At 34.3% G+C, this 120,816-nt stretch overlaps 3 protein-coding genes across 3 annotated transcripts; 1 reads left to right on the top strand and 2 right to left on the bottom strand.

Moving 5' to 3' along the window:
* Positions 1-40,384: 40,384 nt before the first annotated feature.
* LOC149808095 (NADH dehydrogenase [ubiquinone] 1 beta subcomplex subunit 7-like) lies at positions 40,385-58,383 on the bottom strand. The gene is made up of 3 exons (XM_089973465.1): positions 58,217-58,383; positions 49,723-49,891; positions 40,385-40,721 (listed from the first exon to the last, which is right to left on the bottom strand). The coding sequence occupies exons 1-3, from the start codon at positions 58,314-58,316 to the stop codon at positions 40,613-40,615; spliced, it is 378 nt and encodes a 125-aa protein (XP_089829591.1). The 5' UTR covers positions 58,317-58,383; the 3' UTR covers positions 40,385-40,612.
* Positions 58,384-61,198: 2,815 nt separating this feature from the next.
* Positions 61,199-98,659, top strand: LOC149808094 (putative rRNA-processing protein EBP2). The gene is made up of 9 exons (XM_089973462.1): positions 61,199-61,347; positions 68,974-69,054; positions 70,928-71,088; positions 75,053-75,176; positions 80,656-80,745; positions 83,664-83,739; positions 85,083-85,173; positions 94,520-94,667; positions 97,710-98,659. Exons 1-9 carry the CDS (start codon positions 61,297-61,299, stop codon positions 97,776-97,778), a joined length of 891 nt encoding a protein of 296 aa, XP_089829588.1. The 5' UTR covers positions 61,199-61,296; the 3' UTR covers positions 97,779-98,659.
* Positions 98,660-98,998: 339 nt separating this feature from the next.
* On the bottom strand, positions 98,999-115,453 carry LOC149808093 (cilia- and flagella-associated protein 144-like). Its single transcript, XM_089973464.1, has 4 exons — positions 115,260-115,453; positions 111,983-112,042; positions 108,738-108,841; positions 98,999-99,989 (listed from the first exon to the last, which is right to left on the bottom strand). The coding sequence occupies exons 1-4, from the start codon at positions 115,384-115,386 to the stop codon at positions 99,876-99,878; spliced, it is 405 nt and encodes a 134-aa protein (XP_089829590.1). The 5' UTR covers positions 115,387-115,453; the 3' UTR covers positions 98,999-99,875.
* Positions 115,454-120,816: the final 5,363 nt, after the last annotated feature.

The following is a 120,816-nucleotide window of genomic DNA, read 5'->3' as shown; positions in this document are numbered from 1 at the left end:
AGAGTGCATTTTCAACCAGAGAGAGAGAGAGAGAGAGAGAGAGAGAGAGAGAGAGAGTATTGCTACTATCAGTGGTGGCGCGAAGAGGCAATTTCTTACACTCCTTGTTGAGAAGTATAGTCAGTTTTAGCAATGGCGCGAACAAAGCAAACAGTTTAGAAGTACTGGGACCCCCAATAGGACTATCTTTACTGTCCACTACGTGAAATAGATACACTGACTCCAAATCTCAACAAGGACAGAATCTACATATATCAAATATACAAATATAAAGGAAATATACCATGGAAAGTCAAGCAAGCGAAACCAGAGCACGTGAAACACGAGGCAATATGGCGATCAGAAGAGAAGTGAAACAACTAGAGAAATTCTTTAAGCTGAAAAGGATAGATACGCATGAAGGAAGCTACCTGCAATGCACATATAGAGAATGTATACAAGAGATAGATATGAGGCACATACAAAGGGATAAAATACCTAGTATTACTTCGGTAATGATAGCAATGAAAATAGCACATCCAGAATGTATAAACAGAGTGTACTCCATAAACCCTAACGGATACAAAGGTTACATTGTAAGACCGAAAGGGAAGACACCGATTTTGCCATATGGAGAGATGATTATTGGGAAAGAAAAAGTGACAGTAAAAGAACCAGCACCCCTGCTAAGAGTAATAAAAAAACGAATAGGAGAACTACATGTGACCGACATCCCACTTGAAATTCCACTAGACGAAATAGTAAAAAGGTTTGAGGAAAAATTTCATATTCCAGTAATCTCAGCACGGAATAGAACTATAGAGACATAACAATACTAGACCGAACACGAATACTAGAAATCGAAAAAAGTGACATGAAGAAAATCAAGAGAGCTTTCTACATGTTCGGTTTCCTAGCCAAGTCCTGTTACAAAGGATGCATATATGACCGTACATGCAATAGATGTGGAAAAATAGGTCACACACCATTTAAATCTCCCCAAAATCAAGAAGAAAGAGTACCAACAACGACAACAACAACAACAAACACATCCAGCAGACAAATAGCAACAGAAAAGATGCAGCACCAACAACAACAAATATCACAAGATGGGAACGGACAAGGACATTATAAGCAGCTACCGCAACAACAGCAACAGCTACAAGTACAGGTAGAAAACAACCTACAAGAACAGATAGAACCTATACAAGCAGCTAAAAAACAAAGGATAGATCAAATACATCCTCAACAGCAGCAAGGAAATATAGAGCAACAGGAAAGAAAAAAGTCACTACAGAAAGAAACTACAAACACAAAACAAGGGCAGAAAAATCAACAACAACAACACCAACAGACTCGAGCCCAGATTCAAGTAGAAAATAGACAACAAGAATATAAACAACAGCAACAACAACAACAAATACAGATACAAGCAGGAAAGAAAGACGCACAGACGACAATAGATCCAAAGAAGCAACAACAACAGAAACAGCTAGTCCAAATACAAGAAGAAATAAGTCAGCAACAAAAAAACACACCAAGCCAACAAGTTATTGAAACCAGAAAACAACAAAGGACACAACAGCAACTAGGAATTAAGAACCAACAACAACAACAACAAACTTTACAAAGCCTACAAGGACCAATACAATCACAACAACAACATGAAACCAAGTCATTACAGCAAGGTGTAGAAACTGCAAAACAACTGCAAGATGAGCATCCTTATATAAAGAGTCTAAGAGAAGACTCATTACAGGAAGGGATCTCAACTTTCCAATTACAACAAATCCAGAAAACTCAAGTGCCCCAAATATCAGATATAACAAAAGAAACTTAGATCCACACGCACATCCATATCTGAGGAGGATAAGAGAGGAAGAAGAAAGGAAAAGGAGAGTGGAATCGATACAGATAGAAGATACAACTACAAAAAAATGCAGGAAGCATCACAAATAACAAAAACTACTGAAAATGAGCAACGAACAACAAGCCCAGAAGTACGGAAAGCGCTCAGAGAAATGACGAAAATAAAAAGAAAAGAACAAAGAAGACAAAAGCAAGAGGAGGAGGAAAAAAGAATGGAAGTCGAAAGCTGGTTTAGCAAAGATGAATACATTAAAAAATATGAATACATAAAATCCTTTAAAAAAAATAATAAAAAAAATATAAATCAATAACACAATAGCAATACATACAAAAATAGCAACCCATAACATGCAGGGCAGGAGGGCCTCCCTAAATGGTCTGAAAAGATCAAAAAGGAGAGAGAACCCTCCAAAAAACAGAAAAGAAAAAAGAAGAGGCAATTGCACCCAGCGCCAAAGTTCCATCTAAGCTGTGTACGCGCGCGGCCGCGCAGCTGCTCAGACATCCCCGCGCAGCTGAATTGTTCTCTCAAGTCACCGTAATGCATAGCGAGCACATCTACTATTGGCTTAGAGGGAACGTGGCCTATCGCCAGGTAAAGGGGGGGGGGGGTTGTTTCGGCGCATTCGGGAGCGATTTTTTTTTCTGCAGGTGACATTTTCAGCGTATGTTACTTTTACTTTAGTGTAACGGGGGCAGTTCGTCACAAATCATATTTAGGAACGACGGTGGGGAATGGGATGGAATTGGGGAACTGGCATATAAAAACTGTTTTTTGTGGCAAAGAAGAATTTCCCCGGGTGCCTCTCTCTCTCTCTCTCTCTCTCTCTCTCTGCCCCAAACTACCACATATTATATACAGTTCCTGTTGTTGTTATATCATCATCATCATCATCATCATCATCATCATCATCATCATCATCATCATCAATAGTAGTAATAGTAGTAGTAGTTAAATCTTTGGTAGAATGCCAACTTTTCATAAAAGTCTTAGTATAAGAACAGTATTTGAACAGTAACTACAAGTTCAAATTTATTTACGTAGCTTAATTTGTCACTATAACAAAGATACACGCACACCCAATAAAATAAAATGAGACTTAAGTTGTAGTCGGACACTAAACCTCGATTAGTAATCGTATCAACATAGCAGCGGGTTGTCTTGCTCATATTTTCTTTCTTTGACAAGCAGAAACAACGATAACGTCCCTATGTGCGTACTAATATTGATCCGTGCGTATTTCATATAACGTAGCTCATCTTACACTGTTTCAAATAAAATAGTTTCTTACAGACACAGCTAAATGTGATTTTAAAATAGATATAAACAGTTTAAAACGTGCCTGTAACTCGAACAGTTGCAATGGTTCTTCATTGCAAATTTACACACATTTTTACAGCATATCGAAGACAAAAATTGCTCTTCACCTAGTTCTCGCACCTGTCCCCCAGGCACTGACCCCGGGGTCATGGTGCCAAATTCCTTCCTTCCAGAATATATAAAGTTCGGTCAGAAAAAAAAGTTGAAAATGCCTTTGTAATTTAAATTCACTTGTATCTGACATTCGGCATTCTACTTGAAATCCATAAGATGAGGGAGAAAGTGGTGACACTCCGCTTGCACATGGTCTCCATAGGGAAAGCATAACTACAAAGTTTCGTGAATTTTCATCCAGTAGTTTAAGAGTATCTGTGATGAACAGACGGACGGACAGTATCATGGACAGGCTGGCAGACAGACAAATGGTATTCACACTATCGATGACGCTTTCTAAAAAGCGGGGATGATAACAGTATTATAGCATGGTTGTTGGCTGAGAAGCCTGGGGATATGGTATTATCAGGATAAACGGGTGGAAACATTCTGTACGTTAATCTGTAGGGCTCTGTTCCATACATAAACTTGTTTGGACAAAGGCAAAGACTAAAAACATGAAACATAATCTTAAAGATATCAGATAATTGTTTTATTATAAAGGTCTTAACAATTCTTATTTTATACCACCTCTGCCACCGATTGGGTGTGAATATTCGAATGGAATTGAAAAGGTTCATGTATTAAAAAAATCTACACTTAATGAGACATACATATTGTTTTCACTCGCTGAGAATATTGCAGATTACTGTTTTGTACTTGCTATTTAAAACGTATTACACTCTGGACTAGATTACTTACAATGGAAAGTAGTATATGTCCACGACAATGTTATATTATGATCAGATTCACATCGGTCACTCAAGTCATATTAAATAACAATACAGTCTATATTGATTTGGTTTTGTAGGATGTCGGAAATGAAGAAACATAATCTCTATTGAATTTCAGACAACCTGGCTTACGTATAACTTAATAAAAGAATGGCACTCGTTTTCATGTAACTCATGTATGCCACCTCACTACAATAAATATTATATTCTTCTGTATTTTCCATTGGTTTACCAAAGCACGCAACATAAACATTGGATAAATTCTGATGGTCCGCTCAAAATCTTACGGTAGAACCGGAAGACATATTAGCATACTGTATAATGAACGGTATCTCAGTCACGATGCCCAAATAGAAAATGATATCATTTTTTTTTTATTTTAGAAAATGTCCCATTTATGGTGATATTCAAGACATATGCAAACAATTTATTTTTAATCAGGAATATTCAAGTTTCGAAGCCTTTTATTCGTTTCTCAAGTCTAGAAATAGTCATACATTTCACAGCTTGCACAATATTCCAAAGAAACAATATTGTTGGCGTACGTGTGTGGGTGCGTGTACGTGTGTGTGATTGGACAATCACCAAATGAGATCTTTAATTTCTAATATATTGAGTTTTCTCACTGTTTTTTTATAATATGATATTACTAAGAAGGGGAAAGAATGATAGTTCCTAAATCTAACAGTGGATACTCAGCCGATATATTTTCCTGCTGTTTCTGGAATTATGTATACCATTCTTCCATGATATTTCCTATCACATTGCTTACTTTTATCTTCCGCGATCAATAGAATTAACGGAAGCTCTCCTGTCGCGAGGTCACATTTAATCGCATTTACACCTTTCATGTGTCCAAATTGTTCTTTTTTCTTTTCTTTCCGAATAAATTCTTTTCCCAAAACGTTATTTTACCGCCCGCTGGCGTTTGGACGATCCGGATAAATCGTGATTATCGCAGTCAATGACTTGAATCAGGTTCCGACTTAGTCGGGTGTCAAACTTACCATCCTCGGCATCTATTATGCGTATATTTGTGTAAGTTCTATAGCATTTCCAAACAAATTTTGTATTGTGCTATGGTTACCAGATAAATGAATGTTTATCACACAACGGCGGACTGGGGGAGGAGATGAGTCATTAAAAATATAAATTTTATAATATTAGAATAATGTAAAATACATGTACATTATAATAATTTTGATTTATTAATTTATTTATTCATTTAAAGGGGCTGTACATTTGGAGTTCTGGTATTCTTACGTGCTAGTTTCATTATCTTTACAGCAAATAAAAATGCGAAGAACTTTCCGCGTAAACAAATGAAGAGCATAGAATCGTTAAAATTACACGTCTTCCGTATGTCATACATTTACACGTACATATTATTATGCACTTTCACAAAGGTAGTGTCTTATTCACACACAGACAAAAAGATAGACACGCATAATCTACATTCCCTGACATTTTTTCCTCACGCCTCTACAAGTTGATCAAATTATAAATGTTACATTTTAGCATAATTACCCCAATCATTTTAACTTACATGAAAGAAGTTAGAATTATATTAGTATAAAAGAGTTCCAAAAGTATGTGTTGTGCCAATAGTTGTTTGAACCCTATGCATCATTGCTATTTAGTTTTTCTGGGCCATCCAAATTAAGACGATGTCAGTGAAAGAGTTCAGAAAAGAATGTGTGAATGCGTGATTGGGATTTTTAACGTAACTTTAAAAAAATTTCAGTCATATCGCTACGATGTCTGCAGTGTGACAGTTTGTTGTGATGTCCAGCACAGGGGCATCATGCCGCAGACACGTAGCACTATGTCCCACCCAGTCACATTATCCCGACACAAGGTCGATCAATCCTAACCTGTGAATGGTGAGCGCCAAACGAGGCAGCTGCTAGTACCATTTTTATAATTATTTTGTATGACTCGGCTGGGGTTAGAGCCCGAGACCTCCCGCATCCGAGGCAAACGATCTAACCACTAGGCCACCGGAATGGTCTCAGAAGAGAAGTCTGGCACTAAAGGAATTTGTAAATAGCTACACCAGTACAGTATTCAACTTTTGTTACTGACATCTTTCACGCCATGTGGTTGATGGAGTTCAGGAAAGTTTTTGTACAGAAGCAAACAACATGGAGGATTCAATGTGCAGGTTTCAGACCAATAGTAGAAGTGAGTATATAAATAGTGTGTATATATAATAAATGTCAATAAACGACAATTACTTTTAGTGAAAATATAAATCAAATCCCTCCGTGCATCAGTATTTCTGTCTTATATATATAGATAGAAAGATTGATGCACGGAGAGATTTAATTTGTATTTGCACTAAAAGTACTTGTCGTTCATTGTCATTCATTTTAACAGCAGAATACAATACTTAACAAACTTAGTTTGCCGTTTCTAATTCAAAGGGGTTTCATCTCTTGGCTTGATATTTGGTCAATATTCTTTTAAACTGTGTGATCAATCGTGGACAAAAAAAAAGATGAAGAGATTGATTTGGTTCGGTTTGGTGCTTTTACGGCACATCAACACAAATAGGCAATTGGAGCAAAATGCCTTACACAAGATCACACAGGCTTCCTTTGCAGAGATGGATGAAAAGAATAAATGAAATACATTAATGTATTTCATGATCACTGCCCAAAAATGTGAATAAGGGTACACTCAATGTAAGAGATAGGAGTGTGTATGTATATATGCGTGCATGTAATTTTACCCTGTAACGGTGTTTGGTGTGGATAAATTATTAACTGGACATTATGTGGGGGATAGTGGCAATATAAGTAAATATGCCAATGAGGAATTACCGCCAATCAGTGTAACAAGGCGATGAAAGGCATGTTTAATTGATCTGTTATGGCTCCTTGCAGGGTCTGCAGATTAGCTGTCATTAATTAATCACTCAGCATCACTATTGTATTTACTGGCGGTTGCGTCCGCTGTACGGGAATAATTAACGTATGAAGACTCCCGGGAATGCGTGTACGCCTGATTCATCTGATCACTTGCGTTGATAACGTTAATTAGACTAGTCCCTGAGTGATCAGTCGGGCAGCTAAGATGCCAGTCTGGAAACTACCAAACACTTTGTAATGTCCTGCTTATGTCCAATGTTATTACACGCAGCTGGTGTAAAGTGGCATTTTCCAAGTCTGTTTTCTTAAGTAAAATTATCCGATTTGGTAATAAACATTTTCATTGGGCCCTTGAAATCTACTCAGGTCTTGGTTTAACTCTATGATAAAGAAAGAAGGTAAAAATTGTTTCCTTAACTTTTGAGGGAAATATAACACAATAAATTTAGAAATTTAAATAATGGTACTTATCTTCAGGTATTTGCAGATATGCTTAATAATTGTTTCTACTGCTCACTCTCTTTGCAGATATACTTCCTAACTGGTTCAACTGCTTACTCTATTTATTGATTCTTTCTTTTTTGTGTCATTCTTTCTTTCAGGATAACTGAACTGCAGTCATTTTCCGCCAGAGTATAATTCACATATCTTCTTATAACATCAATAACTATTGTGTTTTAAATCTTTATTGTGAAAGTAGGTTATTTCAATATGAACTATTAGAGTACTTAAAAGTAATTAATGTGATACAGTACTCAGTTTTTCGTGGTTCTAAAAATGTACAACAGCGTTGCTTGTTATGAATTGTTTACTCAGAAATGACGAAACACTCGTCAGCCAATTAAAGTGGGTGTGAAGTTTTAGAGGCATATTTCTTTGATCTCTAAAACTCGTAAGTGAACATCATTTCTGACGTTCGTATGATGCGGTGTATTCCTTGTAATGTTATCAGGTTCAAACACCCGGTATCTGGTAGGTTAGCAATAATGCCACATAACTGTCTGATTTATGCGTATTAATTAGACCAAATATTTGTGAGGGACTGGGTCCAATCATATCAAAACTTCTCAAACTTGTTTGATATACTTATTTTAGTACTCTGTAGAGTGACTTTATTGACAGAAGATACTTAATGTAAAGGTTCAGAAATCTTTGATTCACGTTCAATACTCGTACTTTGAAACTATTTGGTATTTTTCTAGAAATTATTTAGTAATTTCGAACGGTTGTTCATTAAATGAAGTAAATGTAGGGTGTCGTTCGAGAAAAATGACACACACACACACACACACACACATATATATATATATATATATATATATATATATATATATATATATATATATATATATATATATGATTATGTTGCACCAGCTATCCTTGCTTAATAATAAGGATTTATACGTAGGAAGGTATCCATAATGGGAAGGTATCCATAATAGGACGGTATCCATAATATGAATGTATCCATAATAGGACAGTATCCATAATAGGAAGGTATCCATAATAAGAAAGTATCCATAATGGGAAGGTATCCATAATAGGACGGTATCCATAATAGGAAGGTATCCATAATAGGACGGTATCCATAATAGGACGATATCCATAATGGGAAGGTATCCATAATAGGACGGTATCTATAATAGGAAGGTATCCATACTAGGACAGTATCCATAATAGGACGGTATCCATAACAGGAAAGTATCCATAATAAGAAAGTATCCATAATAGGACGGTATCCATAATAGGAAGGTGTCCATAAGTTCTTAACATCTATATTGAATGTCCGACTGAAACAAGACGAACTTTTATCAGAGGAATTCATAAATAAATACGCGACTAAGCTATGTTTGAAATGAAGTATTGTATGTATAACGTTCCCGATTGGATATTCTCTCAAAATCTTTGTTTATAAGATCTGTCTGTCTGTCTGTCTGTCTCTCTCTCTCTGGATGTAATTTTCTCCGGGCAATAAAAAGTAAATTCACTGTATCGTGAGCAATACACGTATGCGAAACAAAAACAAAAAAATAGCTATGTGAATACAAGGAACTGCAGATACAGACGTGCAGACAGACACGTATATCTCTGATTAGTAGGTTATACTTTTACAAATAGGTATTTTATTTGTCAATCATACAGGGAGACTGTTGACACGGTAGTATCACCGCCCTGTTAAGATTGACAGTATCAATGTCTCAATAGATGTGACTGGAATTATACGTGCTATTTCTATGTATGGTACAATAAACAACCTGCCCACCTTTGTTATAATAATGCTTGGTATTTACCCAGCACCAAATAACCTCTCTAATATTGTTCAAATTATGGATGAAACTCAGTTGCTTTTGTTATTTTGATTGAAACTGTTCTGTCATTAGTTTATGATATTACTTTAACAGTGTAGAAAAGGTGTATAAGGTTAACATAAGGTTCTTGAGTGTGTTTTATTTTTCAATATATCGACAAACAGAAAAGATTTTGACAATATCTTATAATTCTCTTCAGAAGTTCTTTCTTTTGTTATATTGACGCTATCCAGCAGTGTTCTATCAAAGGTTAAATGGCACAAATGTTACTCAAGAAAGGAACTCAATAGTTTGAACTGAAACACTCTTTCTCAAGAAAATTGAAATTTTTCTTTACTCTTTAGTTCTGATAGCATTGAGAATAGTTAACAACTCCCTTTCAAAAAGATCCGAGATTCATGGTTGAGCTTTGACTTTTCTTATATCATACTTACAGTATATTTCTTTATTTTATTTTATTTTTATTTTATTTTATTTTATTTACATATACAGTGGAAACTTAACCTAAAGATAAATTTAGCAATAACATACATTATATAATTTTTTTCCGAAGAGTACGAATCAAATAATTTTTGGGTTACATGGGTTCACTTTTTATCAGGTATATTTTTGAGTAGATAAATGTTATAAAAACAGAAAATACAATTAAAACGTTTTCAAACGATGCCAAATGTATATCACGAAATAATTAAGTCACATTTTTCTTTCAGAAGAGATATTATTTTCTTCGCTTCTTTTACATTGATAATCATGTACCGATCTTCATTTTAAGTAGGATTTTTTTTTAATTGTTTGGTTACTGTAAAATGCACTTGGTCAAAAACGATTAAGTTTTCTAGTCCAGGATTTGCTATTTGCCGAAATTACAATACTTAATTCATTGCAAGAAATGTTCCCCAGAACCAGATTGGAAGTTGTAATTGTATCGCAAGAATCGATAAGAATATATTGAATCTGATTGGCTAGCTTCTGGTTGCTAAGTGCAGCCTAAATATGTCAGCCAATCATAACCCATGTTCCAGCACTTTTCAGTGTAAGTTAAATTGTGGAATGGTCAAATAGAACGATAACAGTTTTAAAGTTTTCTAAAATTTCATTTTTTTTTTAATGCACAACTTCAAAATACCTATTTTCTCAATCAACTTATTCAGTGCGAGGCGTCTAAATTAGCGTTTATTTAACTAGCTTTTAGCAAAATATTTTGAGAATGTCTGCTATTGATAACGGTAATTTGGCTATGACGTTAATTTACAGACATTGTTGAAGATGTTGGCCATGACGTTCATTTACAGACATTGTTGGAGATGTTGGTCATGACGTTCATTTACAGACATTGTTGAAGATGTTGGCCATGACGTTCATTTACAGACATTGTTGAAGATGTTGGCCATGACGTTCATTTATAGACATTGTTGAAGATGTTGGCCATGACGTTCATTTACAGACATTGTTGAAGATGTTGGTCATGACGTTCATTTATAGACATTGTTGAAGATGTTGGCCATGACGTTCATTTACAGACATTGTTGAAGATGTTGGCCATGACGTTCATTTACAGACATTGTTGAAGATGTTGGCCATGACGTTCATTTACAGACATTGTTGAAGATGTTGGCCATGACGTTCATTTACAGACATTGTTGAAGATGTTGGCCATGACGTTCATTTACAGACATTGTTGAAGATGTTGGCTATGACGTTAATTTACAGACATTGTTGAAGATGTTGGCTATGACGTTAATTTACAGACATTGTTGAAGATGTTGGCCATGACGTTCATTTACAGACATTGTTGAAGATGTTGGCCATGACGTTCATTTACAGACATTGTTGAAGATGTTGGCTATGACGTTAATTTACAGACATTGTTGAAGATGTTGGCTATGACGTTAATTTACAGATATTGTTGAAGATGTTGGTCATGACGTTCATTTACAGATATTGTTGAAGATGTTGGCCATGACGTTCATTTATAGACATTGTTGAAGATGTTGGTCATGACGTTCATTTATAGACATTGTTGAAGATGTTGGCCATGACGTTCATTTATAGACATTGTTGAAGATGTTGGTCATGACGTTCATTTACAGACATTGTTGAAGATGTTGGTCATGACGTTCATTTACAGACATTGTTGAAGATGTTGGTCATGACGTTCATTTACAGACATTGTTGAAGATGTTGGCCATGACGTTCATTTACAGACATTGTTGAAGATGTTGGTCATGACGTTCATTTACAGATATTGTTGAAGATGTTGGCCATGACGTTCATTTACAGACATTGTTGAAGATGTTGGTCATGACGTTAATTTACAGACATTGTTGAAGATGTTGGTCATGACGTTCATTTACAGATATTGTTGAAGATGTTGGCCATGACGTTCATTTATAGATATTGTTGAAGATGTTGGTCATGACGTTCATTTATAGACATTGTTGAAGATGTTGGTCATGACGTTCATTTATAGACATTGTTGAAGATGTTGGCCATGACGTTCATTTACAGACATTGTTGAAGATGTTGGTCATGACGTTCATTTACAGACATTGTTGAAGATGTTGGCCATGACGTTCATTTACAGACATTGTTGAAGATGTTGGTCATGACGTTCATTTACAGACATTGTTGAAGATGTTGGCCATGACGTTCATTTACAGACATTGTTGAAGATGTTGGTCATGACGTTCATTTACAGACATTGTTGAAGATGTTGGCCATGACGTTCATTTACAGACATTGTTGAAGATGTTGGCCATGACGTTCATTTACAGACATTGTTGAAGATGTTGGTCATGACGTTCATTTACAGACATTGTTGAAGATGTTGGCCATGACGTTCATTTACAGACATTGTTGAAGATGTTGGCCATGACGTTCATTTACAGACATTGTTGAAGATGTTGGTCATGACGTTCATTTACAGACATTGTTGAAGATGTTGGCCATGACGTTTATTTATAGACATTGTTGAAGATGTTGGCCATGACGTTCATTTACAGACATTGTTGAAGATGTTGGCCATGACGTTCATTTACAGACATTGTTGAAGATGTTGGTCATGACGTTCATTTACAGACATTGTTGAAGATGTTGGTCATGACGTTAATTTACGGACATTGTTGAAGATGTTGGCCATGACGTTCATTTACAGATATTGTTGAAGATGTTGGTCATGACGTTCATTTACAGACATTGTTGAAGATGTTGGTTATGACGTTCATTTATAGACATTGTTGAAGATGTTGGTCATGACGTTCATTTATAGACATTGTTGAAGATGTTGGTCATGACGTTCATTTATAGACATTGTTGAAGATGTTGGTCATGACGTTCATTTATAGATATTGTTGAAGATGTTGGTCATGACGTTCATTTACAGACATTGTTGAAGATGTTGGTCATGATGTTAATTTACAGACATTGTTGAAGATGTTGGCCATGACGTTCATTTACAGACATTGTTGAAGATGTTGGTCATGACGTTAATTTACAGACATTGTTGAAGATGTTGGCCATGACGTTCATTTACAGACATTGTTGAAGATGTTGGTCATGACGTTAATTTACAGACATTGTTGAAGATGTTGGCCATGACGTTCATTTACAGACATTGTTGAAGATGTTGGTCATGACGTTAATTTACAGACATTGTTGAAGATGTTGGCCATGACGTTCATTTACAGACATTGTTGAAGATGTTGGTCATAACGTTAATTTACAGACATTGTTGAAGATGTTGGCCATGACGTTCATTTACAGACATTGTTGAAGATGTTGGCCATGACGTTCATTTACAGACATTGTTGAAGATGTTGGCCATGACGTTCATTTACAGACATTGTTGAAGATGTTGGTCATGACGTTCATTTACAGACATTGTTGAAGATGTTGGTCATGACGTTAATTTACGGACATTGTTGAAGATGTTGGCCATGACGTTCATTTACAGATATTGTTGAAGATGTTGGTCATGACGTTCATTTACAGACATTGTTGAAGATGTTGGTTATGACGTTCATTTATAGACATTGTTGAAGATGTTGGTCATGACGTTCATTTATAGACATTGTTGAAGATGTTGGTCATGACGTTCATTTATAGACATTGTTGAAGATGTTGGTCATGACGTTCATTTATAGATATTGTTGAAGATGTTGGCCATGACGTTCATTTACAGACATTGTTGAAGATGTTGGTCATGATGTTAATTTACAGACATTGTTGAAGATGTTGGCCATGACGTTCATTTACAGACATTGTTGAAGATGTTGGTCATGACGTTAATTTACAGACATTGTTGAAGATGTTGGCCATGACGTTCATTTACAGACATTGTTGAAGATGTTGGTCATGACGTTAATTTACAGACATTGTTGAAGATGTTGGCCATGACGTTCATTTACAGACATTGTTGAAGATGTTGGTCATGACGTTAATTTACAGACATTGTTGAAGATGTTGGCCATGACGTTCATTTACAGACATTGTTGAAGATGTTGGTCATAACGTTAATTTACAGACATTGTTGAAGATGTTGGCCATGACGTTTATTTATAGACATTGTTGAAGATGTTGGCCATGACGTTTATTTATAGACATTGTTGAAGATGTTGGCCATGACGTTCATTTACAGACATTGTTGAAGATGTTGGCCATGACGTTCATTTACAGACATTGTTGAAGATGTTGGCCATGACGTTCATTTACAGACATTGTTGAAGATGTTGGCCATGACGTTCATTTACAGACATTGTTGAAGATGTTGGCCATGACGTTCATTTACAGACATTGTTGAAGATGTTGGCCATGACGTTCATTTACAGACATTGTTGAAGATGTTGGCCATGACGTTCATTTACAGACATTGTTGAAGATGTTGGCCATGACGTTCATTTACAGATATTGTTGAAGATGTTGGCCATGACGTTCATTTACAGACATTGTTGAAGATGTTGGTCATGATGTTAATTTACAGACATTGTTGAAGATGTTGGTCATGACGTTCATTTATAGACATTGTTGAAGATGTTGGCCATGACGTTCATTTACAGATATTGTTGAAGATGTTGGCCATGACGTTCATTTACAGACATTGTTGAAGATGTTGGTCATGACGTTAATTTACAGATATTGTTGACTCTAAAATCTTAAAAGTATGCTGATAACTGCCTTTTTTATTTGTATTTGTTTTCCAAGCTTTTATTTTAAAAAAATTGCATTTTTATTCAAATTTACTAACTTTAACAATAATTGATACACTCTCATCAAATGATACATGTATACTGTACTTCGATACTTCATTAGTAAATCTGCTCTTGCTAGTACGGTTAAAAAGCTTTAGATAATGAGATCAAGCGGGAGTTGCGCTGGTTGGCTTTAGGAAAGCTTTTCATTTAGTTGGTCATCAGATTTTACTTGAAAATTAAAACTTTACAAGCTCAACAACTCTTTCAAAGACTTTGAGTAATATTTGTAAGGAAGAAAACAAAAAATTTTCATAAACAGTTCATGTCAGACGAAAAACTTGACACTCAGTGATCTTTTTCAAGGCCACTAATTAATGACTAATTAGTATGTTTGTAAATTATCTATATTTTGTATGCAATGAATATTGAAACTGATCTCAATGCTGATGACACCAACTTATATGATATTAGCTCAGCTGAAAATACTTTCGAAAGAAACCTACGCAATGATCTTGCAAAACTCTTCCAATGGTGTAAATGTAATTCAGTGGTCATTAATTTAGACAAAACATGGTCATTAATTTAGACAAAACTAAAGTGATGCTGATGACCACTAATGATACGTAACAGAATTAATGACTGAATTCTCCACGTCCACTTTAGTGACATCAAAATGAAAATGTTACGCAAGATATACTTCAAGAAGTTACAGTTTACACCAAACTGGCCAGAGCATATCAGTAACGTTACCAAAAATATGGTTAAGAATATCTGATCAGTATAATTGCTTTGTAAAGAAGTCTTGACCTTTAGCCACAGTATAATGTTAAAAAGTTATATTCAACCTCATCGGAACTACTACAACCTCATCTGGACTACTACAACCTCATCTGAACTACTACAACCTCATATGGAGTAATGCTTCTAAAATAACTTTGTTAAAGGTGAAAAGACTTCAAAGACTCAATGTTATCGTTGACAATAAAGTTGACAATGTCCAGGAATGTATGAAGTATTTGAAGATCGTTACTATCTATGAAAAAATATGTTAAAGAAAATCGAAATGTATGTTTAAAGTTTCTAATGGTTTTATAACCAACTATAAATGATATGTTTGGTAAAAGGACAAATAATATGAATGCAGTTTCTAGTCTGTCGATGCTAAGCCTTGTGCCATCTAAAGGTTTTTGGTGTGTTTCTTCTTCTTCTTCTTCTTCTTCTTACTACTACTACTACTACTACTAGTAGTAGTAGTTAGCGAAGGTTGAGAAGGAACAGGATGCATGCAGTCAAAATTGTCTTCGCTGATCAAAGCCGTTATTACACCGATCCTTGAACAAATGCTGTTTGAATATTTTTTTTGAAGTCTTTAAAACTCTTGAACTGCAAAATGGGTGCACTGAACGGTGGAATCAACGTGTAAAAATAGTAAAGGGCTTTACACTGACATCATAGTCACTATAAAGCTAATTTAAACAATTGTATCGCCTCTTCCTTTGTCAGTCCATGCAGCGTTTACTTTGCCGATCAAGAGAGCAAATACTGCATTCAGAATAAGTTAAGAAGAGTTCCATGGCATAAAAATGAGCTTGAAAAATCACAGTTAAAAAAATACGGGTCATGAAATGGACTTGAGGTTAAATCTAAATAGGATTAGTAGGGCGCCACGCCCCTTCGTTAATTTGAGCTGTCCAATCTGCTAGGCCGGACGTGGGCGCAACAGATTTCTCTTTGAAGGTTTCCGTCTTTATACTAGGATCCCTATCATATTTGCAATCCCTAAGGGCTGAAGCATACAGATTATATTTTTAGATTCCCTATTGTACAACTGATCCACCTTTCTGGTACCAGTTATTCCAAGGAGCAAAATTATTTATGACTGGAATAATAAAAAAATACATCTTTAAAAATATAATTTTTATTGATGGAAACTAGTGTTTTCTACTTTTGTGCAAGGAATTTCTGAATTAATAAATACGAATACAATTTCAATTCACGCGAATAAAAACATAAAGAAAAGTGTGCACTCATTTCATGATTAGCATCGATGAATATATTCTACACCCACGACAATATGAAGAAAGTACAGTATGAAATAAAGAAATAAATGTTTATGATTGGTAACCGCCATCCATTTTTTTCTCTTAAAATGATGCCCAATTTCCTAATAAAGCCTTAAATTTGATTGTGTTTAGCTAACTTAAACTACATGAAAAGTATGCTTTAAATTAACTAAGGCGTTGAAGATTCAAACCAAAATCGCACGAAGTACAAAATTAGCGATGACCGAATAATAAAAAAATATATGCCGATATAGCTTCATGCATATTTGATACCAAGTTTTAAGTTGGTATGCTTATCTCAAAAGAAAATGTTTGTTTTTTTTAAATTTTATTTATTTAGAACTAGGTTTGTTTCTCTGTCCGTCTTTTAAAACTAAGATATGCGTAAGATGCGCGAGTGTGTCTTTTGGTTTGTTGCAGTACTTTACTGTGGCACAGAGAGGGTGTCTGTCTCTTTGATCATGAAAAGAGAAATAGCGGAAAAATATTAGTGATATGCCCTGCTTCTTTAATTGCCCACAATCCTCCCTTCAGTGGAATGTTGCTCGTGTCTAAAGGAACATCAAAACATCGGGCTTCGGTGAACTGTCAGGAAAATCATATCACTTTATTATAGTTATGGCCCCGGGGCGACGAAGGAAAAGAGGAGAGTGGGGGGTGAAATTGATTCAGACCAGAAGAAGGACAAGTAGTAAATGACCAGATAAAAGTCTCGCATTTCGAATGAAGATTTTCCCCTTGGATCCCACATATCTCCTGAGTTTTTGAAATTAAAACGTCATGCATGCAAAGCATTTCCTGCCAAAAATCTTTTAAAAACATATTTCTTTTATTTTGATGATGTCTGATGTTACGGTGTTAGCCAACAAGTTTTCAAAAACATACAAATTGCAATGCTTGATTCAGGTGAATAATCGTGTTATTGTCGATATATTCACTAGTTTCCGCCAAATATCCCTTCTCCGCTCTGCCTCCCGACCCAAAACAAAATATCCCTCCAAAACAAAAAAATAAAACAACTCTCTCCCCACACATAAAAACAGAAGCAAAACTAAAGAAAACAAACAGCAAACTGATGACAGCATAAAGAGAAGCCAACACCATGGTCACGTAGGTTTTGATCAATCAAACGTTCTGTGTAACAGTTTGCATTGACTTGCAATGTTTAATATTTTGATAGGCAAAGTTTAATATCTTGAAGGCATAGTTTAATATCTTGAAGGCATAGTTTAATATATAATGTTACCGTGTGCATGGGTGGGGTTATGGTTAGTTGTAGGTGTAGGTTGGTGGTTGGTTGGTTTAGGAATTGCAAACCAACCAAGATCGGCAGTTTACCACCATCCGTTGTCTTGGGTTCTCCTTGAAAGGTAACACTACTACAGCATCGATGTCTTCGATTGTTTCTAAACCGCGTAAAGTACTCGAAGTGAAGAAAAAGGCCCAAATGTTAATCTTTGAAACCTAGCTTTTTTTAAAAACTTTTTATAAAAAAAATTTGTCAGGTCAATAGCTATATAATAAGCTACCAATGAGACGCACTAACATTTCAATATATACTTTTTTCGGGGTGTCTCGAATCAACTCATATAATGCCAAAGTTTGTTTAAGGTGAGAATCGTTTCAGATAACGATTTTAATCTTTCGATTTTTCCATCAACAATGAAACAGCAAACGTGTTAGAACCAATACTGTACTGAATAGGTACCAACCACGGCATATTTGCGGGAACGTGCATTATTTATAATGCTAATTGCCAATTTTACACAAACTAAAAGGAATTATCATTTTAACAGAATAAGAGTATCCCTCAATGTTTTTCTCGACTAAATCAAATGTTTACAGATAGTATTTTTGCCAGCGAAAACCCGAGAGGTGTATGACGAAATCCTGATGAGCGAGCACTTCAGTTTCATCTGTGAAGCAATAATTGCCCTACAAAGAGGCAGTCATGAATTACAATACGCGTACCATTCAAACGTAAATTTGCACATGAATTCTAAGGTGCTTTAGGCTTTATGGAACGGCTGGGGGATCCAGGTGTTGCGAGTGGTCCATGACCCCCCAGGGGAAAGTTGGGTGTTGCCCCACTCTATTATTTTCGATTCTCGCATTTACTTGAGAAGTCCAGACGCATGGAGTGTCAACAGAACTGAAGATGATAAACCTTGAAGGGGCCACACCGATTGTCGGTTCAGACGTTACACCTGTGTTGATTTTGTCAAATTTAAATTTGGGATCTGGTATGAATTTTAAACATTTGAACCTCATCTTGTATTTTAGCTGTTTATTCTAAATGAATGATTCACTTGGATAAAAATGAAAACTGCGCAGTGTCAACATTTGAAATATAAATGCATACACTCCGTTTGAACGGTTCAAAGAAAGAGTGACTTGCAAAACGGAGCCACTTGTTAAACTTCGAATATAAATAATAATTGTTGGTCCATTAGTCCTGGATGAGAGAAATAATTAATCAACAATAAATAATTACTTATCGCGTTCTTATTCTCGAATGATCGCATATATATTTTGTTACTTCATTAGTTAATGTAACAGAAGATCAGAAAAATATCCATGCTTTACTCTTTCGCATCATCATTATGGATGCTTTTGGATGCTCTTCAGGTGAATACATCATTTCTTAACATTATTTTTGTAATTATTATTATTATTATTATTATTATTAATTTTTTTCCCTCATATCTTTCCAGCAAAATACATCAACTGAAAAATGCCTTTACATTCATATATGCAGTTTGAAAAATTAGGATATCCACAACAATGTGGTCATTTATTTAACATTTGATAGGATAAATTAACTATTTCAGCCTTTACAAACTCGTTTTTGCTTTAACTAAAATCCTAGCGATTCTCATTAAAATTATTTTCTATTCTGACCTTAAGTTATGTTCCCGTATGAAAACACTCAGTTCTAGCCAGTAAGGTGGCGCTCTACAGTTTCGTATTTTGCATAGGGTTAGAATTTTAAAAGAATTTAAAAGAAAAAGAATTTTCCAGGCTTTCACTAGTTATACTGGCTATTTAAAAAAGACCTTGTACATCTCAGGTATAATTCAAAGAACCTTTAATTCCCTTTATTTTGGTGTATGATTGATGGTTGTAATATAGGTTATAAAGCATATTGCTTGGCCTTACACCAGATGTGCACCTTTCAAAAAAGTGCTAGCTCCACTTGGTCATTTTCACTTCCTGAACTTCAGAGGTAAATTGTATAAAAATGAGCCGATAACTTTTTTACATTTTATATATTTGGTAATTCATTCATTGCACTTTCAGAAGCTGGTATTGTCAAGTCTGGCAAATTTAATTTTCCCTGTTTTAATAGCTGCTATGGAAATTGTACTTTAGACTAATTCAGGCTGATTTTTTAGCAGAAGGGAGCAGTCATTTTAGTTAGCAGTGTGCTTAGATCATGTACAATTTCCAAAAGTACAATATCCAAAGAAATATCATCCACATTACATTAATGTAGCATAGAGGTATGCGAAAATTCTCTCTATTGTGCATGTTTTAAATGCAAACAAGTTCACCTTACATACGTCACTCTCTCAAAAGTACACAATAACTGGTGAGCGCCCCCTAAATATAAATGTTATTTTTCAAAGATAATCCAAAGGCTCCAACAATGTTGTCTGGTCCAATAGAACAACCCAAATCTAAACACTCTCTCTCTCTCTCTCTCTCTCTCTCTCTCTCTCTCTCTCTCTCTCTCTCCGAGTCGAGGAATTATAAAGGTAATTAAAAACGTTAAATACAAAAATTGGCCATTGATCGCTTGATTCTCCACGTTATTGCAGACAGGACTATGGCACCGAAACGTATCGTATTTCCATATAAGTTTCCTTTGGATAGTATTAAAAATGTCGTGGCCACCAAAGTCTGAAGCACAGAGTTCCTGTAAACAGCTAGAATTCAAGTTCCGGAATTTACGTGTATATTGTAATCTATATATCAGTACTGCTGCACCCTCTTTCGAGAATTTTGTGCACATCAGTAAATAAAGTATAAGCAAAAGCAACAATAGTGTCGATGGTATGTTTTGCATCGAGAGACAAAGGACAGCACGGGAACAACTCTGATGAGAGAAAAGGGAGACAGTGACATCTGTAAATCCACCTGAAAGCTGAACTTTCAAAACGTCATCGACCACAATTTCTGTTGCTTTTGTTGATTTGCATAAGCAATGCTACATTTTGATGATTTTTCCTGAAATGCTTGCATAATCCATAAAAACTAGAATTTTTGGGTTGATAATGTATTTTATTGTCATATATCTATTTTATTATTCAGTAACTTCGCGTACAGGTAAATGAATACACAAAATTGTTAAAGACCAGTATCAATAAAGCTGCACTCAACAGGTCTTGTAACCCACCCACCCCACCCCCTTTAATTCTAGTGAGTTGAATTACCAGAAAGTGGGATTCTGTTTTGTCCAAGCCCTAACAATTGGCCGTTTTTCGCCATTATAGTACTTACTATACATAGAAACATTTACATAAAGTATTAACAATCGTATCAAAATAAATAAATAGATACTAATCGGATTGGCAGTACAGACAAAGTAATGGATTCCGCGTGATTACCAGTCACACGTTGGTCTCATTTAAAACTAGAATGTAGAGATTACTGTAAACAGTTAAAAAAAACGATCGCATCCTTTTTCAGAGACCCGTCCTAATTTGTGCAAGTGTTATGATAAATCTAATTTAGTTACGGTAGAGCACCTGCCCTTGATTGTAGCCCACATGCAAGTAGGGGACAAATCTGTAACCAGAAGTTCATTGAACAGAGAAACAATGTCTCTGTGGGTAACCACGTGACACTTTACAACACTCGCTTAACGTGACACTCTCTACATATTTTTGTCATGTGAAATAGTATACATTGGTCCGCTTAATGATTACTGACGATACCACAATATTTACCCATCGGTGTGTACAAACCGATAGGCACTCACTCCAAATACCCAGCTTAATACCTTCTGCATGATGATCTCTTCAGTAAAAAAAAACACGGTTTCAACTGGAGATGACAAAAGGTGTTTAAAAACACAATTATGTAGCTGTCAACGTTTTCGTCCTATTGTAATCGGTTGTTTAAACATCTGGTGTGGGGTTGGTTTGGTAAATAATTGAATAAATAAACAGTGTATTGGTACAATTTGATCCCAAACACAAAGTTTATAGACCTTTAAGAAAGAGTGAAATACCAGGGTGGAGACATAAAATTCCGACCCATTAGTGGACAGAAGCGTGTGGAGTGAAATGTTTGTTAAATCTGGTTTGGAGAGTGTAAACAGAAATATACACTATAGTATAAAAAAAAGAAACCTGAAATATTCAAACAAATCAGTTCAAGTGTTTAATAACATTAAATTTGACTCCGAAAGAGCAGGAATGTATTTGACCAGTTCAATGAGTGATCAGATATCATGCGGAGGGCGATGAATCATTTCTTACCCAGTCTGAGAGAAGGGGTGGAGGGTGGGCATTGTTTTTTTTCTCGAAGTTGGATGCTGAGAAGATTTGTCTCATGAAAAAGGAATGTACGTGTAGATTTGAATATACGGACATATATATATATATATATATATATATATATATATATATATATATATATATATATATATATATATATATATATATATAGAGAGAGAGAGAGAGAGAGAGAGAGAGAGAGAGAGAGAGGTCAGTCTATCTGTGCATAAATGTGCGACTGACATCTTGCTACTTTTTCTTCATTGATAGCCTTTAATGCGCCAGATTGAATGGTCAGATTTTACAAGCAAACATATATTAGAAAATTCATGTTACGTAAGTATGCAACAAAGGAAAAGTCTATAACCAATCATGTTTTATAAGTTAGACCGTGAGTTAGACAAATAAGGCAATCAAAATAAAATAGAAATATTACTCTCTCTCAAAAAAAATATTCAATTATCATATGTGGCGTGTCTGTCAACGAAAAACTGATTTTATTCTCTGTAATCCTTGTTTTACTTTTAATCAAGTTAGCCTCTTTCCCTTAACGAATCTATGAATGGGAACGGCTTAAAAGGGTGCAATTGAAGGGAACGGCTTAAAAGGGTGCAATTGAAGGGAACGGTTTAAAAGGAAGCAATTGAATCTTAAATAGATCTGATGGCAATACAAATTTGTTAAAACCATATAAAAATCGTTTTCAGAAACATTCATGAACGTGCAATAAGTTCATGTCACAAGAATGCTTTCAATCTGTATGATTGAATATTTGTAATAAGAGACGTTTAATACGAATTCCGTCAGTGCGTACGCAAAAATTAGTTTGGGGGTAGCTGGGAGCCTAAATTTTACAGAAATAATTTTGAATATAACCCATTCCTAGTGAAGATACTGGGATGTCCGCTATATCTTCCTTACTGACCAGGATTCCCTGTTTTCACCAGAATCACCAATATGTATATCTTCCTTACTGACCAGGATTCCCTGTTTTCACCAGAATCACCAATATGTATATCTTCCTTACTGACCAGGATTCCCTGTTTTCACCAGAATCACCAATATGTATATCTTCCTTACTGACCAGGATTCCCTGTTTTCACCAGAATCACCAATATGTATATCTTCCTTACTGACCAGGATTCCCTGTTTTCACCAGAATCACCAATATGTATATCTTCCTTAATAGCATTATAGATCCAACACTTGTATCAATAATATTAGCAAATTACAACGTAACTCTTAATTTAATAGTGCTGTCTTCTTAATTAATTATATATTTTGTAGCTTTGTATAGATCTTCCAGAGAAAGTTGAAAATCCACTTTCTTGTGCAAAAAGAACAACCGTGAACGTTAATAACCAGAGTAGTATATATTTCAAAACGTTTCGCCATAATTAGCAGGGCAATCGCTACCAATAATTATGAAAATGTATAGCTTGTAAGTAAAAGAGTAAAGTCGGCATTAGATAGGGGTAAATATTCCGAAATCAAGAAATTTTATGTTAACTTTGTGTTTTATTTGTTTCATTCAAAATGAAAATTCTGTATTCGTGTCACTTAAAAATTGTACGGCGTCTGCTCATATGTATGAAGATGGCCGTTGATATGAAGTGTATTTTCTATTTTTTTTAAAATGCACACGCGTATGACTGTATGTGCTTTCGAAGTTTCTATCTCCCCAATCACTTGAACTTTATATTTCGGGTTATATACTAGCACTGATATATTACGGATGTATGAGGAAACACATCCAATTATATATCTGTCCAGAACTGATAAACTCCAGAAAAGGGCAGCCCGAATAATACTGAAACTTCCTGTTATGACTCCCTCGAATGTTTTGTTTTCACGCCAGATTCCGTGGTCGAAAACCAGCCATTACAAAAGCTCATTTCCTGTATCAGCACCTACTGTATGGAATTCCTTACCACTGAGGATACGTTATTCAAATCCCCTTGTTTCTTTTAAAATATCATTAAAGAAATTCTTTCTTGACAAGCTGGAATGACATATTAAAGCCTCTGAATAGAAAACTTTATCATTATATCCATAAATAATGTGTACAGATCTTATTCGATACATATAACAAGTACGACTTATGATGAAATGTATGTACGTGTGTATAGAATATTGTTCATATGTGTATGTTTCCCATTAGTCACACATAGTCATTCCTGTATGAATGCGTATGCGACGATACCTGATTATGTGCATAGTCTTGTATTTGTTTAATCTTTTTTATTTTTATTTTTTTTTAATTATTAACATAGCATTTTACAAAAACTGAGAACCACGTGAAAGATAGGTAAGTCATGACCAAATGTGTTATCCTCGTTAAAGAAAGTTTATTATTATTATTATTATTATTATTATTTATTATTATTATTATTATTATTATTATTATTATTATTATTATTTTATTATTATTATTACCGACAAATTCATGTCTGAACATACATTGTAGGCACTATTTTTTCGCTCTGTCTTTCTCTCATGTAACTTTTGTGTTTCTTTTAAAAACCATTCGTATAACTGGTATCGTTTTTCTGTTTCAATTTACCTAAATAGCTATTACATGTTTATACTAAATATCATGCGCCCATAACAATCGGTTCCCTGAGTCATAGTTATATAGGGGCTTAAAGCAATATTTATGACACAAACATTGGAAACGGTATATGTATATATGTATGTATGTATGTATGTATGTATGTATGTATGCATGCATGTATAAACAAGAAATATCATTCGCATTTTAACACACACACATCCCACAACAAACAGGACAGAAAATAAATCCATATCCCTATGATTGGTATGTGCTATTACAATTCCATAAACCTCGGTGTGTCAATCGTACGGGTGGTAGAGATCAATACAAATTGAAATAACTTAGATTTAACAATTTATAACAAGAAATAACATTATTGGTGATTTTAAAAATTAATGCAATTTGGTTTTCTTTCTTCAAATTAAGTTTTAAAAAGAATTATCTGACTCCGTATTTCGAACTCCCTTACTATCATCCTCGGATATACCTGCACTGATGAATTCCTCGAATTCGTAATTGTCCCCCACCCCATTAAATTGATGGATGTGAAGGCGAGCTCCTCTGCCCAGGATAGCTGAGGATGCTTTCTCATTGGTACTGTCATGATTTCGGTACGCGTTTAAAGATTGTTCGTGTCGATATATTTGAAAGAAAAATAAATTATACTTTTTAAAAAAAAAATTTTTGTTGTTGTTGTTGCGTATTTACGTTAGACTAATTGAAGTGTACTGCTTAAGTTTCCGAAGTCATGGTACTAAGTATAGATAGTAAACAAAGTACGGTCATGATATTAGAAAGTGTTTATAAGTCTAATGATTGAACCAATGTGACTTATTTTGAATCTTGGATAAATCTCAGCGTACTTTTCCGATTGCATCAACATCTATATAAAAAATCAAAACTAAAGAAGCGTATTTTAGTTTACAAATTTTCTATGGCATATGAAGAGTAGAAACCTTTGTCTCCCACTCAAGCAATTTTTGCTAGTATTTCTTTTCCAGTCATACATCCGATTAAATGTGACTATTACACTTGGTACCAGTGGTTAACATTGACATATCAGCACACAAAAGGTACTTTACTGGCTTACTAATAATTTCCGACGCATAATGAATAATGAAAAGTTTTTTTTATTTTTTTATATTTTTAGTACGACTAATACGTGGAGAAGAAAACATCTTAATTGTATTATTTAAAAGTGTTCATCATCATCATCATCATCATCATCATCATCATCATCATCTTAAGGACCACTAAATATTTTGTTGGAATATTCTTAAACTTCAAATTAAAACGAGGTGGAAGTGATTTATCAACTAATGGTCTAATGATGTGAATATACATTATTCAAATTATAGATCAAATCAGAACCCTATCCACTCTACGCGACCACCCTCCCTCACTGCTGTCAGCAATATCATTATTTTTTATTTATTTATTTATTATTATTATTTATTTATGTATTATTATGTTTAGAGTTATATTATTATTATTATTATTATTATTATTATTATTATTATTATTATTATTATTGCTATGTTGTTTCTCTACTGTTATTGTATTACTAACTTAGTCTGCTTCGTTATTATTTTACTTTTGTTATTGTTAGCATCCACATCGTAAAATAATGTGTCCGAGAGGCTGTATAGTTATTTTATGTATGTAGATAGACCTTTTCGAGTGACAATAAATACAAAATAGATTTTAATTTAACTCATGTACATGTGCATAGAAAACAATGAATTGAATTATAACAATATTTTTTAAAGGAGACAGAGAGCCGTAAAATATTCGTTCATTGTAATACTTTTCGATAGAAGACGAATAATACGGTATGGAAGTCAAACTTTGTAACCATAGTACCGTATGTTACAAACAGAGAGAGAGAGAGAGAGAGAGAGAGAGAGATATCCCTCAACTCAAATGCTAATGATTTTTTTTATACATAATTAGTGTTTCACATTTTGTTCATCTCATTCCTAGTAGAAAGATGAAATCGAACACCTGTGTAAGTTAACCCTCGCAGATCGTGAAGATGCACAGAACCAGTCGCAGTTAGAGAATAAGATATCGATTAAGAAAACGAGTCTTTCTTTCTTTTTCTTATCTTTCTCTCTCTATCGTGTTCTCACCAGCACGTACAAAAATAGCTGACGGAAATTCACTAGATTTTTTTTCTTCAGCGATCAAACAAGGGAAAGGAAATCATGAAGTACCTCTTTCATGATTGCTATGGATCAACGTTAATCACCCTTTCTCCTTTTTATATTTGTTATATTTGTCACTATTTTTCTTCCTTTTCCTTCTGGCACTAATGTCATAGCATTTACCTCTACTATTTTTTGAACCCTATTGTGTACTGGTCTGCGTACATTGTGAATTAGGGATATGAACCATACCATCTAAAATTTAATCTTTTAAAGGTCATAAATGAGAGATGTATGAACTGCACGAGTTTTAATTCAGTTTTTCAGTATTTTTGTTGTTGTTGTTGTGAATATTGATAGATTTTTCAATCGCATTGTGTTGGGTGCTCTTTTCGCGAGGGAAACGAGACCAGTTGAATCATTTGACTTTATCGCTCTGTTCGCCTTTGCGTACTAACGAAATGTGATGTAATTTTTGCATAAAATTACAGTTACAAAGATAAACAAATAAGGCCAATGGACAGTAGTTTTTCAGGATTATTGTAACAGATTTTCATTTAAATTGTCAGAGGATCGGAAAGTAATCGCAACAGTTATTTTTTACGTCAAACATTGGAGTTGTTTTTCTTTCAGCATTAGCTGCCGATTTAAACAAGCACGTGGATCAAAGTAGGAAAAGAAGTAACTATGCTAATCACATTTAAACCAAATTTTCATTTAATTCTCCGTTATTATCTTTCGTTTACTTTGTATTTTCTTTTGATCATGTGTAAACCCATTTTGTAAGGATGCAATTTTACTTGCAAAGGTATGTAATGAAATCATCATGAACTAATCAATTTTTTTTACTGAGTTCGAAGATTAAACTAAACTATTCAAATATGTAATTATAGCCTCCATTCCCTACACGTATGGATAAGAAGAAAATATTTTGAGAAAATACCACATTTTATTAAGGTAACAAATTGCTCAACCTTAACAAATGACTGTTTACTTAAACTAGTTAATACCAGGGAGAGCAAGCAGTGCGCTAAATTGTGTTAGTCTGTGTGAATTAAAAATGCTATTACTGGATATATTGAGTAACCTGCGTCGGTGCAGAGTTATTGACAAATGAATCCTTTTTTCCCGACGCCCGTGCACCGCTAGGGTGAATCGCGGGGTTGTACTTTAAACGACTTTTCGCACTCAGTGTAACTTGGAATTAAATGGAAACTAAACATTGCGGGTGATCTCTGATAATGTTTATCCTTATCGATTCAAACAATATTTTCAACAAAAACAATTGTTACTCTATTTTTGTGAGGAATACTATACGAATACAAATAACCTCAATAGTGAAATTTCTTGAGCCAGTTCCGCCCAATACATATATATTGATTGAGTTGTTGAAGTGCGAGATCACCGAGTGCGAGTGCTTTTAAAAACTGCCATCTTGTTAAGCTTGAATCAGAACATAGATGAGAGTTCAGGATGTATTAAGAATAACATATTTATATATTTAAAAAAAAAAAAACGTATGTCAATTGGAGCACCTGACCAGATATCCAATTTGTTTGGTATACGTTTAAATTGACTAGTAAGTGTGAAACGAACAATTACTAATTTAGAGTTTCAATAAAAATGGAAAATGAATTTATACTAGTATTAAATTTAGAGAATACAGTGTGCGTGTGTGTGTGTGTGTGTCTTTAATGCGTGAGACCTGAATATAAAACAGAATAAAGTCGCGGTTAAACGCACGATTGGAATGACACTTATATCAGCTGTCGTCATCTTCGAGGTTTTTGTGGAAACGAGCGAACACGAGAAATCAGCACACTGAAAAAACCTCCAGAATATATTGTAATTAATTCGTCTGCCAAGATCATTTTATAAGACACAAAATAACAAGTACGTTTGTATGTCTGCCCAACACCAAGTTTAAAAAAAAAAGTGTTGGACATTATGGCTGTATATTATGTTTACATGAGTTTATTTGCACTTAGATTCAACAGGGTAAAATGCATCCTAAGCTGAAAACATTTTGGTCAAGATCATGAAAGGTGTCGGAGTGAACAAATGAAAGACACACGTTTCTAAATTCAGGACTATTCACCTATAATAGAAGCAGATTTGCAACCTCTAGAGGTTCCGGCTTGCAAGTTTCCAGTTTCAGTGCTTGATTTTCATTAATGAAATAAAGTTTCTCATCTGCCCACAAACTCTAAAGCCAACGATAAACATTTTCCCAAAATAACAATTAAAAATAATTACAAGATGACCCTTCAATTATTACATATGGCTTTAAATAAAAATTACGATTACAGACTTGTATTACACGGCATCAGTTGTATTTTACAATGAAATGCATTAATTTAAGCTGAATAGTGTCGGCTATTTTTATTAATGCACGTGCCGATTTTGAGTAATAAATCTGCAAGGTAAAAAGTAATATGAACTTGGTTTAAAATATTGAGGTAAAAACTCTAGACAACAACACAAAGCAAAAGAACCGTTATCATCCCAACCAACCTATTCTTTCCTAACACAAACACAAGAACTCATATACGTTCTAGATGGTAATATTGATAAATCGCCAACGGGATACCATTCTTAAGTGTCCGCAAATAGGCTGATGATTTTTCATTGATTAGAAGTGTTCGCAAATCAGCTAATGATTTTTCAGTGACTAGATGTGTCCGCAAATCGGCTAATGATTTTTCAGTGATCAGAAGTGTCCGCGAATCGGCTAATGATTTTTCAGTGATCAGAAGTGTCCGCAAATCGGCTAATAATTTTTCAGTGACCAGAAGTGTCCGCAAATCGGCCAATGATTTTTATGTGATCAAAAGTGTACGCAAATTGACAGATGATTTTTCAGTAATCAGAAGTGTACGCGAATCGCCTGATGATTTTTCAGTGATCAAAAGAGTACGCAAATTGGCCGATGATTTTTCTTTGATCAAAAGTGTACGCAAATCGGCTATGATTTTTCAGTGATCAGAAGTGTACGCAAATTGGCCGATGATTTTTTAGTGATAAAGTTAATACAATTCTCCCTTGGCAATACAACTTGCAATCTATTTTTAAAAACAAAGGTGCGAGACATACAAGATTCTCAACCTGATTACCATGCATAATTGTTGTGCAAAAGCACTGAATGAACCATTTGCGCATGTGATGATTGCTGATCGTGCACAATAACGTGTTAATCGAAGCCAGTACCAAGTGGGTGTTGCACATGAGGGTTTGGATGTGGGTGCTTGGGTGGGTGCGAGCGTAAGAGCGTACTACCGATATAGAGGAGATAACTCTCTCAATAACGTTCCATTGCTTTACCAGTTTCCTCCCTTTAAGTATTAAAGTGTAACCGTGGCAAACATAATTTTGTCTTGGAATCAATCAATTAATCAAGAACCTTGGTGGGAATAAATTAATTTATCAGATGATAATATATTCTTTCAGTGGGATGAAATGAATGCATCTAAACAACACTAATGACAATTTGAGGTAGCCACTGACTACACAAATCAACACCTACCGAAAACAATAACTCCGTAGAATGCAGTAACTGAGCTAAATGCCAAAAATGACAGTATTCGTTTGAATGTGAAAATCAGGTTACTGTGACATCCTTTTGCCTCTGATACTCAGTGCTCTCCATGATGAATATACCCATTAGGTTACATGACAATAAGGAGACAGAATTTCCATACAAAAAGACAAGATTTGACTGATTTTGTCTTTTCTTTCTGGGTATTTTATTTGCCACTCTTGTTTTTAATAATGAAACTTCAAAAATTGTAATAATCAGAATGTAGGGACACAAGATACATACATCAGCCTTGTTGACTCACCTTTACATCAATGCCAACTGGAACTCTTGATGGAAGATCCTAGTTTGAAGGTCAATATTTAAATTTTTTGTATAATAACGGTTGATCATGAACTCCTGCCTGCAGCATAGCTTGCCATTTGGGGCACAATTAACAAAGTTTATATTGGAATTTAATCACATAGTATAAGCATGAGAATGGGGATATGTTTTTGATATTTATATCTGGGATTTACAAAGCTGACTGGTAAATTGAACTTGCCCTTGGAAAATTTGAGCTTGCCCCAAACATAATATCCAGTGTGAGCAAAACAATAAGATAAAATATGGTATATTTTAAGTAAATCACGTTATATATTTCGAAACTTGTGTATCCTTTGTATTTCTGTTGGCACCTTAGCACCATATGGCGATATTTAAAGTTGTCTAACAATATATCTGTAAATAATACATGTAGATATGTAGATTAGAAAGAGCTGGGATGAAGACATAGCTGGAAGAGAGAAAAAGCACACATGTACATGTATTTAGGCAGATAATGGGATAAATTAAAAAGATTTCGGAAATATCTACATTAAGTTTGAACATTAAGGCAAGACTGTTTGTAATGAATCATTTATGCTAACAACTAAAGGATTTGTGAACACTTACATTATCAATTTACTTAACAACTGTACTGTAGTGCCGGTAACCTTCAAATCGGCTAAATGCAACAAAATGTTTGAGAATTCAACTTTTGAGAATGATTTCAGAACACATAATTTTGTCCATTTAGTTGTCTGTGAAGCAGTTTGTATTAAGGTTTTGTATATTTAATTTGCATTGTTTGTTTGTTATTTTTGTTAAATAATTTGTTATATCATTATATACTATCAGGGCCGGTGCCAGACTATCTGGCGCCCTAGGCAAGGTTAGATTCTGGCGCCCCCATCCCCCGGAAAAAATCAATTTCAAAATTTATAAACAATAAAATTTTGTGATTTTTTTTGTTGAGAAATGCGCCCCCTGAAATGAGCGCCCTAGATGGCTGTCTAGTTTGCCTATATGGTAGCGCCGGCCCTGTATACTATTGTAATGTAAGACTTATGTATGTTGGACTTAACATTGTCGAAAATTGAGTTCAGTTTAGGTAATATTTATTTTTAGAAAATGCTAATTGTGACCTGATGTCAAGTGGAGAACTATATAATCTTTCTAATGAAAGGATTTTCATTTGTGCTTTAAATTCTAGCACGATTAAGTTGTATTATACGTTCATCCCAATATTATTTTGGGCTGGAATCTATTTTCTTCAAATCATTGAATTAAAGTGCTTTTTTTCTCTGGAAATACAAAAGTGCTCCAATAGAATTCTTGGAGAGATACATTCAATGGAATTAATAGTGAATTGAAACCTGGAATTATATTACTGTGATTCAACAAAAAAATATGTTAACCGATCAGCCGTATACAGGTTATAACTGACATATCAACACCTTCAGCTTTGGATTTATTTTGGACTTCTATTGAATTTTATTCAGGACTTCAAATTATTAGGACTTGTGTCTGTAAATCTAGTATTATTTTGAAATTTAATTTGCAATACGATTCGTTTTTCTTTTTAATTTTCACTTTGTATTCCAAGGAAATACATAATTTGTTGAATTTTACAAAGCTTGTTACTTTTCACTCTTTTCAGGTACTTATTTAAAGAGCATAGACTCATAACAAAAGTCTCCTATAATTATTACATAAACAACAGATAAACACTGCCTGTAGTTGCTATATTTTCCTAACATCAACCACACTTTGACTGGCTGAGTCATACCAAAGACTTATAAAAATGGTACTAACAGCTGCCTCGCTGTTAAAGACACACGCACACATACACTTAGTTTTGAGTTAGCACTGCCAGAGTCTAACTTAGTACTGGAAAGTTCGTGTGTGATGAGTGTGATTTGGATTTTTAATGTAATTTTAACAATTTTGCAGTCATGTCACTACGATGTCTGCAGTGTGGCAGTTTATAGTGATGTCTAGCATTGGGGCATTTTGCCTCAGACATGTAGCATGATGTCCCACCCAGTCACATTATCCTGACACCAGGCTGACCAGTCATAACACTAACCTCTAAATGCTGAGCACTGAGTGAGGCAACCGTTAGTACCATTTTTATAAGTCTTTGGTATGACTTGGCCGGGGTTTGAACCCATAACCTCCCACATCTGATATGGATGCTCTAACCACAAAGCCACTGGAGCGGTCATAAAGTTGGTGATTCCCTTCCAGGTACATCATGATTACAACTTAACTGATCAGGTTGTTGTAGCATCCATCCCTCCACCCCCACACATAAACATCTTCATTTGTCTGTGATTTTATCATTATTTTATCCTGTTTAAAATATACATTAATACTGTCATGATACAAAACATATCAGCATAATACAACTATGCAATAAAGCAAAATAAATAAATAAAAACTATGCACAGTCCCGTGTTTAACTTTTCATAGGAAATATAAGAGAAAAATAAACATTTAATGCAAACTGGTATTCTTTAAAATAATACTGTTAGACGAATTAGTGTAAAACAAAAATTATCATACAGGAAGGCAATTATAAGGAACAAATACCTGCATCGTCTTGTTACATTTTTCTTATAGATTTATTTGCCAACCCCTTTTGTTTTTCACTTTCACATGAATAAAGACAAGCCTTTCACACAATTTGGCTTTTGGATTGGACATACACTCATAATTGCAAATTCTGAGAAATTAAAACTGTAAATTCTGGATTGGCTGAGACACGAATCCTTTTGTATACCACATACATTTGTAAATTATGCCTCAAGAACAGTCGGATTATATTCCCTAGTGACTGTTTCAAGAATTAATCAACAAAAAAAATTCTGATTGCAGTTGTAAGATATCTGAGCAGAAAGTAACAACTACGTTATAAGCATGCAAGACATTTTAATGTTAGTTATGGCCCCCAAGTACTATTCCTCAGATAATACACAATACTGGATTTAAGAAATTGAAGTCACATAAGTACCAGTTTGTTACCTTGTGAAAAATGGGGGTCGTTATGAGAAAATGGAGACCACCAGATGCAGTGGCGTCACTAAGGAGGGGTGTGGGGTGTGCAGACTGCACAGCGTGACACCATCAGAGGGTTTGACACAAAAATGACTATAAAATGTTTGAAGTTTCGTGCAAGAATGAGGTCCATGGGAGTGACACCATGAGTTACTGCACATGACTGTCTATAAATTATTTGAATTTTTGTGCAGGAAGGCGGTCCATGTTGAATTTTTGGGGGGGTGACAACATGAGTTACCACAATGGGTGACACCAACCCTAGTGATGCCACTGACTTGAGGTACCTGCTGGTGATGAGTGGTCAGCGAGCAATCAAATTGTTGTTCCTAAGTTGTATAGACAGGAAATTCATAGTCTAGCCCGTAAAACTCCTTAAGCTGGTCATTTTGGTGTCAATAAAACTTGTCACAAGATCCTGAATCATTTTTATTTGCCAAAAATTAAAAGTGATTTTTATAAGTGCCATAGATTTTGTCGCACTTGTCAAATGGTAGGATATCCCAATCAGAAGACATCTAAGGCACATCTGCAACCTATTCCTGCATCTGACATTTGACAAGCCATTTAGCAGAGAAATGGTAGACTGTTGGTTCCTTACCTAATACCATGTCAAGCAACCAATAATTGTTAACCATAATGTGTGCATCCTCAAGATTTCCATAGGCCATTCCTTTGAAAAATATTAAAGCAAAAACTTTTCTTAAAGTTTAAGCAATGTTTTCTAACACTTTTCTGCCACCCCAAATTAATCCAGCAATTTTATGTTTGATTATTTCCAACAATTTATGCATGAATTAGACATCCAACAGTTTAAATTTTCTGCCTATCACCATGAAAGTAATTGGGCTTGCTCAAGACTGTCCGAAAACACTCTCACCTACCAAGGATACATGATTACAATTATATTGAAACAAACCTTAAAAAGGGCAGTGATCAGTAAAATCCTGCATTTAATTATCAAGACCAGGAGAGTTTTTTCCCCATATTGGTAATTATCACCAGATGAAAGACTCCATGACTACCCTTAAACAGCAAAAGACTGTCCCAAAACACCCTCAACTACCCAGGATACATGTAGGCAATTAAATAAAATCAAACCAAATAAAAAGACAGTGATCACAAAATTCTACCCTGTATAATTATCAAGTAAGATCAGTAGAGCTTTTTTTTCTTGTTGATACTTGCTGAAGGAAAGACCTTAAGACTTTCCCAAAACACGCTCATCAACCAAGGATACATGTATACAATTACAATAACTTAATGAAATATGCAGTTTTGGTGCATTCTCTCTTTCTCTCTCTCTTTGATCATAGATAATTCACTAAACTACTTTAAATTTATATTGCAAAGAGCAGCACACTTAATAAGTCAGAATCATGCGTCACTACATTCATATTTACAAAATTCTTTAAAGTTTAAAAAAAAATCTTTAATGTCACAAACAGCATCTGAATAATTAGAACCTAAGGGTGCTATATTTGTATTTTTAAAACTGTTGAACCAATTTATTATTTTTAATTGGTTTGATAATGGTATAAATTACAATAAATAGATGAAAAATCTCTTGTAACATTATGTCTTTTGTCTCTGATTATTCCCACTTTTTGAGACAAAAGTTTTTAAGGATGCTAACTAGTTTTAAAGCTGCTTTTTTATTTATTTAAAAATACATTCAAAGGTTGAGGTTCTGTACATTAACAGTGAAAATTAAGAAAACAACCATACACTAAATCTAATACTTTTAATCACACATATTTTTTTTCTCATGATACAAACATGAATTTTCAAAATTTTATTATTTTGGCTTTTGCAACAAAATATGTTCCAAAATGAAGATTCTGATAAGAATAAGAAAATCTTTAGGAATGCTTAATTTAAAAAAAAAAATAAATTTTTGTTTGTATGTGCTATTGATGTTGTTCTGAAATACATTATTTTTGCATGAGCTTATATATAATAGTATCATAGGAAATGTTAGACATCTGTGAGTACGTCAAAATGGGTGATGTACAAAACGATCCTTACAACCAGGGGTTGTCTTGTGAAAGCTTGTTAGGAAGAATACGAGGGAATATATCATTGTCATTTCTGATCCTTACTTTGCTAAAATAACTAATGTTACCAAAGTAATGAGAGTAAGAAGTAGATTTCTTAAACAGTGAAAGTATATACTTAAGTGCGTCAAAACTGGGGTTGAAGCAGTCCACCCTGCTGCAGTGCATGCGTTTTTGTTTTCATAAGGTGCTATAAATCACATAGATCTTTGAGAAAGCACATGGTTTTAGAGAACGATTAAAACTTCATTGCTAACATACACCTTAAAAATGGGGACTGAAAGAGTTACTATGTTTATCGACACAAAATGAATGCCTTAAAGCTCCGTGGGGAGCATTAATTATTTCTGGAAAAGGAAACACTTTGACATAGCGTTTGCCATACGACATACTACAGGATCAATTCAGTAATTCAGTAGAATGACGCAGAAGAAAAGTAGATCTAAGCACATGCAAGCAGCTATTACAACTTGCATCAATGAAGAATAGAAAATTTATGACTAGAATTATGAATGTAGCACTTGCAAGCAGCCATTTACAACAATGCATTAAGGAAGATTAGAAAATACATGCATAGAATTATGGCAGTAATCCCCCTCCATATATTTTACCCAGACCACTGACGTTCAGTAAATTTCATGTCTCTTGTATCCCATTCTCAGTTCTGTGAACTTGCCCATGGGCTAGTTCCTTGCAAATCTGAACTTGCCCAAACCCAATTTAAGCTTGTCTAGGGAGTTGGGCAAGTGGATTGTGTGTGTGTATGTACGTATATATATATATATATATATATATATATATATATATATATATATATATATATATATATATATATATTAGTACATCCAATTCCTTTTGAGACAATACACATCATAGCATCTAAGATCCAAGGAACCGAGCTAAACCATAAGTAATCAATGAAACATGAAAAGTCACTGCAACCTTCTCTTGCTCATTGAGATTGGTAACCACTAAGATGAACATACCCATCATCCATCAAGTCTCATGACTGTATGCGGAATGGTGTTTAACTGCCAATGTCAATGATGCCAGGGTCATAGCATAAATATCAACCTGCCAATGCCAATGATGCCAGGGTCATAGCATAAATATCAATCTGCCAATGCCAATGATGCCAGGGTCATAGCATAAATATCAACCTGCCAATGTCAATGATGCCAGGGTCATAGCATAAAATCAACCTGCCAATGCCAATGATGCCAGTCATAGCATAAAATCAATCTGCCAATGCCAATGATGCCAGGGTCATAGCATAAATATCAACCTGCCAATGCCAGGGTCATAGCATAACATCATCCTGCCAATGCCAATGATGCCAGGGTCATAGCATAACATCAACCTGCCAATGCCAATGATGCCAGGGTCATAGCATAACATCAACGTGCCAATGCCAATGATGCCAGGGTCATAGCATAACATCAACCTGCCAATGCCAATGATGCCAGGGTCATAGCATAAACATCAACCTGCCAATGCCAATGATGCCAGGGTCATAGAATAAACATCAACCTGCCAATGCCAATGATGCCAGGGTTATAACATAACATCAACTTGCCAATGTCAATGATGCCAGGGTCATAGCATAACATCAACCTGCCAATGCCAATGATGCCAGGGTCATAGCATAACATCAACCTGCCAATGCCAATGATGCCAGGGTCATAGCATAAACATCAACCTGCCAATGCCAATGATGCCAGGGTTATAACATAACATCAACTTGCCAATGTCACTGATGCCAGGGTCATAGCATAACATCATCCTGCCAATGCCAATGATGCCAGGGTCATAGCATAAACATCAAACTGCCAATGCCAATGATGCCAGGGTCATATCATAACATCAACCTGCCAATGCCAATGATGCCAGGGTTATAACATAACATCAACTTGCCAATGTCAATGATGCCAGGGTCATAGCATAACATCAACCTGCCAATGCCATTGATGCCAGGGTCATAGCATGTACATCAACCTGCAAATCATGCCAGGCTCATTTGTTATGTATACTTAATTTGTATTATGTGTTGGCTTTTGTCCAAGAGTATATATATATATTTAATTTGTATTGTGTGATAGACATTTGTCCATAATTGAGGGTATGAGTTTAGGCCTACATGCCTAATGTTTTGTAAGGGGGCACTCACCAGTTATTATGCCCTTTTGAGAAAGTGACATACATAAGGTGAAGTTGTTTGCATTTGAAACATGCACAGTGGACAGAATGATGGCATACCTCTACATTACTTTGATGTAATGTGGCTTGACGTTTCTTTGGATATTGTACTTATGGAAATTGTACATGATCTAAGCACACTGGTAACTAAAATGACTGCTCCTTACACTACAAAAATCAGCCTGAATTAGTCTAAAGTACACTATCTTTAGCACCTATTAAAATAGGGAAAATGAATTTTGCTCAACTAGACAATACCAGCTTCTGAACGTGCAATGGATGAATTACTACATATAAAAAATGCACATCTGGAGTAAGACCAAACTGTATACTCTATAACCCAAATTACACCTATCAATCATACACCAAAATAAAGAGAAGTAAAGGTTCTTTAAACAATACCTAAGATATACAAGGTCTTTTTTAAGTAATCAGTATAACCAGTGAGGAAACCCAGGGAAATCCATTCTCTTTAAAATTCTAACCCTATGCAAAATATGAAACTGTAGAGCACCACGTAAGGTAAATATGTTTACTAGGTTTATGTTCTAGACACAGCCTTTCATCTGACCTGAGAAGATTACAGAAATGAATATTGTTTACAGTCTGTTATTCCTCATTTAAAATCTAACTAGTGGAATCAGAATGTTCAGTTGTATTCAGTTTAAATTTGAGAGGACTTATTAAAATTATTCATTGTAATTAAAAGTTACTCATTAAATTTTTTGGATTAAATACCAAAAATTATTGTGAAGTCATTCAAAGACATTTTGGATTATATCATTGTGATACATCAAGACTGTTAGCACATCAACACTATTCCAGGCTATGGGTACATCAGCACAATCAAAACTAGAATTCATTTGGAACACTGCTGGAATTCACTTGCAACACCAATAGAATTCATTCAGAATACCTTATACTTCAGGACTTGTGCTACAACTTTTTGGACTATTTAGCATTTAATTCACAATACTGTAAGCTCTTTTTAAATTTTCACTTTGTATTCTAGGGGACTAAATTATTTGTTTAATTTTTACAGAACTTGTTGGTTTTTGCTCTTTTGTTACAAAGTTTAAGACCAAAAAGTCGTAACAGATTGCATAAACTTTAACCTGCCAATGTCAATGTCATAGCACACGCTCTCCTGTACTATGCGCAAGCAAGAAAAAATTAGCCAATAATGATAATGAACAAACAGCATTGCCAGAAAATGAAAAAGTACTTTTCTTTTAATTGGTCCAATGCCACAAAGTTTGGTTTGCATAAAAAATAAAAGTCATAGTAATAACTACCTTTGGATCAGTCAAAAGAAGGATAACATGCAGGTGAAGACTGATCTGAAAATCAGTATAAATTTCTCCACTGGCTAAACACTTTTTAATATGAATGAGGAATTTCATTTGCAAAGATCGATATTTAGCTGCTTGTGCAGCATTTCAAATTCATTTCCAATAGATAATAGTAAAAACAAGATGCCACTTCAAAATGTGACAACTTTGACAATAATAAAGATGTGTTTAATAAAGATGTATTTTTTATTAAAGGAAAAAGAAAATCATTGGGTTTATGAAATGATTTTTTTTCATACTGGTTAAGAAAGTTGTCCAAAAGAGAATCTATTTTACAAAAATAGCTAGTACTCCTATTAATGTGGCTCTCCAGTTCCAAGATGTGCTACATGTAAACCACGGGTCTGTGGTCACCCATTTAGTTGCCTCCCCAATTCCCATTTTTCTCCAAATTAATGGTCAAAATGCAACATCCGAGTTGTGGAGGAAGTATGGTACAACATTGGAGTTATGGAGTGTATGATATAACATTCAAGTCGTGAAGTGTAAGGCAACTTTTGAGTTGAAGCGAGTGGTATAACATTTAAATTGTGAAGAATGGTATAGCATTCGAGTTACAGAGTGTGATATAACATTTGAGTTGTGGAGTGCATGTACTATAACTTTTGAGTTGCAGTGTGTGGTATAACATTTGAGTTGTGCCAAGTTACAGAACATTTAAATTTGAAGAGTGGTATAGCATTTGAGTTGAACAGTGTGTGGAATAACATTGACTTATGGAGAGTGTGGTATAACATTTCAGTTACGGAATGTGTGTGACAGAAGATTTGAATTGTGGAATATGTGGTATAGCAATCAAGTTGTGGAGTGTCTTATAACTAGAGTCATGCAGTGTAGTATAAAATTTGAATTGTGGAGAGTATGTGGTATAGCATTTGTGTTTTGCACAGTGTAGTGTAACTTCAGAGTTACAGAGTGTGTTATAACATTTGAGTTATGGAGAGTGGTATAGCATTTGAGATGTGCAGTGCATGATGTAACATTTCAGTTATGTACTGTGTGCTTATGTACCGTGCTGTATAACATTCAAGTTATGGACTGGACAGTGTGTGCTATAGCATTAGAGTTGTAGAGAGCGGGTGCTGTAAGCTGCAAGAATTTTGTGTGAAAATGACAAAAATTCAGCCACAAGAATGTCAAATTGTCAGGCCTTCAGGTGTTTATATTTATTAGACACAAGACAGGAAGGTTTAATTTAAAATTTATTTACAGCATGCTTACAGTACATTTAATATTTCTAATTCTTCCAATCAAATGAGAACAAGATATTTCATACGACGATGTACCTAACTGCCTTGAACAAATGAATTGCTCTGGACAGCACAGCTCTGAGAAAATATATATTGAAGCATTATTATCTCATGTCCTTATGCATGTTTCCAGCACACTTACACAATTAGTATAATTTACTTCTAATTTATTCTTCTAATTCTTCTTTGGGTCTCCTTGCCATTTTCTTTCTGATTCTCTCTGCTCTTGCAAGAAGCCTCTTCTCCCTTTCATATTCCTTCATCCTCAATATATGACTGGAATAAAAAAGGTGGGCAAGTAATGAAAAATATATTACAACCAGATTAATTTTTTATGTCCTACTTTACACTGATCATGTAGCAATTTCCGAAACCAAATACTGAAGGAAACAATACTGAATGGGAAAGTTTGTTACAGACAAGCATTTTACAACCATATTGGAAAATTGGTATGACAATTAGCCACAGTAGCCAAGTTCTGTTTTATCTTTCATTATTACCATGGAATAAATTATCTGCAATTTTTTGCCTGTCTTCTTTAGAAGGGTTTTGCTAATTTTAACAAAATTACTGCATTTTCTCACTCTAAGACCCATTCATATAATATGTTTCCTATTATAAATCTGGCATAGGCATGTATCCTATTTTATTAAGTGGTAGTATAAAAATGTATCATATGTCTCATTATAATGCAGTTTCACTATAAGGCAGCATGTTCAAATGGACAGCATTATAAAGAAAGAATACTGTATATTATAGTTATAATATCTTTAGCAATAAGAACGGTTGTTACAAAAACATTTAGTCTAAAAGGCCTCAAAACTGTTCAAGCCATCACCACATTCCATGTTTCATAATGGCACACTGAATCAATATAAACTATGTTATTGGGATTATTGGAAGAAGTTCCAATTGTTTTGTGCATGTTTGATCGTTTAAGTCGTGATCATTGTGAGAACAATCATACATTCAAATGCACCATGAATTCTTCTTGTCCAATAGGCTAAGGTGTCCATCTCATTCGCTACGTTGGGCCAGATTTGATATAAATGTGCTGTATGTACCAACAATGATAATCATACAAACTGGACACTGACAAGAGACCAAATCTGTGGGCCCGACTAATGAGTCTGGCAGGCTGTATGTTTGACACCCTGAACTAAGCCATCCTACACTACTCGAATTTACCATGAATAAGTCTAATTCACTTGTCTGTCTGTCATACCCGAAGAGATATGATGATAATCTTCAGGATTAGGACCCCGGTATTGTAAATTTGTTTTGCATTGTTCATAAAAGTACAGGAACAAATTATAAACAATAGTCCCAAGAGGTCCCGACATCTTCCACTTGGTTGACATCTTATTCAGTCAAATGCTAGAGCAGTTGACAAAGAAATCTAGGTCTGCAGGATGTTTTATACTGACATTTATTCCAATGCTGATGATTGCACATGTTAGAAAAGTAACGGTCTCAAAGTTTCTCCAGTTTTTCCTATCTTCATCCATATTCAATGGCACATCAGCATAACTTGTAAAATATTGACAGGACACTAAGCTGGGATGCTTTGAGTTAAAGTTGGTCAAATTCTGGTCAATAGATCTTTTAGACAAAGCTGTGTAAATGTTTTTCTTTATGCAAGGACAGTTTCTATAAAGTCTGGTCAAATTCTTCAAAAGAAATTGCAAAAATGTTTTTCTTTATTTAGATATTAGTGGCCATATCTGATAGTAGATTGGCATCATCTGTATAAAGTTTAAAGACCTCTATGCCAGGATGCCATGATAGTTTCCTCTAAATAAATTTTACAATTCTGTTGAGTGGTGCACGAGAAATCATTTGATGTTTTTAAATATTTGCTTTTACTAAAGGCAGCTGAAATTATGCGCTGATCAGCATCATTTGCATAAATCTGAAAGGTTTGGTAAAATTTTTATGCCCTGATATACAAAAACAATGTTGTCCATAGGACTTCATTTTGATAGTGGGAATGATGAGAATAGCATTGGAAGAGAAGCACAGCATCTAGATGGAGTGTAAACATGGGTGAGGTCAGATAGGTATTTTGGACTGGAGACATTGAACAAAATGTAGCACTGAGATCAGATTTTGTGTTTGTTTCTAGAGAGGAATGGCCAGCTTTTGGTACTCTAAAGATAACTGAACAGCTGTACTTTGAACTTTTTGAAGCTTTTGGAGTAAACACTGAGGCTAACATATCAGAAGAGAATAATAATAGTCCAGTCTAGAAAGTATGAAGGATCACACAAGTGTTTTAGTGGTTTCAACTGAAATAAAGCTGCAAATGGAGCTGATGTATTCAGTTTAAAATCATTCATATGCAAATTGTTACATGTCTTCCATGACTTCAGATCAGAAATGGACTTTCCACACCTTGGTTTGTAGCATCAATTTCTGTTGGGTGGCTAGATTTGTGTAATTGGGTGTCATTAGCATACAAATGATCAGACATCTGATGACAATCTCTGACACTTGTGAGAAGCGGAGTGTGTAGAATGAAGAGAATGGGTCCAAGAACAGAACATAGATTGGGCAGGAATGTTTTTCATTTACCTACTGAATTTGTGTCCTTTCAACTAAGTATGACTTTAACCATAGTAAGACTGTATAGTGAATGCCACATTCATGCTGGAGATGGTGAAGTAATATATAATGGTCGATTTTTGTCAAATGCTGCAGACAAGTAAATGACGAGAACTATAATCTTTCCACAGCAGAAAGTGGACAGAACACAAGGTCAGTTTTGGTACAATAAGCAGACTGTACATTGCTAAAAAGACTGTACATGCAGACTGTACATTGCTAAAAAGACTGTATGTGCAGACTGTACATTGTTAAAAAGACTGTACATTGCTAAAAAAGACTACATGCAGACTGTACATTGCTAAAAAGACTACACTGCTAAAAAAGACTATGTGCAGACTGTACATTGTTAAAAAGACTGTATGTGCAGACTGTACATTGCTAAAAAGACTATGTGCAGACTGTACATTGCTAAAAAGACTGTACATTGCTAAAAAGACTATGTGCAGACTGTACACTGCTAAAAAAAGACTACATGCAGACTGTACATTGCTAAAAAGACTGTTCATTGCTAAAAAAAGACTGTACATGCAGACTGTACATTGCTAAAAAGACTGCTTAAATTCAGATGAGAGTTAAGTTGGGACGGAACAACTTTTTCTAAAACTTTTTAACATGAATGGGAGGATGGAAAGAGGGCATTTTTTTTAAATCACTAGAGTCGAGCATTGGTTTCTTCAACAGAGGCTTTACAATGGCAGTTCTGAAAAATGATGGGAATTCCCCAGTTAAGACAGAAGTATTAATAACATTGATCAGTAAAGGCAATATTGAAACTAAGCACTCAAGCAGCAGTGTTGTCAATGTCAGATCAAGTTCACGACTATAATGCGACTGAATGTAAGAAATCCATAGAGCCAGGCTCAAATGCTGTTAAAGGTTGACTCTGACATTCTGTTCTATGACTGTGGTGATGAGTCAACTGAAATTTTGTTGTCAAGTTGATCTCTAATGGTCTGCACTTTGTTACAGAAGAAATCTGCAAACAGGTCCAGAAGGTTGACCTGATAATGTTGCGCAATATTTTCAAATTATCCACTGTGGCAGACATACTGGATGTAAGATCACGACCATTTTAATTTGGGACAGAGTAGATACCATTTTAATTTGGGACAGAGTAGATACCATTTTAATTTGGGACAGAGTAGATACCATTTTAATTTGGGACAGAGTAGATACCATTTTAATTTGGGACAGAGTAGATACCATTTTAATTTGGGACAGAGTAGATACCATTTGAAGACTCTTGGTGAAAACCGCATGTTGATATTGATACTACCAACATTCAGGAAAATCAGTAACAAGATTTTCAATATGTTCATTGTGGCAGTTATATCTGAGATCAGACTGGAACCATTTACATTTACATCCAACAAGATATTGTAATTAGTCTTCTGGTGAAAACCTCATGTTGATATGAATTTCCGTTTAGGAGTAGCAAAGCAAAAATATGTTTTTAAAGATGGCTGCCTTTGTGGCTGTACTGGATGTCAAACTAATAACATTTTCATTACATTTGAATTAGATCTCACAAGTTGTCTTGCAAAAACCCAATGATGATATGACTTTCCATCTTTCCCAATATTCACTGAAAAATAAAGGGTTTTCTATACCATATTCATCATCAAAAGCTCTTGAATGACAGTGAACTGAACTGAGCAATATGGCTATTCCGAATTTTGACATCACGATTACTTTGTGTCACAATGTAAATCTCAGTTAATTTAGCAGGTTTAAAGTGACTGTTGTTCCCTTGTAAACATATTCAAATTTGCATAGGTTACATCTCAACTTGTTTTATTTCTTTCACAAAATTTTTCCAATCTTCTAAGGAAAGAATAAATATTTCAATACCAAATTTCTATTTTAATATTTGCAAAAAAGTAATTTGATTTGAATGTTTGGGCATCATTTCAACTCAACTTTGCAGTAGGTCACCTGGAGAAAAAAAAAAAAGTTTTAAAGTGCTTTTGCTGAATACAAAAAAGCCAATTTGTAGTACATGTGTAGTAACAGTTTGTTTACTTTAAAATGGGACCATGAATTTTGTGCATTTCTAACTTTGACAATGCACAACACACCTTTAGAGTAATGTGACACAATTTCTCCGATCACCTCTGTAAAGGGACCTAACTCACAAGACCTGCAGTAAAGGGACCAAACTCTTGTTGTCCTGGAGAAAGTGCTGATCTGAGTATTGATGAAAACAGATTTTTCAATGTGCATTCTTATGTTAATTTTAAAGGATACATCAATGAAACTATATAAACAACTTAATACTTTCTATTACTTCTTACAAGGAACATTTCTTACAAATTATATAAAAAAACATGAAGTCAAGAGTATGATCACTGATATCCTTCCCATTACTAAACATCCTACATCTGGACATTAGAATAATGAACAGTCGCTGAACAAGGTTCATTTTAGTCCATCTACACCACACTATTTACAAAGTCCAAAATATTTTAGAGTGAATTTTTCTTGTAGCTTGTCATCAATGTTTTTCAAGAGCTCCAATTCAGCGATTTGACCTTAACACTTTTTCCTCAAACTATTTCAGTGTCGTGATAAAGGAAATTTTCCTATGAGTCTCTGCTTTCAATGCATAGCCATCATGACAGCTGATGTCAGATTCGCACCATTTTCATTTAAGACCAACATGACAACATTTAGGACCAAGAAGATGTGACAGGTCTTTGTCGGAAATCCAATGTTGACACCATTTGTATTCAATACCAATTAGATACCATAAGAAGACTTTAGTGAAAACCCCATGTTGATATGACCATCCATTGAGAAGTAGTATGATAGCCGTATTGGTTGTTGGATTGCACTATTTTCATTTAGGACCAACTAGCCATCATAGTCTTTGATTGCCAACCCCATGTTCATACAAGCATCCAATCAGGAGGAGTTGCAATAACAAGATTTTTCATGCTGAACCATTTTCATTTAGGACCTACCAGACCATGGGATGAACGAGTGTGTAAAGTTTCAAGGCAATCCTCCAAGTAGTTTAGGAGGAGATGCAATAACAAACTTGTGCTAACTGGCTTGTGGACTTCACACAATGGACAACAGACTTGTGCTAACTGGCTTGTGGACTTCACACAATGGTCAACAGACTTGTGCTAACTGGCTTGCGGACTTCACACAATGGACAACAGACTTGTGCTAACTGGCTTGCGGACTTCGCACAATGGACAACAGACTTGTGCTAACTGGCTTGCAGACTTCACACAATGGACAACAGACTTGTGCTAACTGGCTTGCGGACTTTGCACAATCAACAACAGACTTGTGTTAACTGGCTTGCGTAATTTCGCACAATCGACAACAGACTTGTGCTAACTGGCTTGCGGACTTCGCACAATCGACAACAGACTGTCCTATAAGCTCTTCTACACTATGACCATCAAAGCTAAAAATAAAATACAGGGCAAGCAGGATGCAGGTAGTTAAAAATTAAATGTTCCACATGCTATTCACTGCAGTGGTGAAATGAGGTGACATTCCCTTAGCATTGCTGATAATGATGTACAGCTGAATTGCTTAAGCCATATATAAAGATGCTAACTGATAAAGGGAAAGGGAAACAATTGATGTTAAGGTTCATTACAGGGAAGAACAATTTTGGACGGTACCATTTAATGTTCTTTACACTTCATGGTTTCACAGAATTTGTCCAAAGTGAAATTCCTCACCTGGAGTTCCTGAACGCTATAAGATGCTTTCTACATGATGAAAAGACAAATTTTAATTTAACAGAAAACAACTTTGTGAACATTAAATTACAAAATCTGGACTGTCAAGTTCACAGTGCTTGAAAATTAAGGTTCTCAGTGGAACTGCTTCTTCTGGATCCAAACTGCCATCTCACGAACAAGACGACACTCCCCAGGTAGGAATAACATGTAAACATGCGTGCAAAGAATTGTACTTGGAAATGCCAAATATATGAATCCTGCAGAAATAGATATTCAAATGAAGAACTAGAAGGGTGAGATAGAAGAAAGAAGAATTTAAAGAACTAAGTAGAATGTATTCAGAAATTTCAAGTGAAATGAACTCTGACATATGGAATGTGAAATCAATGGATGCCAAAATTACCTTTTGTGAAAAGGACATGATAGAAAATAAATTCACAAATGCAGCTATTAAAGCAGTGACCATTTATGTTGAAATCAATCTTCATCCAGATGTAAAGAAAGAACTGTGCCTCTTTGCACAAAAATGCTATAATAAAACTGTCTAGGGAACTAAATTGTTTAGTAGTGGAGCTAGAGGTGAATACATATGTAAATAAAGAGACATTGTGCACTTTTAAAGGCCTAGCCCAAAGTCAGCTTATCAGGTCTAATCCTAAAAAATATATTTTACCTGAAACTGGGCAGGTAAGGTAGGTCAAAGTCAATGCAGACCTCACAATACTGAGAAAGTATTAAGTTTCCTGTGTCACATTAAAATTTGGCCTGAAATAGTTCAGAATTATAAGAAAAAGAATATTACAAGCCATACATATGGAAATCCTATCTAAAAAGAGCCGGAAAGAGGGATATTGCTTGGTCAAACACTCCAGCAAGAAGTTCTGGTGAAGCAGAAATTCCAAGTAACACACTACGTTAATAATTCAAGGTACATGATGGGCTTAACATTTTGGTCAAATGACTTCTTTCCAGCCCAAACAAGAAAGTTTGCCCGAGATGGCACAAAATTCTAAGACAATTCTGTACATACACAAAACAAGTGTATCTCAGGAATTTAAGTTTCCATACTAACTGGTGCAATTGTGTTCAGTCAGACTTATGACGGCCTTTCAGTTTCTTTAAAGCACTGCACGACACAAATATCTGATAATCAAACATGTGATTCTACTGGTGGTATAACAGAAATAATATTCTAAAGGGCTGTCCACTGCACATAGTTGAAATCTACTGCTTTTTAAAATTTAAATATTTTTTTACATCTGAAAAAATCCCTGGTAATCTTATGTTTGGATCCATCCACACATTACAAAAACACATCTAATGGGTAATGAACTGTTTCAACAGTGAAATGACTGGTGCAATGATGCATGCCAAGTATCCAAATTAAGAATTGTTGGCACAATAGCATACATGTGTACATAAGAAGCTGTAAACTGATGACCTTATTTACTGATGTGTTACATGTACTAGTAAAAAAGGATCGAAGGTGGTTCATGATGGCCAGTGAGTTTCCGATTTAAAATGAGTCGACCTTTGGCATGGAGGGGGAGACGAAAATGAGACCAACCCAAAAATTATTTTGGTGGAAACAATTGCACGAGCATTTTGCTTTATGGCCTCAGGTGTTATTTTGTTTTTCAAAATGTTTTAATAGGAATATTTAAGGGAAGCTTTTGTGTTTTTTTGGCTGATTGATGCCAAAATGTACACTTTCTCCCAATGCTAAAAAATTACTAAGAAATATTACAAGTTCAACAATGCTTGGAAATTAAAATTAAAGTCAGTGCAAGAGAGCAGCCAAGGTCTTTCTGCATTGTGTTTTTCATGCAGAGTGGATTTCAAGATAGAATATGAGATAAAAATGATATCACTTGTCACATGCACACACTACTGCATTGGGGAAATCTTGACAAGAAAATTACCGAAAGCCTGTTTTAAAGTGTGAAGCTTAATAATCACAAATAATGTCATCAGTGGACAGCATGCAGAAACTTGTGAAGAAAACTGCAAATGCTTGATTTTTTTGGTGAAAAATCTTTGCAATAAACTATGAGGAATACAACTCTTCCTTTTTCTCATAATACTTAATTGGCTTATATTGATTATTTTATTCACACTGCCATCAAAATCTGATTCATGCTGTTGTTTTGTTATAAGAGCCAAAAGTCTTGTTTGCAATCTCCTTAAAATGTTGTTGTTGTTGTTGTTGTTCTAGGGTTCAACGCCATTTTTCAGCACAAGATAGGCTATACATGGTGGCCAGTATAACTGGTGGAGGAAGAACCCTGGAAAACCCAGGGAAGAACCACCAACCCATGAGAAGCTACTGGAAGGCTTTCCCACGTACCCATGCTAGCCGAGCCCGAGGCTCGAACCCATGCAGACAGAGGTTAGATGGCAGTGATCCGGAACGGTGAGCGCTTTAGACCACTCGGCCCCCCCCCCCCATGTAAAATTTATGGCAATATAAATCCTACTGATCTGACGTCCTTGGTTCTGTAACATGAATAACATAACTGTAAGCACTTCTCTTTTGTAAGATTGATGAAAACCTTAATACTAAGTTAAAATATCAAAATACGGTCATACAGAACATTATTTTGAGTATATACCTCATTTTAGTTAAAAAAAATAAGGTCAGGCTTGACTCAAGCAAAGTTTATGTTTGTTGTTGTGGGGTTTAACGCCATTTTTCAGCACACAATAGGCTATACATGGCGGCCAGTATTAATGGCGGAGGAAGAACCCGGGAAAACCCCGGAAAGAACCACCGACACACAAAAAGCTACTGGCAAGCTTTCTCAAATACCCACATTGGCCGAATCCGAGACTCGAACCCACGCAGACAGAGGTGAGATGGCAGTGATCCGTAACGGAGAGCGCTTTAGACCACTCAGGGCCCCAGTTTAGGTTTGAATTGATGATTTATGCTCTTCCAACTGATTCGTGTAGATCATACTTACTCTTCAAATTTACAGTATTCATGCTCATGTTTCTCGTGTTTGCATTTTGAACCCTGAGGAAAAGTGTCTCGCCTACACTTTAGCCATTTTATGAATAGGTGAGCACAGAAATCTCGATGTTCCATAGGGACACCTGCCATACGCATTTCCTCTTCTGTCGCAATCATCACTGAAAGCAGACAAATATTTCAAATATATAACCCAGATGTGAATAACATACATCCATGCTTGTCATTACATAATGCTTCAACAGATCAAGGTATGTGCTGCTTGCCTAAAAGTGAAAACCACCTGTTCTAAAATGATTACCTTTAAAGCTTTGCTTTAAATTATCAACTTTTATGTAAAACTAATTTTTTAGTAAAGTCTCGAGTGTGTGTGTGTGTATGTATGATTTAGTTTTTTAATGTAGCTTTAACAACTTTTCAGTCATATCACTACAATGTCTACAGTGTGACAGTTTATAGTGATGTCTAACACTGGGGCATCATGCTGCAGACATGTAACATGATGTCCCACCCAGTCAGAGTATCAGGACACCAGGACGATCAGTCTGAACACTAAATCTTAATGCTGAGCACCTAGTGAGGCAAGTACCATTTTTATGTCTTTGGTATGACTTGGCCAGGGTTTGAACCTGCAACCTCCAGCATTTGATGTGGACGCTCTAACCACTAGGCCACTGCAGCCGTCAATATAAAGTTTTGACAATCTACAGATATCTATAGTTATAGTTTGATCTGCCCATCCCCACCCAAATAATAGCCATCACTAAATCTGACTAATTCCAAGTATTGTACAGCACTGCTTTAACATAAACCAGTCTCCTCTATGTTGACTAGAACACCATCATCTTGGGGGGCACACAGATGTGAAATGCATACCAAATATTTATCCAAGCCTTATCTATGTCCTATGACCTAGAAATTTGATGATTATTGCTGTTCCCACTAGCTGCTATTTTTGGATGACTTTTTCTGGCAGCAGTCCTCCACATTATCTTGTAAGCACTAAACTGCTTCATATGATTGTCCATTGCGGATATTTTAACATTTTAGCAAAGGTGGAATGAATGGTTGTCTGCCTATGATAAGCCTTGTGGAACACTAGTTTTGTGCAGATAAACATTGTAACAGTTGTGTTCGAGATTAAGTTGAATGGCACATTTGTTATAGGTGGCTGCCCAGCTAGGACTAACTCTGCATGGACATCTGCAGGCAGTTCTCAAAGTAACTTAACATTATTAGGGCCTATCACTTCAAGTGGCCAATTTTAAGGGCCTTTCTCTTCTATAGGTCCTTTCACTCCTGGAGGTCCATTATAAGGGCTTTTCACTTCCAGAGATCCAAGAGATGATGTTGTTTAAACTATTTAAGAGAATAATGGTTTGAAAACATTAGGTAAAGATGAATTAAAAAATTAGACTGGAAAATTCTTTATCTCAGATTCCTTGGTCCATGGCTGGATAAATATTTAATTAAAATATTCAAGTATTATATCAATAACTGTCTTATATAAGAAAACACATTTAGATACAAACTCAAAAACATACCAGCCCAGAAACATCCCTGAATATGCAAGGGGGCAAAGAAGGGGAACTAATAAAGGACAGTTACTTTACTGCATGTACATTTTGTGCATGGTTTAATAAGTATATACATTTCATAAACCTGTGGTAAATTTGTGTGGCAAATGTACTTATTCCATCAACAGTGCTGACAATATTTTGAAACCCATCAACCCAACAACTCTGGACAGCCACTGATGCAAGTTTCAAGATCAATGCTGCAGTTTGACATACTACCAAGAAAATTTAATTATTAAAAGTGAAAATGAGTTGTAACTGCTAAATTAAAGAAACCACTTGTATAAATTTACAGCACCATGAATGTGTGTGTGATTTAAATTTTTAACGTAGCTTTAAAAAAAATTCAGTCACATCGCTATGATTTCTGCAGTGTGGCAGTTTATAGTGATGTCTAGCACTGGGACATCATGCTGCAGACATGTAGCATCATGTCCCACCCAGTCATATTATCCTGACATCAGGCCGACCAGTCCTAACACTAACCTCTTAATGCTGAGTGCTAAGCAAGGCAGCTGTTAGTACCATTTTTATAAGTCATTGGTATGACTTGACTGAGGATCGAAACCATGACCTCCCACATCCGAGACAGACGCTCTTACCACTAGGACACCAGAGCAGTACCATGAAGGTAAATGATGAGAACTGTTTCAGCAGGTAAAGTTATGTTCCATTTTAGACAGTTACAGAAACAGCCTAAACTGGATTATATTTGTGACTGAAATTATTTATATGGTATTTCTGGTTTAGTTAAAGAGGTATAAAGTAATTTAATCATTATGAAAAGAAAATGTACTGAAAGCTGGCGATGAAAAGTGAAATAATGTTTGTATTATTAAAGAACTGTAGGAAGCCAGCAATAGCATAAAACCTGTTCTGAGACAACTCCTGTCTGCAAAAAAAATGGCTGCTCAAGACATGTCATCTCTGAAAAGTGGTCATGAAACTATAAAAAAAATTTAAAAAATAATCTGAAAATTAAGAATCTTGTAATTTTTAACATTACTATTGCCAGGATACCCCTAACAGTTACCTTGTTTGTGTTTCAATTTAATCAAGAATTTTCAGTGTAAACAATGGGCCTGCTCAAAGTTCTTTTTTCGGTTCCTGGACAAGTCCATTTTCAGTCATGAAGGAAGGGTGCTAGGACTACACATACATTAGGGACGACTATTGCCAGAAAAAAATGTAAGGCAATATATTGCAATATGGTGTATCTGTGTTGCTATATGTATCAACATGTATTGGTCACTGACATCATTTATGATTTCAAATGTTAATTTTGCATAGTATGTACTGAAATAATGAGCAATTTCCTTACATGTAATAAATCTGAATAAGAAAACAAAAACATCTTCCTTTTTATTTCATCAAAATATCCACTAAATATAATAATCACTGTAATTGTTTTAGAAAATATTAAACTTATCAAAAAGTTAGTTATAAAAATCAACCAGAAGGTAAATAAAATATCCAGAATAGAGTTACAGAATTATTACTCCTGATTATAAAGCTCTTTTGGATTACAAAGTAAACTTATTAATAGATTCATATCTTGCTATACAATCATGGGACAAAAACAAGCAAATATATATTATCATTTTAAAAAATTTCTTTCTTTTAATAGGAAAAAAATAATATAGTAAATTACTATTATCAATTATTCCAATACTTTGTTGTTGGTTTAAACCTGAGAGACTAATTATGTGACACAAGCAGTTCAAATAAAATCACATATAAACCAAATATGACTGACTAGAAACCATATTCTTTCTCACAAGCAACTTGGGCTTTGATAAAAACCCTGTTTTATTTATAACTCTGCAAAGTTAAACAACAATACATTTCCCCATAACAAGAGAGAACACAAAATATTTAATGTGACCAGATGAAAACAAAAGCCTTTTACAACTGGACAAAACTGGAGCTGGTCTCGACCATGTCTGTTTACTGAGCTCTGCTTGAAACAAAAGATCAGTAAATGAATGTTTGTGAAGAAAAACATGTTTATGTGTTCTATCAAAACCCCCGGTTCATAATGTTCACAAAAGAGACATTAAGGTATGGTCACTTTTTTGTCGAGAAATAGTAAGACAACATTCTCAGAAGTGATTGCTGCTATTTGGCTTGAAACACTCCTGCAGTACTAAAGACCCTTTCTGAAGGGATAGATGTTGCTGGTATGCAGAGCAACTCTTGCATAACTGGATAATGTAATACATCAATGAAGTTTCCAATCAAGAGAAATAAGATACTTACTGTTACATATGACTCTATCGCTCTGTAAGCCCAAGAAACAGTTGTTAATGCAAATTTAGATGCTCGGGTCAAGCAGGATATTATGTATTTTTTAAACCTTAAAATACATATCTGAGATAATTCTCTCAAAGAAGACTTGTGTAGATGTGGTACAACATAATGTTGGACAAGCACTGATGTCATGTTTTATGAATCCCTTGTTTGACACATCACTCAATGGATGCAAGTCATAAAAAATGAAACTGGCAATGGCATGAGTGATAACAGTGGTCATTTCTAGCATTCATTGACAATGACAATTAGTGCTGATAAAGAAATATTTGAATAAATGTGACTTAAATATGTACTACAATTTTTGAAGAAAATACAATGCCAGTGCCCAATGTAACTAATGCCATTTTTGCCACAAAATATGTGATCCTGGTTTAAGCGTTAGCTGCTCAAGTCAGGAACACTATTCATGTGTTGGTTTTCTTTACCTTTTTTTAAGCAGGAAACCTACAACAGAGATTTCTGAGATGGTGAAGGCAATGTAAAAACTTCTTATATCATGTTAGAAAAAATAAATCCAACAGCATGGCAGTTGAACTGAAATAAAGAAATCTTTGTTCTGAAATACTAGTATCACGAAAGAATCTTTATATGACAATTTATCATATCTGTAAATGATAATTTATCAAAAAGCTTGAACAAACAAAAGAAAAAACAAAGGCAACAAAATTTTGTTGTTGCTGATATTTCTAACCTGACTGTTGTCAAGGGGTCCCCAACACTGTCAAATTATTAGCATCTCAACGCAAATGGAAGCTCCCGATGTAAACTAGCTAACTGACTGCTTGCTGTCCAGTTCTGGTTTCCAGAATAGTCTATTTCAGTAAAAACTGTCTGCATCCAAATATCTGCACTGTCTAATTTTAATATTGTTAAAACAAACTGAATAAATAGATAGGTTCAACTCTTTTATACATGTGTTCAAAGTGATGTAAGTCCAAAAATGTACAGAATTACTGAGGACTTCAAAGATAGTGAACTACATCTCATCTACTGATTGAAACTATTGACTGGCCCAAGCAAATATGGCGACTGTGCTGCTAAAGAAAGTCCCATCTGATCTGAAACACCAATAAGCTATCAGTATTTGGGACCCTCAGGCAGCATACAGGTATATTCTTTTTATATATCCTTGATGCCTTCTGTTTTAAAACTGGTGGGGGGGGTATGACAAACAGGATGGTGTTAGAATATTATGGAGCTTTTCATATTTAAAATTAGAAGAGGGTATACTATGATGTCCAATTACTGTGTCATGCCAATTACCAAAGCATCTGAGCATTTCTGAGAAGTGATGTCATCATGTGTCACATATAAATGACCTGTATGTAAACATATACTCCACAAGTTCATTTAGCTGTAAAGTTTAACAGCTGAAAGAAATACTCTATTCAAATTTTCTTTTAAATCTTAGATTTTCCTTACATGTACACATTTAAGTAAGTGATCAAATCTCATTCATTCCATATCCAACTCCTTTTCTGAACTATTAATTCATAAAAGTGTGCCAAACACAATGTCAACAAATCATCTGCTTCACCATTTAAGCAATGAAATCAGAATTGGTTATATAACTTAAACTCTTTGATAAAAGTATTCTTTAACGTGGGCCCATTAAAGATGAATGGTCAAACCTTTCATTCCTTCAAATTCATTTAGACACAGGGAATGCAATTAATGTGTATGGTGTTTGGAGTTAACTAGAAACATGCCAAGTTGTTAAATAACATTATGCCATAAATGATAATTATTTCATGGATATACAACAACTCAGCCATACAAAGATCTTAATTCAATTTATGAATTTAATTTTGAAAAGTTTTAATACATGTATTGTCTTTACATAAAAAATTTCCAGGTTTTTACATTTAAAAAAAAAAAAAAATTATTTGATGCTATTGATGGTCACTTTATTTTTCAATTGCCATGCTAATGGGATGTTCTCTTTAGAGTGCTTCTCATCAGAGGTCACCTCAGAATACCCAGCACTTTGGTGGTCACATTGATTGGAAATGAAAATCATTGAGACCAATGCCTTGCACTTTAATTACTGATGCTGTAAGATAAAAATGAAAACAGATGAATACTGAAATGTTTTTGGGGTATGTTTTCCAAATAATAATTCTGTAATATGATTTACCTGCCTACAAACTGCAGGGACAGTAGGAAAATGTTTAAGAGAGAGAGAGAGAGAGAGATGGAGCATAAATTAAACTTCAAAGAAAATACTATCTGACACCTTACAACATATTGTCCTGTAAATGCTATTGTATCCATAATCACTGTTTTTTTAAGGGATTCTGAAAATGTAGCCAAAGGCACCTCCACCAGAGCATACTGGCAATCAAGATTTTCTCAACCCATTACACCTGGCATTTCTCCACTTTCACATGTAAAAAGCCAACATTATAACATTGGAATGTATCATTGGTTGAAAGGTTAACTATCCATAATTTGGCATATATGACATTGGGGATTGGAATGTATCACTGGTTGAAAGGTTAACTATTCATAATTTGGCATAAATGACATTGGGGATTTTGCACAACATATTTGGCGCAAATCAACCATAATGGAAATACTTAAAATCTCAGAAAAGCTATAAGAAACAAACTAATACATTCAAATATGACTCCTTTTTAGACATTTTGGAGTTCTTTTTATAGAATAATGGTAAAATGTGTGCAAATATTTGCATAAAACCCAACAAATTATCTTTCTTAAAGGTCATTCAAGAGAGCATGGTAACCCTTTTCCATCTTTGTATTCATAAATCATTAAAATCTGACTCTGACTGAGACCATCTGAGGACAATCTGGTACTGTTGCCTATTATTACAACTAGGATTTATCTGTTGTTTTCATGTGACATCACAAAACGTGTACTTCCATATTCTCCATTTTTAGACCCTAGCCCTACAAACCAGCACCTAATAACATTGTTCTTCCCACATAATTACAAAGGCATGTCTCATTTTGTGCAAAAGAATATAATATAATAATACATCACATTCCATTGTGCATGTCAACTACACGAGGCCGAATGCGTGACTCTTCTACTAGTTTTCTTCAAGTCAAACATTAAATTTCAACCATCTTTGTTATTCTTTTATAAACAAATAGACTGATCAAAAAACAAACACATGAACAAATGGATACACTAACAAGTAGAAATATGTAATGATTTTCAATTTTCATGGGCTGAAATCAATCACTTGGTTATCGTTCAAGTTAAAAGGCTAACTGTTAATATATAATTTCATATTTCTAAAAGCATTTCAGGAATACTTTGTTTTGACATTTCACAGAAAGTCATATTCCGTTAGACACGTGTTTCATTTGAATACAGTGAAGATGAAACTTCTTTGAACGGTTATCACTTTCATTAAATATCATCCTACGTCCATCATCTCCACCACAAATACAATATTTGACCATACTAATTAAACTTTCTTTGAGAACTGTCTTTGGCACAAACACCCATTGTAACGAAAAATATTTGTACATAAAAGTTCTGGCATAAAACACAAGCTATGAAATTTAATTCGTAACTGATATTTTATCCCAAAAATCATTGTCTGGAAATACTCTTTCAAGATGACAAGCTTAGGGATATGATATGAAACACAATTTAAAAATGTCAATATTGTCTGTTTATAAAAATAAATAACTGCATTTCTATTTGATAGCAATATGCATGATTACGGTGCAACTTCACTATTCTGTCTTTCTATACAATTCTGGGAACTTCCAGCTTTATTTGTATTTTCATGCTATAGGGGCACTTAATTTCAAGTATAATCTATGTATCGTTTTGATGAAGTAAATGTCCTTATTGACAGTTAAATCAGATTATTATCTTGAATATACAAGATGCCTAATGTTGACAAAGGTTTGTTAGGGACTCAAAATACTTTTGCAAGGTGCGCACGCATTGCATTGTGGATATTTGCATACTCAGTCGTGACATCTGTGAAAACAACCCATTCGGTCTAAGGGGGCTTTTGGTCACTGATTATATTCTGAAGATATCATATTGACCAAAATTACCATAAATAGATTTTGAAATGGCAATTGTTATTTACAAAATTATTAATTCTGATCAATGTATGTATGAATACTATCACTGAAGTGAATATGCCATACTGTTTTAAGAGTAACATAAAATTTCAACTCAAGTATGACTCAAAAATATGGTATTTCATGAAATGCCTGGAACATAGAAAAAGTGAATTTATTCTTAAAGCTGAATGCTCATGAATCATATTTATATATGTATATATATACACACACACACACACACACAAGAAACGTGTAGATTTCAGCACGAAATGATTTCAGCTAAAGAATTTGCAAAAGTGATAAAAGACTAATGAATGATGCACGTGTTAGAATGCTTCCCATGAATATTTTAAAAAATATCATAAAGATGGGTTCGTTTTTTAATGATGCACAAATTGTCCACACAAAAAAAAAACATTCAATTTCAAATATTTTATAATTCTGCAGAAGAAAATATCATCCCCTGCTGCTACAAAATGCTTTGGAATGGAGTCTGCCATTGCTTAACGACAACACCGCAAACGTGAAAGAGATGTACCCCTTTCTTTTCTGCCATTCGGAAAGCCATATAATGGGTCAAAAGTTGGAGGCTTCCGGGGATCAGGAAGATTGGGTCCCCATGGCATGCTGTTCCCCATGTTGAATCCTTCCAATTACAAACTTCTTGAGTTTTCACATCTAACAAGGTCAACTGAATAATCTACAACATATTTTCTTCTTGAGTACCATAAAAATAAATTATATTTGATAAAAGCAAATTAAACACTTAATCACTCAAGATAATTAAACATAATATAAGTAAAAGCCTATTAAAGTTATTGTATATTATAATATAATTATATTTCTATGTTTTCATCTAATTCATCTATAATGAGGCTATTCCGATAAAAGGGGGTCACACTAATTTCCCAAACAAATTGAAACTAACCGGAAAAAAGAAAAATACCGGAACAAACAACAAAAAAAAAATAGATAATACAGGAACAAAGGTTAAAACACAAATTCTACTTACTTTTATAACTTGTTGAACTTTTATTTCCATTAATTTCAATTAATTTTATACTGATATAGGTTATTTTTTTTTCTTCTGTACTATTGATATTTTGCTGTGGGAGGGGGTGATTATTCAGGGGCAATAACTCTTATGTACTGCACATTTATTAGTACTAAAATTAACTACACTATATATATATATATATATATGTATGTATGTATGTATGTATGTATGTATGTATGTATGTATGTATGTATGTATGTATGTATGTATGTATGTATGCTTCCCTCTTCTTGGGTAAATTAGAAAAGGATTTTCTTCACAACGAAAATTTGAATCCATCAGTTTGGTTTGTAATTTTAAATCTTTGTGATCTGGAACCATTCATCAGAAGAACTGACAAAACTTCATTAATCCCCTAAATCATTTTCACCTGACGATTAAATTTACTTATACTACATCTAGTAAGCAAGTTTAATTTTTAGATGTATATGTAATTAACAAATATTAATAACACTATCTCTACAAATATTCATGTCAATGAAACTAATATCCACCAATATGTGGAATATTCTTCATGTCATGTAAAAACGGTATACTATTTAGCCAGGCCAAAAGATACAGATGCATTATTTTAGATGATTGTCAATTACAAAATTCACTGAATGAATTAAAAACATATTTTCAAAATAGAAGTTATCCTAAACATATAATTGATTCTGCGCTGAGAAAAGCCTGTAATCTAACTCAACATAAGGCTTTAAACACAGCAAAAAATACATTAAACAAAAATATAATTCCTTTCACAATACAATATAATCCTTCAGTACCTTAGAACTAATAAATATTGGAGTCTCCTAAATTTTATCGAATAAATATTTTATTATTTTACTAATTCAGGTTTCATTAGAGACTTATAGATTTTTTTGATCCTTTTATATATATATATATATATATATATATATATATATATATATATATATATATATATATATATATATATATATATATATATATATATATATATATATATATATATATATATATATATACTGCTAAAATATCACCCCTTTTGAAAGAATACAATTTTAGCTTTTTTGGCTCTCCAGATTTATACTTCATTTCCAGATTTTGCAATATCACATCAGTTTCTTTAGAAGCCTTTGAAGCTGAGTAGCAGTTTTGGCAAAGGCAACCAATTCTTCTTCATACAACAGTATAAATAGATTACTAAATTCTGTGATACACAGTTATTCTGGTCAGAACTATTTGTCTTTAAATCATTTATAAATAATCAAAATAAAATGTATGATAAAACACAAACTTGCCTTACCTCGGCTGGGTAGTTAAACATTTATATCAAGCTATTGTGCATTTTTACACAATCTTGCACATTGGATATATCGGTTTTGGTATAATAAGCATTTTACTACTATTTTCATGAATTTATGATAAAGTGAGTTTCTCTCATGTCAATATGGACAAATGCTTTATCATAATCAACATAATAATAATAATAATAATAATAATAATAATGACCGTATTTAGACAGTTCATCCAGCATACATAGTTGTACACTCCACTGTCGGCTGTACGAATCCACACACGACACTCATAAGGGTATTGTCCATCCACACACGACACTCATAAGGGTATTGTCCATCCACACACGACACTCATAAGGGTATTGTCCAGAAATAGTTTATTCGGCATTATCTCAAATTTACATGTGTTTATATAGTCAGCGTCAATGTCTCTTGATTAATAAACTATTGTTTTGAAAGGTACTGTTCAGACAGTGAATATCAATTTTTTTTATTTGTCTGTTACATTGTAGTTAAAAATGGTGATATTTGTTGTATGATATCTATCTATCTATCTATCTATCTATCTATCTATCTATCTATCTATCTATCTATCTATCTATCTATCTATTCTGTTTAAAGAGAATAAAAGGTATGTAGAAGGAAAAGCGGTTTCTTAATTGATCAAATAATAACTGTAACCAACTTTTGTTGTTTTTGTCAGGTAAATTATAATTCAGGTACTAGGCCATTTCATCTAAAAAAAAGATTGAAAATGAAATGCTCTGTTTTTTTATTATGTCTCATCAGTTCTTCCATTATGTAAAAACATCAGCCAAAATGAATATATATGAAGAAATAGTCTGTGAAATAAAGTATTGTCTTTGATGCAATTAGTCAATTACCAGTTACATGCTCCTGTAAAAAAAGAAGAAAGAAAAAGATAATAGTCACAAGAATATACTTAAAATGCTAGAGATCAATGCAAAACAACATCAATTATTTAGCTGAATCTTGTGATTATTTCGTGTGATACATACAGAAGACAGAATTAGAGAACATATTATAATTATATTTAACATATATATATATAAAAGGAAACAATAAAATAGTGAGTATTTTCCACTATTTATTTATTGTATTTACTTTTGTTCCTGTATTTTCGGCTTGTTCCGGTAATTTCAGTTTGTTCCGTGTTGTTCCGGTAAACAGTTGGACCGGATAAAGGGAGGTCACTACATTTAAGTAATTTACCACTTCACGTGTTTGGAAATTATTAGGCTGTCAACAAACAATTTTTAAAAAGCTAAACATATTGCGATGTCTGGTAACGAGTCAAGCGACGCAGAGAGTATTGACTCTGATACGGAGGTATATTTTTAAGCATCATTGGTGAATTTTGTGATTTTTTTCTTCACAGTCGGAGTGAACTGAATCTTCCAGTTCTCTTCGTACAGATGTACTCATTATAGATTTTATTCATTTTTTACCCTCTTATCTCTTATGGAAGTAGGAAATTGTCTTTTTCTTTCAAGGTATACTTTATAAGTCCCTGTAACTCAGTCCTAAATCTTAGGCATCAGAGATAATTAGTAATGTAAGACATCGACCCTGATATTTATGTTTTGGGGTCGAAGTCGTACTGCTCAAATAACGGGGCTGTGTAGAGTGCGCCTATGTCGATTAATATCGGATTGATAAGTCAAGTTTTTTTGAATATTACATACACTTGACAGCCCATATCGGCGCTGTTCTACACAGTAAAGTCCTAATGTTTTAGTTGGACTTAGTCCTACAGCATCACCTGATATTTTTGTTCTGGGTGTGTTGTGTGATGGGTCTTACTGCCTAAATAAGGGCGTTGTGTAGCGTGTTTTGATGTTGACTAACAGCATAACGAATGTCAGATTTTCAGAAATATCACAAATAACTGGCAATCAAAAACGATGCTTTCCTACAAAGTAAAGTTATAATGTTTTTGACAGACTTTACTTACCCTGATGTCTTTTCTCTAATAAATTCATATTCTCATGAAAGAAATGAACCTGTTTTCAAGTTTTGTTGGCCTACATTTCAGTTGGCTGGAAAGCAATAAAAGCCAGGAATGCCAAAATTGGGTTAAATAAAAATATATTATGCTTATTGGAACTGAAAAAGCAACATTTTGTTTTGTTCAAGAAATATATCCGCCACATGAATCTACTTAACATACTTTGGCATACCTCGACTACCATTGCATTGCAACATCGTTGCATTGCAACAAGTTCAAATATATGTAAATGGAACATGAAATAACATCCATTTGCTTGTGTCATATTTTCATTCTACCAGGATAAAGACAGCACAATAAGTATATTAATTACACATAAATTAGTGGAAGAGTGTCGATATATGCTGCCAAATGTGTGAGATATTCCTGAAACTTTGACTGCTCATTCCGATGTCGACATCAGAACACGCTATACAAGCCCATTATTTGGATAGTAAGACATAGCACTTAAACAAAAACAACATGTGCTATGTCTTACATTGTGGGACTAAGTTGGATTTTACTTACTCTGATGTCTTGTTTTCTATTAACTTCAATTCTCACATAAGCAAATTGACCAGAGGTCTTACTAGGGTTTTAAAACTAGGAGTCCAGCAAAAGTTGCAATCCCCATAAGTATATTGGTCATACCTGAAATGGCTGAATGTCCAGATGAGAAGAACCAGTTGTTGTCATTGAGCTTAATTTTCCAAATTCTTTACACTGACATATAGCTCATGTTTGTCAATTAGAGTGAGACTGAATTTTGTCAATTCAGAGAAAGGCATTATTCCAAACACTAAGCCAGGCATCACACACTTTTATACATTTGGCTACTGTTCCATCTGAACTGTCAGTTCTAGCAACTTCATAACTCTTTTGAATCTCATTACAATCTTTGTCATTTTGCTGTTGAACTGTCAAAATAGTCTTGATGCGTCTTTATTTCAAGGTCATATGCACTGTTTATTCTACTACACTAGGAAAAAAACACTAGAATAAAAGCTAAATTTGTTTCACATTTTCCCATCACTCGGCAGCTAGTTGAAGTCTTTGAACTTGCCGCCCAGTTATTGCATCATGTTCTTTTGATGTACTTCTTATAATGACAACATATATGTCTGGGGGTGTTTTAGCCAATAAATTCTGTCATTGTAAATATCAGCACAGCTAAAATGATCAATTGATCAACACATTTTCACACTCAGCAGGTAATTGAAGCAGGATTGCAAGCCTTTATATTTGCCACCTAGCTGTTGCATGTGTACCTAGGACTCCTGCGTAAGTGATTTTTTGCATCCCAGATGAAAAATTTGCACCCAAATATGTGTGATTAAGCATTTCCAATACCTCTGTGGACATGTTTTCAAGTTCCATTGGTCTCCATTTCAGTTGCCTGGAACGTGATGGAAAGGGGAAAATACCAGAATCAGTTAAAAGGATGATTAGAATCTTGAACGAAACAAAGCTATCTAAACACTTTCTTTAGTATTAATATATCTGCATTCGTTCCATGAAAGAGACATTTTTCAACTTAATCTGATTTTGGCATTCCTGGCTTTCATTGCATTCCAGGCAACTGAAATGTAGGTCAACAGAACTTGGAAACATGCCCATTTGATTGATATGAATATTTATAATATACATGTATCAAGAATTGGTAATCAGTTTATTTTCAAACTTGACTCAAACACTGCATGCAATGGAAGAGTTAATTTTTGAAAATCCCTCAATTTTCACAGGTAAGATTTTGTCCGATGCATACTCTTTTACATTATCTCAAGAGAACTTGGTGAGGGAATGCATTCTGATATGTACTACACTCTCATCACAGATAAATAACTGTGACATATATTTCATGCTTCACTGACTTTAGGTAAATATAGTTTAAGTTTATTTCTCAATCTTTTTTTCTATAATTATCAGACCATGCATTTCTGCTAGTACCAGACCAATACCACAAAATGTCACCCTGACTTACATTTAACATGATATTGGCTTATGTTAAGTTCTTTAACTCATGACCAGGTAGGAATTTTGCACTCTCAGTGGTAGAAGAACATTTTTTTTAGGCACAGGCCCCAGGATGGTGACTTAAATAAACTCACAAGCCATGGCTGAAATTCCATAAGCCCCGTCGGTTCATATCTGTCAACTCTCAAGCCAGGAGAAAAACCTACTGATTTGGGGGTATTTTCACACCGACCTCCCAATCTCCTGATTTTTTTCAGAGAACTCCCGATTATTATATTATGTCTGTCAGTTTTCATTTCTCAGAAGAAAAAAAAGCCCATATGTAAATAGATATATTGTATGCAGTCCACAGATGCCATATTCTTTTTTATCACTTGTGTATCCTGTTGTTACAAAATAATTGATATCAATCTACAAAGTTTTTTTCTTCAGTAAATTGAATGTTAAGATTAAACAATCACATAAATTTCTGATTTTTAAAACCCCTACAACAGTACTATCATTAACACATTAGCCCCTGCTGACAAGTTTACGTGACAGGAGGTAGTAGCCTACTGCCAAGCTCTTTAGCATTGAGGTCATGAATGATACAATAAAGTTGGTGGTATTATAGAAAGGAAGACAGATGTAGCTCTACAATAATACCAAATAATCTGAAGTTCTAGTTGCACTACAAAATACAAAGAGAAAAACTTCATTTTTTGGACCCTTTTTTTTCCCCACCCAAAATTCGCCTGTGGTCGGAATCCGATTTTGTGTCTGGATTTTAGACTTTTTGGTCACAGATCTAAGGCAGACTGGTATGAACTGCAAACAGACAGATGAACCTTTCCAAAAAGCAGGATAAGATGGGCATTTGGAATAAAGAGTGGTCTTGATACAAAAATAATATGTCCATTAAGCAACAAAAAAAAAGAAATCAAACTTTTACCCTTGTGCTCATGCGCGAGACAAATAGCCACTGAAAAACGATGTTTCTAACACAACTAGGCATTATGTTATTTGAAAATCACCTGGAAGTTGATGTATTAGGATGTATTCAGAAATAGCTTTCAAAATGTGTTTCCTACTCGAATTTCAGGCGAAAACGACAGAAATCTCCAGGTGTAATGTTAAAAAAATAAAAAAAATAAAACTGTCACCAGTTAGTTTCAGTCCCATGAATTATCACTGTGAATGCTGTGTAATTTTCTCTGCAAACAAAATCGTATCTCCATTACTGCCAAAGATATTCAGCCAGTAAACACCTGACATTTCTCTACCAAACATATAAAGTTTAATTACCATTATAAATGAAAAGAAGGAATAAAACAAAATATACCACACAATATATGTGCCAGCAAAGAATTAATTCAGGGTAAATATTTTATTTAGTAAACAGTGTTACAAGCCTTAAGAGTTAAACCTAAGGAAATAAGGTGGGATATCGAACATGGGGAAAAACAGTTACCACGTGTACGGTAACTTGTGATTGCAGATTTGAACTATTGAAATGAAGTCCTAGGCATCGTAAGTTACAACAACATCACTTCTTTGCCAGTCAGTTGCTGGTGCTTATATACACACCGTAGAACATGGTTTCTTTGAAGTTTGTCCGAAGGCAGCCCTTTTCACAAGATAAATGCAGTGATAAGGATTAACTGTTAATTTGGTCACACTGGCCGCTCACAAACTTTTCAAAAATATAATACATAGCAGCTTAAACAATCTCACTCGTGGCAATAATATGTAATAACCTTTGTTCCTGTACATGGATCTATCATCTCTTTGATTTACCTAATGGGTTGTTTCACTTTCTGATCCTACCTAATGCAGATTAGTACAATGGGTTCAGCCACTGCAACCTTCAACACGTTACACTAGCTATTGTCAGCCAGTTTATGTGAAACATTGATTTTGTAACTGGCCACTTTTCCTTATTTTTGCCATTTAAACTGCCCAAGGGATAGTTTTATATCCGTTCCAGTCATTACAGATGACCATTTATACACACTACATGTAATGGACATAGACTAAAATTTTTTTCTTTTTTTTTCAAGATTACTGAAAATTGTGTTATCTCGAAACGCAGTCAGGGGGTTTGGGAGTACAGAATCATATTTTTAGCAAAGATCCTCAATTTCATGTTGGACAGTGGTAATCCGATTTAGATTGCGCTGTGTTATGGCGTGTATGTCAACATCCTGAAAATACATTTACTCATTTCATCAGCACGATCAGAGTTTCCTCGTGCAAATTAAAAAAAATTACAACCCCGACGGGCACCTTACTTTGAAGACAGTATGAACCTGAACTAAAATTAGAGGGGTCTGGTCATCTGGCTATCAGATTTGTTTTAGCACTGACTCTTTATATATATATATATATATATATATATATATATATATATATATATATATATATATATATATATATATATATATATATATATATATATATATATATATATATATATATTGCTCTACCTAGATGGCAGTTGGTAAGTAGATGCATTTTGATTACTACATCATTATAACAAATGTAGGTTGTGGATCTATATTTCATGCTTTCACTGACATTAGTAAAATTGTATTTTAAGTTTTATTTGAAGTTCTGTTCTAGAATAATTAAGCTGAATGATTGTATGCATCTCTGTTTGTACCATACCCATACTGACTGCTCCAGTGGCCTAGTGGTTAGAGCATCCACCTTGGATGCAGGAGGTCGAGGGTTGGAACCCCCGACTGAGTCATACCAAACACTTATAAAAATGGCACTAATAGCTGCCTTGCTAGGTGCTCAGCATTAAGAGTTTAGTGTTAGGACTGGTTGGCCTCGTGTCAGGATAATGTGACTGGGTGGTACATCATGCTACATGTCAGTGGCATAATGCCCCGATGCTAGACATCATTGTAAACTGCTGCCACAATGCAAACATCATAGTGATATGACTGAAAAGTTGCTAAAGATACATTAAAAATCCAAATCACATACACCATACCCATACCACCAAAGAATGTCACCATGACTACATTTAACATTTTACAGGCTTAGGTTAAATTTTTCCATTTAGCTTATGACCAGATAAGTTCTGGTTTCAGCATAATGCCAGTATCATCTGTTAGGTGATTTTATGCATCCCTGCTAGTACCACAACTTACAGCAAAAGAAGGTCATTATGATCTACATTTAACATTTTACATCTTATAATTTTGTACTGAGCTTAATTGGTGTTTTTTCTACATGAGGGGACATGTAGATAAGTACTGTACCATCTTTTTAAAGTAGGTAACTTTGACCATGCATCACATATCAGTGAATTTGGTTCAGTTTGTCATTTTTACTGTTATTACTGCACTCCTTAAGTAAGTGACTGTACACATTTCTCTTTGCACCACACCCATGCCAAAGGGTCACTGTGACCTATATTTCACATTTTACTGGCTTAGGTTAAGCATATAGCTCATTGCTACATGATTTCTGGCATTCTCTGTGCACACAATCCTTTATAAAAGCATGAAACTTGGGGATGCTTCATTAGGAGTATAATTCCCTCATTTAAGTAAGTAGGTCAACATCATCTATATTTGATGTTCATTTATGCTGCAATTGTGATGTTGATATAGATATGCATCTCTGTCACTACCACACTCTTACAGCAGAACAGGCTTGTTGTGTGCTACGTTTAATCTTATACTGGCTTTGGTTATTTCTTGCATTCTGCTCATGACCCAATGAGTTATATGCATACTATTCCCCTAAAATCATGAAACCTTAGTGAGTGGGTGCATCTTGATAAGGTCTATATTCTATTTGACTAAATACATTTCTGTGACCTATATTTTATGCTCAAAGACTTTGTTCAAGTTTTATGTAAAATTTCTTAAGTGCTATTTATGTTCCTGTAAGGAAACATAATGACTAGATGCATCTCTTACTGTAATGTCCTTACAACCAAATGTCGCTGTGACTCTCATTTTATGTTTTACTAACATAAGTTAGGAATTTGTGTTTCTGATCACGTTCCATGCAAATGCTATTGCCTGACCAGCCTTTATTAGCATTAACTGTGTATTATATATGTGAATGATTATTGGCTTTTCATGTGAGGCCTCTCCTGTGGTTAATCAAAAGTAAGTATTGGTGTGTAAAAAAATATGTACTGCTACTGCTGGCTGTTACTCCAAGGTCACTCAAAACTGATGACTTTCAGCCTGTAAAATTTGGCTTCTTGGGGTTGATAAATGATTAGAAACAGATTTAAAAAACAGTGATTAAAAATATTAATTAAAAACTAACTTATTACATGTACCTCTGCTTTGATATCATAGACAAGAGTGTTTTTCTTTAATTCATGTTTGTCTTTTATACCCTGCCATACATAGATGTTGGGGTGGGGTGATTGGTAGGTGTCAGCACAATATTGGCCATATATATCCAATTAAAATTTCAATTGTTGAAATGATTAACAGTTCAGCTGTAAAGATAAAAGATTTCAAAAAGACTTGGAAAAGGATCACTTTAGTTTATATATTTCCTGCTTATTCATTTTTACACTGGTTGCTGGAGATTAGTGAAAGTAAAGGTGAGTTATGTAGTTATTGTTTTCACTCTGGTTTATTCACAGTTATGTAGTTATTGATTGCACTCTGGTTTATTCACAGTTATGTAGTTATTGATTGCACTCTGGTTTATTCACAGTTATGTAGTTATTGATTGCACTCTGGTTTATTCACAGTTATGTAGTTATTGATTGCACTCTGGTTTATTCACAGTTATGTAGTTATTGATTGCACTCTGGTTTATTCACAGTTATGTAGTTATTGATTGCACTCAGGTTTATTCACAGTTATGTAGTTATTGATTGCACTCTGGTTTATTCACAGTTATGTAGTTATTGATTGCACTCTGGTTTATTCACTGTTCCTGAAATAAACCATGTCCATCAAGTTTTGAACATTCCTTTGGAGTAAGAAATGAAAATAAATCATAATTGGGTCTACTTTCTATTTCAGCTGCAAAGAGCCTTTGTGAGTGGTCAATTGAAGCCAGGACTGAATGTGGAGGTAGCACCAAAACTGTATATAAACAATGTGGTAAGTATGTCCATAAATAACAATGGGACACTGGTGGCTGCATGGTTACTATGCTGCACATGGCATTGACCAGCTCTTGTTCATTTACTGTCAGTAAACTGTTTTAAACTATATAAACACTTTGAGTTTACTAGGCAAGCGGCACTGTATATAGTGTACAGAACAGTACTTACACAGTGCAAATTGTATATCCTTGTTTATTCCAAAAAAGACTAGATGCAGATTTTGCTTTATTCTTCATATTTACCAAATCTCATTCTTCCATATGACATTTTCAAAAGATGTCAATTGCTGTTTCGTTTATTTTGCCCCATGTGCTCAAGAGTTGCTGTTTTTCAGAGATATAAGCAATCCAGAAAAGTGATGTAAACGTATGAAATGATTCACATCTTTAATGATTCATAACCAGCATTCAGTATATTCATACTTACTGTAACAAAAATTTGAAACTTTCAACTCAGTATTCATTTTGCCTTTGATTTTGGATACATGGTTGTCTCGTCTTTTGTTTTTGTTTATAATTGGCAGATTTGTCTTGTTTCCTGACAGGAGACCCGATAATTGTTTGAACAAGGAAACTGGCTTGGGGAAAAGGGGGATTTTTGTCTGGCAGCAATGCCGGTAACCATTTATTCTACAACATTAATGCACATGAATTAGCTGTTGTAAAATCTAAAGTTGAGATGTGATGCCCTGCTTAATAGCAGTACTAAATTATCTGCCCCCCCCCCATGATATTGGACTGACTAACCATTGACTATCATTGTCAATCAGTTTAAGTATGAATACTTGCTTGGGTAGGTTGAACAATTACCATAGCTGATTAAACAAGTACTTATTTATGATCACTTACATCAAAGCAAACTACATCAGAGATTTTAAGTATTACAATTATTTTCAAAGCATTATTTCTGAAACTTCCTTATTGTATTTTGGAGGTATCATTTAAATTTAGTGAAATTGTGCCTGTAATTCAGATACAAGGGATGTACTTCACTTAGTGCAAGTCAAAATCTTCAATGTACATGCAGTGACACTGTGATCTAAATGTGAGTGTTGAAGCAAACACTGTTGTTATTCATTCTGTTATACTGGGAACACAGTTTTAACAAGTTAGGTATTTACATTTTTAAGTACGAAAAAAAATGTAATTACTGGTGCATTGATACAATATTCTAATACAGTATTGCTTAAACAAAGAATAATAAACTGAAGACAAATGGGATTGTTGCTGTTGTAAATGCTTACAGCAACTTGCAAATGCTGAACTCAAATTATACACATTTTGAATTAAGTAGAAATAATAAGGAAACAGGAAAATTAAATATATTTATTGACTTTCTCAAACAAATTTTATCAATTTATAACAATTTTATAACATTCCCATGTAATAATTCATGGTGATAGTATCTTAACAACTATGTACACTTTTTAGAATAGTGTTATGATTGAGAAAATACATTTATCAGTTAGTAGGAAAAAAATGATGGTGTCCAAAAACTTATAGAACATGAAAAAATTGTTTTAATTTTGTGTCCCAACATTTATAGGTCATAAAAAAATTACTTTTGAAGATAATTTAGGGTGTCCCAAGACTTACAGTCATTATGGTACTGGGACACCAGTATTGTTAGCAGATGGTGACATCACCAAAACACCCATCACAAATCCTGACTATGCTGGTCTTCCAGTCTTGTCAGCAGATGGCTGTATCATCAGAACAGCCATCACAAGCCCCTGAAATGCAGGGCCACCAGTTTTATTAGCAGATGGTGACATAATTAAAACACCCTTAAAATTTGATAGTGTCCAAAAATCAAAAGCTTTATCTGCCACAGGCAGGAAAATACATTTTTACATTATTTCCCTGCAGGCTGGCATGAAGCACAAACTAGAGGAGTTTAAGCAACACCTTGAATGGATAGAGAGACTGGACCTGACAAATGACCCAGCCAAAACCCCAGGGGGAAACCAGGCCACTGAGGAGCAGGGTGATAATGTTGCAGATGATGACTTCAGAAGAGAGATGAAATTGTATGTGTGATGACTAGATGCACAAACAAAAAGTATTATCTTAAAACCTTAATTTAAAAACCACCTGTATGTGACTTCCTGTCATTTATTACCAGATTTCTGAATATAGAGATCAATTTTGTTTCTGTTTCGTAATGTGTTGACCTTTATTGAGACTTTTTGCTGTTGAAATGGATGGTCTCTCAATACAGGGTTTGCTGTACATAATATAGAAATGAATATTATCATATTATATTTTTCAGTTCCTTTCTAAATTTCATGTCAAATGGATGCAAGAATGACATTGTATTTATGACATAGTTACATGGGCTTTTATAAACTGTGGCATTAAATCATTCTGGGTGGCTGAGGGGTCTAAAGTGCTCAGCTTTACTGTTCACTGCCATCTCACTTCTGTCCACATGGTTTGAGTCTTAGGCTTGGGAAAGTGGGTGTGTGAGAAAGCTTGCCAGTGGCTTCCCATGGATCATTGGTTCTTCCTGGGATTTTCACTCATTCTTCCTCCAGCAGTTATACTAGCTGCCATGTATAATAAGCCTATCATGTACTGAAATTTAGAGATACCAAAAACTGATATCATTCACTTTCTACAAGATCATATGATAATACACAGATATAAAGAATTTAAAGCATTCATTTTCTGTCAGCAAGTTTTGTATATAAATTATTAATTTTTTCTGTGAATAATCAGCATACTTAAGAAATTGAATAGAATCATTTACAACTGTGAAAGCTGAGTGTAGGAAATTGAATAGAATCATTTACAACTATGAAAGCTGAGTGTAGGAAATTGAATAGAATCATTTACAACTATGAAAGCTGAGTGTAAGAAATTGAATAGAATCATTTACAACTATGAAAGCTGAGTGTAAGAAATTGAATAGAATCATTTACAACTATGAAAGCTGAGTGTAGGAAATTGAATAGAATCATTTACAACTATGAAAGCTGAGTGTAGGAAATTGAATAGAATCATTTACAACTGTGAAAGCTGAGTGTAGGAAATTGAATAGAATCATTTACAACTATGAAAGCTGAGTGTAAGAAATTGAATAGAATCATTTACCACTATGAAAGCTGAGTGTAGGAAATTGAATAGAATCATTTACAACTATGAAAGCTGAGTGTAAGAAATTGAATAGAATCATTTACAACTATGAAAGCTGAGTGTCGGAAATTGAATAGAATCATTTACAACTATGAAAGCTGAGTGTAGGAAATTGAATAGAATCATTTACAACTATGAAAGCTGAGTGTAAGAAATTGAATAGAATCATTTACAACTATGAAAGCTGAGTGTAAGAAATTGAATAGAATCATTTACAACTATGAAAGCTGAGTGTAAGAAATTGAATAGAATCATTTACAACTATGAAAGCTGAGTGTAAGAAATTGAATAGAATCATTTACAACTATGAAAGCTGAGTGTAAGAAATTGAATAGAATCATTTACAACTATGAAAGCTGAGTGTCGGAAATTGAATAGAATCATTTACAACTATGAAAGCTGTGTGTAGGAAATTGAATAGAATTATTTACAACTATGAAAGCTGTGTGTAGGAAATTGAATAGAATCATTTACAACTATGAAAGCTGAGTGTAGGAAATTGAATAGAATCATTTACAACTATGAAAGCTGAGTGTAGGAAATTGAATAGAATCATTTACAACTATGAAAGCTGTGTGTAGGAAATTGAATAGAATTATTTACAACTATGAAAGCTGTGTGTAGGAAATTGAATAGAATTATTTACAACTATGAAAGTTGTGTGTAGGAAATTGAATAGAATCATTTACAACTATGAAAGCTGTGTGTAGGAAATTGAATAGAATTATTTACAACTATGAAAGCTGTGTGTAGGAAATTGAATAGAATTATTTACAACTATGAAAGCTGTGTGTAGGAAATTGAATAGAATCATTTACAACTATGAAAGCTGAGTGTAGGAAATTGAATAGAATCATTTACAACTATGAAAGCTGAGTGTAGGAAATTGAATAGAATAATTTACAACTATGAAAGCTGAGTGTAGGAAATTGAATAGAATCATTTACAACTATGAAAGCTGTGTGTAGGAAATTGAATAGAATCATTTACAACTATGAAAGCTGAGTGTAGGGAATTGAATAGAATCATTTACCACTGTGAAAGCTGAGTGTAGGAAATTGAATAGAATCATTTACAACTGTGAAAGCTGAGTGTAGGAAATTGAATAAAATCATTCACAACTATGAAAGCTGAGTGTAGGAAATTGAATAGAATCATTTACAACTATGAAAGCTGAGTGTAGGAAATTGAATAGAATCATTTACAACTATGAAAGCTGTGTGTAGGGAATTGAATAGAATCATTTACCACTGTGAAAGCTGAGTGTAAGAAATTGAATAGAATCATTTACCACTATGAAAGCTGAGTGTAGGAAATTGAATAGAATCATTTACAACTATGAAAGCTGAGTGTAAGAAATTGAATAGAATCATTTACAACTATGAAAGCTGAGTGTAGGAAATTGAATAGAATCATTTACCACTATGAAAGCTGAGTGTAGGAAATTGAATAGAATCATTTACAACTATGAAAGCTGTGTGTAGGAAATTGAATAGAATCATTTACAATTATGAAAGCTGAGTGTAAGACAGCATACCCATGTTAATTAGACAAAGCTTGTTTGACAAAACTTAGAATTATTTATGGTGTGCAAAATGTTTGGTTTGAAGCATTATGAGTGTAATTAATGTGCTTAAAGTTTTATCAATTAAAGATTCCAGGCAAGTGATGAATATAATTTAAAAATATCTTCAGTTTCCAGGACAAACTTTTTAAATTATTGGACTTGTGCATTGTGTCTTGACATTGTTTGTTACATGGTGTTTTAGAATGGAGCTTGTTTGCTTCAGTTTCCAGCTAAGCTGATGGCTTTCCATGGACATAGAACTGAAGGTTTGGCATAGACCCTGACCTGAAGGTTTAGCATATAGACCCTTAACTGAAGGTGTAGCATATAGACCCTGACATGAAGATTTAGCATAGACCCTGAACTGAAGGTTCAGTATGAATCCCGAGGTGAAGGCTTAACATGGACATCGAGTTGAAAGTTCAGCATCAACCCTGATCTGAAGGTTTAGCATATAGACCCTGACATGAAGATTTAGCATAGACCCTGAGCTGAAGGTTCAATATGAATCCCGAGGTGAAGGCTTAACATAGACACTGAGTTGAAAGTTCAGCATCAACCCTGATCTGAAGGTTTAGCATAGGCCTAGAGCTGAATGTTTAGCATCAAACTTGACCTTGAGTCAAATATTTGGCATAGACCTTGAGAGGACGGTTTTGCATGGACCCTTGGTTAGAGGCTTAGTGTGTAGCCTGAGTTAAAGGTTTAATATAGACCCTGAACTTAAGACTTAGAATAGATGCTATCTGAAGATATAGCATCAAGCCTGAACTGAAGATTTAGGGTGAAATAGAATCAAACAGGTTGGAATATTCACATCCATGATGCTAAAACACCATATAATGATTTTGTTCCTATTTATGTAGAATCCTCTTGACAAAGAAAAAATAAATGTGTTTATTGTTACTTGTATATATAGACAGTGCAAATGTGTGGATTGAATTGAATGTTAAGATTAAAAAAAATATCATCCGATTACTCATTGGTTGAATTCACATCAACGAGTGTTGCAGGTAATTTAGCGGTAGATTAAGTGTAGTGATTTAGCAGTCCAAGAGTGAGAACATGAAAATAAATCTTGTACGAACATCACCATTTACATTATAACCTCTTTAGATCTGCAGTCACAAAATTTTAAGTAGCCAAATTTAAAACCTGCATTTCTGAGACAGATTTTATAGCCAAGAAAAAAATCTGGCTTTGAAACATATTGAAAATATTTACATATTGAAAACCTTTTGATTGTTTTATAAATAATCTTCGATTTTTTTAAATGTGATTCTTTTTAGCTACAGACAGGCTCAAGTCACAGCTCTTGAAGGCATTGCCAAGTTGCATAAACTCAATATAAAGACCAGAAGACCAGAAGATTATTTTGCTGAAATGGCAAAATCAGATGATCATATGAAAAAGGTAGAAAATCATAGAAATATACATACTGTTTTTCAAATGCTATGCAAAATTTCTTCAAGCTGTTTTTGAGATGACATGATTAGTCATAAGTAGTTATTGATCTAAGCCTTGCATGTGTAGGGTATGACTAGGATCCCTATTGTTGTATGCTAATATTTTATGTAGTTGACATCGGTTGTAATTCTGTTTACTGAACTTTGCATAAATTGGAGATACAGTTTGTGAATGAAATGCTTGAGAATCTTCAGTTCCATTTTTTACAACCACTTATGTGGTTGGTGTTAATATTTTGGCATAAAGAAGTTTTCATTAGTGTTTTTATTGGTTGTTTATTCTGTTTATTCTACACTAATGCAGTGTGATCCCACTATAGCACGCTCCATTATAACACAAAATCGGATATAACACAGTTGTGGTGTGGCTCCCTCAATTTCATATACAGTCAACTCCGCTTATATGCATAGAATTGGGACTGGACCCAAGCTATCCATATAAATGAGGTATGCATTTAAGAGGAATTCATGTATATTTGCAATGTAAAATGGGACCATACTTTTGCTATGCACTTAGGTGATCTGTGCAGTTAAGAGATATGCTTTTAAGTGGAGCTGAATGTAGATGTGTTTTTCTCATACACAAAAAAATTCTTTTTTAAAAGTACCCCAAAAAACCCATTAAAAGTTTATTTTCATTTTGGGGAAGAGATCGCATATGAATAATGCAAGATGATCAAGGCGTGGCTCCTGAAATTTTATATGTATTTTTCTCGTACACGAAAAAATAGTTTTTCTTCTTAAAATTACGAAAAATAATGTGTAAAAAGTTTATTCTGGGATCGTGTACTTTGCTAATGTCACAAACTTTGATTTTTTTTCTCTTATTAGTGGCAAAATATACCATCTGGTGATTTTTTTATATTTGCAACATTGTTGGCTGTTTAAACTTGTATATACAACCATTGGTTTGGAGTGGAGAAATTCAGAGGCCCCATGCAAGGAGCTGCAAACCTGATACAAAATGCACTGAAATTTATCTATTGTTACATAAACCAATTCTTTGTCCATACTGACAAACCACCTAAACAGTGCATTGTTATATCATAATCCGCTTATCTTGACATCTAGTTTGAGTACTGTTGTGAGGTATCTGCTTTTTTTGTTGTTGACATTTCTGGTAATGGAGATCAACCTGACAAGGTATTATCTCGTAATCTATCTTTCATAGGATTTTTGGCTGCTCACTAGTAATTAATATATTTACATAGACTGACATTTCTATATGGATGGGAAGTAAAATTCCTCTTCTTTTCACTCAGAATTAAATCAAACCAAAAGTGTGCAGGCTTGAATCCTACCAGCGAACCAGCCTGGGTCAGCTATCGTGGTGTGTACTTGGGCAAGGCACTTTACTCCAATTGTCTCAGTACTATATAACCTACTTATGTTGCTGTAAAGTACCAAGCCAAACAATGTGAAGATCAAGTAGACTTTCGTTTGTTGTTCTAAAACTAGCTTTGCATTAAAAGTAATTTATTATGGCCATGAGTAGTTATTAAATTGACTAGGGAACTTTTCATCATGGGTTACAAGACCTCCCTTGGAAATATTTTTCTTTACACCATGAAATTTGCTAAATTTAACAATTTGTAGCCACTTTTCAGCCATAGGAGCCATTATATGCCATGATGTAGGGACTTAAATATATGCATAATATTATATTGACCCTATTTTTATTCTATATAAACATGACAATAAAATAGTTTTTACATGACTTTATTACATTTCAAAGCACAAGAATATTAATAAGTATAGCAATACCATTATATACATGTGAAGTTCAATGCATAGCATACGAAAAGCAAGAACAAATAAGAATGTTTCTTTAGAAAGAACTGATAATACAAAATACTGCTTAGTCTTTATGAACAGTGTCACTGACACTTCACCAATATCAGTTAAGTTCAGACAACAAAAACGTTTTATCTAAGTAAATAATCACTAAAACACTAAGTCCCAAGTGCATCTCACACTCACATTTTGCAATAAACATAAATTAACAGCACATGCAGATGACACAGAATCTTTTTGTTGACCTGTTCAACATTAGAGTTTATCCCCAGGTCGTTCCTTATTTCCTAATAATCACATTTAATTGCTTCTCAAAACCAGCTGAAAGCTTGCAGTTAGCTGCAATCATGTTCGAATAACGTCTTATTCATCATCCCCTGACATGATCCACTGATTGTCGCAACTTGCTTATATCAATGAAAAATTAAAAAATTTGTCGCCAGCAACTTTCACCAGTCAGTAAGAAATATCGCTACTTTCAAAATTTGCTCGCATTTGTCAACAAATGCGAAGCCTAGTGGAGGCCCCGGGTTAACAAAAGTATTTTACTTCTTTTTATATAAATCAATAATGCAATATCTGAATTTGTATTAATTTGTATTCAGTTCATATTTTGCTAGAGAAATAATGTCTTCATACATCTTTTACAGTTATATTTATCGTGATATGTTAAGTTTGATAAGCCAGTATTAATTGGTTATTCATCTTAAAAAATTAGCTTTGAAATTTTATTACTAGCTTTGGAAAAGTGAGTAGAATATTTCTGTAAACTCATTAGTTTATTCTGTAAAGTTAAACAGACTTAAAAGTATAATAGTAAATGACAACAAAGCAACTCAGTCAACAGTACCATAACATCTAACATTTTCTATGTTACTTAAATACATAAAGTGAACATTTCTTCAGGAGAAGAGATTTTTGCTATGACACATGTCTGGGACAAGTGGATCGTGAAATATTTGCTTGGTCCTGCTCATGCGTAAAAATGCTGGCACTGGATCATCACATGCCTACCACTGAACAGAAATTTTATCACTGAAAAGATTCATATGCTTTGTGACTGGGGTAAAAAAAAGGAACTCAACAATTTTTTAACAGAAGGAGGAAAAGAAAGTGGGGCAAGAGAATTGGGGAGAAAACATTTCATAAACAGACACCATATGCTTTGGTGAGAACATATGGTGCTGTTACCCATGTTATTTCCCCTAAAACTGTAGGGGACCTTGAAAAGCCTTGACAAATGAATTTGTCTCTCAAGGCCTTGAAAACACCTTGAAAATTCAAAATATTGTCTGATTACCTTGAAAAGCCATAATTTTCTTGAAACCAAAAGGAATTATTAAATAGTTTCTTTGTACAGATTTAAATAAAAAAGAGGAAATAAATCTCTCGCTAAGTTTGTGGTGGAAGGAAAATTTCCACAACTGACCACTGCACAGCCGTACATTTTGAACTTCAGTTGTACAAAGCCCAGATGTAGCTGCAATTAAATTTGAATCATTTGTATGCTTTGAAATGGCTGGTTGCTGATTCTAACCTTGGTGGCTAGACAAAGAAAAATATAAAGTTTGGATTATGAGATCTTTCTCAGAGAGCTTTGCAAAATGCTAATTATGCCAGAAGGATATTGATTGCATGCAATGAGAGAGAGTGTTCTATGGTCGTATGCAGCTGGGAAAAAACCACCAAACTCTCATAATGGCAGCTAATATGGCAAAACAAGAAGCCTTCAACATGAAATTGTTTTTGATGAAAGAAGTATGTGAACATAGAGATTCAAGTTTTAAAATAGTAACAGTATATAGTCTTAATTATGAAATTAGTTCGATCCAGTTCTGTATTTCAAATGAGTGGAAATAGGACAGACAATAAGTGAAATTAACACGATGAATCTAAAAATATAGACTACAGCTAAGCTGAGAGAAATATTAATATATCTAATATGAAATAGTTAAATATCCAGATGCTGTTTTTAAGTAGGTTTTTATACAAAAAAACAAATATCTTTGTTACTTTTTTGTGTGTTATGAGGGTGGGTGAAGAAGAAAGGCAGGTACTGTAAAAGACATTGAGACAATGACAGCTGCTGCTGATGACTTTGCATTGAAAGCAGAGACCCATAGGAAATTTCCTTTATCACGACATCAAATAGTTTTAGGAAAAGTGTTCAGGAAAAAATCGCTGAACTTGGAGCTCTCGAAAAATAGCTTGATGACAAGCTACAAGAATTGAAAAATTCACTCTAAAATATTTGGGACTTTGTAAATAGTATAGTGTAGACTCAGTAAAATGAACATTGTTCAGTGACTGTTCATTATTCTAATGCCCAGATGTAGGATGTTTTGTATTAATGGGAATTATGTCAATGATTGTAATCTTGACTTCATGTTTCTTTGTTTTTTAAAATTTGCAAGAAATGTTTCTCATATGAAGTAAAAGTATTAACTTGTGTTTACATACAGTTTCATTTTTGTATCCTTTAAAATTAATGTAAGAATGAACCTTGAAAAACATGATTTAAAAACCTTGAAAAAATTTTGAAAGAAATATACTACTAACCCTGTTTTCCAATTTGATCACGAATTTGCTTTTTTTTCACAATAACTTTTATAGGGCTTCATTTGTTAAAACCAGATTTGCTTTAGGTTTAATATTAGAAAAACCTTGCTAAAGTTTTCACTTTTTACCCCCAAAACATTTACAACTTTTATCATTGCAGTTTTCCCCTGCATCATTAATTTTATTTTTGCTCAATAACGTCTGCATGGATTTCAATTTTGTTTGGTGGTCATCATTCAGATCAAGAAGACTTTTATCAGGTTACGTTGTTCACTTTTCTTTCTCTCAAGATAAGACTTTACCCTGTTTTACTTAAAGTTTGCCCTTGCATCTTGATCCAAATTTTTTGCTGAGAGACTTATTATTTGCTGGCATGCTGTGAATTGAACTGTGTTACAACTCTGTGGTCATAAACTAAGTAACACAAAGAAGCAAAGTCAACAATTGTTGTAAAATTTAACAAATAATTTAATTATCAAAGTTATAAATGAAAATGTGAAAGGAACTCAGTATTATGAAGTGAATCCAAAATAATCTTGAAAAAGTTCTATTAAAGTCCAAAAGATCGAAAAGTTCCATATGAATTTAAAAACCAAAAGTGTACTGGTCTGCCAGGAATCATGACATTGTCAAAGTGGTGTTGTCCAGAACTCTTTTGAATAATTTTATTAGTTCCAAAAAAATATTATAGTCCAATGATCACTTTCTGTTTCCACTGAACAATCCAAACAAATGTTTTTCCATGCAAATAAAATAGAAGCAATCTTGTGCTGAGAGTTAAAAAGAAAATTTATTTTTCTATGAAGAACATTAGATGTACTGTTGGATAGAAAGATTTTACCTGAAGAGATAGAATAAAGAATGGTGGATAAGAATGTTTGTGGGTAGTTTCACAGTGTTATGCTTTGGCTGACTTCTGTATTTTAAGAAATATTAAATTCCCTCTTGATGATGCTATCGTTCTGAGAATGTTAAGTAAAAGACCAAAAGAGAACATCCATTGGAAAAGGGTTTCTGTGGGTTTTGAAAATTTAAAAGATTTCAGTTCATTAAACAATTTGTCACTTTTTCAGGTTCGAGAGAAACTTTTGGAACGACAGTTAGCGATGGAGAGATCAGAAAAAGCCAAGAAGCTGAGAGATCTTAGGAAATATGGCAGAAAGGTAGCTTATATGCTAATGAATCATCTGGTCAGCTGATACCTATACCGTCTTTCTTGAAAACAGATCTAACAGTATCCCGGTTAACTTGTGTGTGCAAGGAAATGCATAAAAATGTGAATTACAAATTTGGGAGGTGACAGAATTTTGAGTTATTCTAATTCTAGGCCTGTAGAATATTCCATTTTTTTCAGTCATTGCTTGAATTTTTCAAGGAAGAACATTTTTGCCTGAGAGCTGTTCCATTGAAGCATACATGGTACCCAGTGAAGGCATTTTTTTGGTAAAATATCTGTAAGGGTACTATAATTACTCAAAGAGTTCAGATAAAAATGATACAAAATGCTAAATTTAATTTATGGGTGACTAATCCTTACAGAAAGTGCCTTCCTTGGATCCTTGGATGATTTACTGGAACAATAATTATTTAAACTTACTAAGCTTCCAAACTATGGTATTCTTACATAAAAGTAGAAATAGTTATCCACCTTTGGGAAAAGGAAAAGATGATAGATATTTATTTTTATAGTATATCATTCTGCTTTTGCACTTCGATGAGATTTAGAGTGATTAAAATTCTGTGATGGAGCATGAGAATCTCACATAATTTGTAATTTCAAATTTGGCAATGGCATCAGGATCCCACAAAATTTGTAATTGCTGATTCAACAGTAACATTCAGATTTCTAATAACAGGGTTCCCACGCTGCCGGGAAAAAGTCGGGAGAAATGATTATTTTTTCTTGACCGTGAAAAGTCCTGGAATTTCGCAAATATTGATGAAAGTCGGGGAAAAACCCAGGAATTGTCCGCCACCACTTGATGCCCGAAACAATCACGTAACTGATTCGTAACTAAACTGAACATGAGTTAAATTTATTGAGTTCTAACCAGAATATTCAGAGGGTGCAGTATGTATCATCTGGGTGCTTGAATAAACATATATGCTGAGTCAATCCAAATGCTCAGTGGATTAGATTCATCTAGTAGACTTTTATTTTCAAAGTCAGCTTGATATCCGTATCTTTCCTTATGTGGAACCTATGAAAACCACTCTAGCATCACAAGAGGCAAACATGTTGGCAAAGCGTAGTTGCTTACTGGATGGCTTAGCAAACTTTAAATGTTGTTAGATCGAGTGATACATGCATGAAATGGATATGAAAATTACTTATTGTCTCAGAAATTGTGAGTATTAAAATCGGAGTTGATGAAATTTGACATGATCCTCGCGATTTGCATTGTTTGTCGCATGAGTACACAAATCTAGCAAACCACATTTTCAAATGTTGTAGAGAAAAAATAAAAAAAATATTAAATGAAAGTCGTATACTGGTTGTAATCAAAATTTAAAAAACGAAAGAACACAAAATTTTCCATATTTATATATTACGAGAACAGCTGGAGTTTTGTTGTATCACAGGACTACCATGTTGACATGTGCTATCTGCTTGATAAATCAGGCTGTCCAGATTGCTGGTTTTTACAAAAAGTATCTGACTTTCATTTAATATAATTGAATTTCTCAACAACAACATTAAAATGGAGTTTGTTGTTGAAATGACGTGACTAATGGACTTCCGATGTCGTTATTTGAGATTCGTGAAGTGACTAGTAATGCAAATGGCAAGTACCAGGCCAAGTTTATCAATGCCGTAGTTTGGTCTAGTCTGTCAGCAGAATAAAGACATAACGAGAAAATAAATCATTTTTCTATTGGTTTCATGCAGGTGTAAGTCAATATAACATAAGTTTAAATTTTCTAGGCCTGCTGGTAAATGACTACCATATGTCACTACTGCACCACGGCAGCAAATTCAAAATTTTCGATATGCAATTGCAATGACCCCATACCCCAACCTAAATGTTCAAATATGAAAAATGAGGTGGGAATATTCAGAGGAAACCCGGATTAGAAAATGGACTGCTGTTTGTTTTAATCCAAATTTGTAGACCAAATTGTTGAATCTCAGAGCTGAAATGAGAAATTGTCACCCCTTGTATTATATATTAAAAAACTATTTGAGCTCCTGTATCAATACAGGTTTGGGGACTGGTTTAATGAATTACAAGAAGACAAGTTGATTTTACAGACAATTCAGTTCTTGTTTATTCAACAGTATATAATTTTGAACGTCATTTGTCAAAATTTAAATCAACTCTTTCGAAAATGCTTTTTAAATGATGGATTTTTAACCAGATCTTCTTAAGGAGATTAGGGTGTTTGATGCATCTTGCTTGGGATTTTATTGGCACAGATAAATTCAGTGTTAAACTCACTTTGTTACAAGATTCTAATTATTTGCATTTATTGTTTTTTATACTGTAATAGGAAATGTTTACTTTCTATAAGATATATATATATATATATATATATATATATATATATATATATATATATATATATATATATATATATATATATATATATATATATATTGCTATCGAATTCTTTGGAATTAAAGGTTTGAAAGGAAACAAAACTAAACTTAGCAACATAATGCAGGTCAGCAAAATAAAGTCAGAATTTTTATTTTGTACATTGAAATGACTTTACCTGCCAATTTAAGGGAATATAATCAAACATGTTTTGTGTTATACATTTTGTGATTTTGTACATGATCATTTTTTCTGGCTTAGATGTTTTGAAGAGTCTTGAAAGAGAACCATCTTTAGATTTAAAATATGCATGTTTTATAATCTAAAATGTTCTTTAATTCCATTTAGTAATGGTCATATGTGAACCTTGAAAAAATTAATTTGATCTTGGAAAAACCCTGGAAATGACCTGGTGAAATGAAATGCCAAAGAGCTTCCAGGGTAGGGAGAAAGGTTTGATCTTTAGAATAATGGTCATTTTATGTATTTTTCACATTGTGTGCTTTATAAATTATTTGATCTTTTGACTGATTTTATTTTAGGTTCAACAAGAAGTCTTGCAGAAGAGACAGAAGGAAAAGAAAGAAATGCTCGATGCTGTCAAAAAGTTCAGAAAAGGTTAGAGATGCAAGAAGATATAATTACCTGAGGTAGAAAAATATACAAGTTGTAAATAGATGCTTGATTTAAAGTTTTCTTATGGTAAATAATACACAAACAAGAGGGATCCTGATTTGTGGTCCCATAATGCATCAGCAGATCAGGTTCTAAGTTTATTCTACTGATCACTCGTAACAAAACTGACCCAAAATTGCCAGCACATTATGTGGAGGCAGATCTGGGTCTGTGAAGTTTGCAGTTGGGTCCAACCTATAAGTGCGTATAGACTGTATTATTTACACAGTGAGTATAGATGGTAGTATGTAAACTAAATACAGCAGGGGTCTTAAACTCAAACCACCCTGAGGGCCGCATGAAGGTATTTTTGATGGCCCAAGGGCTGCACCACCTTTGTTATCTCTCATGACACTTTGTGATGCCAAGCATTTTGCAGCTAATGAATATGGCTTGCAGCCCATGGGCCGTGTGTTTGAGACCACTGATTTACAGTAAATGTAGATGGTATTATGTACACTATAAAATGTGATTGATAGATGGTATTAGGTACATTATATACAACTGCTCAGGTAGCCTAATGGTTAGAGAATCTGCCCTGGATGCGGGAGGTCATGGGTTCGCACCCCTGGCGAGTCATACCAAAGACTTATAAAAATGGTACTAACAGCTGCCTCGCTAGGCACTCAGCTGTAAGAGGTTAGTGTTAGGACAGTGCAGCCCATGGGCCATGTGTTTGAGATTGCTGATATACAGTGAATATAGATGGTATTATGTACACTATATAGAGTGAGTATAGATGGTATTATGTACAATATATACTGTGAGTATAACTAGTATTATGTACACTATTTACAGTGAGTATAAATGGTATTAAGCACACTATATACAGTGAATATAAACCGTATTGTGTACATTATATACAGTGAGTATAGACAGTATTATGTACAATATATACTGTGAGTATAGGTAGTATTATGTACAATATATTACAGTGAGTATAGGTGGTATTATATACACTGTATACAGTGAGTATAAATGGTATTATGTACACTGTATACAGTGAGTATAGGTGGTATTATATACACTGTATACAGTGAGTATAAATGGTATTATATACACTGTATACAGTGAGTATAAATGGTATTATATACACTGTATACAGTGAGTATAAATGGTATTATGTACATTATATATAGTGGAAATATTTTGCTTAATAGAGAAGCTTTTAACAAAAGACTTATGATAATTAAGAAACTTTTCTCTGTTCAGTATGCAGTTGGAATTCGACATTGCTTTGTTGTGTTTTAGATAAGTGAATCTTTATCTTATGTTTTATATTATAGGTCAGAAAGACAAATTGGAGTTTTTGAATAGTTTAGAATCAAATGGAATGGAACAGAAGCCAGGACAGAAGAAAGGAGACAAAAAACATGTGTAAGCTATCAATCTGTGTTTTAAGTACACAAAACGTTTAATTCCAGTTGAACAGTTGAATCAGCTTTTGCTTGAGTTGCAAAATATGAGCAGAACATTAGTATTGCTTATCAGGTGGCTTGGATATTTTTAACTCTACTGTTCATAGACCAGTAGAGCTCATGGGGTGGTCTGTTTTCTGTTGTCCATCCGTCATCTGACAACCATTGACAGTCTGTCTGTTAGCACATGTTTGCTATTGCTACTCCTCCTACACTAGTTGGATGATTGTCATGAAACTTTGCACACATTCATTACATGGTCCTAAATGAAAATGGTGTCACTTGGACACCTAGTATGGCCACCTCTGTGGCCATTTAGAAAATCTTGTTATCTCTACTCCTCAGGAATGGATGATCCTATCAGCCTGAGATTTTCATTAAAAGACATGTTATGCTGTTTAGTTGGTCTTAAATGAAAATCATGCTGATTTGATGTCCAATATGGCCACCACAGCAGCTATATTGATAATCTTGTTATCGCTACTCCTTGTAAAGGAATGGTCATATTAACATGGGGTTTTCAGTAAATTGCATCATATGTGGTCGAAATGGTCCTAAATGAGAATGGTGCCAGTCTGATATCCAGTATTGCCACCACAACAGCCATCTTGAAAAATCTTGTTATTGGTACTTTCCCTTAATGAAAACTCAATATAGACCCAAGATTTTCACTCAAGATTTCATATGGTATTTAGCTGGTCCTAATTGAAACTGGAGCCAGTCTGCTATCCAATATGGCCACCACATTGGCGATCTTCAGAATCTTTAAATTGCTACTCCCCTTGAATGGATTATTCATATCAACATGGGGTGTTCATTAAAAGACTTCTGTTGATAGTTTTGTTGGTCCTAAATGGTAAAGGTGCTGATCTGATGTCCAGAATAACCAACAGCTGTGGTGACCATCTTTAAAATCTTGTTACCAACACTCCTTCTGAATGCAAAGTAATATTGCAATGGGGTTTTCACCAGGAGACTTCTTATGATGATTAGATGGTCTGGAATGAAAATCCTGCCACATGCAGATCCAATATAGCCACCACAGTTGCCGTCTTGAAAATCTTATTACTACACCTCTTCAGTGGAAGGTTGTATCAGCATTGGGACTTTTACTAAATGACTATTTAAGATCATAAGTTCATCCTAAATGAAGATGATTCTGCTCAGATGTCCACTATGGCCACCACTGTGACCATCATGAAAATCTTATTACTCCGGAATGAATGGTCAATTCATCATGGGGTTGTGACTGAAAGTCTTATAATATCTAGTTGATGATACATAAAAATGATCTGACTTTCACTATGGCCACCACAGTGACCATTTTGAAAATTTTATACATGGCTAGTCATTTTAATATTGTCTGGGTGAATTAACATGACAAGTTGATTTATTGTTAAGAGTGCTCCTAATGACCTTATCAATTATGTAATAATTACATAATTTTGCTTATTTGTTTGAACAAGGTCTTATAGATGCCAACCATCAAACAGACTATACCATAATGTGATGCAGGTCAATTAATCTGTGTGCATATGCAAAAATATAAACGATGTCCAATGTGGCCACCAGATTTGCTGAAAGTTTGTGATTTACAGTAATATAGCACAAAATGTTGTAATTTGCTGTCATTTTAATTACACAATACATTGGGGAACAATATGCTATGAATAACAGTACAGTAGTCCCCCTCTTATAAGGCCACCCCTAATGCAGCAGGGAAGTGGCCTTATAATGCGGGTGGCCTTTCTAGAGGGGGATGACAAATGCAAATAGTAAATACATATGTAAAAAGTCACAAGTACATTTAATTTTAAATATTTAATATTTTAATTAAAAAATCGCATGCATGATGTGAAATAAATGTAAAACAAACTTTGTCATCATTTGCAAAAGAATGCTATGAATAACCATTGATACAGTTTTAAAACTGTCTTTATAATTATGATACAGTTCACATCACGTCACTTTGTTGGTAACAGTCTAAAAAACAAACCAGTCTCATCACATTAAAAATATCCTTGCTGTCATATCCTCTGCTTATATCGTTTAATCTTTTGTTCCAATCTTCGACAACTTCATTATTAACATCAGCTGATTCGCCGCTAATGACAGAACACTTGATATTGTGTCGCACTTGAAATCTGTGCAACCATCCGTTACTTGCGGTAAAGTCGTCATATCCCAGTTCAACTGACAAAATTTTTGCTTTTTCTTGTCTTTCAAATCAGGATACAAACGTCTCCTGGCTTAAACAATCTTCCTTTCTCCGTCCATTTCACCTTTCCACTTCTGCTGAATTGTTTCATTATCTTTCACGATATTGTTTATCTGAGTCTTCCTGACATTCGTTTTCTGCAAGGATCCTTAACGACACCCCCCCCCACGCCCCGTGAGTTGAATTACTTTCACGTTCTCTTCTAAAGTGAGAATTTTTATTTTCCTCGATGACATGTTGATCTTTTTGCAGTAAGTTATTCATGTTGCCAACTACAATACTGATAAAACAATTTTTGTATGCATCTAAACAAATTGCCGTTTGTTTTTAAAGGAAGTGATCTTGTCACGTGATTCGTTAGTCACAGTCTGGTACCCTATTGTTTTTATACATTTCTTGAAACTAGGTGAGAGGAGCCAAAACGGCTTCGATATGTACCATTAACATCAAGCAGATTTGACCTCGCGGCCGTAAGGATTCGTAATTTTGACAATTATTGTCAGTAGTAATAGCCACTGATTACCAAGTGAACAAGCTCAACATCTTACTAAGGGAAGCCATAAAGGCTATTAAACCATTTTCCTGCTGACTTGGGCATTGTACATCGATACTGCCACTTCTCAGCTGTTATTGCTGTTCGATAATTGTATTCTTAACAATTATCAGAGTGACTAAACCGGACATCTTATGATAACACAGCAGTAAGGCTAATTGGATTACATGTACGTACCCTTTTGTATGGATTAAAATTTGAGTCTTTCTCGGTTTTTATGGAATAAATTTGGCTTCTCGTGAGGCGTACATGATATAATATTAACCTTAGTGGTAAATGTACTTTACTCAACACTTCTTTCAGTAACGAGAACCTGACATCGGGAAACAGAAATCGGATTACTTAACACACGTTATGAATACAATACTGGTTCTGGATACATATTCAAATAAAATGCGGCCGCTTGTGAGGGGTAAATTTTATGATTTTGCACTAATATGCTGGCCGCTGGTCGCGTTAGCCGGGTGGCCTTTCGCGAGGGGTACTTTTGAACACAAACTCGTCGGTGCCAACGGATTCTGGCCGTAAGGAGCGGGTGGCCGCTGGTCAGGGGGGCCGTTCAAGAGGGGGACTACTGTAGTTTTAATTATACAACACATCATGGCAGACATTTTTATTATTTACAGCAATTTTAATTATGCAACATATCTTGTCACATTTTGTGATTTTCAGTAATTATGCAATACATAGCACAATAATTTTGTGACTTTTAGTAACTTGGAATACACATCACATTGTGGTATACAAGTTTAAGGATGGCTGGCTGATATAGAAATGAATTAGGTTTCTGATATCAAAGTTAAATGGTTCCAAGGTGAAGGTTAAAATGATCCAGATGGAGGCAACTAGCTCTTTCATTAGTACTGGCCAAATAGCCATGTCCTGATGTGCCTACATACAGAATAGTTAATTAGTACTGTCCAGACAGCCATGTCCTGATGTGCCTACATACAGAATAGTTAATTAGTACTGTCCAAACAGCCATGTCCTGATGTGCCTACATACAGAATAGTTAATTAGTACTGTCCAGACAGCCATGTCCTGATGTGCCTACATACAGAATAGTTAATTAGTACTGTCTATACAGCCATGTCCTGGTGTGCCTACATACAGTATAGTTAATTAGTACTGTCCAGACAGCCATGTCCTGATGTGCCTACATACAGTATAGTTAATTAGTACTGTCCAAACAGTTATGTCCTGATGTGCCTACATACAGAATAGTTAATTAGTACTGTCCAGACAGCCATGTCCTGATGTGCCTACATACAGAATAGTTAATTAGTACTGTCCATACAGCCATGTCCTGATGTGCCTACATACAGAATAGTTAATTAGTACTGTCCAAACAGCCATGTCCTGATGTGCCTACATACAGTATAGTTAATTAGTACTGTCCAAACAGTTACGTCCTGATGTGCCTACATACAGAATAGTTAATTAGTACTGTCCAGACAGCCATGTCCTGATGTGCCTACATACAGAATAGTTAATTAGTACTGTCCAAACAGTTACGTCCTGATGTGCCTACATACAGAATAGTTAATTAGTACTGTCCAGACAGCCATGTCCTGATGTGCCTACATACTTAATAGTTAATTAGTACTGTCCAAACAGCCATGTCCTGATGTGCCTACATTCAGAATAGTTAATTAGTACTGTCCAGACAGCCATGTCCTGATGTGCCTACATACAGTATAGTTAATTAGTACTGTCCAAACAGCCATGTCCTGATGTGCCTACATACAGAATAGTTAATTAGTACTGTCCAAACAGTTACGTCCTGATGTGCCTACATACTTAATAGTTAATTAGTACTGTCCAAACAGTTACGTCCTGATGTGCCTACATACAGAATAGTTAATTAGTACTGTCCAGACAGCCATGTCCTGATGTGCCTACATACAGTATAGTTAATTAGTACTGTCCAAACAGTTACGTCCTGATGTGCCTACATACTTAATAGTTAATTAGTACTGTCCAAACAGTTACGTCCTGATGTGCCTACATACAGAATAGTTAATTAGTACTGTCCAGACAGCCATGTCCTGATGTGCCTACATACAGTATAGTTAATTAGTACTGTCCAAACAGCCATGTCCTGATGTGCCTACATACAGTATAGTTAATTAGTACTGTCCAAACAGCCATGTCCTGATGTGCCTACATACAGAATAGTTAATTAGTACTGTCCAAACAGTTACGTCCAGATGTGCCTACATACAGAATAGTTAATTAGTACTGTCCAGACAGCCATGTCCTGATGTGCCTACACACAGAATAGTTAATTAGTACTGTCCAAACAGTTACGTCCTGATGTGCCTACATACTTAATAGTTAATTAGTACTGTCCAAACAGTTACGTCCTGATGTGCCTACATACAGAATAGTTAATTAGTACTGTCCAGACAGCCATGTCCTGATGTGCCTACATACAGTATAGTTAATTAGTACTGTCCAAACAGTTACGTCCTGATGTGCCTACATACTTAATAGTTAATTAGTACTGTCCAAACAGTTATGTCCTGATGTGCCTACATACAGAATAGTTAATTAGTACTGTCCAGACAGCCATGTCCTGATGTGCCTACATACAGTATAGTTAATTAGTACTGTCCAAACAGCCATGTCCTGATGTGCCTACATACAGAATAGTTAATTAGTACTGTCCAAACAGTTACGTCCTGATGTGCCTACATACTTAATAGTTAATTAGTACTGTCCAAACAGTTACGTCCTGATGTGCCTACATACAGAATAGTTAATTAGTACTGTCCAGACAGCCATGTCCTGATGTGCCTACATACAGTATAGTTAATTAGTACTGTCCAAACAGTTACGTCCTGATGTGCCTACATACTTAATAGTTAATTAGTACTGTCCAAACAGTTACGTCCTGATGTGCCTACATACAGAATAGTTAATTAGTACTGTCCAAACAGTTACGTCCTGATGTGCCTACATACTTAATAGTTAATTAGTACTGTCCAAACAGTTACGTCCTGATGTGCCTACATACAGAATAGTTAATTAGTACTGTCCAGACAGCCATGTCCTGATGTGCCTACATACAGTATAGTTAATTAGTACTGTCCAAACAGTTACGTCCTGATGTGCCTACATACTTAATAGTTAATTAGTACTGTCCAAACAGTTACGTCCTGATGTGCCTACATACAGAATAGTTAATTAGTACTGTCCAAACAGCCATGTCCTGATGTGCCTACATACAGAATAGTTAATTAGTACTGTCCAAACAGCCATGTCCTGATGTGCCTACATACAGAATAGTTAATTAGTACTGTCCATACAGCCATGTCCTGATGTGCCTACATACAGAATAGTTAATTAGTACTGTCCAAACAGCCATGTCCTGATGTGCTCACATTCAGAATAGTTAATTAGTACTGTCCAAACAGTTACGTCCTGATGTGCCTACATACTTAATAGTTAATTAGTACTGTCCAAACAGTTACGTCCTGATGTGCCTACATACAGAATAGTTAATTAGTACTGTCCATACAGCCATGTCCTGATGTGCCTACATACAGATTAGTTAATTAGTACTGTCCAAACAGTTACGTCCTGATGTGCCTACATACAGAATAGTTAATTAGTACTGTCCAAACAGTTACATCCTGATGTGCCTACATACAGAATAGTTAATTAGTACTGTCCATACAGCCATGTCCTGATGTGCCTACATACAGATTAGTTAATTAGTACTGTCCAAACAGCCATGTCCTGATGTGCCCACATTCAGAATAGTTAATTAGTACTGTCCATACAGCCATGTCCTGATGTGCCTACATACAGATTAGTTAATTAGTACTGTCCAAACAGCCATGTCCTGATGTGCCCACATTCAGAATAGTTAATTAGTACTGTCCAAACAGCCATGTCCTGATGTGCCTACATACAGAATAGTTAATTAGTGCTGTCCAAACAACCATGTCCTGATGTGCCTACATACAGAATAGTTAATTAGTACTGTCCAAACAGCCATGTCCTGATGTGCCTACATACAGAATAGTTAATTAGTACTGTCCAGACAGCCATGTCCTGATGTGCCTACATTCAGAATAGTTAATTAGTACTGTCCAAACAGCCATGTCCTGATGTGCCTACATTCAGAATAGTTAATTAGTACTGTCCAAACAGTTACGTCCTGATGTACCTACATACTTAATAGTTAATTAGTACTGTCCAAACAGCCATGTCCTGATGTGCCTACATACAGAATAGTTAATTAGTGCTGTCCAAACAGCCATGTCCTGATGTGCCTACATACAGAATAGTTAATTAGTACTGTCCAAACAGCCATGTCCTGATGTGCCTACATTCAGAATAGTTAATTAGTACTGTCCAAACAGCCATGTCCTGATGTGCCTACATACAGAATAGTTAATTAGTACTGTCCAAACAGCCATGTCCTGATGTGCCTACATACAGAATAGTTCAACATGGGGCTGACATATAATGTAGCATTCAGGGTTCATGTAGAAACAGAGCAGGATATTTTATTTTGTTCAATAAAAGTATTTATTTTCTGCAAGTTTTAAGTGTAATACTTATAAAAAGTTTAACATTCCCTTCAGATCATCAGTTTTCAGGAATTGTTCCAGTCTGCTGTTGTTCAATGGTAGATCTTTGAAAATAGTAGATGTCCATATTTTACTTGATAACACCAATTGAAAATTCATTTTGAAAATAAGACAAAGTTTGTATATCCTATTTGCAGCTTGTTTTAAAATAAACTTGTTTTAACTTCAGCTTTTAGAGTTTTGCTCTTTATACAGCCATCAGATTTACCATTTTTTTAAAAATAAGGATATAATTTGTCACAATTGTAATTTTAATTTGTCACAATTGTAATCTGTCACAATTGTAATTCTAATTTGTCACAGTTGTACTTCTAATTTGTCACAATTGTAATTATAATTTGTCACAATTGTAATTCCAGTTTAATTTGTTGATATCAGGTAAGGAGACATAGATATTACTGTATTCTGATTTGAGAATCCTCTTTAACCTCAAAATGAAAACAAAAATTATTTTATTATACCCACAGAAAATGAAATTACCCAAGGAAAATACATGCTAGAATCAGAGTAATTTATTCTTATAGTTAAACACCTTTTTGAATAAGTCCTATAACTCACAGTGATAGTGTGGTAACTATAGGTTATCTGATGTAATGTCAGATGCTTTGAGGGTAGCACAATGTGACCCATGATATAATATAAGACTTATAAGGAGTAATAACAATATTGGCAAATATACATCGTGTTAAATGTCATGTGTTTGAATTATACTGTTGACCAGTGGGATTTGAAAATAGAGGTATAAAATTAGGATTTGTATGCTCTGACCATATATTGGGTGACATGACAGTGTTGTCCACATTTGTTGAAATACCCCTTAGTATAAAGCCCCTCACAGGTCGTTACTATGACATGACTGTGTTTTGGACACCCTTCAGTATAAAGCCCTCTCACTTATAATACAGGTCATTACTATGACACAGCTATGTTGGAACAACCCTCAATATAAAGCCCCCATACTTATAACACAGGTCTCTACTTTGACATGGCTGTGTTGGATCTTCCCTCAGTTCAAGACCCACCCATCAGTTACAGTACAGTCCACAGCATTGGCACAGATGTGTTGGAAATTCCTTGAGCATAAGGCCCATTACTTATAACAGAGGTCACTAAACATCCCTCTGTGTAAGGCCTCCCTACTTATAACACAGGTCACTACTATGACACAGCTGTGTTGGAACATCCCTCAGTATAAGGTCCCCATACTTACAACACAGGTTACTACTATGACACATACCTCTCAGATTCAGACACCCTAGATATAATAACATGGGTCACTTTAAGGGCTTCATGAACAGAATTACTCTGTTTTAGAATGTTCATGTTGTTTTATTGCAAAATTATTTTTAAGGGGCCCTTGGTGGCAAGTGGTCTAAGGCGGTCACCTGTACAAATCACTTATACCTCTCACCCATGTCGGCATGAGTTTTGAGTTTCAACTTGACCAACATGGGTATGTGAGAAAGCTTGCCTCCTGTGGTTTGATGGTTCAGGCCTCCACCAGATATACTGGCTGCTGTTGCTGAAGAATAGTGTTAAGTCCAACAAAATCAAATCAAAACAAGTTTTTGAGCAATAAGCAAGTATATATTTTTTAATGAGAACTCCCTTTACAAAAATGTATGTACCTTTCTGATATTCTTTTTATATATATAATGTACAATAACATGACATCAAATGATGATGTAACCAGGACTTTCAAATATATTTCAAAAGCATTTACTACTGTTCTGCCATTCAAATAATTTTTAAAAAATTTGTAATGTGATAAACAGAGTCATGTATTTGTTTCCATTTGAAACTAAATTTATTGAACTTGTCCAATGATTTGCAGTTTTTGGTTGCAAAGACTCACAAAAAAGAAATTATTCAATGAATTTCATCTTGAAATGAACACTCATGTAAGATCCTCTATTTATGTGTTTCCCAGACCAAACAAACGGCGAGATTTCAAGAACAAAAAATTCGGGTTTGGTGGTCAAAAGAAGAGAGGGAAGTACAATTCTTCTGGCAGCTCAGCAGATGTGGGGGAGACTTTCAGTATAGCAGTCAACCAAAAACGTCAGAGCCAAAAGACGGTAATTGCCAAGTTGCTTAATCATGGAAACTTTGAGAGTTAGATTTTTATACTTCCTCCCCCCCAGCCACTACAGTGGCAGGGCTTTTTTAATAATAATTATATTTGTCTGACTAACATACATTCTCGTTAGTGCAACTAATTCCATTCCCCCCCCCCCATTTTTGAGGGTCTGCAATTAAATTAAGTTTTTGGTCTTGTAGCTGGTGTGTATAACATAATGGTACAAATAGTCCTGCACTTTTTCTTGATTGCTGTGAAACTTGGTAAATATTATGGTCACCGCCTGAAGCTGTGAATATTGATAATTCAGTTTGGTTACTTAGTCTTTCTTGGAGATAATGTCCTTTTCATCATATAGATTGATCCATTGTAAGACACCATCTTGACAACACTGGTGTTAGTTTTTGATGGCTTGCCTTGAAACTTGTTGAATATTCTCAACACTGAAGTCGCACATTTTGACAACTCATTTTGCTTTATTAATTTTTTTATAGAGTTTGTCATTTTGGTACTGTAGTTTAATGCACAGTCTCGTTGGCACAACTAATCCGCCAGTTCTTGTTGGATTGCAAAGAAATTTGGTAAATATTGTAATGGGAGTGGAATTGTGGTCATCACTGGAATATGTGCATATTTACATCACTTTGCTTTGCAGTTTTAAAAGTTTTTGTCTGTTTTAGAAGAGTATTTGCCTGTTTTAACCTCAGCTGAATGCAGTGCATGACAGAATCTTGAGAACACAACCAGTCTTAAATTTAAATGGATTGCCGTGAAATGTGAGGAATGAAATTTCTTGAAATTTGGGCCTCATATGAAAATACGCATTTCTACAAATCATTCTATTTGTGAAATTTGTTATTAAAGTTATTGTCCTTTTCAAACTTTGAAACATGTTGCATTGTAAGACATAATCATGTAAGCACTAGTCTTATAGTTTTCATTAAATCTGCATAACTTTGAACATGTCATGGTCATAATTTCAAACTGGGCAAACTGACAAACTATGTTCTTTCCATGTCTTTAGATAGAGTTACAGCCCTTTATGTCTTGTGGGTTGAATAGAGTGTTAGACCAAATCTTGTCAATGCAACTAGACCTTGTGTTTTTTATGGCTCACTGTGAAACTTAGTACACATTTTGGTTTGAAAATGTATGTATTGAAAAACTACAGTGCTTCTTCAAATTTTTTATTTATTGCTCTTTTGAGCTAGATGTTGTACGAGACAGAATATTGTGATATAGTCTGACAGTCTTTAGTGGATTTTGCCCTTATGATAACTAGGATAGCAACAGAAATAAACATATCTGTTTCATACATGCTGCAATTCTGGCATGTAATATATATATATATATATATATATATATATATATATATATATATATATATATATATATATATATATATATATATTACACCTTTTACATCAAAATTACGCTTTTTGCCATATATAATAGCAATAATTATGCTTATACATCTTGCAGGGTTGGCATGTATGCATGTGTTCCGAGTTACATATCTTAATGATAGTACTTTAAATGTGGTATGAAACACACATTTTAGTGATGATGTACAAGTATACATTCATTGATCTCATTAACTTCAGTATTACTAAGTGGAATGGAAACTGACGTAAATATAAAACATTGATCCATGATCTTGCCCTTGAAGATAGTAACCCCAGTGTGATATGTGACACCTTCCAGTGATGATATCAAGTTTTATCCCTTAATCTCAAATACTTTTAAAGATATGCAGCTGATGAATCATGAAATTGGAAAATATTGAGTCATTACTTTGAAGATTAGAACCCCAGTGCGGTATGCAAGAAATCTTCTATTGATGGATAAGTAAGTTAGGTTTGATCCTGGAATCTCAAATGGCAACAAAGTTATAGAGTGGAAGTGAAAGGGAAAGGGTCATGAAAAACTTAAAATATCATGCTGTAACTGTCATCTTGAAGATAGAACCCCTGAGTCTTTTAAATGACACACCTTTTAATGATGATGTATAAGTATGCTGAGTTTCCTTTTTAATCACAAGCTGCTTAGCAGAAATGAAAGAGCAGTGACAGGATGGACAACTGGAAATGTAGATATTTTGTCTCTCAGTTTTCATAGAAAGGGCAGAAGATAGTAAGACCATAATTAAATTTAGTTCACATTAAATTTAGTTCAAGTGCATGCCTTGACCGAAAGTTGAGATCATCGAGACCTCTTCATCAATAATCTCCCAAGTCAACCTGGATACTGTAATAGTGCCCACATAATTTATGACTATTAAATACAGCGTGTGCATATCATTTTTTTTTCATGGTACTCTTCTTAGCACTAATTTATAAGATTTTTATTAGATTTTAGTTGGCAGATCTATCAATAAAAAAAATAGAGAACTGATTGAATGAACAATCTTTGAAAAGAGCTATTCTTTCCAGTTGAAGTTCCTGTTCCTACAGTAAATCATGACATTTATCTTCATTAAAGTTGCGTAGTACACATAACATAGTTACATAGTTACATAGTTACAGTATGTTTGCTAATTGGTCATTTATTGTATGATGTGCCAGTTTAATGTTTTCTGAAGAAAAAATATTTTTAGGAATCAAGTTTTGTTGTTAAATTTACAAAGAATTTATGCTCCAGAATATTTTGTAATTTCAAGTATCTACTTTCAAAGTGTCTGTAACCTTACACATGTATTTAGTGTTATTTTAAGATGTATTTAGTGTCATTTTAAGATGTATTTAGTGTCATTTTAAGATGTATTTAGTGTCATTTTAAGATGTATTTAGTGTCATTTTAACATGCATTTAGTGTCATTTTAACATTTATATAGTCTGTCATACTACAGAAATTTAGTCCATACGAAAGATATTTAGTTGGTCATACTAAAGACATTTATGTAGACTGTCATGTTAAAGACATATTTGAATAAAGAAAAAAGTTATCTCTATTTTTTTATGGGGAAATAAACCATGACATGCAATGAACATTTTCACATGTTAACATGTGGTTTCATTGATGAAATTTTCTTTTATTTTAGGGAAAAAAGCATAAACCCAGTAGACCTGGGAAAGCAAGAAGACAGAAAATGAAAAACAGGAAAAGATAGTACATGTAAAAATGTTGAACTTGTCCACACAAAAAACGGTTGAAATATTTGCAATTGGCTGATGAATGACCTTTCCAGAACAGGGGATCTTTAGGGGCAACATAATATTTTGAAATTGTGTCCTCTTTTCTTTGAGTCAGTTCTCAAAGAGAAAAAAAGAAGTAACCAATTTATATCAGCAGTATTCATATAGAAGCTAGGAATGAGAAGGAAAAAAGGAATATTGATATAAATCTATGGGCTCAGCTTGTACACAGTAAAATATAAAGACAGGCAGTCTCATTTACAGAGATGCTCATCCAAACATTAAGTTCAGGTTTTTATAGTTCACTTCTTAGACATCATCGTTGATATTGGCTAGTGTTCATTTTGTTCTTCTGAACTTCCCTGGATATGGTGGACTAGTCTAGCCTTTTAATGCTTCCATTCTTTTAAAATTATTTCTTTTCAAATGTCCGATCATGGGCTCAAACTCTTATTCATCATTGCCTCGATCTTTTACCAGAAATAATGTGTGTGCACGTGTGTGTGTGTGTGTGTGTGTAAATGGAGTCGTTTTGGAATTCACATTAAATAAATTAGTACTGGTGGTAGGCAGTTTAAATGCATTTTCTTTGTTGGATTGAGGTTCCAATCCCCTCTCAGTATACTGCAGGAATCTTCCTTTTTATGCCAACAAGTTTAGGATTGGCTGACCACATCTGGTCTAAAAACAATTATTTTTTAAAAATAAATTGAATCATTACAAAGGCAGCATAGTCAGTTACTTTCTTTAAAGAATGTCACATGATTATACTGTTCCATTTTTATGCCATACATTTTCATTACAGATCATTTGTTCTTAGGCTGTGCAGTTTTGAATTAAATTGCTTCATCACTGTTTGTCTCAGATTGTAAAAGTGTATCTCATGGTCTATTTAATGAATAAAAGGTTCCATACATTATCTTATGAAATCAGATAGTTCTGAAAGGACTTTTTTTTAAAGTATGTGTGAACACTTTTTGCTTTTGAGTCACAGAGAGACTTATCTCAACACCTCTGAAGTAGGCCTTTCCTAACATATAGTCATACAATGTTTAATGTGTCAAATACATGTCGAGAGAAACAGAAAGTAGAGAGAAACAGAAAGCCTTCAGTAGTGTGTAATGGCTGTAGTTTTGTACCACAATCTAATTTACTTCAGATATGATGAACAAAAAATACAATGACATTAACAAGGTAACATTTCTAGATTTTTTATTTAATTTGAAATATAAATCACTCTTTTTAAAGTTTAATATATCCTCTCTTATTTGTGCAAAAAACCTTTAACTGGTAGGACAGTTCAAATAATTTGAAAGAATGTTGTGTTCAACTGATTCTCTATACCAGTGGAGGAATTTGTAAATATAAAATCTCTTTATTTGTTATAACTCTTGTTTTAATATATTTTATGAAATTTATAGCAATATTGGCAGATATTCCATAAGAGACTAGACAAAGTTCTTTCTTTACAAAAAAAAGAAAAAACTATTTACAAAATGTTAATCAGTGAAAAATAACAATGATGCCTTCAATTCCGATGTGTTTTGAATTAAAAGATGCACTTTCTTGTAAATCCAATTTGCACAAACTTTTTTACACCTTTATAACTTGCCTGTAAAAGGGCTGCAGTTGGCTGAGGATGTGTTCAGTACAGTAAAATGCAGACACTTAGTATCTAAAGCAATGAAAGACTGTCAAATATGCATAAAACATTCCAAGTAGCAAGCCATTCCCCACCACCAAAAAAACTATGAATTTACCTACCATCTAGAATAGTATTTCCATGGTGTCTGCACATACAAATGTAATATACATGGTAATTGCAAGAATGTCTTAGTCAAGAAAACTTTTATCTTTGAGTTTTGATACTTGTCAAAAATATATATTATACTTTTTGATTCAAACAGAATGTGGATTTTTATTTGTATTAGAAAGACTGATTATGACTACAGTCATAGTGGGAAAATTAGAAAACATGTCACAGACGGGAACATGAGGGAATATTTTCTGTGTAAATGTGATCAAAAGCATGGAATCATTAAACAATTTCTTTCATGTGCATAGAAAGTTTTTTAATTGAGATTCTCTGTTTGCTCCTTTAACCTCCATGCCTCATCCATGTATTTGGTGATTGGAGTATTTTTCCTAGGGAAGCTTAATCTCCGATCAGTTCTGTCTGTATCAATCTGAAAAAAAAGAAAAACACGTATATACCAAACAGAGAGGAAAGCATTCATTCCTGGGTACCACATATGTTTAGACACATGATGATATGAAAGAAATTGATCGAGGGCACCAATATTATCAAACAGGTTAGAGTTATAATTTGTTCCAGGGGCCCCGAATGGCCGAGTGGTCTAAAGCGCTCTCCGTTACGGATCACTGCCATCTCATTTCTGTCTGCGTGGGTTCGAGTCTCGGATTCAGCCAATGTGGTTATGTGAGAAAGCTTACCAGTAGCTTCTCGAGGGTCGGTGGTTCTTTCCGGGGATTTCGCAGGTTCTTCCTCCACCATTAATACTAGCCGCCATGTATAGCCTATCATGTGCTGAAAATTGGCATTAAACCTAACAACAACAATAAGAACAACAACAATAATTTGTTCCAAGCAGGAACTGAACTTGAGCTTGTAATGGCACTTATTAGCTCAATTTTAAAAAAATATTTTACTAACTGCATTTTTTGCAAGATGAAGAAAAAAACAACTTGCAAAATCCTATTTCTACTGGTTCTTTTTTATTTATGAGTTGCTGTTATTACCAATACTGAAATTCAGGAGTCTGAGAATATTTCAGTGTAATTTGTATTCTCATTTTTGATGATAAATTAAAAAGAATTGTTTTTTTTTTTTCTTGTTTGTATCTGAAGCCTTATTTAGACATACATTAAAGTGTGATTTTTTCATATAAACTTCATGAACAATCAGCCTCACCAAGACTGAACAAGAATTTATTTGGAAGAAACATTTAGTTTTTAAGGGACAGTCAGGCTGGACTCATTTTTGGGTGTAGATACACCTCTCTCCTCCCTGATTATTGTCAAGTGGTGGCAAAACAGTAGTGTAGAGTTGAGTGTACTGGTTGTAGTAGTCAGAATAAAAAATGTTTACAACAGGACTAACAACTGCCATTTCATTACACATGGAGTCAAGCAGCATATAAAAGAAGTACTTAAAATATAAAAGGAGCATTAATTGACCCATAGGAGAAAAAGATGGGGGGAGGGTTCAACTCTAGGCTTATATGGAAGAAATGACATGCACAGGGGTATGGATTTTGCCTGAGTTGCACTCTAGCTTGAGCCCTATTATATGAAGATCATATCATATAAATATTTGTGTGTCTGTGAATACAATATAATGGTTGTGTCCTATTCCTCCATCAATTATCAATAGGTACAGGTATGGTCACAGCATTTGGCTACACACCAAACAACATATTCCATGGTAAATGAATAAATACCAAAACAGACTTCACTTTACATTTAATGATTATGCACAAGGTTTGTCTGAATTTACATTCTTTTAAGGAGCTTTACTAATTTTTTGCTGCATATCAATTGAAACTTTAGCACACATAAAAATATACATCGACAAGAAATCTCATCTTGCATTTTGTGAGTGTGAGAATTAAATGTGAATCCTGCTGTGTACTTATACCCCAAATGAAAAGAAAGGTGAAGGTCAAAGGTGAAGACCTGATGTGTACTATATGCTCAGACTCACTTTCTGTGTAATAATGCAAGGTATATACATGAAATGATAATTACAAATTGACATCTTTATGCTAGAGAGGAAAGCACTTGTCCAGAAACCCATATGTTTTGATACATGTTACTGTAAAATAAATGTATACAGAATGACACCAATACGATCAATGATAATAATAATCAATTATAATGAAATGGATTAATAATAATAATGATAATAAATCTTTATTTCATGAGGGTATCTCAGTATAATACACTATTCTTCCCATGATGCCCTCAGGATGAACAAACTACCGTCAATACTAATGACCAAAAAAAAAAAAAAATTATAAATAGCAAAACATTCTTAAAATCATTATGTGAATAAAATCGCAAAGTGTCTTCTGTGAGATGTATTAACAGAATAAATTGGAGTGCATGTATTTCAATTTTTGCAATGAAAACTGCCTTTCGAGATAGTAGTCATTTTGAACAGTTTCAGATTTCTTTGTGATTAACTGCTTTGAGGAGTTCATTCTAAAGAACAGCACCAGTGTAAGAAAATTATTGTTTTTGGAAATTGTGTCTTGCAGTGAACATTTGAAACTCATCTCGATTTAGGACTTGGTACTGTTTTTCTAACTTAAAATGAAACATACCATTTAGTTATGGTCGACAAAGTTCATTCTTTACTCTGAACATTAATATACCTTGTAACAGGACCTGTCCAGCATATGATGATGGTGAGTGTGGTGATGTTTTTTTTCACCGATCTTGTAGAAGTACCTAATTCTGTTGTGTCAAGGGTAGATAAGTTAAATGCATCAAATGTTATTCATTACACAGAAAGTACATTTGTACATGTCCTTCTTATTATTATTATTGTTATTATTATTATTATTACTTATTATTGTTATAATTATGCATGAAAGTAGCCACTGAAGCATGGGTAAGAATAATTAACCATTCTACACTCATGAATACAGGGGCTTTTAAAGCAGCATAAAATTGTCCATATTGCATAATATTTATTATTATTATATGCTCATTTTTTTCTTTCTCTGTAACTTTGCATTGTCGGAATCTAGCATCATTTTTTCATACTGCTTTGGCTTCATATTGCATGTTGTTGTTGTTGTTGTTGTTGGGTTTAATGCCATTTTTCAGCACACGATAGGCTATACATGGCGGCCAGTATTAATAGTAGAGGAAGAACCCGGGAAAACCCCGGAAAGAACCACCGACCCACGAGAAGCTACTGGCAAGCTTTCTCACATACCCACATTGTCTGTCATATTGCATGACACATGCATCTAAAATAGTGTAGAGTATTAGGAACTACTCTGTAAACAGACCATGTACACTCATAATAATAATAATAATAATAATAATAATAATAATAATAATAATAATAAAATAATAATAATAATAATAATAATAATAATAATAATAATAATAATAACATTAATAATAATAAAAACTTTATTTAGAGAAGGTAACTCAATTAGTTACAGAACTAATCTACCTTGAGGCCTTCTATCTTTTATGTACAATATATACAGTATATACAACATGATGTGAAGAATCTGGCTTGACACTTGATAATTAAGTGATTTTAAAAATCAAAGTATCAAACCTGGAACATATGCACAGGCATCTGTGAATACATAAACATATATAAAATATAAAATATCATCCTGCATTGAAAAATTCAACTGTGAAAATGATGTAAAATTACAGAAAAGCAGGCAGTATTTATTGTACTTGAACTATTCAATTTGTTTAAAGATTTCATCCATTTGAGACATTGATTTTGAAAAGAAGAAATGCAAGAAGCCTGCCTTATGTCACTGAGAATTTTGTTCCATACAAGTGGACCAGTATATTGAAACCTTTTTATTACACAATTCCTTCTTTGGCCTTGGTATACTGCAAATTTTACTTATTATGGACCTTAAATTTGGAGTACCATCAGCATCTCATTGGTGAAAGATATTGTTTAGAGAGACATGAATGGCTTTTCTGGATACTTTATACATCAATCTGGCCTTTCTAAAAAATATTCTTTCATGTATTGTTAATATCTTTATATTATTCATTGCATCCTGGAAATTGTCTATACACTGATCTAGAATTAAATGGCAAGCCCTCTTTTGGAGTAGAAATTTCCTTGACTACCAAGATCAGGCTGTTCAACTCCAATGTGAAGTCAGTCCTAATGTATGGAGCAGAGACCTGGGAAACCACCAAGTTGACCGTAAAGAGAGTTCAGACCATCAACAGCTGCTTAAAAAGAATTCTCCAGATCCGCTGGCCAGACACCATCAGCAACACCAACCTGTGGCAGAGAACCTCCCAGCTTCCGGTATTTGATGAGATCAACAAGAGAAGGTGGAGTTGGATAGGACACACCCTACATAAACCGCCAACCATCAATACCAGACTGGCATTGAGGTGGAACCCTCAAGGCAAGCGGTGAAGGGGCCGACCAAGAAACACCTGGCAACATGACCTTGAGGCAGACATCACTAAGATGGGTCACACCTGGAGTCAGCTCAAGGGGATGGTGCAGGACAAAAACCTCTGGCGATCTTTATGGGCAGCCTATACCCCGGCAGGGGTGACAGGCAAAACTGTCCTCTTTTGGAGTCTTAAAAGTGTTATGTTTGAATTAGAGTTATTACCCCAAATTAAATCACAAAAGTCCAGATATGGCTGAATAAAACTTTTATAAAAGATGACCCTATACTGAAGAGGAATGTATGTTTTGATTTTCCTCAGTAATCAAAGATGAGAATAGACCAAGATTGTTATCTACGAATACACCAAGAATTTTATCATGAGAGGTAATATTAAGGGCTCACATTGTCAAATAGAACCTGGAGTATGTCGCTATCTAGCCTTGCTTGTTTTTGTTGTGTTGTAACTAGTAGGGCTTTCTTTTTTCTATATTTATGATCATACTGTTTTCCTTGCACCATACTTGAAGTCTGTTGAGAGCATCTTGTAAGTTATTTTCAAGTACCATTTTGGTTTTACCATCTCAGTGTAGTATAACCTGCATAGAGGTCAGTGGAAGAAATTAAAAGTTCCAATCTTAAGAGGTAAATTGTTGATAAATAGAATAAATAACAGAGGTCCAAGGATAGAGCCTTGTGGTACTCCACAGTTAATAGTTTTACTTTGAGAAAGTTGACCATTTAAAAATACTTTCTGCACTCTATCAGTTAAGTAAGAAGTAAACCAGTTTAGGGAGTTATCATGGCATTAATAGATATTTAGTTTTTCAAGCAAACTTTCATGGTTTACATGATCAAAAGCTTTATGAAAATCAACCATAACAGTGCCTACCATTTCTCCTTGATCTAATGCTTTCAGCCATTTATCAATCAAAGATACAAGTGCGGTTTCACAGGAGTGATTCTGTCAAAAGCCAGACTGATTATCATGAATAAGATCATAAGTGTTTAAATAGTTGAGAAAAGAATCATGTACATGTTTTTCTAGTAATTTGGAGAGACAAGGAAGGATACAGATGGGTCTGTAGTTATTTACATCATCCTTTGCTTCCACTTTATGCAATCGTGTAACCTTGGCAGTTTTCCATGTTTGTGGAAATTTATTAGACCAAATACTTTCATTGCAAATGAAAGCTATACTCTCTAAAATTGCAGGTGTAGCTACCTTTAATAGCCTTGATCCAACCATATCATGTCCTGTAGTTTTAAAATCATCCATTTTTGTAACATATTTCAACACAAAGTCTGTCCTCATTTTAGGAATTTTAAACTTTATATTGTTTGGTAGTTTTTTAGCACAATAATGTTTGAGTTCCAGATGACAAGATGAAGTTCATGTTCTTTATGTTTTTCAGCAATTTGAATGAAAAATTCATTAAAAATTTTTGATATGTCAGTTGGATTATTGGTATAAATGCCTTCATGATTGATGGATAAAATTTCAGTTTTACTGTTACTTTTTCATGCACCAAACTCTGTAAACACTTTCCAGATAGCTTTTGGGTTATTTTGGTTTTCATCCGGCACTTTGTAGTGCGCTTGTTTGGCTTAACGTACCATTTTATTAACTTTGTTCCTCAAAACTCTATATTCAGCTTGATTTCCTACTGATATTAGTTGGTCTCTTTGCTTTATTGCTTCTAAAATTTCTGAGGAGATCCAGCCTGGCTGGTGGTCTTTTTTCAAAATCCTGTGCGTTTTTAAAGGGGCATGTTTGTTCACTTTACTGATGAACAGATCTGTCCAAGTATCTAAAACATCATCAATATCTTCATAGATTTGGACTGTATTCCATGGAATCTATTTCAGATCTTCCAGGAATTTAACAGTATCAAAGTTTTGAAAAGATCAATAAGTAATGGATTTATGGATATTATTTTTTTAATTATTTGCCATTTATTTTACATGTTGGAAAAATTGCAAAGTGGTCACTTGTACCAATCTTTGGAACCATTACTTCCAAAACATTTTCTTTTGTATTGGTATAAATATGATCTATAAGTGTTTTAGTGGTAGATGTTGATCTGGTGGGTTCATTTACTAGGTGCTCCATACATAACGAAGCAATAAAATCCATCCAATTCACTTTTATTTGATTACTGAGAAGGTCTCTATTTATATCACCTAGAATGTAAAAATCTTTCTCTTTATTTGAAATTGTATCTACTTGGAGTTCAAAATATTAACAGCAATCAGTATGTGATGATGGGGTTCTGTACACAAAACCTACCAAGTAGGGCTTAGCTTTTTATGGAGTGATCTGTAGCCAAATGGATTCTATTTCCTGTATTTCTAGGTCTTCCCGTCTTTAAGAAATAGTACCAGTTCTAACATACACATGGAGCCCATCACCCCCTGCTTTCCTATCCCTTCAATAAGGTTTGTCATATCATTCATATGCAACAAAATTTTCACCCTGAGTTTCTGTTGACATTGTTTCAGAGAGTCCAATTAATTATTATTTGGAGAGGTTAGCAGTAACTTCACTTGATCAGTCTTTTCCATGAAAACCCTGAATATTTAAATGACCTATGTGTAAACCCTTACTAGAAACTCCTAAATTCATGAGACATCAATGCTATTAGAGACACTCAAGGAGACATTAAAAGTATTAAAACTATGTTCACAATGATTATTGTTTCAACTGTCATTACTGTATAAAAAAATTAGTTTTTCTACAACTGCATTTTCTACTTTTATAATCATTGTATAAATCTGAGCTATCAGTCATATTTGAATATATACATGTAGCTGTTAAGTTTTCACATTCAGAACATGCATCAGCAAGGGGATCAAATCTGTTTTGGCAAGGTATACCAGTCCTTGATAGATTGGTCCCTCCCACTGAATAGAGTCTTGTGGAGTTGAGATGGCCTCATTACCCTTTCCCTATTCCATAAATCTAGTTTGAGTTTTGGCTTTGTGTCCAAAGCTACCACACTGATGGCATTGTATTGGCCATCTGTGCCTACATTCCTGTGCTGAATGTTTGGTCTCACCATAGTAATAACATCCCAAAGTGTACTGACTGTATTGATACGGCTGACATATTGTCTGATGCTGTTTTGACCTACATTGGGTTTATAGGGACGAATGAAGTTTGTAATGTGGCAGTAAAACCAGACTACATGAATGACTGCATTTATATTTTTTGCCAGCTTTTCCACCCCTTTGGTAGATAGGTGGATATTATCTCTTTTTCCAAATAAATGTTGCATCGCTTGTCCCTCATCATCCAGGAAACTCGTGTAATTGTAAACAGTATCACACTTTCATTCACTTGCTCGTTATCAGATGACCTCATTGATATCTAACACATCACAATCTCCCCTGGGGGCCATTTCACACAATGCAATATGACAACTTTGATTTTGCTCATGAGCCAACAAGCAAAGACAAAGAAGAATTCTTATTTCGACTAGCTGAATGGCCAGTCACACACCAGCTGCTTTGCAGTTTTCCACTTAAAACTTTTTTTAAACAATCTTTTGGATTTAGGCTAGCGATGGAGGCCATGCAGGTCATTACATAGCTGGGGTCCCTACAAAGAACGTGCATGTGACAAGGCTTAAACATGTCTTCTTTAGCTGGTAATAAGAGTGGAAAAAAATATACTTACATATTTGCATCCTGAATTTCCTCAAAATGTACTTTCTTAGTTTTGCAAATATGAATTACATGAGCTATGTCATGGGTTCTAAAACTTGATTATACACTGCAAAATTGTGCTGTAAACTTGAACATTCCAATTGCAATAAGATTCTCCTTACTGCACTCAAAATGAAATGAACATGATATTCCACAGTCTTTTTGACAATTTCAATTGAAAGAGTTCATATTTTCCCCACATTATGATTCCAAACAATCAATGACAGAACGGAAACACACATGCAGCTGATTTAAGGCACATCCCTCCCAGCTCCATTCACATGTACTTCATGTGGAATTGACACAGCTAATAAATACAGTCCATCACAAGCAGAAATGAGTAAAATGGACCCAAAAAAACCCAAAATCCATCTATTACAGATCAGCTGGAAAAGTTGTTGCAATGCACATTATTCAGAATATGACACTAAATTTCAATTTTAAGTAGACCAAAATAACGATTCTTTCTGAAAATATTGTTGAGCATGCAATGGAGTTCAAAGGTTGCTGGGTGGTGCTATGTGCACATTAATATTGTTATTGTGTATTGATAAATCTATTGTTGTGTATTTTGGAAAACAGCATAAATTCAATTACTTTGTTTCTTGTAGTGCATTCTTTTTATAATTAAGCCTTGGGTAGAATAACCTTATAATTCTTTTTATAATGAAGCTTCAGGTAGAATAAGAAAATGAACACATAAAGACTAATACTGCACTCAGAAGGCCATGCAGTATTACTCCTAAAAACTTGTTCTTATTTTCCCATACAAGTGCAGTAACCTACAAATCTTGTTTCACCTCTGTCTGCGTGGGTTCGAGTCCAAGGCTCGGCTAGCGTGGATATGTGGGAAAGCCTGCCAGTAGCTTCTCGTGGGTCGGTGGTTCTTCCCCGAGTTTTCCAGGGTTCTTCCTCCACCATTTATACTGGCCGCCATGTATAGCCTATCTTGTGCTGAAAAATGGCGTTAAACCCTAGAAAAACAACAACAACAACAAATCTTGTTAGATGACAGTTTCATTCATTAAAACGGGCATTACTAACAGTGGTTCACATTTGTGATCAGAAGATGTTACGTACCAGAGGTCTTGTGATCCAGCCTACCTCTTGGGCTTCTGTCTGGGGATAGGTGTACTTTTTCACTGGCTCCTGATTGGCTCTTGATATCACCTTCAGGAAATGGGCTGCAAGCACACCAGGAAAATATCAGTACAGCGATCTCTCACAATAACATTGTCAAGTGAAGTCATACAAATCTACCCTGTTATAAGAGATGTTGCCTTATAGAGGGTTCTTGAGTAAGTCAGGGTTCATGTATCTAGATGCAAATTCTTCGGATGCATTAAAACTTGTGTTTCAGATTGTGATGGATGCAAGACATTTTTGTCCAATACCCAACCTAATCTGATCTTTTATCATCTGGGACTGGTTTTAAATAGGTAGGTTATTTAAGAGATATGGTTGGCATATTAAAGATGATATCCAGTTCTCCTTTAACCAATATAAGACAAGGTACTGCTGCTAATCAATGTGATCCCATTTTGTACCAATAGTATACTTTAGTGCTCCATGTAATCAAATAGTTCCATTAATTTAATGCACAGTTTGCATCACATTGCATAGCTGTATGCTGGAAGTTGAAGTAACATGTTTATAAAGTCTCTTGTCTCATGATGTCTGTTTGGACTCATTCATTTCTTGGTGTGAAACTAAAATTTAAAAAAAAGAGGCAAAATACAAATGTTGGAAAATGCAATGGAAATGTTTTGATGTACCAATATTGTTGGATATGTTGATATATCAGCAGTCTTGATGTTATTATAATGATATAATTCAGAATGGATTTATTTGAATTCACAATAATCCCAAATTAATGTTTTATTCCAAAAACTCAATGAGCACTTTGTAATTCCAATGAATAATTTAAATGATTCCTATCAAACTATATCTGAACTCAACTAAAACTCTGATCATATGTTCCCAAAGGCTGATATGAAACGGGAATGAATATTTTGTTTATAAAACCTATATACACTAATATCACTTGACCTAAGACACAACAGAATGCCCAGACTATGGATCATTTATAATGGAAAATTCAATCAAATTCATCAAAAGCATATTATGCTGCCATGATAATACCTTTGCAAATCTATTTTGAAGACCCATTTGCATTCCTGTTTTTTTTGGAGAAAAAAAAACTAACAAGTTTTATTTATGAGGAATTGTCGAGGGAAAAAAAACATTGATTTGCAGTGTAAGGTATTTGCAGGTAAATGTATGACGACAACATTAACAGCTCCTGTATAATTCCAATACCTCCGGCTTGTAAGTACATCTTGACTTTACGTGTTTTATTAGTAAAAATAGAAACAAATTATAATTTTTTTTAAACTTCACCTAACCCAGCATGTAAACTGAAGCCTATACTCTAACAAGTTCTGTTGGTAAACAATCAACATCTGGATAAAATGATTTTATCCTGGTCTAACAACTGATTGTTATCTCATCTGCATTAGATATAAAAAGCATTAACGAAGTTCTTTGTGCTTGAAGCTCATCAAAATTTTTGGTAAGCAAGAAGCATTATTTTGACAAAACACCCGTGTACCCTTTCTTGTACTAGACAACACATGTACTTTTATTGGCACAAGATTGTTATCATTACTAAACTACACGGAGGATTGCGATGAAACTTTACACATTCATCCCATAGTCTGCTTGATCCTAAATGAAAATGATGCCACTTGGACATCCAATATAGCCACCACAGCAGTCATCCTGAAAATATTGTATTTGCTTCACCTGAATGGATGGTCATATTAACATGAGGTTTTACTAAAAGACTTCTTATGATGTCCAGTTGATCCAAAATGAAAATGGTGATGGTCTGACATTCAATATGGAATATGGCTGCTATGGCAGCCATCTTGATAATGTTGTTATGGCTACTACTCTTCAATGAAAAGCTGACATGGGATTTTCGCCAGAATTTTTCTGGTGTCAAGCTGATCCTAAATGAAAAGGGTGCTGATTTGAAGTGTAATGTCATATGACTGTCATAGTGGCCATCTTGAAAATTTTGTTATTCTCCTGAATGGATGGTCATATCAACTTGGGGGTTTTAACCAAAGTTCTTTGTATGATGGATGCCTAGTTGGTCTTCAATGAATATGGTGCTGATCTGATGTCCAATATGTCCACAATAGCAACCATCTTGAAAATCATGTTATCACTATGACTACATAACACCAAGTCATACTGACATGGTGTTTTACCAGAAGAGGGTCTTAAATAAAAATGGTCCCATTCACACATCCAATATGGCTTCCACTGGTGCCATCTTGATAATCTTGTTATTGGTAGTCCTTCAAAATATATTGTCATATAAGTATGTTTTTTTTAGTGTTCTTATGATGTCAAGTTGGTCCTAAATAAAAATGGTGCTACTCAGACATTCAATATGGCCACCACAGTGGTCATCTAGAAAATTTTGTTATCCCTACTTGTGCTGAATGAATGGTGGTCATATCAGCATGGAAGTTTCACTGAAAAACTTTTTAAGATGTTTAGATTGTCAAAATGGTACTAATCTGACCTACAATATGGCTGCCACAATATCTATCTGGACAATCTTTTGCTACTAATTCTCCAAGATGGCTGGTCATTTCAATATTGTACTCTCGTGAAAAGACATTTTAGATGGTTATAAATGTAAACGGTGTGCATTTGATGTCCAGTATAGCCATCTTGGCAGCCATCTTGCACATCCTGCTCTTACTATTTCAAAACAGAACGTCATATCAGTATTGGGTTTATATCAGAAGACTTCATATAATATCATGTTCGTCCTATATTAAAATGGTGCTGAGCTGGCTGCCAATATGGTCATCATGGTGGCCTTTTGAAAATATTGTTATCTCTACTCTTCTTAACGATAAAATAATTTGGACATGGTTTTTTTTATCAGTCCCTATGGTGTCAAGTTGGTCCTATATCAAAATTATGCAAGAGGGAAAAAATCTTATCTTAAATTCCTGAAAATTCTTTTAATCATGTAGAGCATCAGTCCCTTCAAGGGACTCTTGTTTCAGATTCTCATCTTTAGGCACAAATTAGACTTTTGAGCAACTTAGTACTCATGTAAATCAAGAAATTGATAGAAAAAAAACTACATTTAAGTGTATAATTCATTCATGGCTACCAATTACACTGAGGTATTAAAATGGCATGGTTAGCCAAAGTTTCAGTTTATGATCAATAACAACAAAAAACACCTTTATGTTTTTAAGAGAAAAATAAAGCAATGAATGTAGTACACATACCATCCTCCTCCCCTTCCTCTGTATCATGTGAAGAATTAGGCTTTCCTGCTATGATATGGACTGGAAAGAGAAAATATTTTACTTATAAACAGATGGGTAATGAAACTTCAACTTAACATTAAACAGTAAAGCCTGGATATGAAAGGATAGGATAATATTACCTATGCAGATAGGTGTCCTTTTTGTAGATCAATATTTTGGCTGAGCTTTGCCTATTCACTTTGACATACAAATGCTATTTATGTATTTTTGTTTAGAAATACCATTAAATTTCAATAAATTTTGCATTTTGACATAGATACCTTCAATAATCTCCAATGTACTAAGCCTCACAATATTTTGGTTGGGTGAAGGGAAACATGTTTAATTCACATGTTTAAATTCAATTGTCGTATTTTTAGCAATATTTAGTCATGCAAATTAGCTGTACCAAAATAATGCAGAGACCTTGCTTGATATGACTCTGGGTTCAAATGCAAAACAATGCATTCAGAGTGATCAGAGTGAAGACCATGCAAGCATGCTAATGCAAAATCGTGCATCATATTTATTGGGGGCAGGGGGCAGGTTGGCCAGTCAGATTTTCTTCAAACTTTGTCCACAGAATGGCCAAATAGAGATTTATAAAGCTTCATAAAAAACATATCTAAACCAAATTTAGTGTCAAAGAAATGGCACAAATATAAAATGTTGGCTATTTTAAAATCATTAAATTTCTAAATCTGAAGTGGTATTTTCACCATGCTATGTAAACCTGGCTAAAATACAAAATAACCTCACTATCTGTAAAAGCTGCAGGAGCAAAACCTTAAGTACATGACTGGGTGAGTGCAATGATGTAACAGAAAACGTTACAAGGTTGTAAAAATGGATGACTACAATATCGCAATGTGTCAAAATAGTGAGTTTATCTGCCTACTGCTAATGATAATGCTGATGTTAAGACAAGTTAAAAAGGAGATTGCTGTTATAAGAAAATGCAACACTTAACATGGGTCTTTATCTACTGAAATAGATACTTCATTTCAAGACATTATTTTGATTGTAGTATGAAAATTAACCAACATTTTTACTTATTACAATGACTGTACTCTGCTGGTCCAGGAAAACTACCAGTGGTGTCTGGCTAAGCTCCTGGTGATATGTTCCTATGGTTATGTCACCATAGTGAATCTTATTGTTGGAGACATGCACTTTCAAAAGAGGTATCTACTGTACTTTTTCTCTCTGTGTTGTAAGTGGAAATGTAATTTTAGAATACTTTATTTTCACTAGCAATAGATACAGTTGTTGTGGATATTCATCAAGGCTTACAAAATTTCAAAAAAGTTAGTCCTGAGGCAAGCTGACTGGAAAACTGAACTTCCCCTTGGGAGATTTGAACTTGCTCAAAATTATAATAATAATAATAATAATGAGGACTTTACATAGCACCTAATCTTTAGAAGCTCTAAGCGCTTTACAACATTAGACAACACCTATAAGAGAAAAAACATATAATGATATGATTACAAAAACAAACGCCATGAAATTAGAAAACATTAAAAAACATGCTGAGAATATTTAAGGTAGGAAACATTATTAGGTCTTTAAGTTTGTTCTTGCAGTCGAAATAAGTGAGTTTTGAGAGCCCTCTTGAATGTGATCACTGTGTCTTTGTGTCTAAGTTCAGTGGGCAATTACTTCCAAATTATGACATAAGATCACAGTGAGCAATTAATAAAAAGAAAGTAAGATTGAAATTAAGGTATGGGATATTTTCTTCAAACTATTTTTCATGACAATGATTAAAGTTATATAAAAAGTTTATACAGATAGGTCATAAAATCTGAGTAAAAAAGGAATAAAATTAAATTCATAGCAGAATGAGTACTAAGTAGAGCAAAGACAGACAGCTAGCAGACTCGTATCTTCAACTACACACAAAATAATTACCTGGAAATTAGTGTGTTTTTGTACTGATTTATTTATTTACACACCCAAATGATTTAAGAACATTTTTTCATCTACTTAATTATTTGCCACGTAATAAATATGTACATGTCTCCTGTAATTGCTACATAAACAATAGATGATAAAAACCATTTACGAATGGAAGATGTTTCAGTATTGATTGATTGCCTTTTCGAGATTACTCATGATAGACGAGTGCTTTTTCTTTCCAAACACATCTGTAATAGAAATCATGCCAGATATGTCACTAAAAATTATAACTTAGTCACCTGCGGCATGCAGAAATGGTGCATCAAAACAATCTTTCACAAGCTGAAATCGGACAGCCTTCAAGTTCAGCACACATTATTGGACAATTGACCAGCATAATAATTACGGAAAATCCTGCTCGCCCACTTCTTGTGGCTTGGTTAGGACTTTAAAGTTGGTGAATCCTGTATACTTCCAAATATTACAATTAAAATATAACTTACGTTCAAATATAAGTATTTATTACCTACTTGTCAAAACTTGCTTCAAACAGGAAGCATTCAAACTTGTATCTGCATGAGAAAATGTGAGACTGATACAAGATAAAACTGACAGATTTTGATAGCATAATGTGTAATAAAAGAACAATAATTGATGGATGATACTGCATTTGTGTAATGAAGGTACACTAAATGTTCTGGGCATGTTCACTGAGTGTATAATTTGCATAACAAAACATTATGAATTGAGCATGCCCTGTCTCTCAATTTTTGGACTTGCCCATTGGCAAGAATCTTCCAAACTTAAATCTGCCCGAGACAAATTTTAGCTTGTTCCAAGCATCGGGTTAGTTAATTTGTCCTGCCCTGTTCATCTACGTTTATACTTGTTTAGAATAATCTGTAATATTTGACAATTACATGTATATAGAGGTTGGATTGTTCTTGGGTGGGTGGAGGAAATGGAGCTAAGAAACAACGGAAGACGAAGGTATGTTATATATTTAAAAATAAAAAGATGGGTCGGCTACTTAATACCATGTACTAGACGTGATTTTTCACTTGTAGGATAACTATTGATTCCAATTTTTGTTTTTTACAGGCCATACAGTATGCAAAACTGTCATTTCCAAATGTGTGCATCAGCTACCAAAAACAAAAATTAAGGTATTGATGCAAAAATTATCATTCTTTTAAATCTGCTGATTACAATTAACACATTTTATAATTGTTCTTACTAATAACGATACATAGTCTCTACGAAAATGCACTGTCCTATTTTTATATTTTATTCGGTCTTGGTCGTCAGGGGTGGGGTATAATCGCGGAACAGTGGTCCGATAAATCGTACTCACGTTTCTTGAAGGGATTTACACTATAATTTGTGTATAACTTTTGATGCCTTTGCTCCTTCATGATTGTTTCACATAAAATTGCATTTTTATGAACAAAATTTAACGGTTCCTTCTCAGCTTTTGCCATTTCATCGGTAAGACATCAAGGTCCACAATTTCGGTATATGGTTTCTTTCTGTTGTCAGCGGTTACCAAATGACCTTTGACCTTTACATTTGATTCGAACTGGTCTGGTTTACTACCTGTACCTATATATTACGTACGGAAGAGCCTACATATCAAGGAGACGCAAACAAAAATCCAGCTTTAGCAAGAACGACAACGAGGAACAAGAGCGAAATATTTGGAAACGCATCCAACCCCGAAGTATGGAAATGCATCTTCTTGCGCCGAGCAACAGGTCCTTTTTATTAAATCTTCAATCATCCACACATTAGCATATTTTACGACGAAATTTTACTTAGTTTAAACTATAATCAAGTCACTGAAACTAATCTTATTAAGTCGTGAAGATAAGTAAAGTAATGGGGCCGAATGTTTGGAACTAGAGATGATCTCTGAGAGAGAGAGAGAGAGAGAGAGAGAGAGAGAGATGGAAAATGTTAACTCCACGCGTTGACTAAACTAAATTTACAGACAATGGTAGGGATTGTGACACCCACGCCATAATGTTTCCCTAACAGCCAAATGTCGGCCAACATACCTGTAACAATGTAATTTGTGGCATGTTAAATTATGATGTGTTCATTCAGTAATGTTGTAATATAACAGTCATCAGAAACTGATAAATAAAAAATACTACCATTATGCAAAAATACAAATGGCTGCCAGTGAGAACTTTAAAATTTAAAATGTATAAAAGTTTCCCTTTCTCGAGGTTTAAATGGATTTTTAAACGATAAAACCTATAAACATTTGCAATAGGATTGATCCCTGTCACCATTGTCACAAAAATAGTAACCTAATTTTAATTTTCCTTTGTGCCCCAAATGCCGCAAAAAATAAATAAATAAAAATATTCTAAAATAGCGGCTTTTTCTTTTCTTCACTCCTCTGGTAACATTATCAGGCTTATGGGAATAGTAAGCAAATGTTAGTTTCTCTGTTTTTAATTATGGCAGAGATATTATAGACTGGTTAGAGGTTTTACTTTGTTTATAATGGGCATCATGTTAATGTTTGCATTGAAGGCTATATAAGCAGTCGTTTTCAATTTCCATACAAAGCTACAGTTACACCAGTAATGTTTTAACTCTTATTGAGTGCTATAGTGACATCCGTCATGATATATTTTGATAGACCCCTATAGTGACATCCGCTATGATATATTTTGATAGACCACTATAGTGACATCCTTAATGTTCAAGTTTCATTGGAGGTTACACTGTCCTCCAGGGTTTAAATTTCCACACAGATGCTATAGTATTATTCATAATTTTAAAGTTTTGTAAGATGCTATAATGGCCCCCAGTGTTCATTTTGTTCGTAGGTGCCATTGGCCTGCTGTGTCACCTAATTTTCTTTGGTTGCCATTGTGGCCCAATCGCTAATGTTAAACTTTGTATAATGACTACCATAACTTCCAATTCCTTACTATAGCGGAAGGCCTGCGTCTCTGCTTTAATCCACCTTTTCTCTGACTTTCCTATCTGTGAAAAATGTTTGAGTAGTTATCATTAGTTATGTTGGAGTTGTAAAGTCTCGGCTGATGGGAAGAACAGTCCAGGGCAAGTATACCTGGGAGTTTTGTTTGATTTGCAGCAGGTGACACCGCTATCACAGACACTGGAGAAAACGGTCCCGGGATTATATTGTCGAAAGAACCTGCAGAACTTATATAAATAACACCACAGAAAGAAACCACAGAACTTGTAGAAATAACACCATAGAAAGAACCTACAGAACTTATAGAAATAACACCATAGAAAGAACCTACAGAACTTATAGAAATAACACCATAGAAAGAACCTACATAACTTATAGAAATAACACCATAGAAAGAACCTACAGAACTTATAGAAATAACACCATAGAAAGAACCTACAGAACTTATAGAAAGAACATGCAGAAGCTTCTGATAAACCACAGAGAATTCAGGCGGTGATTCAAGCCGGTGTGCATCGATTACCATTTAGGAGTACACGGATTATTCAAAGGACGATCGTAGTGATGATTCCACAGCAATGTCAAATAAAACTTATGTGGGCTGTCTGTGGCAGCATAAATTTTCCATACTTCACAATGATATAATATTTTTCTCTCTCTTACAACTATCGTATACTCCACGAGTGACATACAACTATCGTACACTCCACGAGTGACATTGCACTCTACCCAGACAATGTTACATTGGTGTACCCAAATGATCTCAATTACGTCCGAATGTATATTCTGGCTAGGATTCAAAATAATGACATATGACGTTGATTTGCATCTACATATATTACGTCGCCTTACAATATTTCAGCAATTGTGGTATTCTCCTTTGCCACCTATGTGTGACCTGAGATTTACTTTTATTAATAAAAGTTCTTTTCTCTTCTGTTATGTTCAGTAAAATTAGTAAAATTATACCATCATTAATACATTTGCTGCATTTTCTTGATTTTTACAGCTACAATGTGAATTTATTTGTTCCCAAATTTTTTTTTAACAATGTGCATTTACATGAAATATTACCACACTTGGCGATTTTTTTTTTCTTCTTCCTTTTCCTTGTTTTTTAATTTTTTTAAAAATATATTTTGTAAATTGTCGGGATATAAGACAGATGATACATATTTCCAATAAGTATTATTACAATAATTCTGGACAATACTTTTTCATCACTGTAAGATTAAATAAAAATCAGAGAGAGAGAGAGAGGAGTTTTCAGATCATATCAGTTATTCAGGCATTAAGTGACATTATTTACTACAAACAAATACATGACAATGTATATCATGTTAGAAAACGTACATTTGAATTATACAACAAATTTTTCTTTGATACTATTTGAATAATAGGCTGACACTGTCCCTTAATCAACTTAAATGTTTCTTTTTCAGATTTTATTGCATCATATTTTCCCAAAATTATAGTGGTCTTAAAAAAAGTTCAACCCCTCTAGTCCGGGCGCCCCTTGTTTCATTTTACCCATATAGATGTAGTAACCGGCTATAAATAAAAGTGGCTCATATGCTCCATCGGAGCTGGAATCTCCCATTATTACAGTCCTTGCACTAGACACAATATCTTTGTTCACTTTATTCCGAATCCAGTGGGACGCATGCTCTCAAAGCCTGTTTATCTAAAGTCGTTTCCAAAACAATATTGTTTCCGGGAAAGTTTTACAAAAAGTACATTTATTGGTATCAGACAATTTTATTTTATACAGATATTAATTCATTGGTAAAACTCTATGACTGGCACGAAAATGAAACCATTGTAATTTTAAGTTTCTTGTTATTGTAAAACCTTTAGCATGTATGTAAGATCACGCATTCATAGTGCTTTTGCTTATCTGACGTTAATCATTACTATGACTGAGACGAGGACTGCAGTGCTGACAATTGCAATGAAAGGACGTTTGGGTAACTGACCTTGGAACACATGATCTTCAATCTTAGATCAGATTAAGCAATGGTGAAGGTTTTCACTTCCACTCGTTATAAGGGGCAGCGTTCCTGGTCAGAATCTGAATGATCTCGTTTACTTATTAATTTACGTTAACTCAATTCTGTCTGGTTCAATATCTGCTCCAAAAACTTTAAAAAGTTAAAAATACAGCTGCTCGGATCATACTTAGAGTACCACGATCAGAGCACACCTCCCCGCTGCTCTGTACCCTACACTGGCTATCCATTCAATCCACAGTCAAACAGAAAATTTGTTCTCTCTGCTACGTTTCACTGACGGACTCTAGTCCAACATACCTATTCGACCTCACCCATGTGTATACACCAGCAAGATACTTACGCTCCTCTTCTGACAATCTTATACTCATTATTCCCACTATGAAAACAAAGTCATATGGACAACGTTCTTTTGCATACCAGGGCCCAGCAACATGGAATGAATTGCCCACTGAACTTAGACACAAAGACATAGTGATCACATTCAAGAGTGCTCTCAAAACTCACTTATTTCGACTGCAAGAACAAACTTAAAAACCTAATAATGTTTCCTAACTTAAATATTCTCAGCATGTTTTTTTAAAAATGTTTTTCTAATTTCATGGTGTTTGTGTTTGTGATCATATCATTATATATGTTTTTTTACCTTATAGGTGTTGTCTAATGTTGTAAAGCACTTTGTGCTTCTAAAGATTAGGCGTTATACAAAATCCTCATTATTATTATTATTATTACTTGGTAAGACTTCTACACGTCGCACGTAGTCACGATTTATAAACGATGATTTAAATTGCAAGCGCTGGTCACCTAATGGTAAACGGTACACCGTTCAGTGCAACTTGTTAGCTTATTAAAAAAAATTGTAAGGAAACATAACAAAATTATATAAATAAAACTTCACCTGGTAATGCCTTTAAAATGCTACACTTTTCTTTGCGTGAATAAAATAAAAGTGGGCTCGGTTCATCTTCTATTTTTAAAAAGAATTTTATTATGTGAACCTGATCATAATACAGTGCAGCTACATTATTAATTGTGTTTCATTTTTCAAGTTTTATTGTTTTAAGCGTAGAGTGTGAGAATTTTGAATTAAAATAACTCAAACATTGCATAAAAACAGATTGTTTGACCGTAAATCCAACAATAAATTTGCTTATTGCGCTATTGAGTCATTACTAAAACTGTTCTAATAAATGTGTATTGTCTACAACGAACGCGACCCGCAACACTTACGAACATGGACGAAACAGCGTCATGAAGTGTATTGTTGACAAGCGGAAAATGAACTGTACCAGTCGCTCAAAAAAAGAAAACAAACAGGTAATCGTATATCAAGTGTCTTGTTGACAAGCCGACAACGAACTCTACATGTTATAATATACAGATTTATAAGTGGGAGTCATCAAGGGTATTGTAGACAAGCCGACAAATAACTGTAGCTATCGCTCTATAAAATTTAAACACAAAGGCTTGGTACAGCATGGTTATCGTACCATCAATGACAACTGCTGACAGAAACAATGTTCAGGAGAAATCAACCGAAACTATAAGTAATTTTCGCTCAAAACGAGGACGTTAGTCTTATAAAAACAAAACAACTATTTAACGGTTATTTTTTTAAAAACAACTATTTAACGGTTATTTTTTTAATAACACTTTTTATCACTTTGGTAGAAGTCCTTTTCATGTTGAAATAATTTAATTTCGGGTAATTTTTGAAAAACTAAACACTGAATTAGGACATTGATACTCATGCTTAGAGGATACATACCCAATTGCTAAAGGGAAAAATGTACCCTGAATTGCATTGCTATTACAAACCACATGCCTAGAAGAAAAATGTAGGCGCGGGTTTGTAACAGACATTTAAAACTCGAAAATTAAGCAAAATCTATATGTTTTCTTATCTATCTCTCAATACTACTGCTGCTACTACTACTACT

Source organism: Sinohyriopsis cumingii, chromosome 1, assembly GCF_028554795.1.
Source record: "Sinohyriopsis cumingii isolate HCF-2022 chromosome 1, ASM2855479v2, whole genome shotgun sequence".
Classification (NCBI taxonomy): Eukaryota; Metazoa; Mollusca; class Bivalvia; order Unionida; family Unionidae; genus Sinohyriopsis; species Sinohyriopsis cumingii.
This window is presented reverse-complemented; position numbering and strand designations above follow the sequence as displayed.

Excerpts from the sequence above, each read along its gene's own strand:
- LOC149808095 (XM_089973465.1), bottom strand. The coding sequence starts at position 58,316 with ATGGGGAACAGCATGCCATGGGGACCCAATCTTCCTGATCCCCGGAAG. Across the intron at positions 49,892-58,216 it reads GAATGGCAGAAAAGAAAGGG|TGATGATTGCGACAGAAGAG; the intron begins GTACATCTCTTT and ends GTCTGCTTTCAG. Across the intron at positions 40,722-49,722 it reads GAATACTGTAAATTTGAAGA|TCATATATTGAGGATGAAGG; the intron begins GTAAGTATGATC and ends TTTTTATTCCAG.
- LOC149808094 (XM_089973462.1), top strand. The coding sequence starts at position 61,297 with ATGTCTGGTAACGAGTCAAGCGACGCAGAGAGTATTGACTCTGATACG. Across the intron at positions 71,089-75,052 it reads TTCAGAAGAGAGATGAAATT|CTACAGACAGGCTCAAGTCA; the intron begins GTATGTGTGATG and ends GATTCTTTTTAG. Across the intron at positions 80,746-83,663 it reads TTAGGAAATATGGCAGAAAG|GTTCAACAAGAAGTCTTGCA; the intron begins GTAGCTTATATG and ends ATTTTATTTTAG.
- LOC149808093 (XM_089973464.1), bottom strand. The coding sequence starts at position 115,386 with ATGGCAAAAGCTGAGAAGGAACCGTTAAATTTTGTTCATAAAAATGCA. Across the intron at positions 108,842-111,982 it reads AGAGGAAGGGGAGGAGGATG|CCCATTTCCTGAAGGTGATA; the intron begins GTATGTGTACTA and ends GTGTGCTTGCAG. Across the intron at positions 99,990-108,737 it reads GCTGGATCACAAGACCTCTG|ATTGATACAGACAGAACTGA; the intron begins GTACGTAACATC and ends CTTTTTTTTCAG.